At 38.2% G+C, this 122,468-nt stretch overlaps 10 protein-coding genes and 1 pseudogene across 14 annotated transcripts; 6 read left to right on the forward strand and 5 right to left on the reverse strand.

Moving 5' to 3' along the window:
- Positions 1-217: 217 nt before the first annotated feature.
- LOC136284457 (uncharacterized) lies at positions 218-2,972 on the forward strand. Its single transcript, XM_066174798.1, has one exon. It carries the CDS (start codon positions 226-228, stop codon positions 1,534-1,536), a length of 1,311 nt encoding a protein of 436 aa, XP_066030895.1. The 5' UTR covers positions 218-225; the 3' UTR covers positions 1,537-2,972.
- Positions 2,973-9,993: 7,021 nt separating this feature from the next.
- Positions 9,994-14,091, reverse strand: LOC131793284 (uncharacterized). The gene is made up of 4 exons (XM_066174232.1): positions 13,842-14,091; positions 13,606-13,698; positions 12,916-13,102; positions 9,994-12,597 (listed from the first exon to the last, which is right to left on the reverse strand). The coding sequence occupies exons 1-4, from the start codon at positions 14,089-14,091 to the stop codon at positions 12,570-12,572; spliced, it is 558 nt and encodes a 185-aa protein (XP_066030329.1). The 3' UTR covers positions 9,994-12,569.
- Positions 14,092-14,148: 57 nt separating this feature from the next.
- Positions 14,149-20,837, forward strand: LOC136284276 (uncharacterized). 2 transcript variants are annotated; one of them, XR_010719108.1, is made up of 4 exons: positions 14,205-14,364; positions 15,484-15,599; positions 17,154-17,317; positions 18,446-20,837. XR_010719108.1 is itself a non-coding variant. In XM_066174233.1 (3 exons), exons 1-3 carry the CDS (start codon positions 14,230-14,232, stop codon positions 18,570-18,572), a joined length of 378 nt encoding a protein of 125 aa, XP_066030330.1. In that variant the 5' UTR covers positions 14,149-14,229; the 3' UTR covers positions 18,573-20,837. The 2 variants fall into 2 exon arrangements, 1 of the variants encoding a protein (XP_066030330.1); XM_066174233.1 differs by lacking the exon at positions 17,154-17,317 and having other exon boundaries at positions 14,149-14,364.
- Positions 20,838-27,569: 6,732 nt separating this feature from the next.
- LOC131787299 (uncharacterized) lies at positions 27,570-31,572 on the forward strand. Its single transcript, XM_059104403.2, has 3 exons — positions 27,570-27,730; positions 28,837-28,952; positions 30,567-31,572. The coding sequence occupies exons 1-3, from the start codon at positions 27,596-27,598 to the stop codon at positions 30,712-30,714; spliced, it is 399 nt and encodes a 132-aa protein (XP_058960386.1). The 5' UTR covers positions 27,570-27,595; the 3' UTR covers positions 30,715-31,572.
- Positions 31,573-31,616: 44 nt separating this feature from the next.
- On the reverse strand, positions 31,617-38,454 carry LOC131787297 (collagen triple helix repeat-containing protein 1). The gene is made up of 4 exons (XM_066174234.1): positions 38,429-38,454; positions 37,647-37,913; positions 36,579-36,971; positions 31,617-33,247 (listed from the first exon to the last, which is right to left on the reverse strand). Exons 2-4 carry the CDS (start codon positions 37,743-37,745, stop codon positions 32,894-32,896), a joined length of 846 nt encoding a protein of 281 aa, XP_066030331.1. The 5' UTR covers positions 37,746-37,913; positions 38,429-38,454; the 3' UTR covers positions 31,617-32,893.
- Positions 38,455-39,881: 1,427 nt separating this feature from the next.
- LOC131787314 (N-alpha-acetyltransferase daf-31) lies at positions 39,882-44,365 on the reverse strand. 2 transcript variants are annotated; one of them, XM_059104420.2, is made up of 9 exons: positions 44,247-44,365; positions 44,006-44,104; positions 43,837-43,895; positions 43,288-43,333; positions 42,605-42,658; positions 42,429-42,490; positions 41,636-41,680; positions 40,991-41,075; positions 39,882-40,240 (listed from the first exon to the last, which is right to left on the reverse strand). In XM_059104420.2, the coding sequence occupies exons 1-9, from the start codon at positions 44,265-44,267 to the stop codon at positions 40,064-40,066; spliced, it is 648 nt and encodes a 215-aa protein (XP_058960403.1). In that variant the 5' UTR covers positions 44,268-44,365; the 3' UTR covers positions 39,882-40,063. The 2 variants fall into 2 exon arrangements, with proteins under 2 accessions (XP_058960403.1, XP_058960404.1); XM_059104421.2 differs by lacking the exon at positions 44,006-44,104 and having other exon boundaries at positions 44,247-44,347.
- A 62-nt stretch (positions 44,366-44,427) lies between these two features.
- On the forward strand, positions 44,428-52,615 carry LOC131787308 (histone-lysine N-methyltransferase SUV39H2). The gene is made up of 3 exons (XM_059104411.2): positions 44,428-45,483; positions 51,169-51,417; positions 52,154-52,615. The coding sequence occupies exons 1-3, from the start codon at positions 44,524-44,526 to the stop codon at positions 52,373-52,375; spliced, it is 1,431 nt and encodes a 476-aa protein (XP_058960394.1). The 5' UTR covers positions 44,428-44,523; the 3' UTR covers positions 52,376-52,615.
- Positions 52,616-55,290: 2,675 nt separating this feature from the next.
- On the reverse strand, positions 55,291-86,991 carry LOC131787309 (voltage-dependent L-type calcium channel subunit alpha-1D). 2 transcript variants are annotated; one of them, XM_066158732.1, is made up of 46 exons: positions 86,831-86,991; positions 86,438-86,666; positions 86,151-86,256; positions 82,531-82,670; positions 81,613-81,722; positions 80,474-80,626; positions 79,715-79,914; positions 78,970-79,073; positions 78,605-78,720; positions 78,058-78,120; positions 77,477-77,585; positions 77,062-77,222; positions 76,625-76,737; positions 75,828-75,940; positions 75,138-75,269; positions 74,768-74,843; positions 74,545-74,668; positions 73,394-73,604; positions 72,666-72,732; positions 71,867-71,942; positions 71,410-71,506; positions 70,422-70,551; positions 69,906-69,965; positions 69,584-69,690; positions 69,124-69,211; positions 68,711-68,818; positions 68,360-68,412; positions 67,951-67,996; positions 67,115-67,215; positions 66,184-66,385; positions 65,221-65,379; positions 64,710-64,820; positions 64,007-64,090; positions 63,123-63,203; positions 61,874-61,993; positions 61,676-61,741; positions 61,323-61,414; positions 61,060-61,222; positions 60,439-60,663; positions 60,188-60,293; positions 59,724-59,834; positions 59,057-59,187; positions 58,779-58,895; positions 58,626-58,681; positions 58,129-58,237; positions 55,291-57,559 (listed from the first exon to the last, which is right to left on the reverse strand). In XM_066158732.1, exons 1-46 carry the CDS (start codon positions 86,841-86,843, stop codon positions 56,942-56,944), a joined length of 5,757 nt encoding a protein of 1,918 aa, XP_066014829.1. In that variant the 5' UTR covers positions 86,844-86,991; the 3' UTR covers positions 55,291-56,941. The 2 variants fall into 2 exon arrangements, with proteins under 2 accessions (XP_066014829.1, XP_066014830.1); XM_066158733.1 differs by lacking the exon at positions 63,123-63,203.
- A 9,366-nt stretch (positions 86,992-96,357) lies between these two features.
- Positions 96,358-106,610, forward strand: LOC131787330 (mRNA-decapping enzyme 1B). 2 transcript variants are annotated; one of them, XM_066174531.1, is made up of 11 exons: positions 96,358-96,496; positions 97,534-97,574; positions 98,080-98,207; positions 98,461-98,527; positions 99,068-99,152; positions 99,864-99,944; positions 100,045-100,405; positions 100,884-100,951; positions 101,364-101,459; positions 101,634-101,828; positions 102,776-106,610. In XM_066174531.1, the coding sequence occupies exons 1-11, from the start codon at positions 96,365-96,367 to the stop codon at positions 102,845-102,847; spliced, it is 1,326 nt and encodes a 441-aa protein (XP_066030628.1). In that variant the 5' UTR covers positions 96,358-96,364; the 3' UTR covers positions 102,848-106,610. The 2 variants fall into 2 exon arrangements, with proteins under 2 accessions (XP_066030628.1, XP_066030629.1); XM_066174532.1 differs by having other exon boundaries at positions 99,068-99,146.
- Positions 106,611-107,747: 1,137 nt separating this feature from the next.
- On the reverse strand, positions 107,748-111,039 carry LOC131787317 (mesencephalic astrocyte-derived neurotrophic factor homolog). Its single transcript, XM_059104423.2, is given in 5 exon segments — positions 107,748-108,471; positions 108,778-108,909; positions 108,912-108,918; positions 109,700-109,824; positions 110,840-111,039. Coding segments are annotated over 5 exon segments (516 nt in total). The 5' UTR covers positions 110,931-111,039; the 3' UTR covers positions 107,748-108,310.
- Positions 111,040-111,238: 199 nt separating this feature from the next.
- Positions 111,239-119,933, forward strand: LOC136276970 (uncharacterized; annotated as a pseudogene).
- Positions 119,934-122,468: the final 2,535 nt, after the last annotated feature.

Genomic DNA, 122,468 nt, shown 5'->3' on the forward strand with positions numbered 1-122,468 from the left:
GCTTATTATTATATTACAAAAATTGGATCAATATCAGTATCTGGGCAATTGCCCACCTACCCCTCCCCTAACCCAACAACAATCTATTGATAACAATTTGGGGTAAATGTTGAGTTATGGGAGCGGTAGGTGGGCAGTTGACCAAATACTGACAGAACGTAATGTAATCCCTCTCTGCTCTAAGCTTCCTAAATCGAGCCTGAGTTTCGTGAAGAAAGGTTGACTATGTTTCAGGCGTTTGCTAAAAATTATGCGGAGTCAATAACCCTGGTCTATTATTGTTTTACTGGCCTTATTGCATTCGCAGCCTTTGCAATTGGAAACGTTTACTTGTGGAAAAGGGATCAAAAGAACCAGAAAGAGCGCAGTAAGGAGGAGAGGGAATACCAAGAGAGACGCCAAGAGTACGATCGGGAATGCCATGAGAGACGCAGAAAGGAGGATCGTGAACACCAAGACAGACGTTACCAAGAAGAATCAAGAGACCATCGGAGGCGGGAATGGCGCCAGTTCTCGGATCGAATCAACGCCGATTACAGCGAACTGAAAAGTAAAGACATCCCACGGAAAATTTCAAAGGTAAAGGACACTTTTGAACATATGCGAATCCACTCAACAGTAACTGGCCTTGATGTTTTACGATACATGCTCAACGATGATAACTACCGCAATTTAGTGAGCGAGTCACCTCACCTGCAGGCCCTTCGTGAAGACCTCCATATGATTTTCTTGCCGCTAAATGTCTGCTCTTCTTTGCTTCACTTGGGAGAAGTGCCACCATATATAAAGGAAGAATTAAGATTTGTGGTGGAAGAGTTGGGGAATTTAGCAAAGCCTTTCCTTACAGGTGAACAACAAAGGGTCGCTTTGAAATGTTTGGAACATTTTGGCAGTAACAGATCATCAAATGAACATGGTCAAAGAGGGGTGGAAGGGCTTGGTGTGCGAATTAAAGCCATTGTTCCGTACGTAAACAGCTTACAGTTTATATCCATGGAAGATTGCGATTATAGCAAGTGCAAAAAATTTTCGTTTAATTTGAAAGAATCGATTATGTTTAACAACCTCGGGAATCTCAAGTTTCTCAGAGAACTACTGGAGTATCTAAAAGGTGTGGCGCTCCTTGCCAGAATCTTCAGAGGACAACCAGCAGAACTGCCTGTTAAATCGATCGAACTGATCAACGACAGTGATAGCGATGAAGTGATTTTAATGAAAGTGCTCCATGAAGTGCGTCTATATATCCATCTTATTCTGAACGAAAACCTATCCAGGGAAGATAATGAACGAGTTGAGAGGAACATAGAGCGACTGCACCAGCTTTATGAGAAAGGAGGGAAGGAGATCAAGTTCGAAGATGAAAAGATTAAAGGCATTTGTCAGCGCTTCATATTGGACCTCCAGAGAATTAAGAATGAAATACCTTCACATCTAATTAAGCAGGGCTTTGGCACACAGTTAGAGGATTTATACCTAAAGCAGCTTAGTCAAATGATGCTTGTTAAGAACCCTGGTTCAGGGGGTTCAGTAGTATAGTTGGCTGTAGAAGACCACTTTGAAAAGAGATCTCATGCAAATGCCAACTCTCTTAACTACTTTCCATATGATGGAATTATTTAATGGAATTATGTAATGAACTTATTTGATGAAATCATTCATGAAATTATATGATTAGGCAGTTTTTTAAAACTATATATTTTTATATATTATCTATAGACTATACTATCACAGTGTTTTTTCATTGCATGACATTCTCAGAAAAAGAGGAAATCAATGATGTAATACAACAGAGACTTTCCCGAGGAAATGAGTCATAGCATTGCTGTTGTTTTGATGTCATATGATAGATTTTCAACCAGTCAAAGACTTCACAATTTCACTTCACAATCGTGAAATTTTTCAGTAGAGATGGAGATGCCTTCATCACTTAAACAACTGGATCAATGCTATAACAATGTCTGTGTTTACATTTGGATTTTGTGATGACCATAAGTGCGAGATGTTATACCATCTTATGAATGTATTGCTTACCATCAAAGTAGCTGAGTGATACTTTATTGAGTTCATAGCTACCAGGTTGATGATTGTAGCTTCTGGTGGTTTTCATTTTGTGATGTAATTGTTTGTTATTGAATAATATGTTTTATTAGCCTTAATGTTTGATGTTCTTTTTTGTAACATTTTTCTATATTCCTTTTGCTGTTCAGTCACTTTTTTCTTTGTCTTTTATGTAAGAGTACATTTTTGATCTTAAACTGACAAAGTCAATTATTGGTATACCAGAAGCCTCATCTTTGAATTTTTCAATTACTTTCTGTTTGTTATATTAAAATAAGGAGAATTTTCTAGATAATCACTATTGTCAAATTTGTCTTTATCATTCCAAAAATCTCTATACACATCTTCAGTTCCAATTTCATATGTTAGACTGTCTGTGTCTGTAAAAAGTAATCTTGCTTTGTTGTTATACTTATTTTTAATATAATTATCATGGAAATCATACATTAGTGTTTTACTAAGATTAAGAATACACATGCCTATATATGCCTGTATTTTCAGAGTGATTGTGATTGATTCTTTACTCTAATGAACAGCTATAAGATGCTCATTAAAAATTTATCATGATACATGAGTTGGTTTCAAGCCATATTTAATAATTTTTTTTCATCAGTTTAAAGTTTAATGGTAACTCTTTTGCAAATATTCTCCATAGTTTTTAGTTTTGAAGTCTTTTTCAAATAAATTTTCAGCATTAGTTCTCTTGTTTGTGTTAAAATTTATGTACTGTTTCAGCCACACTGGCTGATTGAATTGTAATACTCAATGAATCTTTTTTAATTTTATTCCCAAATCAAGATATAATTGTAGGTTTCTGTAATGGAGTACGCACTTTTCTTTGTCATTTAATGTTCATACCAGCTTTTTAACTTCACCTATTGTTATGTTGTATTTATGTCATTTCTTCACGTTAATTTAAAAGCACATCTTTTGTTACATTTATTTTCTCAGCACCAAGTGGGTAGTCATTATATACTGGTATTATGCAATTTCTGTGGGTACTTGAGATTGACATCTAATATTAAACCTTTTTTACTGTCTTATGTGTATTTGACTAAGTTTATCTTTTCAATTTCTTTTTCTATCATCCATTTAAAACCATCAGTTGGTAGATATTGGCTATATATGAAATACCACCTCTCATTCCTTTTTCAAGAAACTGAAACATATCTATGCCTGTCATCAATTCTAATTTTATCAGTCATTTTTAACATAGCATCCCAAGATAGCCCAGGACTCATAAAATAATGCATGGTTCAAGTTTACAGTATTTCAGACAAGTCTTTCTTAAATTTTCAAATACATCAGAAAGTAGAAGAATGTCTGACTTCAAATATAAATTATGATAATCTCCCATCAAACATTTATTGCATGTTTGTATTGGTTGTCATCATTTAGGATATGGTAAAATTGATCTTTTGTTGGTGATTGTTTATCATTGAATTTATCAAAAGTGTTCATATGGTCATAGGGATAAACTCCTTTTTTTTTCATGAGCTTGAATTGCTCATTTTGAAAGACTTGATGTATATCTGAATACTTTATCAGGGAGATCACTTGCTAGTTTATCAAGACTGGAGCTCATGAATTGAAAACTATCAAGGAACACAACATGCTTCCCTAACATGAAAACAATGTATTTTTCCATGTTGGTTGGTATTACATTTATGTCCATCTGTTTTTCTTCAACTTTTTGTTTTTGTAGGTTTGCTTTTTAGCTATTTTACCTATCTCTTGCATCATGAAGTGATTGTTATATCCTTGTAAATTATGGAAGATAATAAGTATCTTAATTTCTTCAGCCTTTAACCTGAAGTGGTTGATATTACAATCTTGATGAGCCAACCCTCTGTATTTTCCAGTTATGTGACAATGGTCTCTCACCCGAATATCTTAATCAACCTTACCAACCAAATCTTCAACAAGTAAGTGCACCACAAAAATAAGTTTGTAAAAAAAGTTTTTGGGTTTACATGATTCAGGCAGGTTTCAGCTGAATTTGAATGAAATTTGAAGAGGTTTAAAGAAGGGATAGAAGAAAGAAAATGAGTTGTGGAACACCAACAGACAGTTGATATCCATGCAACAGCAACCCAAGTTGCTGGTGGACTAACTTGGAGTACATCTATTAATTACTAACTACAAATTCTAATTTTTAAATTCACTAAATCTTCAAACTTTCTTATTTCCCTAAATTTTTCAATCTTTCAAGAGAAAATCTATTTCCTCCAAACAAACCCAAAAATTGACCAAAATTTACAAAACACTTGATAACTTACATTTATGTTTTGATGATAGGGTTTTTTATTACTTGAAACATGAATGAGATACTTCAATTAAACCCAAGTTAAGTGGCAAAAAATGGCATTCAGGTATAATGCCCCCTTAAGTATATTTAGCCAAGCTCCCTCATCTTGCATTTTATTCTTTCAGTTCAAGGATACATTCACCCGCTCAGCCCTGTAAAGACTGCCAGCAACACAACCACAAACTACTTTGATTGTCACATGCAAACAGATGAAAAATTGCATTGTTCACCTTTTGAGCTACAGTCCTCAAAAGAGAACTAAACTCCAACAAGTATATGAAAGGAAATCTTCTGTTAGAATAACCGATACAAAACCAATTGCCACCAAAAGATTTAGCACTGAAAGAGAGGGATATAGCATTCCAAAGATTGCAAAAATAACACCCACCACAGTAGATTTTCCTTTAATTGAAGCTTGTGACAACCATCTGCACACTGTAAAGGATGCTTAAAAAGCAAATGCGTACATAAGAATAGATTTGAATTACATTACATTACATTACATTACATTTAATTACATTACATTACATTACATTACATTACATTACATTACATTACATATAAAAGTAAAACTTTTGGGAAATGTATCCTCATTGTAAATTGACCAACAAAGGACTATTGCAATGCCCCTGTGAAGCTTAGAGTAAATGGAAACGCCCCAAGCATGTTCTTATTTTAAAATATTCATTTGCCTTTGGCCACTTACCGTTAAAGGACTACTCAAAAGATGCGTTTGTGCTAAATATTAGACCCTAGTTGCATGGATCAATTAAAGCCCATTTATCACCTTTCTGAGAAAAGTCTGTAGTTAGGGCCCCAAGCCGTAAAATGGTCGCACAAATCATCCTTTTTTTCGTATGTCTGTGGAAAGTACGTAGTTTGGGCAACTTGTTTTAAAATGATTGCTCAAAGGATGTGTTTCGACTGAATATTGGACCCCATTCACATAGATCGATGAAGTACGTTTTTCTGCCAAAAAGGCTGTATTTTGGGCCACATGCCGTAAAATGGTTGCGCAGAGTAAACCTTTTGGCTAAAGATTGGACTCATTCGCATGGATCAGTGGAATTCCATTTTCGCCTTTTTGCAAAAAGTCTTTAGTTTAAGCCAATGGTCGTAAAATGGTTGCACAAAGCACGGGGTTTGGCAAAATATAGGACTCGTTCACATAGAGCAATTGAAGTCCATTTTTCGCCTTTCTGCGAAAAAGTCTGTAGTTTTGGCCAATGGTCGTGAAATGGTTGCACAAAGCATTCGTTTTGGCTAAATATTGGACTCATTTGCATAGATCGATTTCAGTCTAGTTTTCGCCCCAAGTTCTGCGAAAAATTCTGAGGTTTGGGCCACATGCCGTAAAATGGTTGCACAAAGAATACGTTTTTGCTAAATATTGGACTCATTCCCATAGATCAATGAAAGTCCATATTTCGCCTTTCGCGCGAGAGAGTCTGTAGTTTGGGCCACATGCCGTAAAAAGGTTGCACAAAGCATGGGTTCTGGCAAAATATAGGACTCATTGGCATAGATCGATTTCAGTCCAGTTTTCGCCATTCTGCGAAAAAGTCTAAAGTTTGGGCTACATACCGTAAAATGGTTGTACAAGGTATACGTTTCTGCTAAATATTGGACTCCAATTGAATTCCATTTTTCGCCTCTCTGCGAAAGAGTCTTTAGTTTGGGCCACATGCCGTAAAATGGTTGCACAAAGCATGGGTTTTGGCAAAATATAGGACTCATTCGCATAGATCGATTTCAGTCCAGTTTTCTCCATTCTGTGAAAAAGTCTGAGGTTTGGGCCACATGCCGTAAAATGGTTGCACAAAGCATACGTTTTTGCAAAATATTGGTCTCATTCGCATTGATCGATTTCAGTCCATTTTTCGGCATTCTGCGAAAAAGTCTGTAGGTTGAGCCTCATGCCGTCAAATGGTTGGACAAAGCATCGGTTTTGGCAAAGTACAGGACTCATTCGGATAGATCAATTTCAGTCCATTTTTCGCCTTTCTGCGAAAAAGTCTGAGGTTTGGGCCACATGCCGTAAAATGGTTGCACAAAGCATACGTTTCTGCTAGATATTGGACTCGTTCGCATGATCGATCTCAGTCCATTTTTCGCCTTTCTGCGAAAAATGCCGTAAAATGGTTGCACAGGGCATACGTTTTCGCTAAATATTGGCCACATTCGCATTTATCGATTTCAGTACATTTTTGGCATTGTGCGAAAAAGTCGGAGGTTTGGGCCACATGCCGTCAAATGGCTGCACAAAGCATACGTTTTCGCTAAATATTGGAATCATTCGCATAGATCAATTGAAGTCCATTTTTCGCCTTTCTAAGAAAAAGTCTGCAGTTTGGGCCACATGCCGTAAAATGGCTGCACAAAGCATGGGTTTTGGCGAAATATTGGCCTCATTTGCATAGATCGATTTCAGTCCAGTTTTCGCCGACTTTGCCATTCTGCGAAAAAGTCTGAAGTTTGGGCTACATGCCGTAAAATGGTTGCACAAAGCATACGTTTTTGCTAAATATTGGACTCGTTCGCATGATCGATCTCAGTCCATTTTTAGCCTTTCTGCGAAAAATGCCGTAAAATGGTTGCACAGGGCATACGTTTTCGCTAAATATTGGCCACATTCGCATTTATCGATTTCAGTCCAGTTTTCGCCATTCTGCGGAAAAGTCTGAAGTTTGGGCTACATGCCGTAAAATGGTTACACAAGGCATACGTTTTTGGCAAATATTGGCCTCATTCGCATAGATCGATTTCAGTCCATTTTTCAGCATTGTGCGAAAAAGTCGGAGGTTTGGGCCACATGCTGTCAAATGGCTGCACAAAGCATACGTTTTCGCTAAATATTGGACTCATTCGCATAGATCAACTGAAGTCCATTGTTCGCCTTTCTGAGAGAAGGTCTGTAGTTTGGGCCAATGGTCGTAAAATGGTTGCACAAAGCATTCGTTTTGGCTAAATATTGGAGTCATTGGCATATATCGGTTAAAGTCCATTTTTCGCCTTTTTGCGAAAAAGTCTGTAGTTTAAGCCAATGGTCGTAAAATGGTTACACAAAGCATCGGTTTTGGCAAAAAATAGGACTCATTCGCATAGATCGATTTTAGTCCAGTTTTCGCCAAGTTCTGCGAAAAAGTCTGAGGTTTGGGCCACATGCCGTAAAATGGTTCCACAAAGTATACCTTTTTGCTAAATATTGGACTCGTTCGAATAGATCAATTGAAGTCCATTTTTCGCCTTTATGCGAAAGAGTCTGTAGTTTGGGCCATATGCCGTAAAATGGTTACACAAAGCATCGGTTTTGGCAAAAAATAGGACTCATTCGCATAGATCGATTTCAGTCCAGTTTTCTCCATTCTGCGAGAAAGTCTGAGGTTTGGTTCACATGCCGTAAAATGGTTGCACAAAGCATACGTTTTTGCTAAATATTGGACTCGTTTGCATGAACGATTTGGGTCCATTTTTCGCCTTTCTGCGAAAACGTCTGTAGTTTGGGCTACATGCCGTAAAATGGTTGCACAAAGCATACGTTTTTGCTAAATATTGGACTTGTTCGCATAGATCGATTTCAGTCCATTTTTTGCCTTTCTGCAAAAAAGTCTGAAGTTTGGGCTACATGCCGTAAAATGGTTGTGCAAAGCCTGCGTTTTGGCTATTTCTGTGAAAAAGTCCGCTTTTTGGGCCACATGCCACAAAATGAATGCAGAAATGATGCGTTTTGGCTTAAAATTGGACCCCGTTCGCATGCATTGATTAAAATGCATTTTTCACATTTGTCTGTGGAAAAATCCGTGGTTTGCGCCACTTGTTTTAGAATGATTGCACAAAGAATGTGTTTTGCCTAAACATCGATTGAAGTCAGAGATCGATTGAAGTCAGTTTCTATCATTTCAGCCAAAAAGTCTGTAGTTTGGGCCACACGCCGTAACAAGTGATAGCAAAAAAGAAGCGTTTTGGCAAAACATTGAACTCATTCTCATACATTGATTGAATTCAATTTTTCATATTTCTGCGAAAAAGCTCACAGATTAGCCCACCTACCGTAAAACGATTTCACAAGCATGCGTTTTGGCTTATTATTGTAAACATGGTATCCCAAAATGTCGTGAATCCAAAGCTGACGTATGCACAAATAGCAATCTTGGCGAATTCTTATTCTGATTATGTATCGTGATGACTCAATTTAGCGTCCTCCTTTCAACTTGCGCCCCTGTTCGAATGTGTTTTTGTTAATAAGCTCCCCTATTCCAATAAGCACTCCCTATTCTAGTAAGCGCCCACATCAAAACAAGCGCTGCTATTCTAATAAGTGTCATTCCTTTAAGGATCCTTATTCAGTTCACGCGACAAGGATCCTTTCCACGGGATCACAGAAGGGAAGCTGTCTACAGAACAGCACAACAAAGGCAAACCGGCGTCCTATAGTTGACTGGCCCCGGTACCACCTATGCAAACTTAGTTTGCATTGGTTATTATCATTATTAAATCCCTTGGGATTGTATGAATATCCTATATAATAGATTGCATTGTACCACACCCTGTCAATCCACTTGAGACCGCGACCTGAAGTCATGTTTAGCTTCCCACCCTCGAGTAAGTCGGGTTGAACCTGTTTTGACACCTTTCCTCGGTCTGGTCTTGGCGCGTCCCAGGCCAGAGGGATTCCCCATACCTTAACTACATTTCATGAAAAACAATACAAAGGGGGGAATATTACACTTTGTGCGGCCTTCGAACCAGCCGGAAGAGACATTTCAACATACCAGGTAAACAAAATGCGATTCCGAATTTATTTTGATATTTTCATCTGTTTCAAATATCAAAATTTCATCAGGCAAACAAAAAATATACATCCGCCATTACAAATGAGCAACACATTTTCTGTGCAATTAATTTGGGAGTCTCAGAGTGATATTTGCCGAGTCAAACTTGACACTAGGAAACTTTAAATAGACAGCGTAAAGCAAAACGTACTCCCGTACATACTATCTATGGGGTGTCAGTTGCTGTGAAGGGTGTGGCGCAGTGAATCAGTTTTTTGATCTGAATATGATTTCATTTACTTGGACACTGTCCAGTGGACTGATCAGTAGCCCTGCTGGAATTAATTAACCGAATGAAAAGAACGGTACAGAATAGAAACTTCAATTTAAATTGAATTTCATGTTACCGATGCACACGCACATAGATATGCACGTAATTGTAACAAAGATTTAGTGGACAAAAGCAAGTTTGGGGTAGCCGGTAGGAAAAGAACGGTTACAAAATTCATCGTATCTTGTTCTAAAACACAATAAAGGGTTTCAGATTCCTAGTAGTACACCCCCGCCCAAACAGTTCTTGAGTATTCCTTCCTACCAACTAAAAAATAAAACATTGTTTAAGCCTTCAGAATGAACATTCAAATTATTTCCTCAGGAATTACAGAAGATTTGAAAAAACGGGTATATTTCTGCTTCAAAAAATTATGGACTAAATAGCTGCAAACAATGTTAATTTGTGATTGCTTCCAACACTTCCAACTTCCCTTGGGTTGGATATTACGCGGTTCTTACTTAAACGAATTTAAAGATAAAGAATGCACACAACACTCCTCAGCTACCAACATAAACGTTTTAATATCGTTATTATTTCCTACTGGAATGCCTTTAGAACCTACAACACTTTCTAGAGTTTAGGTAAAGCGTTTGACATGTTCAGCTTCTAAACTGAAACGTTTCTTCGACTTTTCAATAGGAAGAACTGTTGCCATTCTTGCTTTAATACATGTGACTTTTGTTTTCTGAAGAATTTTACACTAACTTTAACTGAAACTGGTACAGTTAGCCTTATGTAATTACTGCACCTGATTATACAGTTTGCTCATAAACATTCGAATCACGTGAACTTTTACTTTGTTCGAGAGAGATTTCCCATTGGTAAAAAAAATAAATTGCATGTCTAGTTTTAACCGGTGCATCAGTTTTATTATCTCGGTGTTGGAGCTTTTTATCTCAAAATAAATGTTTGTAATGATTTGTTGTCGAAGCGATTTACGTTTTTTCCTGGCGCAACTGCACTCGTCATGAAGCCAAATTTGGGATTTTGTTCAGAGGTTTTGTGTTTTACAATTTACAACGATTGCTCTGCGTGCAGCAGTTTCTTATATGCATGTTCGCAAATTTCTCAACAATGACATTGACATGCTCGAAATAAAAAAATAAATTCATTTCAGTTGCTTTAAATTTAGTACAGACTGAAGTGAAAGAATCCTGAGTCTGAGGACCATGTAAACTGACTTGGAAGGCTGAGGAGTTGATCTTCAAAACCTTCCTCATCGCTAATTAATAATGACGAGTCAATACTTATTTATTTGATTAATTTGCAATGATCTGAAAATATTGAAGTTTAAAAAAGCAACAGAATTGATTTGATGACTGGCAATGATATAACCGACCCTACTAGAGCCTTGATTTCCATGGAAGGTAATTTTTCCAAGCTAGTCGCCTGGGTATCTTCCATTCAAGATTCGTAAATGTAGAGATTTACACATTGCAAGTAGCTGTTTTCCCAGTTATCATTAACGAGAATATCGAAACTTTTCCTGGGTGTTATTATTGTTGGTGCAGGGGAAATACCCCCTGGTGCAAGATCACAATTGTAGTAATTTATAATATCATGTTCTTTTTGTACACCCGTGGGTGCATTAAACACCATGCCAAAGCTAGTAAATAATCTCTCTTGTAAAGGCTACTATCATTTTTTTTAATTTTGAAGAGTGTTAGGTTTAAAACAAGAAAAACGACTAGGTGGAACGTACATGAAGAGAATAGAATCAGCGTACAAAGAAGTTCAGGTCCGATAGCCCCAGGCTAGAAGAATTTATCCTTATCTATCCTTTTCGGGGAGATTTTTCTTTGAAATCGATTAATAGGAGCACTGTAAAACCTTGAAAATTTTCCGGCTAGTAGAAGCGACCTCCGGTTTAGTACATCTTAGCTGCAGCTTACCTGAAGGGCAGGCTGGAAAATAAAACTTCTTTGTACCCTGAGAATGCAAATGTCTTTGGTTATAGAATTTTCAAAAACATTGACCATGCAGTACATATTGCATTGTTTAGAGGAAGGATTATTTGATCATATTGGCAATTTAAAGTGCCTATGAAATGAAAAATCAAGCTATTAAAAAATAACCTTATTTAAAAGGCCTTTCAAAGCAAAGTATCATGGTGCTTTTCTTTTTGTGATATCTTCTTTCTTCCCAGAGATATTCAGGTTGTTTCTAATATGCAAATTAGGTACTGATGACGTCACAAGGTGAGAAGGTTAAGGCTCAAAACACAAAATTAAGAATATCTCTGGTAATAATTGGACAAGGTACTTTAAACTTGCCAAGCTTGTTACACCCAAACAAATACACCAGACGGTGTATAATTTGATGTTGCTATGGCAACATACTCGGTTCCAGGACTCTGTCGTGCAGAAATGATAATTCCTGTATTTGATCTTCAAGAAAGGTTGTCTGCTTCCTTTAGTTTGGTTAGAAGACCTAGTGTAACGTAATCGTTGTATATTTTTCAAAAAGAGCCAAGTATTTTGCCCTGTAAGGTAAAAAAAAAGGCTAAATTTGAATTAAAGAGGAAAGGGACTGGAACTGAGACAATTGCTATGGCAACAGCAAAGTATGTACCATGTCATGTATTATGTGGGGTTTACTAACCATGCAAAGTTTCCATTGCATTGCTTCATTCTTTCCAGAGATAAGCTTGGTTTTGTGTTTTAACCCTCACAAACACATCTTGTGACGTCATCAGTACCTAATTTGCAAATTAGAAGAAACTTGAATAACTCTGGAAGTGAAAAAGATATCGCCAAAAGAAAAACGCCATCCTTCTTTGCTTTGAAAGGCCCCTTTAATAAGCTTATTTTTTAATAGCTTGATTTTTCATTTCATAGGCACTTTAAATATTCAGGAATTGTAAGGTCGAACACGAACTGAACCATCGGGATTCATTGTAACTAGAGACAGTGCCTCCACAGGAAAAGCAAAGAATCCTCCGTTGAAGAGCTTGCCATTCTCTGATGGGTCGCCAAGTATACAAGGTGGCACATGATCCCCTTGAACAGACGTAACCATCATACACACATGACCAGTTGGAATTGGACAACCATGTATCATGGACCGGCCTCTTTGTTCATATCCACCGGCAACAACTTTATTGTTTACTTTGTAAACCAGCATCTCTGTAGGTACATACAAATCAGGTAAGTGGCAATTTTTGCTGTTAAAGAATTCATAATTTTAGTATTCCCATTTATAACAATATTTTTCATAAAAACAAACTTCACTGACTGAAACTTCAAAGTTAAGGCAAAGAACATACTTACTAATTTTGTAGAGACAGCAGATAATTAAAAAACTAAACAAAATTGATTGTGACCTCATGGCTTAATAAAGACTACTAACATTATTGCATTAGAAAAAGTACATCTCAAAGTACTACTCATCCTAGACTAAGTATGTCATGAGACAAAGTAAACAGTGTTTATCTTGACTCACACCTGTTACATTTTTGGACTCTTGGTGCAGAGCACTTTAGCATTGATTCAAATAAATGGGTCCTCGAAGCTTGCCAATTTGCATTAACTGACTCCATTCTTTTTCCCCAATCATTCGATTGGGAGTCTCTAAGGTCTGTCCAACCATGAAGAAGGTCGTCTGCTTCATTTAGAAGAAATTCATAATTACCTAACAAGGAAAAGATAAAAATTAAAAATAAAATGATATGCAGCCAAAATTAGGTGGAATGTGTGATACAGCAGATTGGGTGAAATAATATAGGTGGCTGTGGTTGATGTTGTTGAATATATATGTTGTTGTGGCGATGTTGCTGTGGTTGAAATAAGGGTGATACATAGCACAATTACATTACTATATGTCAAAAGCCAGTGGGCAATAAAGTTAGTACATTATAAGGTAAAATATATAAACAATGAAGTGGCATTGATGGTGAAAAAAAGGTTATTCCAGTTTTTGCGTGTGATTTGTTGGGCAAAACTTCACAGAAATTCATTTCTTCAAATTAATAAACGACAACAACAATTGTTTTACATATACCCACGCGGCAATGTAATATCATCTATAAATATGCATAAACTGATTTGACCGGGTTCTGGCCGTTCAGTTGCAGCAAATGTCAAACTAAACTTATACCCAACTAACGATATAACTAACAATTTTTTGATTAATACCATCTGAATCCTGGTCTGTGCACTGTTCTATGAAAGGCTCACAAGAATCATGCATTTCTTCATCAAGGCCAGTGTCATTTGTACTCTTAGCTCCTAAAAATGCAGTAAAAAGAATTCAGGAAATGTAAAATATATGCGTAAAAAAAGCCCAAGTCACTAAACGCGAAAAGAAAGAGAACACTTTATGACTTTACACAAGGCTAAAACGTCTGGAAACAGTACCAGTACCTACGTACCCTGGCTTTTCCTATTTGGTCTGTATTTCGATTTATAAACTCGTCGGCCAGTTAGAGGATCTCGCCGAAGTTCCATGATTGTAGCCTTCTTTTTGGTTTCCTTAACGGCATTTTGATCCAAAAGTTTAGCAAGACCGGCAATAATATCCGCAGATGACTCTTTAATTCCCTTTTTCTTTGGCCTTTTCCTAGATCTGCTCTCATCTTGATCCGCCATTTTGATTCCTTGGGATCCACGCCTCCTTAGCATTGCCTCTTGTTTTACTGATTATTGGTAAAACAAGACTCTGAGCCAGTTACTGATATTGGTAATTCTAGAATGAGGACATGTTGGCTGGGAAGATCTTAGCCGGACTGTATCCTGGGAAGAGATCTAAGTGATTTCAAAATGGCGGCTCGAAATCTCCTTAGGGCTGCTGCTTCATGCAGACGAAATCTCGCTTTCAGTAAGACTTTTACTCGGAACCAAAGCATATTCACGAAGTACAGAGAACTGCCTAACAGTTTCCTATTCAACGAGAAGGTAAGTTATTGAATTTGCTGCCATCCAAGCACAATTCAATATTACTTCAATATGGCGTACCACCTAAAGGTTCTTGAAATAATACTATTTAGCTGACTTCGCTCTTAATAGTGATGTTTTCTTTTAAGTAAGAAAAGTATAACATCTTATTTCTAATTTTTTACTCTTTTTTGTGCTTTTTGCGGTAAAGTTCATCTGTAGATGCACTGGTCTAGATTTTTGAAGTTCAAATGAACGACGTTTATGTGCATGTGAATTCTCTTAGATATTACCCAGTTCATTATGCTTATGATGCATTCGGTACTGCTTTTGTATTTTGAATTTACGCTTACATTCTACGATGTGTATGCACTTTCAAGGCAAATGATCCTGTAGAGGATCATGTACATGTGCATGTACAGTTTTCAAAGTGCCTCTCATTTTGATTATGAAAAAAACTTAGCACTGACAGCTGCCATTCTCTGCAATCTATGCCACCACATGTTAAAGGAATCATCAACAAAGCAAAGATGTGATAGAAGCCACCTACTAAAAATACACAACAATCACTTGAAAAATAGTTTTTAAATAGGTTAAATTTTAAGTTTAAATAAGCAATATAACTCACCATATATTATTTTACCTTTTTGAATTGTTAGTGCTTGTTGGTATTTCAGTCACTTAATGTTCTCCATCATAACCTTTGATATGTATTTTATTAAATGAATAAATGAATCAAATGAATCAAATAAAATTTTCTATGATATTTCCCTTGAGCTAGGTTGAACTTGGAAATAGTTAAGGATAGGATTAGGAAGCAGCAGATTGTAGTCGATAGAATGTAATCATTAGAATAAAATAACTATGTGAAATGAGACCTATGACAGATTTTAATTTAATTAAGTTATACTATATTGTAGGGAAAGAATTTTAGTGAAATAAAGACATCATTATTATTATATTATTATAGCTTATGCAAATTATATTGCATAAGCAATTGAAAATAAATGTGTTTGTCCTTGTTTGTAACTTCATATTTGACTGCCGTTAAAACCAGGAGCTTCTGCCTATGAAAATTATGTTGTATAAACAACTGAAAATAAGTTTGAATGTCTTTGTTTCTAACTTCTTAACTGACAGCCCTTAAAACCAGGAGAGAGGCGAAAATGGGAAGACTGGGAAGAGCCTTGGTACAGATGGTGGGCTCTCATTCTAGTTTCAATTCCTGTTTTGTTCTACTACAAGCCTGAAACTAGGTAAGATCATGTCCAACTTTTGTCATTTTTAAGAATAGTCACTTCAGAACTTAACAAGTGCATTTCAGCACCAAACCTATGTATGTTCATTTCCTGACCTGTGTTGGCAATTTATGTCTTAGTTAAAGTGTGCATGGGAAGTACAAATAGTTGTTGCCCAGCTTTGTAGTTATTTTTATTTTCCGCTAGGTGAGATGTTGTCCAACTTTTGTAGGTTTTTAGAGTACTCACCTCAGAACTTAACAAGTGCATTTTAGAAACAAACCTAGGTGTGTTTATTTCCTGACTTGCGTTAGCAATTTTTTTCTATTAAGTCAAAGTGTTCGTGGTTTAACAAATTCTTGTTGTTTAGCTTTGTAGTTATTTTTATTCGCCATTTCTCCTAAAAGTTAGTATTTCTCACAAAAGTTAGTGGGCTGCACTACAGTCCACCTGAGTTTGACTATAGCCTTGGTCAAGGTACTTTTAGATCAAACAACCAAACCGTGCCTCACCATTTATTTGGAAACTGTTAGTGACACTTCTTAGAATGTTTCCTTCTTCCTTCTTAACCCTTTCACTCCCATGAGTAACCAAGACAGAATTTCTCCTTAAAATATCAATACAATATCAAGCAGACAAGTGATGAGAATAAAAAAAAATATCAGTTAGAGGACTATAAGATGATTTAATACCAAATTCTCCAAACTGACCTCACAAAAACTGTATAGGAGATAGTAAGGAGAATTACTAATGAGATCTTGAGAGTTAAAGGGTTAAAGGGATCAGATGTAAAATGAAGATCAATTTGAACCTGGTAGATGGAATACATGTATTTGCTTTGAATTGTTGATTGTTAAGAGTACTCTGGATTACATTCATTTTGTGTTTGGATTAAAAAACTGGCCACCATCTCGACAAATCTGATGCAAGACTTAAACTTATCCTAGCCAGATCATTTACAGTTTTCTTTTCCTGATAATGTCTATATGTTAATTATAACAGTGACTATTTCATCAAATGTGATTGGTGCATTAGCTGTTTTATTCTTCACTGATCATTCTGTACAGTTGTAATCGGATGGTGTAACTGGACAGGTGGCTGTAATCGGACACCTGTAATCAAACCAGCCAATCATACTTAGTCCAGTCAGCTAAATACACCTATCACAGTATTGATCACAATAACCACAGCAAATACTCTGACTTCTCTTTGGCTCTTTGTAATCATCTTTTATTTAATTGGATGTTACAATTAGTTCAGCCAAAAATTGTTATACTAGGATATTCTAATATTTAGGGGTGCCTTTTTTGTTTTTGTTTAGTTAATTCAATTGCTTTGTTTATTTAATTGATAAAACTTAATTTAAAAGTGTCTGAAGAGCTTATCTATATTTGTAAACTGTTTAACACCTGTTAGTGATGAACATGTAACTTCTCCCTATAATATCAATACATTATCTATGAAACAGGTAACGAGAATGTTCAAACTTATCAGGTAGAAGTTGTTGTCTTGATCTAATACCAAATTCTTGTAACTGATTTGCAAGGAAATGTGTTTCATTTCACATGGCAGAGGCATACTACTGAAGTAAACAAGACAAAATGAAGCCGACGCCACTGTTTCAAATAACACATGAAGATAAAGAAAATGGCACTAGTTTAAACTCATGAGACAAAGCCCATGCATTTTTTGTGGTAAATAGACTGGTGTTGAGGGATTTGGGGTCATGTGATAAAGTAAGTTCTATTGAGGTTTTTTCCTATCCTTAACACTTCAAGCCCAAAAGGCAATTAGGAAAATTCCCACCAAAACAGAGAAAAAAATAAGCTAAAACCATTAACTCATTAACCAAGCTCTACTGAAAGCTGGGCAAGTCAGCACCCACGTTATAAAAAGGACCAAACCCCCCCACTAAATAAGTACCCACCTACTAGGCCATAATGTCAAACAAGTACCCCTCTTGAATAGGCACCCCCCCTCCCCCACCCTCCTCCCTTACTTTCATGAATTGTAGGAACATAAGGAAAACCTGTTTTGCCACTTTATTTACAACTTTTTAAGTGTCAACTACAGAGGAATCAGTACAGGAGAATAGTATCTTCCCTGTTCCTGTGATTTCTATCTCCATGTGCTAACTAACAGAATGTCTTATGTGCATTATCTGTTCTTTAAATTTTTGTCCTGTTGCGATTAAGTGTCCAACTTCCAGTAAGCACTTCTCCTTCAGCTGAAATTTTGAATAAGCATCCAGGTACTAAAATTTCAAGGAAATACATTCACCTTTTCACTCATAAGAGTGACTAGCATCTAATTTCTACTTGCAATATCTTCCCTGAATCACACATAAAGGTCACAAGAATAAGGGAGATGATCACCAATGAAGGAGGCTCTAGATTGTTGAACAAATTCTCCTTGTCTGCACTTTAAGAAATGTACAATGAACAGTATGGAGTATATGCATACTGATATTAGGGTGTATAGGGTTAAGTCAAGAAAAATTAGAATTCATAGAGCTGATACTCTAGTTATGCCTAATGAGGAATGGGTAAATATAATACTGGCTGTGCCTAAAGTGAAAAAAATTATTACTAAAAGTAAACATAATGCAAACAATAGCAACAAAAAGACTACTTTCTAAAACTGCATGGTAACAATATGCCTACACTATATTTAACCAGTCTGAAAACTGCCAACATCTTTCATGCAATCCTCAATTAGTAGCCAAAAGCAGGAATCTTTTACATTTCACACTTTGGTTTCTTCAGGACGATCTAATGATTGGTCTTCATTGTTCTCCCCATTGATTTCCAAAGGCAAAGAATCAGGAAGTTCTAATGATTCAACTCTCTCATTCTCCCCATTAGATCCCAAAGGAAAATGAGGCTGGCGGTACTGCTCAGAAGGCCGGAGACTTTGCTCAGAATGCAGGGGACTTTGCTCAGAATGCAGTGGATCCTGCTCAGAAGGCTGGGGGGGCGGAGGTGTAGTTAGAAATTTTGTCATTACTTCTTCCGCCCAGAATTTCCCAAAATCGCGAAAAAGCTCACCATCGTCAAGAACATCTGGAGAATCATTGACACTTTTTTGAAGATTAAATATACAATTCTTCAAAAATTCTTTGAACGCATTTTCTATCAATGTTCCCATTATTTCCTTATGAACCTGACTTAGTCTATCCACATTAACTACTGTATTTGTTCCATCAATCTCCCATAGCTCTCTGTTGTTCTGAAGATGATGGATATAGTAACGTACCTCATGCAGCACCATTGCGAGAACTACCTCATCGCTATCCTCGTCACCGATAGGGTCGGTCAAGTTTAGAGGCAGCTCTGCTTGTCGATCTTTAAACATTCTGACCAAAAAGGTCTTACCTTCTCCCTTTTCTAGATTATCATGGAGCTTCTGGAGGAAATTATGTTCGTTGTTTGGCATGCTCACATTAAACAAAATTTGGACTGGCTATAATATACAGGAGGGGGTGGTGATGATGTTGAACTAGCCCTATGATCATTATCACCAAACTTTAGGCTATCTAAATACGGAATGTTTCCTTCAACCAACTCATGAAGCTTTTTTTCTTCTTCTTCTTCTCCTCCTCCTCCTCCTCCTCCTCGTTGTCGTCGTCGTCGTCGTCGTCGTCGTCGTCGTCGTCGTCGTCGTCGTCGTCCTCCTCCTCCTCCTCCTCCTCCTCCTCCTCCTCCTCCTCCTCCTCCTCCTCCTCCTCCTCCTCCTGATTCATGATTAACTTTTCTTCACGAAAATCAGGCTGGTTTAGAAGGGAACTTTATTGGCGCGTATTCTGTGAATCTTTGTTTCATGCGAGAAACCGCTGGTATGCGCCTGCGTCGGCTGATTAATCATTGTGGAGTGAAAATGCGTCGGAAAACAACAGTGGATCGAGTATTTGAGACAACCTTTCTTGTCATTTTTCCCTCTGTAACTTGGATAGAAGAGTCAAAGTCTTAAAATCGTTGTGTGGTATGTGGAAGGAAGTAATTTTCAAAAAGCAAAAGAGTTTACAAAGATGTTTTACCTTTGCTTTTGGAGAGGCATGAGTGCAAAGTGGGGTATTAACCGTCTCAAAACCCCGCAAAATCACTCGAGACAACACAGAAAAACGAAGTTTAGTGAACTTTATTTATCTGACTATCATTAAGCGGATTTAGGGGATAAAATGTTACGATGTACGGAATTTATGAAACATTTCTCGGGATCACTTGCGTCTTGCCGAGATCGACCGTTGCAAGTTACAAACAAAGTAAGAGTGCAACTAGCGTATCAAATAACTGACGTCACGCAGCCTTAAACCCACAGGGTCTTTGTGTTATGTTTGTCTGAGCGATCGATATAGATGTTATTTGAGAAAGATGGAAGAGGCCTGCCGAAGAGCACAGACGTATTGCACAGTATACTTCGATTGTTTCATTGTTTTCTCAAGCTATGGTTGATCATTTGAAGTACTCACTTTCCTGCGAGCGTTTTGTTAAGCTTCAACTGTACTGCTACTGCAATGTACTTGCAGTAAAGAAGTTTGTTTGTTTCAAAACTTTTTTTCGACATGAATCACAACCGGCGGGGCCGATTACCAAGACAAAAAACGTCAATGTCGAGTAAAGAAAACTTAGACAACGTTAGTACTAAACGGTAGTTTGATAACGGCGTAATATGTGACTGGCGTAAAATCTTACATATATACACTACCGACCGAAAGACGTTACGCCGCTAGTTAGTCGGTGATCTATATATGTTAAATTTTACGCCAGTAACTAACAGCGTAATATCTTTCAGTCAGTGATGTATATATGTAAGATATTACGCCAGTAACTAACGGCGTATTATCTTCCAGTCGGTGATATATATTATGTAAATTTTACGCCAGTAATACAGTTTAATTATATATTAATTTATTATAGTTAACCTACCGACTAACATAGTGGCGTAAAATCTTGGCTTGGCTGCGTATATGAGGAATTTTTTTAGTTTTTCAGCCAAGCCTTTGGCTGTGCCAATTTTATGGTAGACAAATCGTACATCAGTCACTTAAGAAATTTTACAGCTCCTATCCTGGAAACTCAGACACTCTTAAGGAACATGACAATATTTCACCTGATCACTCCTCATGTTCTTTCCCAATGAAATGTGGACAAAACTTTTAAAGAAAACCTTATTGTCTCACAATCGTCTCCACATTCAATTTCATGATTCATAGAAGTAAGATATTAACATCTTAATAAATAAATCAATAAATCAAATCTCAAACTTCAAGTTTTCGGCCTTTTTTAGCGTTTTCTTCTCACTTTCATCATCACAACATTCTCATCCGAAGAGCCAGCAAACCATTTGAGTATCCGCAGAGTTAGAAATGATGGTAAACTTAGAATCCTCTTTAATCCCTCTTCAAAAAGTATTACAAAAAGGCGGCGATCACCTATTTGAAATCCCAGGAAAGCGCGCTGAATAAACTTGAAGTAACAAAACATTGCGTTCTATCAGGATCAAAAGATAAAGACAGTTGATACTGAGAGAATTGATCATGATGAGAAGATAGTCTTCTGTTACTCCATGGGAACAAGTCAATTTAAAAAAAGACTGGTACCGAGACTAGAAATTGTGTGAAAGCTAAACTAAGCGTGAGACGAGTTTAATCTCCACAGCTAACTGACCCTTTATCAAATTTAAGAAGAGGCTGACTTATCAGCTAAATGGTGTTCTTCGGATGTGCACAGTCGAACGTCTCTCTTGTAAGCTTCCAGGGAAGATTTCCTTTTATTTGTTTTTGTTGGAGCTCGAACAGAAGTTAATTCACAGTGTCCCTCGGGAGTAAGCAACGCATCTGATGATTTGAAACCTGCAAACGTTCAATTTTTAATGGGCTCCTGGGCAAACTGATCTTCTTGAAGTCGTAAGTGGCTATTCCTGCACACTTACACTGATGGTAACTAATAAGCCGAGAAAATCTCGTTGTCAATTGATATGGCCCAAAGTCCGTATGCACGTTCATGACTGTGTCACACCTCGACTGTCAATATTTTATGCGTCGGTCAATTTGAAGATTCAACATCCCCCCGGGGCAACCCGTAGGCATTTGAACTTTTTAAGATTGGCTGTTTAAATCCCCCGGGGGGGGAGGGGTTCAAATTGTGCTCACATGCTCAACCTAAGTGCCGGATTCGGTTGTCAATTTTTCTTGAAAAAAACAAAGACTGTGAGTTAATACTCATTGACCAAGCTCTACTAAAAGCTTGGCAAATAAGCGCCCACGTTGTAAAAAGCACAACCCCCCAAATAAGTACCCACTTACTGGGTCATAATGTCAAACAAGCTCCCCTCTTAAATAAGCACCCTTCCCCCCCCCCCCACTCTCCTCCCTCACTTTTGCAAATAATAGGAACACAGGGAAAACCCTTTTCTACTACCACTTTATTTACAACTTTTCAAGTGTAAACTACAGAGGAATTAGTACAGGATAATAATTTCTTCCTCATTCCTGTGATTTCTATCTCCATGTGATAACAGAGTTCCTTCATGTGCGTTACCTGTTCTTTCAATTTTTTTTGCTGTGCTAACTTGAGAAGCGCCCCCCCTCAATCAAGTATCCTACTGCCAATAAGCACCCCTCCTCAAGCTGAAATTTCAAATAAGCGCCCTAGTACTAATATTTCGAGGGAATAAATTAACCCTTTCACTCCAGAGAATGACTAGCATCTAATTTCTCCTCGCAATGTCTTCTCTGAATCACACATTAAGGTCACAGGAATAAAGGAAATGATCACCAATGAAAGAAGCGCAAGATCATTAAACAAATTCTCCTTAAGCACCTTAAGAAATATCTGATGAACAGTATGGAGAATATGCATACTGATATTAGAGTGTAAAGAGTTAAGTCAAGGAAAATTAGAATTCAGGGGGCTGATACTCTAGTTATGCCTAATGAGGAATTGGTAGTGGTTCTTCCACTACATGTCTTTATTCTTTTTATTCTTTTATATTTTTCGGCACTTCTCCTAAATGGATCAATGAAGAGCAGAAATTTAGCTGAAAGGAGATCGTGAGGTGGTCCTCACGGAGGGCCCTCAGCTGGGGAGACTCACTCGACAAATTTCGGAGGGGATCATCGGCGAGCCATTATCTCAAAACATCAACGCCAGTTGGTTCTGAATGAATTGGAAATATTTCAAAAGTTTTCTTTACTTTTAACCTGTTCTCTAGGATCTGTTTACGTCTCAGACTGCTGTAATTTGTGTAAATTCTTTCCGCGAACTTGCACCATTCCCGCCTCTGTAGATCTCTTCGGTCTTCTTGGTCACATCTGCTTTGTTATTTACAGGTGTTTTTTTTTTCTTTTGGTTAGTTAGTTCAATTGCTTTGTTCTTTTTTTAATTTGTGGTGTTTGTTCCCATGGGAAAAATACCTTAACTGTGACATAATCTTTATTTTAATGGTTAGCACACCCTTGACCACAGTCATGTGATTGTGCTTATACATTATAGTGTATAATTAATTTCACTGTATTCTAATAAAGCAGTTGTGTAGAGCAATTGGTCTGTGCGTTACTCTATAGTAGTATATAACGAACCCTAATACACAGCAAATGGCAACGAGGATGAGACATTTCATTGAAAAGTGCTGGAGGAGTTTATCTTTATTCTCAACCTTTTAACTCCTAGAAGTGATCAACAAGTAACTTATCTCTATAACATCCACACAATATCCAGGAAACAAATAATGAGAATACTCAAACTTATCAGGTAGAAGTTGTTGTCTTGATCTATCACCGAATTCTCGTTACTTATTTGCAAGGAAATGTATAGCAGTTAGAAGGGAGGGTTAACAATCAGATCTTAGGAGTTAAAGGGTTAAATGGACCACCCCCTCCCCTCCCCTTCCTTTTAACCCATGCTCACCCCCGTGGGTCCTTCTCTCCCCAGCCATCCACTACTGTAAAGTTAACAGATGGCAGCTATGATTTTCACCAAGGAAGTACTGAGGGTCACTGAGCCCTCGTTTGCCAAACATTATGTCTGCCCTGCCAGCTAGGTTGAGTATTTTTCATTTCCTTGAAGTTTCTGTCTCTGTGGGGTTCTGAAACTTCTGATGACATTTGCTATACCATTTTCAAGGATACGGTAAACCTTTGAGAGTGTCCCACATGAAAAAATAGGTTAAGCGTTATTAATTGAAGCATAATCGCCATAAACAATATATAAGTGGAACACTATATTAATGGAAATACGCTCTCTAGCAAAAATTCATCCCTTTCAGCTTGTGTGACCTTGTGTTGTAGAATTAAGACAACATTCAATCACCTATTTTACTATAGGTTTGAGTATCCCAATCTCGTACTACGCATTATATATGCACAATAAATCTGGCAGTGAGTACATGTACACTGAGTCCAAAATAAGTCATGTATAAACACAAAAGGGGACCCTTCTAAGGCCAAGGAAACTGAGGTTTGCATTCACATCAAACAGGGTACTTGCTTGTAATCCTCTCTTCTAGGATGTACATGTAAGGTTAAAGTTCTTGGTCCACACAAAATGTTTACTCTGGTGATCAGATGGCACTCTGAGGGTACTAATAAAGCTCATAAAGTGAGTCATCAGTAGTAGTAGCGCACTTGGCTCTAGACAGGGCATCTGGTACAATGTTATTTCTTCGAAGGCGATAGATGATGTCAAAACTGCACTAAGAGAGTTCTGGTCTCCAACACAGGAATTTTTTGTCCTTTATTTTTCCTTTGTGACATTTTTCGCACATGTAGGATACAGATTTCTGATCAGATTTAAGGATGAAGTGTCCTCCAGGGAAGTGTCTCCAGTACTTTAGTGCGTCAATTATTGAGTGCACCTCTGTCCCTATGGACGCAGGGTTCGTGAGAAGAATTAAGCAACAGGTCTTCCATTCTGATTGCGTGTGGCTGCCAGTAGTACTTCAAATGCCTAATCAGCTGGCTGTGACAGAAGGAATGATTTACATCTGTCAGATCTGACAGCAGTGCAAAGTCAAGAATTGGTAAAATTCTCCCAAGGAGCAGGCTTGAGTGAGTTTAGTTATTTCTTTATCTCTATTATTAATAGGGGAGAGGAGGGCAGGATGGGAAGGGGGGAAAAAAATGACAAATACCTATATACCCTCTCAAGATTCCAGTGAAAACCATACCCTATTGAAGATGATATTGGTCAAAATTCATATCCGATTCCGAACAAAACTACTCAGAACCCAAACCGTTCGGGCGACCATATATTGATGAGTGCCTGTCTCCTCCCCTGGAAACAATTAACAAAAACATTTATTTACTGCTAATACAACCCTAATGGAAGCAATACATTGCAATTTAAATTAAGGAAGCAAAAGCAAAAGGGGTATTGGGAATTTTACAATCACCAAATTAAGAAAACACTGACTCTAAAAGTCAAGCTCTGTATTTTATCAAATCCTTGGCCAAAGGAGTGTCTCAAGTAATGTAGCAAGATTCATAATCAATATTTCAGTTGCAAATTACAATGATGCTGTAAGCTGCAATTAAACCTTTGCATACTTGCTGAAGTCTTTCTCATACATAATTACAGTAATTAAATGGAACTGATGCTAACTCAAACTCAGATATAGTCATAACTTAACTGCTTGGGCTTACTAATTAAGCAAGGCCTGAACTCATCTTGGTACTAAAATGTCACTATCATACAAAAACAACAAGGATAAAGCATGAACTTTATAAAGAGGTCTCAGTTGTGTTAGTGCTATACCTCCTCACCAGTGATTATTCTTAGAAAATTTTCTTCATATAAGTCACTAAGCTGTTTGAAAAACTTCTCGCCAGTTAGATGACGTGGTGGGTACCCCTCTATAGCCCTCTTAATGCGCACAAGATCGTCACTGAATCTCTGACATAACTCTTTAATTTGGACCTTTATCGGTTGCAATCTCTCACGAAGCTTACGCAGTCTATCCACGTTACTCTCAACTAGTATTTTAACCATCGTGAACTGGTTTTCGCTCAGAATAATATGGATATATAGACGCAATTCATGTAGAAATTTCATTAAAATCGCTTCATCGCTATCACTGTCGCTGATCTGCTCGAACGATTCAGCTGGCAGTTCTTCCAGTTCTTCTCTAAAGATTCTGGCACAGTGAGCCTCAAGTTCTTTACACTCTAGATCCTCGTGTAGTTGTATGAGAAACTTGAGATTCTCGTGCCTGTTTTGCATGATCATTGTTTTATTAAGCCAAAATTTTCTGCACTCGCTATAATCTTTCATGTCTGTGCCCATCTGTGGGAAATCGTTTCGGAACTCCTTACTATTGGGACCACCAAACTGTAAGCTGTTTACGTACGGAGCAATAGCTTTAATTCGCTCATCAAGCTCTTTCACGCTTCTTTGAGCATTTTCAGTCACTGTATTTGATGATCTGTTACTGCCAAAATGTTTCAGACATTTCAAAGCGACCCTTTGTTGTTCACCTGTAAGGAAAGGCTCTGCTAAATTCCCCAACTCTTCCACCACAAATCTTAATTCTTCCTTTATATTTATTGGCACTTCTCCCAAGAGAAACAACGAAGAGCAGATATTTAGCGGCAAGAAAATCATGTGGAGGTCTTCACGTAAGGCCTTCAACTGAGGTGATTCGCTCGCAAAATTGCGGTAGTTATCATCGGTGAGCATGTAACGCAAAACATCAAGGCCAGTTACTGTAGAGTGGATTAGTATACGTTCAAAAGTGTTCTTTACCTTTGAAATTTTCTGAGGGATGTCTTTACTTTTCAGTTTGCTGTAATCGGTGTAAATTCTTTCCGCGAATTGGCGCCATTCTCGCCTCCGATGGTCTCTTCGGTCTTCTTGGTCACGTCTGTTTTGGTATTCCCGACCCTCCTGTAAGCGCCTCTCCTGGTCCCTTCGGTCTTCTTGATCACGCCTGTTTTGATATTCCCGATCCTCCTGTAAGCGCCTCTCCTGGTCCCTTCGATCTCTGTGCCAGAAGTAAATGGTTCCAACTACAAAGACGACGATGGTAAGAAGAAGATTACCGCAAAAGTAGACCAGGGTTATTGACTCCTTGTACTCTTTAGCAAACCTCTGAATCATGGTCAAACTTTCTTCACAAAAATCAGGCTCGATTTTCGTATTTACTGAGGAAGCTTGACTATTTAATGTTTAGAGTGACGTCGAAAGAGTTTTGAGAGGCTCAATTTTTTGCCGCGACCTTTCCGTAAAATGGCTTCGACGTTGAGGATTATTTCAAACTGCTGACGATCTCTTCGCTTTCCGTGCCTCTCTTTATTTCCTTTTGCTAATTCGAAACTGATTGTCGGGTATTTTTCATTTTCTTGGAGTTTCTGTCTCATAGGCGTGTTTGTAACAGTATATCAGACTCTAAGTGATTGTTACCGGGATGCACAGATTACTTCTAGTATTACTAAGACTAGAATAAATCAATAAACTTCTGTGGTGCAATAGCTATTGTTTTAGTGAGGAATTGAGAGGAACAATTACCTCATAATTACATGGCTCAGATATTTTATTTTTTTATTCGCAGTTTTCGTAGAGTCAGAATAAAGAGAGATTGTCGAAACTGAAACATTGTTTGAAAATGCAGCACTATACGAACTATTTCAATTCCTCGAAGATCTACCGAGGGATTAGTAGCGAATAGTCTTCCATATCTTTAAGCTTCGTACACTTCTTTATGACGATTACAAAATACTTATTTATCGTCGGAATGTAATGGAAGAGGTATTTTGTGTAAATAACCTATTTCTCTGTTTCCGGATGTGGGTTTTTTGTTCCCGGAAAACGTTAAGCTTGAATAGTAGCAAATATGGAACCTTACAAGGCCAGCGTTAAATTTGATATTTCATATGAGCCGCCCCGACATTTTTTACGTCAGCGGGAGTCTCACATCCTCTCTGAACCTGTGTCAAATTTATTTTCCATCTATACACGCATGCGATGACGGGAAGATCTTAGCCGGACTGCATCTTGGGAAGAGATCTAGGTGATTTCAAAATGGCGGCTCGAAATCTTCTCAGGGCTGCTGCTTCATGCAGACGAAATCTCGCTTTCAGTACGACTTTTACTCGGAACCAAAGCATATTCACGAAGTACAGAGAACCGCCTAACGGTTTCCTATTCAACGAGAAGGTAAGTTATTGAATTTGCTGCCATCCAAGCACAATTCAATATTACTTCAATATGGCGTACCACCTAAAAGTTCTTGAAATAATACTATTTAGCTGACTTCGCTCTTAATAGTGATGTTTTCTTTTAAGTAAGAAAAGTTTAACAACTTATTTCTAATTTTTTACTCTTTTTTTGTGCTTTTTGCGGTAAAGTTCATCTGTAGATGCACTGGTCTAGATTTTTGAAGTTCAAATGAACAACGTTTATGTGCATTTGAATTCTCTTAGATATTACCCAGTTCATTATGCTTATGATGCATTCGGTACTGCTTTTGTATTTTGAATTTACGCTTACATTCTACGATATGTATGCACTTTCAAGGCAAATGATCCTGTAGAGGATCATGTACATGTGCATGTACAGTTTTCAAAGTGCCTTTCATTTTGATTATGAGAAAAACTTAGCACTGACAGCTGCCATTCTCTGCAATCTATGCCACCACATGTTAAAGGAATCATCAACAAAGCAAAGATGTGATAGAAGCCACCTACTAAAAATACACAACAATCACTTGAAAAATAGTTTTTAAATAGGTTAAATTTTAAGTTTAAATAAGCAATATAACTCACCATATATTATTTTACCTTTTGGAATTGTTAGTGCTTGTCACTATTTCAGTCACCTAATGTTCTCCATCATAACCTTTGATATGTATTTTATCAAATGAATAAAATGAATCAAATAAGATTTTCCAGGATATTTCCCTTGAGCTAGGTTGAACTTGGAAATAGTTAAGGATAGGATTAGGAAGCAACAGATTGTAGTCGATAGAATGTAATCATTAGAATGAAATAACTATGTGAAATGAGACCTATGACAGATTTTAATTTAATTAAGTTTATACTGTATTGTAGGGAAAGAATTTTAGTGAAATAAAGACATCATTATTATTATATTATTATAGCTTATGCAAATTATAAGCAATTGAAAATAAATGTGTATGTCCTTGTTTGTAACTTCATATTTGACTGCCGTTAAAACCAGGAGCTTCTGCTTATGAAAATTATGTTATATAAACAATTGAAAATAAGTTTGAATGTCTTTGTTTCTAACTTCTTAACTGACAGCCCTTAAAACCAGGAGAGAAGAGAAAATGGGAAGACTGGGAAGAGCCTTGGTACAGATGGTGGGCTCTCATTCTAGTTTCAATTCCTGTTTTGTTCTACTACAAGCCTGAAACTAGGTAAGATCATTTCCAACTTTTGTCATTTTTAAGAGTAGCCACTTCAGAACTTAACAAGTGCATTTCAGCACCAAACCTAGGTGTGTTCATTTCCTGACCTGTGTTAGCAATTTATGTCTTTTAGTGAAAGTGTGCATTGGAAGTACAAATAGTTGTTTCCCAGCTTTGTAGTTATTTTTTTTTTCCGCTAGGTGAGATGATGTCCAACTTTTGTAGTTTTTTTAGAGTACTTACCTCAGAACTTAACAAGTGCATTTCAGAAACAAACCTAGATGTGTTTATTTCCTGACTTGTGTTAGCAATTTTTGTCTATTAAGTCGAAGTGTTCATAGTTTAACAAATTCTTGTTCTTTTGTTTTATAGTTGTTTTTATTTGCCATTTCTCTTAAAAGTTAGTACTTCTCATAAAAGTTAGTGTGCTGCATTACAGTCCACTTGAGTTTGACTATAGCCCTGGTCAAGGTACTTTTAGATCAAACAGCTAAACAGTGCCTCTCACCATTTATTTGGAAACTGTTAGTGACACTTCTTAGAATGTTTCCTTCTTCCTTCTTAACCCTTTCACTCCCACGAGTAACCAAGACAGAATTTCTCCTTACAATATTGATACAATATCAAGCAGACAAGTGATGAGAATAAAGAAAAATATCAGTTAGAGGATTATAAGATGATTTAATACCAAATTCTCCAAACTGACATCACAAGAACTGTATGGGAGATAGTAAGGAGAATTACTAATGAGATCTTGAGAGTTAAAGGGTTATAGGGATCAGATGTAAATTGAAGATCAATTTGAACCTGGTTGATGGAATACATGTATTTGCTTTGAATTGTTGATTGTTAAAAGTACTCTGGATGACATTCATTTTGTGTTTGGATTAAAAAACTGGCCATCATCTTGACAAATCAGATGCAAGACTGAAACTTATCCTAGCCAGATCATTTACAGTTTTCTTGTCCTGATGCTTTCTATATGTTAATTATAACAGTGACTATTTCATCAAATGTGATTGGTGCATTAGCTGTTTTATTCTTCACTGATCATTCTGTACAGTTGTAATCGGATGGTGTAACTGGACAGGTGGCTGTAATCAGACGCCTGTAATCAAACCAGTCAATATAGTCCAGTCAGCTAAATACCCCTATCACAGTATTGATAACAATAACCATAGCAAATACTCAGACTTCTCTTTGGCTCTTTGTAATCATCTTTTATTTCATTGGATGTTACAATTAGTTCAGCCAAAAATTGTTATACTAGGATATTCTAATATTTAGGGGTGCCTTTTTTGTTTTTGTTTAGTTAATTCAATTGCTTTGTTTATTTAATTGATAAAACTTAATTGAAAAGTGTCTGAAAAGCTTATCTATATTTGTAAACTGTTTAACACCTGGTAGTGATGAACATGTAACTTCTCCCTATAATATCAATACATTATCTATGAAACAGGTAACGAGAATGTTCAAACTTATCAGGTAGAAGTTGTTGTCTTGATCTAACGCCAAATTCTTGTAACTGATTTGCAAGGAAATGTATAGCAGCCAGAGGGGAGAGTTAACAATCAGATCTTGGGAGCTAAAGGGTTAAATGGACTCTTATTTGAAATTTTGTAGACCTGAAGTATGGGCAAGGAAGAAGGCGCACGAGATAGTAGCTGCTCGTGACGCTGCTGATGCTGAGGCTGCTGCACGGGGTGAATCTGTGGATGAAGGAGAAGACATTGGAGATTTTAAACTGAGTGAACTTAGAAGACTTCCCTGAAACATGTTTATTTGTTGTAATTATATATATTTTTACCAGAAACATTTGAGACAATTAATACAGTGAATTTTGGCTAATTGTGGCAAAATGCAACTTCAGTTTGAGTATAGTAACCTTTCCTTGTAAGTGGCTGTAATCATCTTGTGACTGGTTTTTAAATCACAATGTTCTAGTGAGCTGTAATAGATATATCACCTGGTTTTTCAAATTAATTGATACTACACTTTTGTTGGATGAGATAATCACAGACTCATCATTTCCACTAGGACATCTATTAGGAAATTTCAGGAAAGAACAGCTAATTGTTGAACTTGGCTTTACAATCTTAAAAATGCAAAGCATTGGTCAACTTAGATGTATAATGGGGTGATGCAAAGCATTTGCCTTTGTATCTAAATTTTCCAGTTTGTTGTCATTGTTTATTTCTGTGTAAATACCACCCCAGGGGCCAGTTTCTAGAAGGTCCTGCTAACTTGGCAGGCCCATAAAGCTGTTCTGTTTTCATTCAAAATAAGGGTTTCAAAAATTTTGAGAATCATGCAATAAAATTAGCATCTTGAAAAACAAAATTGACCAGTTAGGGTGCCAGAACCTGCTTCTTTATTCTTGAACTTTTGATGTTTTAATATGTCTTTGGGCCCATTAAGTTGCTGGAACTTTCAAGAAATAGGCCCTTGCAGATAATCACAACTTGCCTCACAATGTTGTGTGACAATGACAAAACAGTGGTAAAAGTGAAGTCATATTGGCAAAGGATAATATTTTACATGTGATCTTTAATAATGGGTCTGTTATTTTGCTCAGGTTTGTTTTGATCTTCAGGTAATATTTGTAAATAAATGTGGTAAAAATAGAGGAGGTACAGTCAAACCTGTATTAAGCAGCACCATATTAACCCTCTCACCCCTAAGAGTGACCAGCATCTAATTTCTCTTCACAATATCACCTCCAAATCACACATTAAGGTCTTGAGAATAAAGGAAATGGTCACCAACTAGAGAAGCTTTGGATTATTGCGCACATTCTCCTTGTCAGCACCTGAGGAAATGTATTGGGAACAGTATGGAGAATATGCATACTGATATTAGGGTATAAACAGTTAAGCTGTCATCCTGTAGTTCCAAAATAATTTTCTCTAGACACTGTCAGATAGGTCGAAGGTTGGACTTCCATCTCTCAAGGCTTATTTCAAGGTATCATAGTAAAAATGTGTGATGTTCACGTGGTTTTATTTTACGCGAGATCTACTTTTTTATTAAAGGATACAATCAACTTTTCTTATTGAAACAATTCAATTAAAATACACAATTTTTAAAAGCGTTCATTTCCTAGTCGGAGGCGCCAAAAAAAATTTGTGTGTGATCGAATATAAATTTGATGTGCAAAGCGAAATTAATGGTTAATTTCTCACCTTTAATGAAATTTGTTTACTCAAGGTATTTCATGATCAATAATTATTTACATAAGCGGCCGCCGATGGTGTAACAGGCAGCTGAACCCGGGAAAGGGGGTCTGGGGGCAAGCTAAACAGACGACAATAGAGATCTTATAGGCGGCGGTATACCAACCGTAACCTGCTTTTATTGAAACCGCTGTACTCAGTTTTTTGAAAAAGTCCTCAGATAACGACTGATTTACTAGAGGACAGCGATTTATTTCGTCGAGCGAACCAGAAAACGAAATAATAATTTTCTACTCTTCTCTCGGCATATCTATTTCACTTAGTGGATTTTTTTTTTCTTAGCTCAAAGGACAAGTACTGATATACGCTTCTTAGAAAAAAAGTTTCGGCTGATAGCAGGAGTGATGATAGAACTACTGGAGGATTTGGATTGTGTCACGACATAGATAAAAATGACTAGTTCTGCAATATGTTCCTCTTTCATTGACAGTTAATTGGCAATCAATTTTTTAAAGTCCCCCTCTATACTCCATTAGCGACGACTTAGCCCCTCTTTTTCCCCTCTATGATATGTGATCCCATCACCATCCGCACCAGCAACTAAATTGAGATGCTTTCCGTATTTTATTGGGAAAAAAAAGGCAATCTCTGCCAGATTGCAATGTTGAATCTCTACACATATTTATCCGTCACTCTTTAATTTAATTTAACTTTACTTCTTAGTTGAATCATCTTTCCCTTAACACCGTTATCTATTCAGTTCAGATGATAACATGGTTACTGCGGTGGTGGTACCTCTTCAATCATAATCCGGGACACTGAATTCCATCCTGTGTAAGCTTCGCCCAGTGGAAACCTAGCGCACTTGCCTACCCAGAGTTCAACCCGAACCGTGCCTTGAGGAAGATTCTCACAGAAACCTTCGAAGAAGTGAGGATGGTGGATTCCAGACGGTGAACTACTACTCCAGAAGTTGTAAAGGACTGAGTCAATCGGCATGGGACCACTGCATTCGTTGCCGTTAAACTTAAAATACCATCTGTTGCATTTGGCATGAGAATATTCACGAATATTGCCTTGGTATGAGACTTTAAGAGTCGTATTGATGTACAACTTGTTGAAGGAGCATTCCTGGAAAAAATATATAAAAACAGAAAAATGAATTCTATTTAGAAAAATGAACACATGTCTTCGTTCGACACAAACTATTTTTCAGCACTGCAAATTTAAGAAATGTGGAAATGGAGTCTGTGAAATGGAGTCTGTTGCTGATGAGAACCGTCTTTATACATATAACTTTTAAAACATTGTATTTCCTAGGATCACCAGCACTTCAAATCCGTCGAAATCAGGCTCAAATTTTTTAACCAGGGCGGTGTTTGAAAAGAAGTCTGGGTAAATGTATATGATCATGATTAGGTGGGCAAAGGTATGAAAATACTGTAGCGAAGATAGGCTTCTAAATCGAGAAGTTAAAGATCTCTTTTAACTACGCCATCGTCCTTCCTTCTCGGTTAACCCTTTAAACCTCAACATCAGTATGCATATTCTCCATACTATTGTCTATACATTTCTTTATGTACTGGCAAGGAGAATTTGTTTATCAATCAAGAGGTTTTCAGTTGGTGATCATTTCCTTTATTCTCATAACCTTAATGTTTGATTCAGGGGTGATATTGAAAGGAGAAATTAGATGCCAGTCGCTCTCGGTGATTAAAGGGTTAAGCCGATTGGAACATTGACTAAAACGACGCGCATGCAAATAATCATCAAACTCAGAGCCGAGTGTTCTGATTAGTTTAATGAAGCAAAGTAGTCATCGGCCAATTTATCTGACAATTCGGCTTGGTCTTGTTAAATTTTTCGATGCGATTCAACTGAAGCTAGCAGAAGCTAATAACCAGGGGGGCTCACCTTTTCAAGTACATGACGGGAAACGTTTAGTATCGGAGCCAAAAAGCGTAGCAACAAAATTCAACAAGTTTTTTGCTGCCATTGGCAGCAAAGTTGCTGGTCGATTGCGCCCTGTGAGTAAGGACGCATGGAAGAAATATGAAACAGTGAAAGAAGCAAACAAGCAGAGTGATATCAAATCCACCTTGGACTTTCAACGGGTTGAACAGAACACTGTTCAAAGCATTTTGCATTCTTTGAAAGTTAATAAGGCAGCTGGACTTGACAGAATTCCAGCAAGGCTGCTAAAAGATGCTGAGGCGGAGCTTCTTCCGTCAATCACCTATCTTGTGAACAAATCAATTAGCGATGGTATTGTCCCTGATCTGTGGAAAGTTGCACGTGTTACTCCTTTATACAAATCTGATGATAAACTGCAAGTTGAGAACTATCGGCCTATCTCTGTGTTGCCAGTATTGAGTAAAGTCGTTGAATGCCCATCTACATCAGCTAGATTTTCTGTATCAACACCAGTATGGCTTTAGGCATGGGCATAGCACTGAACAAGCTATCACACAATTGAACAACTAGGTTCTTCAATCTATAGACAAAGGTAAAGTAACTGGTCTACTGTTTGTCGATATCTCCAAGGCGTTTGACTCCCTGAACCACAAAGTGCTACCACGCAAGCTCGAGCATTTAGGACTGTCTGAAAGATCTTTAAGATGGTTCAGATCATATCTTGCTCATAGACAGCAAAGTGTTTTGATAAACGGAGAATTATCAGAGCCACATACCATCACACTTGGCGTGCCATAAGGCAGCATTTTGGTTCCCTTGCTATTTAATGTGTACATTAATAGCCTGCCAAATGCTGTTAAAGAGACCCAGATGATTTTATATGCAGATGATGCTGTTTTCTTTTGCGACGCATCAACACGTCAAGAATTTCAAATTGCTCTGGAACGTGAATTTACTGAAATCAGTAACTGGTACACTGATAACAGGTTGACTATAAATGTCAAGAAGACCAAATTTATGCTGGCAGGCAGTAAAAGGATGCTATCCTTATTTGAAGACTTTGAGTTGGAACCAAATGGTACACAAATCGATCGCGTGCAGTCATTCAAATATCTGGGAGTAACAACGGATGCAAAATGGAGCTGGAAGCCACATATCAGCAATTTGCTAAAGAAACTAGGTCATCGTCTTTCTTTGTTTAATCGCATATTTCATATGTTAGACAATAGAACTAGCATAGCCTTCTACAATGGGCTAGTGCTGCCACACCTAGACTATGCCGACACGGTGTGAGGAGATCAACCCGGTCTAAAATCAGAAATGGAAAAATTGCAAAGTTTTCAGAACAAATTTGCGAAGAAAATTAAATTAGGCAAGATGTCTTCTTCAGAAGCTCTGAAGTGTCTGAATTGGCTCCCTCTGGCTGGAAGACGTCTATTTCATCGTTGTACCACCGTAGAAAATGCAATCAAAGGAGACATTCCGCAACAATTTGAAAGTTTTAAATCGACATTGAGAAGTTCGCATGGCTACAACACTAGAAATGGCTACTTACCTAGACTGCCTAAACCTAAAACGGAATTCGGAAAGAGGGTGTCCTACTTCCGTTTTACAAATGACTGGATGTCCCTCCCAGTATTTTTAAGAAAGCCAATGCCATGCACAATTTTTAAGGAAAACTTTACAAGATTCTTAATGGATAAATATTTTAAATGATGGATAAAAATTTTTAGATATACGCCGTATATTTTATATTTTAGATCTGTGACATTTGTATTTCCTATTTTAGCTTTTAATACTTTTTATTTTTTACGGAGGACCTCCCTGAAAACCATATATTTACGTGACGGGCGCTTCCTCCTTGAAGATTGTTTATTATTATTATTATTATCATTATTATTATTATTATTATTATTATTATTATTATATATATATAACATCCTATATGAAACTTCGAATAAAGCAGGTTTATTTTGGATGTGAGTTTGATAACGCATTTAGCTAAGAGAATATCAGCTGTTGACATCCTCTTGACATAGCACAATATTTTTTATCAGAGAAGGTTTCAGAAGTATCTCAACAATTTAAACCGTAAATGCACACAGCTATTGAGAAGTCATTCCAGTATCGAAAAGTTTTATTGGAACAAATAACCTACCCCTTAGGGCAACGAGAGGAACGGGAGGGGGGGGGGGAGGGAGGGGAGTGGGGGGGGGGAGGGAATGTGGGGGAATGGAAAGGGATGTTCGTAAAAATTATGAAATAAATGAATTATACAAGAGAAGGGGGTGGGGGTAGATAGAAAGGAGCTGGATGCCTTCCCACTAAGTTAAGTTATTCATTACTTCTTCTAAAAATTTGGTCGAAACTTTCTGAGAGGGGAAGTGACTCCAAGAGGGAACTTAAATGCAACTCAACGAGCTTGAAATAAATTTCAACGCTCGAATGTTTGATTATACTCGTTCAGTTCATCCTTCCAAATAGCTGCCTCGTTTCCTCCGGGTTCCAAAAATAATTATTGTTACGTATAAAGGTTAAGGTTACTTACCTTTATTTTCCCGCTGTCTGTATTCGATTCTGCCCTCCACACACACTGTTTCCAGTTGGCCAGTTGTCTTGAGTCAATGTTTGCTGCATCTCCTTTTTGTCCCTTTGTTCCACTGATCCCTCTTTCTCCTTTGAATCCTTTGGAGCCCCTAGGGCCAATGTTCCCTGGGATTCCCGTACCATTAACTCCTTTCTCTCCCATCTGCCCTTTGGGACCCTCAGGGCCTCTCGGACCAATTTTCCCAGGGATCCCTGCTACTCCTTGGGCACCCCGCTTTCCGGGGCTACCTCTCTCTCCTTTAGTGCCGTCCCTACCGGGAAAACCTGGGTTTCCCGGCATGCCTGGAACGCCGTTTGATCCAGGTATTCCAACCAATTGGCAAGACTGACATGTCTGTTGAGATAAAAATACGGTATAAAACTTTTTAGACCTTCCTTCCCGCACTTTCTCGCGAAGCTAGAAAAAGCTAAAGCTTGACGCTAACAGTAGACCTCGAGGGAAAAAAAAAGAGACACAGAGAGAGAGAGAGAATATGTTAACAGACTATATTCATGCTTTAGAATGCGTCTTCTTCAAATTATCTAGGAACGATACCGACTTTTCTGGACTTAAAATTATCCAATGTAATATTAACGGGGATTTCGTACCCTCGTGAATCGTTTCATGTGTTTGAGAAAGCATGTTTTTGCGCGAGGTTAAAATAAACAAACTTATCGACCGGAGCGTTGAGGGAAACCTAAATTTTCTTAGATGTTTTACGAGGAAATGCATTGCAGCTTGGGGAGAGTTACGGCTCAGATCTTGGAAATTCAAGGCTTAGTGGGTGTAAGAAGGACTGCAAGGCTTGGGTCTGAAATTTGTTCACTAGTATGTCACATTACTAATTCACAATTATCGTAACATACAACTTTTTATGAAAAACAAAATCATATTATCTGAGGATGCTTATGAATACCAATTAACAACTGACTGATACCGAACATTTCAATTAGATAGTGTAGAGTTAGATCCATAGAATACTTGTTTAAATAGTCTGAATGTTTTGCAGCTAACATTTTTTGGACTAACCTTGCAGCTTGATGCTGAAGCATTTCCTTGATCTCCGTTGGCGTGAGCTGCTGGGTACAGGGAAACGAAGATAATGAAGTGAGGCAAAACACCTTGCATGATCTTTTGAGTAGCGAGCCGCTAAAGCTTTGGGGATTCTCTCTCTTTCCAAGGTACTTCTGGTACGGTCCGATGATGCTCGACAAGGCGAGGTTCTCAACCCTTATTTGAGCATTCCCTCCAACTCGTCTGTGTATATATCAGGAACATCGTTCGGTTGGTGTGCACCTGGAATTGATTGACATTTCATCAGTGTCAGCGTTGTTTAAGAGATCAGCTGACGCGTGCGAAAATTTTAATCTTTCTGTATCGCCATATAAGGCTTTTTAAGTTCAAATCAGCGACAGCTGGAAGATACATGTAAACTTGCCTGTAGAGCACCAAACATCACCTGATGTTTCAAAAGGGCTAATATTCAAGCTCTCTTGAGGAGAAAAATGCCGTTGTCTCACTTCACTGATCCGGTTTTACTCGATAGTTTAAATCCAGTTTGAGAGAAAACAGTTGTTATTTGGAGTCAACTTGGACCAACTCGCTTTCGCGCATGCTTTAGTATCAGTAGAGATTCAGCGCGCTCTAGGTTCAACCACAAGTCATACATTTGAAGAAAGCAGCGAAACTAAAATGTGACTTAACAATAAAGCTAACGGATAATATTGCGTGCCAGGACCATGCAACTTTTAATCTACTGCTACTTCATTTACCATCTTCCTTGTTCTATGAACTCACAGGACGCTTTTTACCTAATGCAAATCCTAGCAGTATGAAGATTCTAGTCAGCTCTGTAGTAGAGCCTCGTGTCGCGGGAAGCGAAAGCCTGGATTCCGGTTCACGCTGGATTCGTTCGTTCTTTTAATTCATTACCAGGCCCTCTTTCTTATTCTAATCATTTCCTGTTTTTTTTAAGGTAACGTCGCGAGGTATGACGTCAGAACTTTTTGGCCGTGTTACGGCTATCGGTTAACCCCATTGATATCCTCTCTCGAGAGCTCATCCTATCTTTGAAGCTAACTCTTTGAAACTGGTTTCCAGTGATCTTGTCACAGTAACCTTGTCTTTCCCGGTGTTAATCTCGTCTTAAGTTTAAGTTGTCTTGCCTGGTGTTGAGTTTGAATCCGTGGGTTAGCCCTAATCCTGACATAATATTTTCTTTGTTTTAGCACCCTTAGGCCGGCTAACTACTTTTAGACTTGGAGAAGTTTAAAATCTCCTTCTCGTGCAACTGCTGCACGAGCGCTGTGACTTATTATGAGTAGTGGCTTTCATGGCCATGATTTCAGGCGTGCATAAGCCATGTTACAGATTATCACGCTACAGTATTTGGTAGGTCACGTAGGGTTTTTTCGATGAGAGAAAGAAAACAATATATTAAGTTCTTCAATCCTCGAACGGTTTTTATTAATATTAGGCAAATCCAAAAATGACCAGCGGGACGCGTACTTTTCCCTAACGGAGAGCGCCCAACACATGCAAAAGAATTATGAAGAGATGAGACGAAAGAATGGCTTCAGTCTGGTGCGTTGTATCGCTTAACCCTTAATGAGAAAATATAGTATTTTTGAGAACAAATAATAAGCAAAATAAAGAACGAGCAAAACAAAGAAAATATTATGTCAAAGTCTGTTCTCTGAAGGGTCTTCTTATTAATAACAATAATAATGATAATGATAAGAACAATATTAATAACAATAATAATAACAACAATAATAAAACCAATAAAGCCGATAACAGCAAGTCTATGATCCAGATATATCATGTCACTGATTATTAAAACTCTCAGTTTTCAGAACTATGCGCTCGGGAAACTGTGTTTTCAGATTTTGATAAGGTCCACAAGGCAAAAGATTCTGCAGACCCACTCCTCTTGTTTCATTTTCTTGCCAAATGCAGACTGTTTTTGATATGTCCTGTGGTCAATATGAAGTTATTGTTTGTGATAACCGAGGAAAGTCAAGGCTTCTTTCATGATCAGCTTCATTGTGAAGATCTGTCTCACATCTGAAGTGTGAGCTTTCTTCCTTTTGAAGAAAGATATTCCCAAAAATATGAACCTGCATAATCCAGTCAAAAGCAATTGCTCAGGCAAAAACCAGTGAATAGTGATTCAAGGCGTAACAACTTTAATTTTGCTGAACAAAAGCAAATGCACTCATTTATCTGCCAGAAAATCCCAGCATATGACCATTCAATGAGAGGTTTTTCAAGCTGTTAAATTTTTCTTTTATTATTTTGCATTTTTCTTATTGCTTAAACCATAGCATTTACAGGACACAAAATGATATTGTGTAAAGTGTCCGAAGAAAGAAAAAAAAGGGAAAAAAACTGTAGTTCTGTATCTCTTCCATTTGTCACTATTAAGATCCCTCCTTTGTGGCCTCCTACTTTTCTTCAAGAGTGGTTCTTGGACATCTACTGGGTGGCTCCTCCTTAGCATGTCTGGAGTAGGAACAACATTTGCGCTCACGGCAACTGTCCTCTGAAGCTTTTTCCTCTGTTTCTTTAGATTGATCCCCAAGATTTAATGCCTCAAGACCTTTAGCAACAGCAATATTTTCCTAAATATATTGGATAATCAAAGTTTTAATGACTATTGTACATCAGTAGGAAGAAGTCACTTTCATACAGAGCACTTACAAGACAAAAAGCATATCCCGTCACACCCCCCCCCATACCTTCCCCTACCCTGACAGTGGCAGAGCCAAGGGGGGGACACAGGGGGCCTGTGGGCCCCCCCCCCCCATTTTAGGTGGACCAAAAATTAATATCAGTGCTGAACTGATTTTTTTAAAATCAAAACTAACTCTCACTCTAAGAAAGGTTCTAAAAAATATCAGACAACTTTCAAGATGTAACTGGCATCAGTTGTAGCCCAAACCTTTGTTGTAAATGACAAATAGGCCATTGAGCTGTGGGTGCAGTGAATTGGAGGCTGCCAATTATGAACTATGCATTTTCATGCCTCCAGACCCCCCCCTAGAAAGCTCATGGTGCCCCCCCCCCTTTGATAATCTTAGATCCACCCCTGCCTAACAAACCCACACCCACATCTTATGGCTTCCCAACAGTCCTTTTGGAACCCATTAATGCCCTTAGGGGAGGGGGGAGGCATTGTGAGACTTAACTAAACCATACCAGGGATTTCATTTTCACGTGACACTGCAGAGTTCATTGTGAATATGGCATGTAAGAAATTAAAACCATAGCACTGGATGTTGTTGAGGATGGTGGTAGGGGTGGAAGAGGTCATGAGAGTGTTTTAAAATCAGTATCCAGCTACTTGTACAAACAGGTAACAGAACACAAACCTCCAGTCTCAGACCAGTCAGATCTCTCTTCATGGCATAAGCATCTTCACCATCAGCATAATATTTGGGTTCAATCTCAGAAATGCTGTTTATGAAAAAAAAAGGAATATTTCTATAACAGTCTCATGGTGGTATGTGTGATTCAAAGCAAGAAGAAGAAAACTTAGGAAATAACCAAACTGTCTTTCTCTACTAAATATCCAAACCCACTCTACTCTGGATCAAAGACAATTAACCCTTTAACTCCTAAGATCTCATTAGTAATTCTCCTCACTGTCTGCCATATAGTATTTGTGATGTTAGTTTGGAGAATTTGGGATTGGATCAACCTATAATCCCCATGATGATTGATGTTTTTCTTTATTCTCATCACTTATCTGGTTGATATTGTATTGATATCGTAAGGAGAAATTCTGTCTTGGTCACTCATGGGCATTAAAAGGCTTAGAAGCCAAAAATCCACCTCCAACACTCCACCCCTCCAAAACTGATCAGCTTACTGCTTTGCTTCTCCCACATAATCAAAAATATTTACTATTAGAACTTCCACCCCTGGCTGCCTTAGCTGATGTGGGTGTAGAAACATATGGAGCCACACAAAGTGCAAGTTTTTGTTCCAGGTGTTACTCTTTTTATGAAGCTAACCTGAATCCCAGAGTCTTGTTGTAAAGATGAAGAGCTGCCCTGTTACTGTTTGAAAAATAAATGCACAGTGTGTTACATCAGTGGAGTGTGACCCTGTATTTTAGAGGAGGGTGGAACTCTTAAGTTACTAGTCATTGCAGATATTTCACATCTGCATCACTTGAAGTGATGCCAATGGTTATGTGTAGTTTTGGGGTAAGTAGCATAGACTTTTTAATTTAGCAATGCCTCTATCCACCCAAGATTATCACTATTGTCAAAAAGTACCATCAATTTTTGAGAACAAATCATAAAATTCTCAGATGTTATCATGAAATAGAGTCTGGAAAGAGTAAAGCTTGTAATTTTCACACTTTTGCAAAGGATGTTGTGTGTAATAAAGGCTATAGTTTAACATGCTAATAGGGAAACAGAAACAGACCTATTCCCATTCCAAGAAAACAGTCTTCACCCTTTATACCCTAACATCAGTAAGCACATTCTCCACACTGTTTTCTGTACATTTTCTAAGGTGCTGACAAGGAGAATTTGTGCAACAATCAGGAGCTTCTTAGGTTAGTGATCATTTCCTTTATTCTCCTGGCTTTAACATTTGATTCAGGGGTGAAATTGTATGGAGAAATTAGATGCTGGTCACTCTTAATGGTCAAAGGGTTAAGCAAAAGCATCTGCCCACCTACCCCTCCCCTGACCCAATAACAGTCAATTGATAACAAGTTAGGGTTAATGTTGGGTCAGGGGAGGAGTAGGTGGGCAGTTGCCCAGATACTGATATTGATCTGATTTGTCTTACCTTTTTCTTACATGAAGTGAAACATACTGAGCATTAAAACATTCAACCATAGCACGGGATGCCTATATTCAGAACAGATTTTACATATTATTTAATATATAAATCAAAGTATTTTAGAAATCAATTCTTAGAAAATTCCATAATCACCATAATTGAATACAGAAAGTGTATCTTACCTGTTCCATGAGTTTTTGAGCCAAACCTAGTCTTCTGTGTGAACGTTTAACTGCCTGTAAAGTATAATATAATATTAGTCATTTACAAAATTGTACAAGCACTACCAAATTCTGTTTATGAGCTAGAGATCCTGTGAGGAGATTTTACTGGCCTTACACTAGGCTACCCAAATATATATTTTCAGTCCTTGATTTTATTTTCTTGCTCCTTAAATATTCTTTAACTCTTTAACTCCCAAGATCTGATTGTTAATTCTTCCCTCTAGCTGCTATACATGTCCTTGTAAATTAGTTATGAGAATTTGGTGCTCAATCAAGATGGCAGCTTTTACCTGATAATTTTGAATATTCTTATAACCTGTTTGCTGAATAATGAATGGATATTATTGGGAGAAGATTCATATTAATCACCACTGGGAGTTAAAGGGTTAAGTACTGTACCACTAGTATTTAAAGAAAAGAATGGGGATACCAGTATGTAATTTCAGGGGAGAGGGGTGGAGATACCATTGAAAGGGTTTCCAGGGGGGTGGACAAAATTAGGCAATGTAGTGGCAGAGGCTGGTGTGCAACAAAAAAATTTCAGACATCAAAGCTCAAGAACCAAGCATCTGGGGAGAAGTAATCCCATATCATAGCATCATTGTTGATTATTAACAATTCACAAATTACACAATTATTACCAAAGAAGTAATATGTCCATGAACAGCTTCATCAGGCTCTTCTTCCCTAAGAACAAAAATATCAAAAAAAAGAAAGAGATAATTATGGAAAAAGGACAACTTAAGCATTTAATTACAGATTTGAAGTATGTTTTATATCTGGGACATTGTTTGAAAACTATATTCCATGTTCTCTACTGTTCATTTGCAGATCTGCTGACAGATGACACAAAAATGAGTAACGAACAATGACATGTAATAAGAACTGCATGCAAGAGTATCTCTGATATTTTCACCACAAACAGAAATCAGCAACAAACGTTTTCATAGACTCTAACTGTTCTAGACACAACAGATAATAAATAAGCATATTTTATCGGACATTCAAGACAATTTAATCGTTATATATTTTTTATATATATATCTCCTATAATTCACCTCCGTGATAGTGGTGATAGGTTGGGTAATTTCAGAAGATAAGTGTTAAGTTTTGCACATCATTAATGCTATCTTTCAAACCATTATGTCTGATGTGTCTCAATCACTAGAAACATGTGAAGTTTTCCTTACATTTTTGCCAGTACATATCCCACAATCTTTCCTTTCTCATCCTCTGCAACATATGACAACTGAAACAGAAAATAAAATAAATATAAGACAAAAACCATGCACGTGAAAAACCACAGAAAACACAGATGATGATCGAGGTCAGCTGTTTGTAAATTATTTTTTCTCTCACCTGAGGCCAAGACAAACCATGGTAGAAATAATATTTCATTTGATAATTTTCAGGTAAGCACAGCAAGTTACAATGCTGCATGTTCATCAGATCTTCAGGCTGAAATGCAAAAGTAACGGAAAGTTGCAGAACCTGTGCAAATTGGCAACGCTTAGGATCGGCATATCTTTACTAAACCTTAACTGGACGAGATCAAACCATGAACACACGCAGATTTACAGAAGAAATAACTAAACCTTACCGTAGCACACCTGATGTTCATTTTATATGCGTCTGAAAAGAGTAAAGGAAACTTTTTCTGAAACTAACTTCCGACACAGACTCACGGTCCAACTCGAACTCTTATGCTACGAAAAAACTAAAATTATGGCCAGTGGTCTTACAACTTACCCATAATCCTTCTAGATCTCGTGGCGCGAACAGATCGCGATGGCGGACGATTGACTTTTCATAATTCCGGTATAAATTTGTGTTTTTGTTTCAACTGATCACGATTTTTCTCAACAGATTTCTCTTAAATGGATGAAAGCGTACTGACCTCTCTCCTCCTGTTAAACCCTTCGGGTACAAACACGGGATACTGTTCGGTTCAAGATAGTCTGGATGAAGTCGAGAGAAGGGACTCGCATCTTGACACAGATGTTATTTGCATTGAGGATTCCCCGATAAGTATCTCGAGCACTGTCAATGAGGAGATGTCAAATATAACTCCTTGTTCTTCTGTCCATGAAGAAGAAGATAATGCAAGCGTAGTGGAAATTTTTGTTTCCTCTAAGCCAGGAACCTCGCGGGAGTCGAAACCACCATTGTTCTTTCTTGAAGATCAAGATGACGGGGTTTCATCATCGTGTTCGATCTCAGTAAACATGGATGTTCAAGATTACTACGAGAGGATTACGAACAAAGAAGAACCTTCGACTTCTAGGAGAAAAGAAAATCGTTTAATCAAAAGAGAGCGAGATTTCACTGTCCCTTGTTTAGAGACAAGAACTTCACTTAAAGCTCGCTACGAATCTAAGTTTAAGCTGCACATGAGATTACGAAAGGCTGCTGGAATCTCTAATGCGCAGAATTTCCGGAGAAAGTTTTACAAATACAAGAAGCATTTACACAAGGAACTTGATGACTGGGAAAATTACTTAAATGAGCAGAGTGCACAGGAGGCTTACATCGCTGTTGAGAATGTAGTTGATAATGAAGGTCCACCGAAAGACTTCATATACGTGACTAATAATGTGATGCACCAAGATATGCCAAGTCATTTGTTTGACATTGATTATCTTGTTGGGTGCAGCTGTGAGCGGATATGCACAATGGAAACTTGTGACTGCCCACGAAACGGTGGAGGGGAGTTTGCTTATGACAGGAACGGAAGGGTGCGTGTGAAACCAGGCACACCTATATATGAGTGTAACCCGCGCTGTCCCTGTAGTCTGTCATGTAGAAATCGTGTGTTGCAGCGAGGCCGGACCGTTAAGGTGAGTACTTTTCAAATTTCTTTTATGTACATTTATAATGTTGGACATGTAACCCTAGCAGTGGTTTGTCTTTTTCTTTTTATGAGCCTGGCAACCAGACTTACAGCATTCACATTATTCAATGGAATAATTTTGTCACCTGTTGGCTTGTGAAGTTTGATCCTGGTTACCAAGCTTTTCTTGTCTGTTACTACCTATGTGAGAAATTTCAGCTTTGTTAGCAAATTTATTAAGGAACAAACTTTCAAAGTTTTTTCCTGTTCTCATTCTCGAGTGTTCATATGAGAGATATTTTTTGCCCAGTGATCCACATCTGAGAAGCCAAAACCAGATATGTACAACACGACCAGCTCACCTTCCTAAGAATACACTGATATTTGTCCAAGGTTAAAAATGTGGAGGTGAGATCTTATGCACTGGATCAGGGCTTGTATGAGGAGGCAAGGAATGATACTTAAGAAATATACAAACCTATTAGAACCTTTGTATCTTTGACCATTGTTCACACAACTTTGATGTAAGACCATCTATGAACAGACTTATGAGGCTGGCCAGTTCCCTTGAAGCTTAAATGCCTATTGAATGCTGAGAAGATACTTAATCATGGTAATAGGACAGATTGGAGTCCAATTCAGTCTGTAATCACTAGTATGATTCCAGACAGAATTAGACCACAAAAATTCCTGTTACCAATTAATCAAAACTATGAAAAAATATAAGATAGAAACTAGACATTGTTATACGTTTCCTTAAAAAAAAAAAAAAAAAAAAAAAAAAAAAAAAAAAAAACACTAGTTAACTCAGTAAAATGCGAGACAACTCTATTACACTGTCCAATTACAAGCATGACATGCACACTGTTCTATTAGTGCTCAAATCGGACTGGTGATAACCATTCATGTCCAAGAATTTTGTTTTAGTTTTGATTAAAGGGGATATCAGGGAGTTGTACAGCTTCATGGTAGTTTTCTGTACTCAGATATGACCCTTTGATGGGAACTTCTATTGGAGCATGAAGGCCCAACTTTCAACCTGAGACCTCCAACACTACTGTGGGTCACCTTCAAACCTTTACACCCTAACATCAGTATGCATATTCTCCATACTGTTCTTTATACATTTCCAAAGGTCCTGACAAAGAGAATTTGTGTAATAATCAACAGCTTTTTTTACTTGGTGATCATTTCCGTTATTCTCATGATATTAATATGTGATTCAGGGGTGATAATGTAAGGAGAAACTAGATGCTGGTCACACTTAGAGGTCAAAGGGTCAAAGAAATGAGAATTATGTCTTCCCTGGGTGCTCCAGCTTAACAGGAGTTCTGCGCTGATCACTACAATTCTGTTTAGCTGGCCTTTCAAAGTTGGACTTACTAACAGGCAGCTGGGTTGAAGATTTAGTAAAGCTACAATATAGATATTTTGTGTTGGGTTCACAAAATTACGGCATTGATTTCAAGATAGCTTTATTTGATTGTAATAACATTGCCTTCATTTTCCTCCACTAATTCCCATCCATGCTCCCTCAAGGAAGATTTTTTTTAGCAGCTGATCACTCTATATATTCAATAATATAATAAGCCACTCATGATGATTGAAGCACACTATTGTTTGTAAAATAAAACTTTCCCTCCATTGTTGTACACAGAGCAAAATGTCTCTGTTTCATAAAGTATTAATAAGGTATTAGAGAAATACCTTATAAAGAAAATGAAATAAAGAAATAAAAAAATCAAATACTTTAAGTCTCTTCTGAAGTTACTATTGTTAAGATGTAAGGTTATAGGATTTGTCTGAACATAATGTAAATCCTTTGAAGACAGCTTTTTCTTGGTTTCTTTGACCCATGTTAAGTTCAACATTATCAAATATGAAATAGAGGTAAGAGCCATCACAATATAAACTTAGGGCAGAAATTGTTTGCATAAGTTACGGGGGTTGAGTTGAGAACGTGTGATCTTTAGTTTTAGTTGACTTCAACTGCGTTGCCTTTGTGGTGTGGCATCCATTCAAGTCAGGTGTAGTTTCATACTGGTACAAACTATCAGGGTCTCTGCCCTCTCTGATCCTCACTTTTTTAAGGTCTGCAGCCTCTTCTTTTCCTCAGCACTGCCTGAAGACGTTGCCATGTCATCAGTGACTGTGGGGTCCAACTAACCCCATTCTGTTGAATATTGCCTGCCCACATTTTGTAGGGCTATCTCCATTGGAATTCTGCATATTTCCTCCATGTCCAGGAGAGCAGATGTGGTCTGGTTGAATGTGTGAAGTTTGGTCTTCAGTGAGATTTTGCACTGTGGCAGAAAAGCCATTGTTGCCTTGCTTAGCTTTGGTCATCTCATGCTTATCCTTTTTTTCCATCTTTGCCCCTAGACGTTGCTGACAGGTAAAGCTGTTATCCTCTCTAACAGTTTCCCCTTTCTCTTTCTTGTTGTTGGTCTTTGTCTTGGTCATGTTTTTGCTACTAGCTAGGCCAGTATTAAGATGTAATCTCAAACCATAATGAGAAAAAACTTCATTAGTGCAACATTTATCTAACCAAGCTATTAATTCTTTACACCCTAATGTCAGTATGGATATTCTCCATACTGTTCTTTGTGTATTTTGTATATCGCTGACAAGGAGAATTTGTTTATCAATCAAGAGCTTCTTTAGATGGCAATCATGTTCATTATTTTAGTGACCTCAATTTGAGATTCAGGGGTGATATCATTTGGAGAGATTAGATGTTAGTCACTTATAGGGGTCAAAGGTTTAAGGTCACTCCACCTTACCTCTCCACTCTAATTAATCTGGCCTTGCCAAAGTCAAGTCTCCCACAAGGATGCACACTTTGGATTTCAGTAGCTTTCAGCATGGTCCAGTTAACAACCATAAGAGCAAAGTGGTCTTTTTCTATCTGACTCATTGCCCAAGATCTTAAGTACACAGCTGTTTGTGATACATATAGTGTCACCTTGTTCCATCTCGGCAAGGAAGGTTACAGATGGAAGCAAGCATAACAATTGCATTATCCTTTCCACAGTGGTGAAGTCTGGATTTCAAGACCAAGTGACACCATTATGTTGTATCTTTTGGGGAAGACACTTTGCTCTCACCTTGCTTTTCCTACCCTGGAGTACAGATGAGCACTGGAAAATCATTGGGCAGACATGATAAAGTGTTGGGCTGTAAACTTTGATCTGTTGGCATCCCATCCAAGGGGAATAGCAATATTTTGAGAGGCCTCTTGCTATAGGGAACAGGATAAGCTCTGGCAGTATGGACAACTTGGCTTGGGTGCTGATTTTTTGTTTTACCTTCACCACTTTTAAAAGACATCATTAAATGCTGGATTACCAGATAACTTCTTACTTTGAAACTTAAAAGATTTAAGAATCACTTCAGGAAGCTTATCCTGCAAAGGCTAATGCAGCCAAACATTACAATTTTGAAGAGGGGGGTTTAAGGCCTCTTGCTAAATTTTAGCCAAGCAAAAATTTGGTCTTCTTTCCTTGGTGACCAAACTTTTGTAACTTGAAGTGCTGCTTATTCCCAAAGAATGATACCAAGTTGCAATACTGTCCTGCCCCTCCCCACCCCCTTGATCCACTTGCCTCATTGTGACCCTCAGCTACAATACTTCTAGGATTGCACAGAAGATGTGCTTTAGTCTGAAATTTTTAATCCTTCACAATCTGACCTTATGCAACTAGATGCATGCCCCCTCTTTTGGACCACTTCCATTCATGCTTGATATTTATGGTGTTTCCTTGTGAAAGCTTTGATTCTATATAAATGGTGGAAGGAGGGAACCAAGACTGACAAAATGTCTTGAAGAAGTTGTTTACTTTAACATAAGGAAGGAATTTGGAAAATGAAATATCATGTATGTTATGGTGCTGACTATGCTGCCAGTTAGGAACTGTAGTATTAAGAACTTACCTAAAATGCTTGTATATGCCTTCCTCTCTTACTATTGCCCAGTCTAGGGCTCCAAGCCTCTACTAAGCTTCCTCATACCAGCCCTTTTTTCTGTAATTCCCCTGTCTACAGCTTCAAGTCCCTTGTAAGAATTCCCTCTTTTAAGCCTCCATTTCTAACAGGTCCCTTCTGCATTATGCTTCAAGTTTCTAGTAAGGCCTCCCCACCCACCCACCCCCCCCCCTCCCCCTTCTCTTAAGCCCCCCTTCTGGATAGGGCCTCCCTTATTTTTCCCTCTAGAACTGCTCCAATTTTTTTAGTCAGCTCCACCTTTGTTAGGCCTCCCTCTTTACTAAGCCCATTCAGTTCTTAAATATAATTCTCCTCTAGATCTCCAAGTTTTGGTAAGCTCCCTCTTTGTCCAGGTTCCCTCTTCTTTAATTCCACCCCCTTCCCCTCCTCTATCTAGAGCTCCAAATATCTCATGATAATTCTCCAGTCTAAAGTAAGATTTCTCTCAATTAGCCCCCACCCCCTCTCTTTACTTAGGCCCCTAGAACTCTAGTACTCCTAGTGTTTGGAAATCTTGCTCTCCATTATGCCCCCTCAGTATTAAACTTCCCTGTCTAATAATTCCCCAGTCTAGGGCTCCAAGTTCCTAGTAAGCTTCTCCCTATGAAACTTTCTCACCTAATAAGCTCCCCTTCAAAGACTCCCCCCTATGAAACTTGCTCACCTAATAAGCTCTCCTTCAAAGACTCCCCCTGTTTAGAGCAATAAGTCCTTAAATAAGCTTTCTCTTTCAGAACTCACCCTCTCTTCTAAGCTCCCCTCTAAGAATTCTCCTGTCCAGAGCTCCCAGTACCCAGTAAACTTCCTCCCTTAAGGGCCTCCTTTTACATTACTTCTCACTTGAATAATTCCCCTTTCTAGAGCCCCATTATCCTAGCATCTCTATGTAAAACCTGTTGCTTTAGTAACATCCCCTCTCTAGTAATTTTCCTTTCTAGAGCTCTATTGTCCTTTCCATTCTATATAAAGCTGCTTGCTTTAATAAAATCCCCTCCAGTAATTCCCTTTCCTAGAACCCCATGTCCTGGCAAACTTTCAAGAGCTCCAAGTTCCTAATGTGGTTAGATGGAGCAATAGTGAGCTCTCCACTCAACCCATCAAAACTGCATAGCTGCTCTGCAAGCTGATCAGGTTGGCAATGCCCTCCACATATTCTCCTATTTTTTCCACCTCTACACCATCTACCATCTAAGGCAACAGAAAATGCAAAATAAATACACTATACAACAGGGCAAAGAGATAGACAGAAAGCAGAGCAACACAATGGCTATGCTTAACAATCCAAACATTGGTTTTTTTTGTGAAAGAGGCTCATCTTTTGTAGAAATGAACTTAAAGCACAATATTTTTTTGTTGGTTGAAACAAACACTTTAAATGGTTTTGTTTCTGGGTTTTTTTATGCTCAGGCAAGGCTGTAAGAAGTGCTTTGAAAACTGCATTGTAAAATACTATAAAATAAAATGATATTGGGATAATAAATCTCTTATTTGATAGTTCAAAATATAATAATAAAAGCAGACATTTTGCTGATTTCTCTGATTTATACTAAGTAGTGGGCAAATTATTCAGGCACCTGTGTAAGATGGTGGACCATCATATAAGGTGTGTATATTGTACTGGAAAATATGGAGAGAATTGTAAGATGTTCATCACTGCTGAAGTTTAAAAGGTTTTACTTATTTTATTTAAACTGTACATTGCAAACAGGTGGCAATATTCCGAACTCCAAATGACTGTGGGTGGGGTGTGAAGACCATGGAACACATTGAGAAGAACCAGATGGTAACTGAATATGTTGGTGAGGCCATAACACAAGAGGAAGCTGAAGAACGAGGAAAAGTTTATGATAGTCGTGGGCAGACATACTTGTTTGATCTTGATTTTAATGATGGAGAATGCCTTTACACTCTTGATGCCAAAAAATATGGCAACATATCGCACTTTATAAATCATTCGGTAAGTGGGAAATGTGCAGAGAGGTGCATAGGTTTACTGATCACATTTCAATTATACTATTAGTAATGTACATGAAAGAACTATGCGCTTCTGATTGGCTGAAAAGAAGTGGATACTCATTTGACACATGCAAAGTTGCAACATGAGTGCAAACAACAAATACCGTGCACATGCTTTCAAAATTTGGTCTGTCTTGACTGTGTGATGTTCTTTCATGTACATTATTAACAAGTAACCACATGATTTCTCTTGCAATTTGGTGCAACAAGCACTTGTAAATTACTACAAATTTCACTTGCCCTACAGGCTCATGCAATTTTGTTGTCTTTGAAAAATTTCCAAGTGCTCATTAACACCAAATTACACTTGAAATCATATTATTCCCTACACAAAAGAGAACTGCATCCTTGTGCAGGTGGCAATGTTATCCTTCAAAGCAATGACTACCAGCAACAGATCCATTCAGAAAGGCAGTTTATGCTAATCTAGGGTTTTAAAATGAAACCTTTTTACTGGAGTCTCATGGCTTAAAGTACATTTCAGCACAGTGTACCATGGGGTGTTATCTTAGGGTAAGGCAGAACTGATGAAAATAATATAAAAACATCATATATTGGTGTATGGTGAATTTGCTTCATTGCAATATCCCCTCCTACCACCTATGTGAGTGCACTTCCAAACTTCATTTTCCTCAGTAGCTCAAGCTAAAAGAATATTTTCATCTATTTGTCCTCAGTGTGATCCCAACCTTGATGTCTATGCTGTCTGGGTTGACACCCTCGACCCTAACTTTCCACGCATTGCACTGTTTGCAAACCGCAATATTGAAGTAGGAGAGGAGTTGACCTTTGACTACCAGATGTCATTGGATACAGGAAGCAGTTGTTCCTCACCAAGGAAAAAGGAACACTTAAAGTGCCGCTGTGGTGCAGAAAAATGTAGAACATTTTTATTTTAAAGAATTTTTCAAATTCACACACTCTTCTGTATATGCAGTTTTAAACCACCAAATAGAAAATATATGTAACTGTCGCAAAAGGTAACCAATTAGGAGAGCATGGAGACATCTTGAAACAGAATTTGCAAGGTTAGATATTTTAGCTTAAACCAGTGCACCGCCTCTCTGATGTCATAGTGTTTAACACTGTGATACTTGTTCAGATTCATGTACCAATGGCATGTACACTCTAAATAACCTTTGGTGCAATGTCAATAAATTACTTATTTATTGCAACTCTTTGGTTTTATGGAGTGACTTCTTTTTTTACACATTAATTTAGTGTCACTGCCAAGAAAGCAGTCGAATTGTACCCTCCCATATTGGTATATGATATAAAGTACCCCACGCAAATTATCCGATTCAAATTGATGTTAGAATTGTTACTAGTTTTGAAGGTGCTTTTGATGAGAATGTCTGGTGTTTAAAATATTTCATTAGCTTGCATATGCTGAATTACTTTTAATGGGGATAGCTTAAACACTGTGGCAGGGCTTGAGCCTGACTGCAAATCATGCAAGACGGAGGGCAATGCCTGACCTCCAGCAAAAAACCTAGTGGGCAAGTTTTTGCAAATCCTGAAAGAATCAGCTTCCTGGAGAGAAACTCTTACTTCCTGTAAGAGGTCTATGAACACTAGTGATATGATGAAGCCTCCAGCCTAAGCAGCTTACTGCACTTCACATTGATCTGGCAACGCCCTTGTTATTATAATCGGTAGATGTCTGTAACTAGTGAGGGTGAATTGATGGCCCTCTTGTCTAAGTGTCCTTTTCCATAGACCCCCTTGGGGTCTTAGATTGAAGTTGTTGATTCCTCGCGTTCTTCTTTCACAGTTGAACCCCGCTAACTTGAACTCAGTGAACTCCAACCCTTTCCTTGACCCCACTTTTTCTCGGTAACTCGAATAAGATCGGATCAGAAAAAGGTGTTTTCCGTCTAGTCACGGGAGTGGGACGGAAAAAAATTGAGTTCCCAAAAAACTGAGTTCCTTTGAGAAAACGAACCCCACGACCTTCGGATTCCGTGCTCCGATGCTCTACCACTGAGCCACAGGGAATTTACGGTGAACGAGGTCTATTACGAAGTTCATGTGACACGCGTCCTGCATACTGCCATGATCAGCAATGTCTTCTTTGAATATGAAAGCGACTTTCGCAGTAATGAACACTACTTGAGCAGTAGTGAAAATAAGGCCTGAAAAAAAAATTCAGGCCCGTGCGGGATTTGAACCCGTGACCTCTGCGATACCAGTATCGCAGAGGTCGTGGGTTCATAGGTTCAAATCCCGTATAGGCCTGAACTTTTTTCAGGCCTTATTTTCACTACTGCTCAAGTAGTGTTCATTACTACGAAGATGGCTTTCATATTTACGTCTTTATCCGTAGTTCAAATATATGACTTTCATATATTCACAGTCGTTTAATGTCCTCTGTATTCTACGCTCGTGACAAGAAGAAAAACATCTTTCTCTATTTCTTTACCTAACACAACAAGGAAAAGAAATGAAGGCAAATGGAAACGCATATGGGAATACAATAGAAACGCGAAGGACGCGCAGGAAGCGCAGACGACACGCCAAGGGGATGCACAAGGACACTTACGGTGGCGAAAAAACAAAGCAAAGGTAACACTACTATCCGATTTTAGAAACTTAGCCGATCATGGACGATAGTTTCCGATTTTGGACACTAGTGTCCATTAGAGATATTATTTTTTTACATTTTGGACCCTAGTTTACAATTGGTCACGTAAAACGCTAGTGTCCGGTTTTAATTGGACACGTGTCCAATTTCAGACACTAGTGTCCGATTTTGGACAATAATGTCCGTATTTAGATACTAGTGTCCGATTTTAGATACGAAGTGTCCGATTTTGGACACCAGTGTCCAATTTCAGTCACTCGTGCCCGGTTTTTGTCACAAGTGTCCGATTTCGGACAATAATGTCCGTATTTAGACACAATTTTTAGATACCAGTGTCCGATTTTGGACACTAGTGTCTAATTTGAGACAATAGTGTCCAATTTTAGACCAAGCGTGGAATGCCCGCTGAATTCAAGTTTTTTTTAGTTGAAATCTTCCCCCTTGTTTTAAATCCAGAAATATATAATACATCTATTACTAAACTCGTTTTCTCGGTCTGTGCTGTAAGTTACAGAACCTTGTTTTCTCTGCTCGTTCCATAACTTACAGTATGGATTTTTCACTCGGTTAGTATGAGGTATGTTTTTTTTCTTGAGATTATGATCTCGTGGTTTAACCTTGAAAAAAAAATTCCCTTTTTACAAATTTTTTAGACTTCCAACTAATTTCTCATACTTTTACAGGTTTGCAAATTGGGTGGCAGCTCCATCCTTTTCAAGAATTTTAAAATTATGGATGATTCCTGTCACTAATTAATAACTCTTCATCGAAGTGGTGGTGGTCATTGGTGGATGTTGATCCATCGACACTGAGGTAAATGGCTGTTTTAGTTAATACTAAAACAGTGAGATGATAAAGCTTTATAAGATGCTTTAATTCATTTATTCCTGCAGCGATTATTATTTTCGGGCGCAAATCCCGCGCGAGTTATTGGGAGGTCAGTAGCAAAGAACATCCAGAGTTAAGGCAGCCAATCAGAGCGCGCCTTTAATGCCATTCACTGTTTTGGTATATACTACATAGACCATTTCCGAACTACCTTTGGCCTCGTTTTCAAAGCGAGTCCTGATGCGCATCCTTTCATATGATTGTAAGTTTTCAATCATATGCAAATTAATTCATTTTCATACGGATGGCTGAGCACCAAGCCTCGTTTTGAAAAGGAGGCCAATTGGCCTATTACGATAGCGTACAGACCATTACAAAAAGGGATACAGCATTTGCGTACAAAATATTCTTTATTTGCAGATTACTTCTCATATTTTTTTCCGCCTTTTCATATATAGCCTTACAGGCGCGTGAACCTTTCTTTATAAAATTAAAATTTTATTTACAACCAAGTACAAATCTTTCTACAATACAGTACAATAATAAAAAAAAAATTAAGCTAACAACTATCCTATATTTTCCGTTGATTCGCCTTGGTTTTAAATACAGTGCTACAAAAATATCTTCCCACAAAGTGTTACACTTTTTATCAGAAATGTAAACATCGGGTTTTTAAAAGAAAAAGACTGGAAGACATAAGAGCTTTCCTCGTCTCGCTAGTTTCAAACTTTGCACAGCCTTGGGGTTACATAGCCAAACTTTCGGTTCTTTAGAAAATATTTCCCAGCATTCGTTTGGAAATTGATATTTTAGAAGAATCCGAAACAAACCACAAAAATGTATAATTTCAGTGCAAAATTGGAATTCTCCCCGGCAATGGACTTTCAATTAAGTCTTCAATATCAGTTAGGAGAATTTGGAAGCAAATTATGGAGGATACTGACAAAAAAAACTGTCAACCGAGCTTCAATTTTTGCATCCTATTATCTCTACGGGAAATCTTCTGTCGGGAAACACAAGATAGAACTTCAAACATAAGAGCTTAAAAATTCTATCACAAACAAACGAATAAATAAAAAAAAACAAAAAGAGCATTGAAAGACAACCAAGGTATGTGTTCTTCATGATGCAAACGTTTATAAAAAATAATTTGAAAGCTATTTCTTGTAAGTGGTGGTCTTGACTTCTACTAGTACAACTAATTTCAAAATTTGTATTCACTTCGAAATGTCTCTATTCCTCAAAAATCGTTTCAACTAAATTTCTTTGAATGATCAGAACTTAACAAAAGTGGACAAAAATGTTCAAGATAATTTAAAATGATACACAATTTTATGATAAAAAAAATCGAAGGATAACTATCGATGCATGGCGTATACATATAAACTTCTATAATCATATTTTGAAAATTGCCCCCTCGGGCGTAAAAGGAAAATTGAGCTCTACATCATTTTCAATCCTTGGCACATTTGCAGAAAGAAATTTCTCTATTCTACAAAGAAATTTTAAACATTCTTCAGCATTCGATTCCAAGTAGCGAGTTAAAAGCTGCGCACAAAAACAATTATCATATCCAATACAGCGAAATATTACAATAAATATATTCATATTAATTCTACAAGGATCCTGCCTCTTGCTTTCAAGTAACTAATTCTATTTTGTTTCTTCTTTCTAACACTGACTCGGCAATCTTTGTCCTTCCATTACCACAGATGAAAGGGACAGTAAAATTAAAAAAAGATAGCCAAGCGCTATTTTCAACATATCAAAAACAGAGCCATTACCTGTGTCAATTGTATCTAAGATTATTTTACACTTTGCTGATGTCGATCCTTTAAAATGTCATCGTAACCATACTTAGTCCAAATGGCGGACAATTCAGGAGGTGTTTCCAGATAAAATCTTTTGCCTAGAAGCCCTCTCGATAGTACTGGCATATTTGTAACATTTCCAGCCATTAGCACGACAGCAAAGAGAGCACGTGCTGTTGTAGCATCTCTTGGCAACGGATGAAATTTCACGTTTTTGAAAACTTGCCGGCTTCCGCGGCGCGTCAAAGATCGGTAATAATTATGGGAACGTCTGGCTCGCTCGACCAACGATGCGAGACGCGAGGAGATTTCCTAATAGTGTCCATAATTTTCTCCTCGCTAATTTCTTCATCTTCTGTATGGGACTCATGATCGCTACTCTGCGCAAGCATCCGCTCTGCGGCTTGGTTCAGGTCATCTTCGGACACGTCGAAAGCTTCAGCAATTTCCTGTTCGGCGACTCGAAGAAGTGGATCGTCCAGAGTAATAGAGACACCTTCGTCGACAAACGCACTCTCTAAAAGGTCTTTGATGCTTGCTGACCTGTTTCGCCGAAGGTCACTTCCCAGGTAGGCAACTTCTCCCGTAGCTAGCCACGGTGGTATGACCTCACTCTTACTCCGCTGTCTTACATAAGGAATTCGGTCACGTGACTCATCATCTACCGGACTTAACGGCAGGCTTAATGCTGCCTTCAAACCTGCGTGGCCTTTTATGGCAGTGAAAGAGCCCGTATCATCCGGGTCTCGTAAAGGAAGTTCAAAGCGAGGTTGGTCAGCCTCTTTTTCGTTTGCGTTATCATCCGCCGATGTGCCAGCAGTCGGCATAAGGTATTTTTGATCACTGAACATAGTCGTAGCCTATGACAAAATAATGAGACATCTAAGAAATAAGCTTTCCATCCGTGACTAAGTTCATCAGTCTGAAAGCTTTTAAGGGGCAGGTTTCTAAGGAAACTGTGTTGCTGCGTCGGTGGGGGTATTTCAAGATACTTAAGTTTTATCGTCTGAGTTGACGATGTAAATTGGCCATCGCAAAGTTTCTCTAAAACTGACGTTTCAAGCGTGAGCCCTTCATCAAAGAGATTAGGATTCTATTCAGTCGGTCCGTCCATACGTTCGTACAACATTTCCGCCAGTCAGTGAGCCGATGGGCTTGGTAACCAATCAATCACTCTATCGACCCATCAATCAATTAATTAATCAATCAATCAAACAAACTAATCAATAACTCAATATGAATCAATTGTTCAACTAATCGATCAGACAAACAAACACAAGCTAAAGCCAAATGAACAACAAAGGCAAAAAGAAATATTGAACGTCTTTTTGTGACTTGTTTTATACAAAATTATCGCTATTGAATACCACTTTTTAACGAATCGAACCGCACGTGGTACCACAATTATTTCTTAGATCACTTGACATACCATTTTTTCACTCAAGTTAGACATAGATGAACTCTTTTTCTTTGTCTCTAATCCACTTCCATTTTTGCCCAGAAAAGCTGACAAGCGAAAAGATGCGGGACGACGAAAACTGGAAGAAAAAATTCAAATTCAGAGGTAAAACACACTATTGCTGACACTGCAAAAGTGCTGTCTTTTTTGCGCTACGACATATTCGAATGATATTGCAGGTGCTTATACCATTGGTTAGAACTGTCTGTGTCCTGGTCATTTATAAAGGGATTAAATCTAAATAACGGTAGTTTATTATAGAAAATAGCCTTAGCTATATGAAGTGACAAAGAGATCTTCAGATGACAGAATTGCGCGATTGTCTAACAAATGGTTTTCAAAACGTAACGAGGACAAATTCTCCTACTTACGCTACATGAGAAGCGACAAGACTGCTACAGCTGTAAATCGTTACGCAATTTTATTGCGTGAGTTTTCATTTAATATAACTGGTATGTTTATGTTACCTGTGACGCGGCGATACTGAAACTGCATTTTTCAGACTCTCCCAGAACCCCTTATGCTAAAAAATCAATCAAAAGAAAGTGTCACTGACGGAAATAAGAATAACTGATTTCATTACAGTTGAAAAACGAAATTATTAATTGTCGTTTTATTACCTGCGCCTTTTGGGAATCGTCTTCCTTTAAGAACAACTCATCGTCGTCACTTCCAAGCGGACCGGAAATAGCTCGACGCAACTGTGGTCCGAGGCCGTGAAGCGTTCGTAGTCCCGCCTGGAAAGTGTAAGTCATAATGGAGTGGGTGGGTGAGTGAGTAAATTTTAGATCATTACCTAAACCTCATTGCAAGATTACGTCACACCATGAGGTAAAAAATGATACAAAGCACTTGGTTCGTCCCAGAACCACAAATAATCATAACAACAAATTCGTACCTGTAGAGCCATTGTACTATTTCCATGGGGTTCGTTGGCTTGATTCTGTGCCTTCTGCCTCGCTTTGAACCGACGGAAGTACTCTTGAATCAAGTATGTGGCATAAAATTTACCCACTGTGACGTCATCACCTGCAAACAACAGACAACCAGAGAAAAAAATTTGTAGTAAATGACTCTTCTCATTGGTTAAAGACTGAGCCTCTTATCTATGTGGGGGTAAAGATAACGTTAAGGATCATAATATGCGATTCGTGACAACGGAGTATAAAACTTTCCTTTACTTGAAAATAGCGTGCCACTGTAAACAAATTATGCAAGGATAAAAATGAGCCAGAAATGCGGAATGGAGGTGAAGGATGGAAAAGATTAATATATGTACGGATTGCAGATGACCGTAATTTTTCTTCAAAAATTAAACAAACCATCGTGTAGCTCTCTGAAGCATTCGAAATGTTTCTAGTAACTCAGCCTGCTTTAGAAGGCTTGCTTGTTCGGAGTACATTGCAGTTTAACGAAAACTTCTCACACCATCACATGCCACAGAAGATATTTCTAATTGGCTATTCATGCATTGAAAATGTTTATGCTGAAAAGATAAGCGACCACATCTTCGATCATCAGACTGTGAGCTAACAATTAAAGACGTAAACAAAGTTGCTACTTACGCACTCCGGGAGGCTGCACTACTTTATCTAAAAGTTCCATGGACGTTTTAGGCCAGATCCGAAGAATTATATTACGGACTTCTTCGTTGGCCTTGTCTATTGATCCTTTCCCTACAGAACATAAGCAAGAAAAATGGTTGAAGCGACAACACGCAGCCCCTCATGCGATACGACTACTTCTTGTTACATGCAATAGAAGGAAACTCATTTTCCAAAGTAATTAGCGAAAAACATAAATGTGGATCAAAGTCAGTAGCTAAGCAACTGCGCAACTACCCCACCCCCTCCCCTCCCCTAACCAACAGTAACCCCAACTTGTTGACAGTTGACTGCTGTTGGGTCAGGGGAGGGGTGGGTAACCTTAGTAAACGCGCTCCCTTTCCCTGTCCTTATTTGCGATTCTTCTTAACAAGAGCACCGACTGAGAAACGTGAAAAAATATATTGTACTGTTCGATGTCGTACCTTCAGGTCTTTTTATGTTTAAGGATGATCGGATAAGTCCAAACAGTGTCGCATTGAAGTCTACCATTCCGTCTTTGGTCAGCGGCATGTTCATAGTTACCAGGCGCTGTACAAAAAAAATGAACAAATGTTCTCATGACTTGATGTCAAAATGGTGTTTTAACTTTTAAACCACTGTGATTTACTTCGGGTTTTGGATTCACAACAATTAAAAGAAAAACGCTGGATTCACTATTTGGAGTAGTATCTACCTTGCAAGCTTCTCTGTGAGGACAAAACTTTCCAAATCCCAGAGGAGGGGCGATTCGCTTTAGAACAGTTACTATATCCACGTGCTTTACACAACCATGCGCATCCGGATCATACTCGGACCAGACCCTCACGTACTCGTCCAAATGGTGGGGACCAAGAATTGACCAATCGCGAGTTAAGTAGTCAAAGTTGTCCATGATGACGGCAACGAACAAGTTGATTATCTACAACGAAGTGAAATGGATGAAAATGTGGTGGGCTGCACACGAATAACTTTAAATAATCCCGATATCCATACAGGTGCTTTTTCGTAGAAATGAAAGGCCGGCTGAGAACAGTCCGCAAAGAAGCACATATCATGAATACGACCCTTCCATATTTTTACCTCATATGCTACAGACAGCTGACTAAAACGGAAAGTGTCGAGAGAAATGACTACTGGAAATGGCGGAAATTATACACGTCACGCTTCTCCCAATTTGAAGCAATCTTTGCTTTGTAAGTACAAAGGACCGGGAGAAAATAGGTCAGAACCCCTTTAATTGGATAGACCCACAGAAATCATTATTCACAAACCAGGCACTTTTTTCCATTTATCCCAAAATTTCAGCCATTCTTACCAAGAACGAACAGATGGAATAAAAAGAAACAAAGTAGAAATAGGCAAAGTCTGAGCCACATAATCCCGACGGGTCCTGCGGGTCGGCCTTCGCGTCACACTTAACGTCATCTCGATGCGTACACGCCAACATTATCTGTTGCCAATTTTCACCCGTTGCGGACCTACGGATAAAAGTGTAAAGTAGAGTGAGCACTGAAGCCTGTGATAGCTTTGTAGCGGTGCACAAATCACAAAAGAGAGACAGTGAGCGTTCCCCTTTACCTGAAGAGCACCATAAGAGACTGTGGGAATGTCTGGAAGTTGTTGTTTCTGTTGATCGCCGTGTCGGAGTTGATAGCAATACGACCAAACATCTGAAACAGCATAAAAGGATATAAAGCAGCTATCATCATTTTTTAAAAATTTACTTAATTGCACTTCGTGAAAAGAGGTTTGCTCTCCTTTGGAGGTACACTTGTTGCATTATTAGGTTAGACGGTCGTGGCTGCATTTTGGGCATTGTACGAGAGGGACAGGGAGAAAAATCTCGGCAATGGAGCAAAGAAAAGTTTAATGAAGCTTTAATATATCAACACTCAATCACAAGTCACTCTCTTTGAAAACTGCCATCATACCTGCATCCCAATCACAGCATAGATGAAGAACATCATGACAATGAGAAGAGCCACATAAGGAAGAGCCTAGAAAAAAAGAACAGAAAATAAGAATTAATTTATAGTGGGTAACTGTCAGGAATTAAGAAGGATACGGGAAGGGGGAGGGGGGATGCTGACAACGACTTCCACAGAAGGGACATTATCGGAAGAGCTCACCTGAAATGACTTGATAAAGGTCCAGAGGAGAGTCTTGATCCCAGATCCTTGGTTGAGCAGCTTGACGAGACGCAGGGCTCGAAACAAACGGAAGAAACCAAAAGCAAACATTTGCTCACTCTGAAGAGGAAGAAAATAATAATAATAATAATAATAATAATAATAATAATAATTATAAAAAATAGACGAGCCACATGCTTCATCAAAAAACAATTCTCCCAGGCGCGGATCATTTTACGAATATGTATTACGTTGATTTTTTGATGAGCACTTATCAATTTTAAGCTTGATCCTTCAAGTGAAAGTTTTTAATCCGTGAGTACACAATATTCATTGCTTGAAGTTTACTTAAAACAGGATGATAATGGAAGTAGTTTAACTGTGAAGCTTAGTCACAACCCTTTCACAGCTTCTGTTAAATGTTTTGCGCAAGCATTCAACGACTTAAAATCATCTGTAGATACAGGTTACGCGCTTTAACACGCTTCAGCCTTCTTATACGCAGAAATGGTTACCCATTAGAACGTCAGGGAAAAAAATTTAGAACACTTTGCGTGCGGTTAACCGCCCATTATGCATCCTTCAGTTTCTTTTAAATCCGTTTGACAGATACACATTAACGAATGTTTCTTCCTGTACGATTTTAAGCGCTCTACAATTTTACACTTTATTGACAAACCTGTTTCAGAATCTTAAGACTGTATTTCATTCTTCATTCTTTATATGGTACATAGGTTTATCATCAGCGCTTAAAAAATTATCAATATTCTATTTAAAGTAATGGTTAGCTTACTCGCAATCAGTTGCGGCCAGCGTTTTGGTCTTGAAACTGAGGCCCTATTTACATTGTCACGGGTATCCGAGAAACCTCTCCCTCCCTCGAGACAACTTTGCGAAGCGCTTTCATGGAGTTGTGAGTTGCAACAGCTTTCCCCTCGATCACCAGTCTCTCTCGTGACGGCAAGAAAGGCTACATGTTCGTAAAAATTTAAGCCGTTTCATTTCTGGCGGGTAAGCCGAAATGTTTTTATGAAAAAATAGGTGTCCCGCCTGATAGGGCAACCCTAACTGTGGAGGCGAGACAACTCCCCCCCTGAACAGTTCGCAATTTTCATGGTAACAGTTTGTTAAATTTTTCATAAAAGTTCAGTCACGGTAACTCTTAGAGATGGTTGTCTCGGGTACTTCAGACCATATAAATGGGCCCGACGAGTTTTAAATGTTAAGTTAGGTTTGTTTATCGTCTTACAATTCTCTGAATACGCCCGTCGGAGCCACTATCCATTGCTAACTCCAGCTCCGAAATACCTCGATGTCTTCTGAAAACATCCTAGAAGAAGTAAAGTGTCTTTATGCTTTTAAATGATTTAGTTGTTAGGATCCCTAGTGTGGGCATTTATCACGAGCTTAAGGAAAAAGTGAAAGTATAAACCGATTCACTTGCTAATAAAGTAAACCTTTTACGGATTTATGGAGAACTGTTAAAAATGTGTCGTATTATAGGCACTGGTTTGATCATGTTTTATTGAAGGGGAGGAGAACAAACCTCCAAGCAACGCTTCTTTTAAGTAACAACTAAAAATTAATGGTGAAACTATTGAACATGTATCATTAAACTACGGAATAGTCAGTATTTTTGCGCAGGTAATACGTAGGAACTCTTGTTTTGCATGAAGGGACTGTGCGAGAGGTAAAACGAATTGAGTGAGACTGGGGAGACTTGGTATTTTGCAATCTATAATTTACCGAATCGTCTTGGATGTAAAAACTAGTAGCAGCTTTAATATTAATTTGAATACTGATAGTGTCAGTCATGTTACCTCATATTTAGAGGGGTCGATCTAGAAAACCATCTAAATGCCTAACAAGCGGTTGCTAACTTGAAGTGCGAGTACCATGCGTGGGAGAGGGCAGAAACGCGCGCGTGAGAGGGCAGAAACGCGCGCGTGATAGGGCAGAAACGCGCGCGTGATAGGGCAGAAACGCGCGCGTGATAGGGCAGAAACGCGCGCGTGAAAGGTTCCCTCTTGCTGTCATGCGTGTGCCGATCTAGATCACTTAGCTCGTAGGCAAGTTACTTCATTTATTTAACTCATAAGACTAGCCATCGGATTTCTAGGTGAATGTACTTACCGAAACCTCATTCATTGTGATATCAATAATACTGCCAACCACAATGATAAAATCAAAAAGATTCCATCTGTCCATGAAATAATTCTGGATGAAAACAAGAGTCAGTGTAAAACATTTGGACTGAGGAATAAAAGTTCAGATTAAAACTTCTGCCTCGAGGGTTGAGACCTTTTCCTTCGTTTGATCAATGGAACTGAATCCTAGCCACGACTGATACTATTGATGCAATTTTCAACAGAGACTCACTATCCGTAACAACTGTTTGGCGGCAGAACAGATGGGGAGTTTTGCTGGGAGTCTGGCACTAACAGTGATTCATCAAATAATTTTTTAGTGCCAGACTCCTCGCACACCTCTCGTTTATTCTCGTGGTTCAAGGCCACATACTTTCCCGCGAGCGAAGAAACGTGCGTGCCAAAGCGGTAGTAATGAGAACCTGCCCTTATGTTAGAGACTGCAAAGTGTTACGACTTAGCAGAGGGGAAAACATTACGTGATGGGTTACTTAAAGCTCTCATGAAACGCTTCCCTACGCCACACAGAACGTTACGTAGCAATTGATTAGAACTATCAAAAAACAGCTTCTTCACATTGGGTACAACTCTTCGAGACGTATCAAACGAAACAATCTCGATCATTAATGCATGACGCTCGCAAGAGGGTTCTTATGAGGACTACAGACAACATAATATGTTTGTCTAACCTTTGGTTTAAACGCGATGAGCTTCAGTATACACTCCAAGAGAAAAACTGCTGTAAAACCAATGTTGAAACCGTCCAACACTCTTGTGTAAAGTTTAGGTTCTTGATAATACTAGTACAAGGAAACACAAAAGAAGTAACTTCTAGTAAGACATATGAATGTTCTTTGCAGTCCAAGGAGCGGGTAGGAATTTGGGTCAAAATCTGCAAACTTAGTACTCTGGACTATGAAAAAAAACATGCAAAAGCAAAAAACAACACAAGATGCAGAAAAATAACGAAAGCTTGTGATATTCTGAAAGAGGGACACAGTCAAAAGGATATTTTTGGTTGAAGCCCAAACTAATAATAACAGCGTATCACAGGCCAGGCGGAGATTTCTTACGAACCACAATCCCCTTATTACAAAATGCCCCTATTTTCAAAGTAGGATCTCTCTCTTCAGACAGCTTAGGCGATGATGTGCGAGACTTCTCAAAGGAGTAACGCAATTCTATGAAAGTTGGACATACCTGCATCATCAGAACAACTGTGTTGCACACAATGAACGCGAAGATGAGGTATTCAAAGGCTTGTGACGTAACCACGCGCCATATATGGAACTGAAGGCGATTCTCAGGAATGTAACGTTTCAGCGGTTTCGCTCTCAGTGCAAATTCTATACACTGACGCTGAGAAAAGAAAAAATAACAACATTGCTCGTTACATCGAAGGAATTAAGCCATAACGTAATATCTCGGTGATCAAAATAGCGTGGTTGGGTTTCGAAGCGGATTTCATCATTGATTTTTAGGGAAGAGGCTTTTGTTTTTCTTTTTCATGCAGCTCTTGGCGCAGGAAAACGCGTTCGATAAATTCGCATATGGTTTCAAACGTATTCCACTCGATTAGTCGAGATTACGGGCGTTAAATTTCTTTCAACTTACCAAAGACTGGCTAAAAACAACACACAGTCATTCGAGGAAACTTACGATCTGAGGGTCAATAACAGGGGAAAACGTCTGTGATGAAATTATTACTCGTAGAGCAATTTTCAACGCTGGTTTTGCTTTACTTTGCTCTGTGATTGGTCCAGAAAACTCGCACCACTCTCTCTGAGCCAATCAGATGTAAAACTGAAAACAATCGTGAATTGGTCAATCGAGTTTTCCCGCACTTCGAGCGTTTTGCTTGTTTTCAGTTTGGTTCTCATTGGCTGATGATAATGTAAACCTTTATTATGATTGGTGGCTGGGATAACTTAGGTTTGGGTTTTTCGACATTTAATTGAAAGCTGCTTTTCACGAATGATTTAAAGTCGCGTCATTACGACTCCCATACTGCTACCCTTAGTAAAACCACGACTCCGATGATTATTCGTAGCAATTTACGTAATTCAGCATTTCGCTACTAGTGGTTCGTTTTGGTGCGTAGTCGCCGTGACACCAAAATACATTGCAGGTTGAGGTCTTAGTCACGTATTATTTGCATCTCACCTGATTCTTGTCCAGTTCACAACCTTTAAACTCCTCTTCTCCTTCGCTCTGAAAAGTGACGATCACAAAACCAACGAAGATGTTGACCATAAAGAAGGCAATGATGATGATGTAGATAATGTAGTAGATGGCTACCCACGGCCGGTTGTTCTGGCTGGGACCCTTGTCGACTTCTGTGGAGTCGATGGAATTCTCCAAAATCCTATCGAGAAGAGAAAACAAAAAATTTAGGAAACTTTAGGCAAATTTGAGGCAGTAAATTGATTGCAGATTTTGAGTCCACTATATCCATGATTAATCTAAAGGCATAAATAGGCGGATTGAAGAACAGAAAAATGAAGTTTTGCGCCAGTAACCGCCCCCCGGGTATCTTAAAGGAGCTCTGCAGCTGTTAAGCCCAACTTTGAAAAGTTCTTTGTGAGCGATTCCTTGTTCACCTTTTCCACCTTTTTCTATCCTTGCTCCTTTTTGTTTCAATCTTATTTGTTAAACGCTTTTCTTTTCTAAGAAAACATCGATGTTCAATCAGGGTAATTTAGTATTATCAACGAGTTTCAAAGCTGACGTTTCGAGCGTTAGCCCTTCGTCAGAGCGAACGAAATGGAAAAACCGAACCGCTGTTCAATCGTCTTATATCGATGAAAAAAGTTCTCTTTACACCCTAACATCAATATGCATATTTCCCATACTGTTTTTCATGCAATTCCTATTGTACTAAAACCGAGAGTTTGTTGAAAAGTGTTCCACTCCACCCATTAGCGAAGGAGAGGAGGAATTTAAAGGTTGTGAACTGGACAAGAATCACGTGAGATGCAAATGATACGTGACTAAGACCTTAACCCGCATTAAACAATCGTCGTCCCATTTTCTCTTTAAATGTGTCAATTTGAATCATTCGCTACGATTTAACGCATTATGCATGCTCACTAACCCTGGCCATCCTTCGAAGGTCATCACAGTGAACAGTGTCAACATGGCTTCACCAACATTGTCAAAGTTAAAGTGGTGTTTCTTCCATTCTCTGTGTTTCATCTGTCGAGCAAGAGTTGATTAGTTGTTATTAAAAATTTACCCTAACTGTTAATCTAGCAATGTCGTTTCACATGAAACTGATAGTTTTAAAAGTGACGCCAGTGCTGTAATGCAAGTGGCCTCAGTATCGTAATATATATAGTGTTAGTGGTGTTTAAAAAAAGTATCAGTGCAAATAGTCTTGGTAATAATGATTTCGAGTGCAATTTGGTGTTAATTAGAACGTGTGAATTTTTCAAAGACATCAAAACTGCAGGAGCCCGTAGGGCCACAGAGAGCATCGGAGCGCGGAATCCGAGGGTCTGAGGTTCGATTCCTCATGAAGACTCAGAATTTGTCTTCGTCCCACGCTCGTGACAAGAGGAACAACATTTTCCTCTATATCTTTACCGAGCTTAAAACGTACCATTTTTTTATTCAAGTAGTAAACAAGTCAATAATTTTAAAAGGGTTAGTAACTCTCTGTGGCTAAACGTGAAAAAATTTTATATAAATTCCAGTATGAATTGTGCATTGGAGGACAACTGAAGAAAGGAAACTGAGGGAAAAAGGCTGGAAATGGGGGAAAGCTGGTCAAAAAAATGGTGTTCTCTGGTCGAGGCCCTGTGTGCAAAGACGCACGAAGAATACTAGCTAGGCATTGTGCAAATTTCGTATATAACGAGATTACCATTCGGGTCACGATTGGGTAATCATGGATCTTTTACAAAAATCTATCAACACATAGGAACTCACCTCTGGGTTTGACAATCCAGGTCCTTTAAAATCATTAAAGGTTCCCCTGAAAGAAATTAAATCACATTAGTTTGTATCGATCAACTAACCCTAACCCTCTGCAAAAATAATTTGATGAAATGCTTTCGAGAATTTCTCTAACGGAGATCGAAAAACGCAGATTTAAAATGCAAGCTGCTGACTACTCTTCATAAAATATCCTTAAACGCAGTCATCGTGTGAATCTAAATCATATCCTAGATCACTATAGTTATTCTTTAAGCTCCTCTATTAACTTAAAATCTTCCCGTAAAGAAATAAAAGCAAAGATAATTCCATCGATCGGCAAATGAAAAATCGTTCGCTCCCAAGAATGAGTCCCTCGTGCTCATCTCTAGAGAGAATAGAAAACTATTTTTAGAGGACTTACTGGCAATCTTCTGCAGTTAGCATCTTCTCATCAGTGCAATAAAAGAAAGTCCCCTTTCAAATGAATGGAAAAAAAAATTAATTATTAATAATCACAACTAACAGAATAAGTAGATACGTGATATTCCCATAACCCACCCCCCCCCCAACGTCGGATTAAACATTGCCCCCCCCCTCCCCTCACCCATGGAATTGAAATATGTAGAGGAGCACCCAGCCTGAAGTTGTTTTACATTTTATCACCAACCCCGACTAAAATTACTTACTGGCCCCCCCTCCCCCCCCCTCGCACCTTCCAGCTTCCTCTTCAAATATCGGTTTTGCAGAGTTTGGTAGTACCCTAAGATCTTACCTTAAATAGCTGAACACCGATGACAGCAAATAAAAACTGGAAAAGCATGGTAACAAGCATGATGTTTCCTATCGTTTTCACGGCTACAAAGACACACTGTACCACGTGCTGCAGGAAACAAAACACACAAAACACAAAACAATTTAACATTTTTCAACTTCTGAGGTCTGATTTTTAATTTTCCCGTCTCACTGCAATATATTTCTATATGAATTAGTTCAGATAACTAGCTCTTATGGAGTAATTTTCAAATGGGTGTCGTTAATAATTCTTGGCTGATTTAGTTTGCTTTACTACGCTAGACGATTGGTCCAGAAAACTCACACCATTTCCTCAACCAATCAGATTCAATCAGCAAGGTGACAGTCACGTACACAATCGTATTTGTTGAAGTCAGTCAACGGGAGGCGTACCTTGAGTCCTTTTGCTCTGTTAATCGCCCTCAAAGGTCTTAACACTCGGAGAACCCTGAGAATTCTGACAACAGAAAACTGGGAGTCCCTGAGGAAAATCATTGAACACAGAAGTGAGCATACCATCTTACTAACTGTATAGGTGTCTTGTTCGCGGGTTAACAATGAAAAATTTCCTTTGGTTCACCCAACCGCTCAATCAAACTCGTCGACGACTATTTCACAGATCATGACTGTCTATATCTCTAGAAAAACGCTGCTTAAAAAAGCAATCCCACGGAGTAAGAGTATTTAATACTTAATACTTAAGTACCTCATGGGTGATTTCTACCCTCGAAACCTATACTCCAAAGTCTACCTTTCAATTAATGATAATCAGCACTCAAGCGATGCCACTACATTATGATCTTAAGCTGATGACCGGGGCTTAATTCAAAATAAGATGTTTACCAACACTTACTTAAGGCTTATTGAGATTACAGAAACAGATACGACTAGTAAATCCAATAGATTGAACGCACTGCGGCAGAAAGATCCCTTGTGAAGGATAAGTCCATAGGACACAAACTGAAAGAAGGAAAAAATGAAACCCCACCTTTGGTTAAAAATTTTATTCTCGACACAAAAATGTCCTCCCGTTTGGTCCATTTTTAAGAAACTCTGATAATTTGGACTTACACACTATTTCAGGACAAACCGTGAAAAACTACGCGACTTTACATCGCGGAAATAATGTATCAAAATGACATTTGGCGATCTCAATGAAATTGTGTCACGATTACCTTGATAAGAATCTCCAAAGTGAACACGGATGTAAAGAAATAATCGAAATAGTTGAGAACCTGCAAGGAAAAGAAAAAAAAGGACATTTGAAAAGCGTCAATAGGAATGAAGCTGCATATAACTAGACGAGCTTTTATTGGTGATTTCAGTCAAATAAATATTAGATTAAAGAAAAATAATATTATAGCGGAAGCCCATCCTAAAGAAAAGAACCCTGAGTAACAAAAGCTTATCCACTTCCCCAAAGTTCACCTGAAAGGAGTCTTTAGAGACATTGTTCATCAAATATATGATTTTGGTTTCACAAGGAAATGTTTATAGAACATATACCAGTGAGGCTAAGCCAGGCAAATCATTAAAATGAAGCAAGAAATGGTTGAAAATCTCAGCTGGTAAGAGGCAAACCACTCGGCAATGAGGGAGTCCGATCTTAGACTCACACCAAGGATCTTGGGATTGCAAGTGCACCGCTCTATTCACATCCTCCTACGTCATCTGCTTTTCTGCCACCGTACCTGATTTCTCTTTGCGCTAGCGTTGAGTGGATCCTCAGCCGCCAGCAGAATACTGCTCACAATAATGAGGCATAAAATAAAATTAACAAAGTATGTGTTGGTGGCGATCTTGTAGCAAACGACGCGGAATCTGACAAGAAAAAGAAAGAACAATACTCGTGTTAGTTAGTGATGATCGTCACAATGAAAGTAGCCGGAGTCGAATGTTAATTCAAAAGTCGGGGTTAAAAGTCGAAAGTCAAGGTCCCAAGCCCAAAGTCAATGTCAAAGTTGAGAGTCAATAGTCAAGGTCAAAGGTCCAAAGTCGTAAGTCAAAGGTCAGAAGTGAAAAGTCAAAGGTGGATGGCCAAAAGTCGAAGTTGAAAGTATCATCGCGTTTTACTAGCAAATAGTTCAAAAGACTCGACTGACACAACTTCTTATTGGACTCTGATGACTTCCACACAGGAAATCGAAACGTCAGCCATTGCCACTGACAACAGTTCTTTGAAGGAAAGCTTTTGTCCGGACGATCAGAGATCACGATTGGCTATTGCTCCTGGGTTCAAACCATTTACGGTGTTAACGCTCGAACTGATATCCTTCAATCAAGTTGAAAACGCGTCGCACCATCACGCTCCGCATTTTGACTCAGCACCAAGGGAGCGTTTCAAGCCTACGTCCCTCCCTACAAGCATTTGGCTTTGCTTAGAGTCATGATGAGGTTCTTTGCGCCAGATAAAGGTATATTTACATTTCAAATAGGCACAATACTAACACTTTCCTTAATTTAACCCTTTACACCCTAAGTTAAGTATGAATATTCTCCATAATATTCTCTACACATTTCTTAAGGTGCTGACAGGGAGAATTTGTTTGACAATCAAGAGCCTTTTCAGTTGGTGATCATTTCCTTTATTCTCGTGACCTTAATGTTCGATTCAGGGGTGATATTGTAAGGAGAAATTAGATGCTGGTCATTCTTAGGAATCAAAGGGTTGATACTTACATGTTGGTTGGGGAGAAAACGAATAAAGATGACTCTGGGGGCATTGGTGCCCTGTCGATATCCTCACTTGAAGTAGCACTACTACTCCCGTTGTTGTCTGAACCAAAAAGAAAAAAAAAAAAGAGAAAATAATGACATTTAGAGCAATTTTCAAAGCAGAGTCCAAAGAAAATTGAGATTCCGTGGGTTTTGCTTTGATCCACTTTGTAATCGGTCGATTAAACTTACGCCTCTCTTTCAACCAATCAGATGCGACTTGCAACTTTGTCATCTGCGTTTTCCCGCGTTCAAGACAATTGACTTGTTTTAACTTTGAGTTCTTATTGGTTCCCTGCGTTATTTTAATTCGCTGTGATTGGCTCTTTCCTCTTACGACACTTGAACGAAATGCGCTCTAAAATAACAACTGACGCTCGAGAGAAACGAGAACAAAAACGATAAGAGAAGCAAGACTTACTATTGACGGCAGATTTTGATCCTCCAATCACGGAAATATCGGTAGATTGGGCTTCGACGTCGTCGTTTGATGCTGTCTGTGAGGAGAAGTTAAAAAGGGAGGTTCTCATGTGACTCCCTCAACTATAACTTTGGCCCAGTTAAAATACCTTAAGTCGCATTTAAACTCTTAGCAATGATGAAAGAAAACAATTAAATCTATGTCAGGTTTTGAACAAGTAGACTGGTCAAAGAAAAACAAAAGATGGACGAAAGAAACAAACGTGGTGTTCGTTAATATGACTGACCAAAAAAAAAGCCCGAACCCAGACTTTTTATCGTGGAACAATACTCTAATTTGGACTGTGACACTCAATGTGTTACCGTTATGATCAGACCTCTTCGTTAAAATTGTCCATACTAGAATTAAAACATTTTGAAAATGTTTTCTCTTTAGAGTAGTTGCAAAAGTTTTCATTTTCATTTTCAAATTTCCAGAGTTGAATTGATGGGCATAAATGCGACAAGTAGGCGCTATCTAACGAAGCCAATTTAATGCTAATGGTTCCTTTCTTTACAAACCATACGTGGAATGATCGAGTTTACTATCGTTAACCGACTAGTAGACCGATTCTATCGATCACTAAGGAGGAAAAGAGAAAATTCTGTCACACGCAAGATTACGTGACCATGACTAAGTAATACAGTTTACTCAAAGAGAAGGTCACGCAATATCACGTGAGTATAGTCACGCGATGCAATCTTAGGTCAAAGAAGTGAGCCACAATACCCATTAATTTTCCATCGAAAGTTAAACTTACTCTTGCAACACCATTTCCATTAAGAGTTCCCGTGGAATGAAGTTCTTGTGTTGACTTGTCAAGTGTTCTAGGAAAGAAGAAGAAAAGGATTTATTTCGATATGGTGAAACGTTGCACACTTCTCGTCTGCAGAAAATTATTTGGGTGTCAAACAGTTGTCACATGTTTATCAGGTCACAACACATGTTATGTCGCCTTGCAACACTTTCGACAGATACTGTGATAACGAATACATCGGACAGACCAAACGCCAGTTTGGTACACGGTTAAAAGAGCACCAAAAAGCGGTTTTTCTTTGCAAAAAGGAAAATTCAGCTTTATCGGAGCATACTTGCCTAACCAACCATACAATTGGGTGGGATAATTCTAAAATTATCACTACTAATCGGCGTTACCACCAGCGCCTTTGTTTGGAGGCTTGGCACATTAACTCCGCCCACGCTCCTTTAAATCGTGACGATGGCGGTCTGCTTCCTGACGCCTATTTACACCTCGTCAGAAAAAAGGCCGCTAATTAGTGATCATATAAAAGGACCTCTTGTTGCAGCGTTTAGATCACCCCTGATGAAGGCACTAGACAGGAGTGTCGAAACGTTGGGTCTATGAATTGTAACTTCTTCGGTTACATTCATTAAATCTGCAAACCAGTGTAGCTTCAAACTATGTCAGATACTGTGATCTCTGTTGATTCTCTACCCAGTCCCCGCATACAAGAAGTTGGCTCTTACACATTTGACCGTGACGCTGAACTGTGATTGGGTACGACAGCACCATCCGCGTCAAGCTTGCTTTGTGAATCCAAGGAACCCCTCATCTTTAAGGCTTCCTTTTCTCTCGCTTTCTCCTTCCTCTTTTTCTTCTCTTCTTCCATTTCTGTCAAGTTTTCAGCGTCGGCAAGATTGTCGACGGCAATGGCCAAGAAGACATTCAAAAGGATGTCTAATAAATGTCAAGGAATCTCGCAAGCCATAACAAAACAAAAACGATGTTTCCAATTTCAGCAAAGTAAAATTTATAGAAATATTCGCGCGAAACCGCTCATGAAGTTATTATTTTCTGGTGAGCGGAGGCGTTAGGTCTAAGAAATGGCCTCAACAGTATTGAAGAACAATTTTGAACCTTAACAGTCAAAGACTTCACACAAAAACATATCATGATAAAAAGGCTACTAAATATGCGCTTGACTAATGGTAAATCAAGGCAAATGGAAACGGACAAAAAGATCTTCCAAGAATGATGGAATGCTTGAGGGAATTCCACGAGTCATTTCACGTGTTAACTCATAAATTCCTTGAGCTACCTTAGAAGAAACTTTTAATCAAATGATACGTTGTAAATCATAAAAAGGGTAGCTTTGCCCTAAAAACAGATTTTCAACCAGCAACAACAACAACTTTGCTTCACCTCAGAGTAAGAATAGAAAATAGTGCAAAACTACTCAACCAGGAAAAAGAAAAATTGATAGGAGTGCTGTCTACAAGAAATAACTTGACCTCCTGAGCGAGTGACCTGAGAGCGGACCCTCAATATAAGGGCCTAGGAGCGGGTCCTTATTGTAAGGGCCTGGGAGTATGTCATTGTTTTTCCGATTCCAGGGTCTTAGTGGTCGTCAATATTTTGTCAACTTGATAGTTACTAGTACCAAATCCCTTGCAGATCTTTCACTGACTCGCTTTACTCAAGGCGTTTCCAAAACTTCCTCGCGGGCGAGGAAACGCTCGAGCCGGAGCGCTAATAATTAGAGCCTGGTGATAAGTTATTGCACGAGACGGCGAGCAACGCACTCCTTTGTGCGAAGAAGTATCTCTCTCCTGACCTTCCCACTTACTACAAAAAAATAATTAAAGAGAACAAAGAACATAGAGATTTAGAAGGATACAGTTGCCAACGACAACGAGGAATATGAAGTACAAGATGGCAATCGCTGAACCTCCTTCACCAATACCACCCCACGCACGGATGCCGTCATACATTACAGCGTTCCAGTCCTCGCCTGTGAGAATCTGTTTACATAATATTCAAAAACAAATAATAAAAGATTATATTTTACTTATTCTAACGTGTTGAGCTGCAGAAAAATAGCAACAATTCACCAATCTTACCTGGAAAACTGTTATAAGAGCTCTCCAAAAGGAATCGAAGTTACTGCGAGGAATTTCGTCATCGCCTAAATTGAATCTTCACAGGGAAAAAGAGAGAGAGAAAAAAAAATGTAGAAAAAGGCACAATTTTAAACCGAAGCGTTTACACTAAATATTCTGCAGCGGTTGGTAATAGCTCAAATGCGTTAGTACGAACGGATGGACAGACAGACAGAATGTACGAACAGAGAAATAAACAGAGAGAAGGTCAGATAAACTTAGAGGTGAGTACAACCGCACTCTGGAAGTACCGAAAAGAAACGAGAGAAACTAGAGTTGGAAACGTAATCATTTGAGCGAGAATCTGCTCATAAAAAAAATCTTTACTTACTTTCCACCAAAGATCTGCATCCCAAGCAGTGAGCAAATGAGCATAAATAGTGAAAGCAGCAACAGAAGACCAGCTATAGACCTCATACTATTCAACAGTGACGCCACTAAGTTGCTAAGTGAGCTCCAGTATCTGAATCAGAAGGAAAAACAACGAGTCACGCACGTCATGCCTTACAATACAAGATGACTCGGCCAAGTCTCGAAGCCAGTCCTCTCGACCTGGAGTCAGCGCGCTAATCGTTAAGCCACCGCGTCTCCAACGATAGTCCATAATAACCACGTCTGACCGACAAGCTGATTTCCGGGACTACCCCCTTAACCTTTACACCCTAACATCAGTACACAGATTCTCCATTCTCTTTTCTTCATATTTCTTTGGATACAGACAAGAAGAGTCGGTTTAACAATCTAAGTTTCATAGGTTGGCGATCATTTCCTTAATTCTCGTGATCTTAATAAATGATTCAGCAGTAAACCGTGTTTACATACGCTCATGTAATGAGCGAATCAAAGCGCGTGTACTATTTGAATTATTTTATAATTAACAACGTTTGCTACCATACAAAGATTCTACCCTCCATTTCATATGTGAACCTATTCTCCTCACTTATTTGCTGGAAAATGTATCGACATTGTGAGGAGAACTGCATGTTCATCACTCTTGTGTGTGGAGTGTTGGGTTCCTTACCTGGTTACTTTGAAAATCCTAAGTAAACGAATACATCGAAGTACACTGATTCCAATAGGGGGCTGCTTCAACGCTTCTGTGATTGCCAACTCTAACAAACTACTAATTACAACCTTGGGGGAAAAAAAAGTTTGAACACACCTAAAATCGATATACAAACTAAATTAATTAAAGAAATAGTTCCTACGTTTGTGTGCCTCTATTCAATAATAGATCACAGACGACGCAACAGACGACGTTTAGTAAAGAAACAAAAAACGCGCCGAGTACATTGTTGAGTTCTATAAGCACGCGGGAATTTTAAAGAACAAGAGAGAAGAGCGGAGAGCACGAGCCGAAGGCGAGTGCTTCTTGCACTTCTCGAGTGTTCTTAAAAATTCCCGCGTGCTTATAGAACTCAGCAATGCTCGAGGAACAAGTTTTTTTAATTTCTTTTATAAAATGTATCGTGAATTGCGCGCGCTCGTACCGATGACGTAGGCTGCGTGCATTATATCTCAACAGTGCACTCGTGTGACGTAAGGCGCGTGCTTTATGGAAACATAATGAACTCGTTCTGACCAATCACGGCGCGCGCATTTCCCTGAACATTTTATAAATGGCTTATAAACATTTATAAATTGTAATTCGATTTAAATTGATAACGTCTTTGCATGAAACGCGTAAAAAAACAGTCAGTGGTACAACACATTAAACTGATAATGGCATGAGTCATGCCGAAACATTTCCGTCTTTTATAAGTTTTTTTTACGAAAATTTGAAATTTATTTTAATTATCTGTTATTCCTAAAACTTACCAGGCAATCGAATCTGTTAAAAAGCGATGCGAAGTAGCCGTGAAATCCTAAACAGTACATCTTGACTATCATTTCAATGGTAAATATTCCTAAAAATAATTTATTTGCTATATCTGAAAGAAAGGAAAACAGATGGAAGTCAGTTTTTTATCTCGCCTCACGCGTTGTCTCGACCTCTTTCCCTTGATAACAACATTAAATGAAAGCTATCTGCGCATTGGCGGTATGTCACCTCAGGGGAGGGGTTGGTGGCGCTCAAAGTACATTGTTTCGAGCCACATAGCACAGTAAGGTAAGAAGCGAGGTCTGCTCTACTACCTTCAAGTGATTCTTTCTTCATAATCAAACTTATCAAGAGAATAGTCTCTTCATAAAAAAGCGAAAAACACAAATAACTCAAATATAAAAAACAAACAAACACAAATAAAAAAGCTTACCTAAAAATTGGGTTAAAAAGTCAGGTTGATCATAATGTTCCAATGCTAGCGTCAATGAATTTAAAAATACAACAACTATGACGATCCAGTAGAAAGCTTGTGTTTTTACTGCTTTACGCAGCTCCCGTCTAGCGCGGTGATGCCATTTTTTTAAAACTTTCCTGTCAAAACGAAACAACGCAGAAGAAGTTGATGACAAAGGAAAATGAAGACGATGGGAGATAAGAGAGGAGAGGTTGCAAAGTAAGACGGGAAAGAAAGGACACATTACTCAATCGAAAGGCACTCCAATAGCCTGCCTTGGATAAGTTTGAACACAGGCCGGGGGAACTGGGTCTGGTGCATCCAGTCGAGGCTAAACGCTTAGTAAGGGCGAAGGGGAGGTGAAGGTTTATTATTGATACAGTCTCCTTACTTCTCGTTGTGACACCAACCATGGTGGTGCGCATCATGTTGGGAAATACTGTCTTGTCTCTCATTTCTATCGATCATTTCGATGTCTTCAGTTCTGGATTGTCTTGATGCTTTGGAAAAAAAAATTTACTTAAACCGTACTGAATACTTACAACCATACACACTTCTTTAACTCACTCTTTCTGGCCGAAATTTTCTTTGCCAATTCTGACCTTCAAATTTTGCTACGGTAATAAAGCTTCAAATCACAAGCGTCCAATTGCACCATTAAGTCTAAATTCATGAACCTTAAACAAGTAGTCGTACTTTACAGTCCTTTCACAATACGAAGTTTTCGTATCGCGTTCGCTTTCGCATCACGCATTACAGCACGCATAACAGCACGCAAGGCACCGCCACACACTTTCTCAGATTCACTACCTCACGTCGCATTCCATACTGTAAGAGACCGATGAACGACACGTCCTATCAAAAGATAATCTTAAGGTATTTATTATCACCGATTCACTCTACATTTTTCTGAAAGAAATGTGATACCGCGACCTAGATGTTGACGACTCTCACTTTCATTGCAATACTTACAGGTCTTCTTGGAAGCTTTTGACTCATCACCACTTTCACTTTCACTGTCGCCTTCAATGTCCTCTGTTTAAAGAAACAATATAGAAATTCAATGGATTCGAGGCGTGTAGATGTGTTTGCTGACTACAGTGTACTTCAGTCATCTTACCAAGTGACTTGCAGTCCAAAATCCGTATCGATTCCAATTTGTCTAAGGTTACATAACAGACAGCAAGAAAAAATTTTTCTTAAATAAACGTCATCAGACAAAAAAAGCTATTTGTTTTTGCCGCCAAAACTACACGCACTAATTCCCTTAGCGATTAAGGTGAATTATAATGCGATGGTCCTTAGAAAATCTTGCTTATAGTGGTTTGTTGATAACCGAGAAAGTGATAAAATCCTCTTTAGAGAGACGCAATGAAGTAAATTTCAAAATCTGTATCAGCTGACTTTCACATCCGTCCAAATTTCGTTTATTGAAAAATCTACTTTGATTTGCAACTGTCAGTCCTTTTCCCAAAGATTAAAAAGACCAGTGAAGCTTTTTTTTCAATGTGTCACGTACCAGCCTGAGTAATCCAGTCGAGGTAGCCATTGTAAGCATCTTCAACTTGTTGCTTTTCTCTAAACTTTTGGAATTCACCACTCTTCTGAGCTCTCGCCTTTTCCTTGGCAAATTCTCTGTATTCAGAAAACATTCAACGTCAAGCTACACATCCACTACAGAAGACATTTCTCATTATCCCTCTGTCCTGCTCTCGTCTCAACATGAAAAACATCTTTATTCAAAGACGAGCATAAATTCGATACCAATCCTACACTACATACTAATTTTGTCACAAGCACATTAAAAGAGAAAGTACGTTTGATTATGCCTACCACCCATTTGAAAGAACAAACAAGCAAACAGAAAAAAACAATGTTACTTACCCACTAAGTACACCAAGAACTAAGTTGAGAACGAAGAAAGATCCCCAAATGATCAGAGTAACAAAGTATACCCACGGCCAAGAGTTCCCTACTGCATCATTTATCTGCAAAACACACAATCATAATTATCAGGATCCGAAATAAACTTTTGAATTTTTGCTCTAACACCCAGTGGCGATTAATCAATTTTGCTCAATTCGCCATATGGAAGAAGTTGGTCGTCGCCGAGAAATTCAATACGTATAAATTTTCGCCAATCAACCAAATACGATGGCTTAAATTCTTACGACGTTCTTTTGCTTAAAATACACTCCTACTGGCAAACGGTCACCATTGAGTGTATAACAGCGCAGCGAAATAAAATGACGAAAGTTGCGTTCCCTGAACGCTGGCTCGCATGAACATCACTGTCAAGACTGTAAGTCAGTCGCGTGCTGTCGATTAGCATCAAAATGCTGATCTCCAACAGCCATTATTCAATCGCATGATCGACCAGCTGTTCGCAATTTCAGACCCTGATTCATTAATCGTATACATTCTCAATCACCTGAATTTGCCTGTGTTGTAGTTGATAATGATTCAAGGCTGAAGTGAATTCTACCAGGTTAGAATCAAGCTTTCCTCTGAGCCCACTACATAATTTTTTTTATCTGAAAGTCATTTTAAACTACAACGTATTCCAAATAAAGAGGGGTTCAATTCTGTTCGGACACTGGTATGATACATGAACAAACCAATAACTCACCCAGTATAATACATCAGTCCAACCCTCAAGCGTAATACACTGGAACACAGTCATACAGGCCAAGCCAATATTATCAAAATTTGTAATTCCATGATTGGGTCCTTTCCAGCCTGCCTCACACACCTGACCTGCATCCTTATCGCACTGAAATCCTGAACTTCCAGAACTACAGGGGTGAGGTTCTTCAAATGATTCTTCACCTGGTGTCAGAAATGGAAAAGCAGATGATTCTAGGATTTACTTGCCTCTCGATTACTATCATGCATTTTTCATAAGCATGTGGTCTTCCATTTTGAAGGGGCCTGATGCTTAGAGTGTCAAACGCTGGACATAGAGATCTGGGTTAACTCCCTAAACAGGCCACTGTCTAGTGTTCTTTGGCAAAAAAAAATTATGCTAACATTCCCAGGAGTGTACAATATAGATGGTAACAGTGAAATCAATTGAAAACTTATTAAAATGTGGGAATAATTTGCATTAGAGCATTACATCCTCCCTACTGAAACCAAATATGCTTCACTGTATTGCATTCTGGGTTACTATAACCAATAAAAATTTGAAAAAAAGCACAGCAAAATGTGCATGACCAAGTCGTGATTAACATAAGGTTTGCATCTGATTGGTTGAGAGAGTCAATGGCACAACTTTTCTAGACCAATCACATAGCAAAGTAAAGCAAAACCAAAGCAATCCTGGGTTATTTTTGTCACACTCCACTGAAACCTGCTTTAAAATAAATGTATTTTAGAGAACAATTACCTGTCACATTATTATAGCATGTCTTGTGAAGCCGACCCATAAACAATTCCACACCAATAATTGCATAAATTATCACAACAAAAACAACCAGCAAGGCAATGTGGAAGAGTGGTATCAGTGCCTTGATAATAGAATTTAATACAACTTGTAAGCCTGCAACAAAAAAATATCAAAATAAACACTTATTAAAAAATTATATCTATTATTTTTAAATCTATTAAATGCTATAAAAATTCTTACACAAGAATTACTTAACCTTTTAACCCCCCTGAGTGACCAAAACAGAATTTCTCCTTACTTTATCTATACAATATCATGCAGACAAGTGATGAGAAAAAAGAAAAATATCAATTATGAGATTACTAATTGATGTGATACCAAATTCTCCAAACTAACATAATGAGAATTGTTTGGCAGATAGTAAGGAGAATTACTAATAAGATCTTGAGACTTAAAGGGTTAAGTAAAGCCTGAAAAAATCCAGCCTTCAAAAAGATTCAATCCAAAATCAGTATGAATATTCTCCATACAGCTCTTCATATATTTCCTAAAGGGCTGGAAAGGAGAATTTATTTACCAATCAAAAGCTTCTCTCATTGGTGATCATTTCCTTAATTCTCATGACCTTAGTGTGTGATTCAGGGGTGATGTTGTAAGGAGAATATAGATGCTAATCACTCTTAGGGTTTAAAGGGTTAATCTAAGAAGCTACACATTGGGAGAAAGCCAAATTATTTAGAGGGTTCATCTTTCTGGTAGAGGAATCTTAACCTGAATTTGATCAGCATCTGTTTGTTTTACAAGCTTAAAAAATACAATTTTGTTTTTTGGTCACTTCAGCTATGCACCTGTCCTCCAATAGATCATAGGCAAGAGCCAATTAAATGCACATTACATAATTTAGCTTATCATATTATTGTAATGAAGCATACTTAACTCTTTCACTCAGAAGATCTCATAAGTAATTCTCCTTACAGTTCTTGTAATGTAAGTTTGGAGAATTTGATATTGGATTAACTTATAATCCACTAACTGATATTTTTCTTTTTTCTTGTCACTTGTCCGCTTGATATTGTTTTGATATTGTAAGGAGAAATTTTGTCTTGGTCACTCATGGGAATTAAACGGTTAATACTTACTTGGAACACCAGACACAAGTCGTAGAGGTCGCAGGACTCTGAAGGCCCTCAAAGCTTTCACATCAAAACTTCCTGAACTCAGAAATGCTTTTACTAAAATAGTTGCTATTCTGAGGAGAGAAATTTCCAAAAAAATGTACTGTTAAGGTAAAAGTGAAACCTTCTTTAAACAACATGGATTTGTGTGCGTGAAGATGTGAATCTGACAAATCTGTATGGCAAAAAAAAACTTTCTTCAATGCTAAATACTCCATTTTCTATACCTTAGCATCATGCAAAAACAACCCTGTTAATACTAAAGGAATATCAGTGGTAAAAACTACTTTATGTAACTAATGCCCCATTCACACCAAAGCTTAAACATGTTTAAAAGTTGTTTTGTTAAACACAGTTTAATTTTTTTTTTCTTCATAGAAACTATTTAACCGAATATTTTTGACTTGAATGCAGCACATTGGAAATACAAGTTAGCTAGTACTTGAATCCAATGGAAAATCAAGTTTTTCAGTTCTCTGTTTATAATTTTCATTCAATGAAAACCAGTTTAACAAAACATGTTTTGCTGGTGTGAATGGGGTATAAGGTGTTCAGAAATCAATAACCAACCCCCCCCCCCCAAAAAAAAAATCCTAGCTATGCCTCTTTCTTTTTATGCCACTTTCAAAATGTAAAAAATGTTATTATCAATTCGTGTCACTCGTCACTCTCTAGTAAGAAAGCATACACTCACAAAACAAAACCCTTTACACCAAATCATCAGTTTGAAAATTCTCCATATCATTCTGTATACATTTCCTATAGTACTTGCGGAGTGAATTTGACCTCACAACCATTTCCATAATTCTTGTGACCTTCATGTTGTGAGAAATTACATGCTTATCACTTTTAAGGGGATAAAAATAATTGCATCATACTTACCCTACTACAACAATTACAAAATCTAAAATATTCCATCCATTACGAAGATATGCTCCAGGGTGGAAAAGAAATCCATAAGCTATTATCTTTAGCACAGCTTCCATTGTGAAAACTGCCAAAAACACATACTCTGCAACTTCCTGTAAACAAGTATTAGACATCTGGTTAGTCAAGCTTCCTTAACCTTTTAACTCCCATGAGTGACCAAGACAGAATTTCTCCTTACAACATCAATACAATATCAAGCAAATAAGTGATGAGAATAAAGAAAAATATTGATTAGGGGGCTATTAGTTGATCCAATACCAAATTCTCCAAACAAACATCACAAGAACTATATAGCAGCCTGTAAGGAGAATTACTAATGAGATCTTGGGAGTTAAAGGGTTAACCTTTATACTCTGACCTTTGGCATGTTCAGTTTTATCTTATTAAGATCAGTTTATTGAATATTTCTGCCTAAAACCTTCTGTTTTTTGGTTTTGGTGTTTATTTTGGTCTGCAGATTTTCCATTTTTTGGAATTAGGTTTACAGTTTTCATTGACAATACTAATAGCTTTTTGGATTTGGTATCTGATGTGATTTTCATTTTTTTTCCTATTTGGGATCCTGTTCCTCTTCAATCTGAGCGGCAATTATGCACTTCCACTGATCTCAGTATAATCCACCACTGAATTGGATCAATTACAGTTTTGATAACTAGGATGAGGAAATTTATTGGTTTTGACAGTTTTGCATGCAGTCTTCAATTTCGATTGAATTCTTTTGCAGTTTTAAGGTTTTGGATGATTTTTTCCACAGTTTTACCGTTTTTAATAGACCCCAATGCCCCCCTCCCAATATAGACCCCAATCCCCCCTCCAAATATAGACCCCAATGCCCCCCTCCTTATATAAGCCTGCAAGTTCTCTATACTGTTTTCTATATGTTGCCCATGGTACTTACAGGGAGAATTTGCTTAATAATCAAGAGATTCTTGACCTTGCGATTATTTCCTTTATTTTCATGACCGTAACGTTTGATTTAAGGGGTGATACTGTTGGGACCTGGGTTGATGTGAGAAGAACATTTTAAAAATTCTTTGCAAATTTTGAACTGCGTTAATTTAAAAACAAATCAAGGTTCTTCCTCTTCTGACATAAATAGTCAAGTTTACACATAGTGAGTCCCAATCATTTTAGATTATATACCATTCTGTTCAAATTGAATGAATTTCACCACATTTAATTGGGCTCACAAAACAGAAATACATATCAAGAAAAAAGAAGCCCAAAATTCCATATTAGCCAGCACATGTCAAGAATATTCTCAAGTTAGAACAAAAGGCTACATAATTATTCTGAAATATTTTTTAACTAATTGGAGTGACAGTCTTGTGAAAATTATGTAGACAACTTCTCAACCAATCAAACTACTGGTATCAAACAAGAGACAGTCACCTCGACTAGGGGAGTATTTTTAAGCTCCTCACCAAAGTCATAGGAACATACACAACATGTAATTTATTTGTAAAAAAACTTAGTATAGAATTGATTCAAAATTAAAGCAAAGCTGTGGAAAAAAAAATTTTTATTTTGCAGCAGCCATCACATTGAAGCTTGGTAACACAATTAGCCTTTCAAGGAGACTGAAGAAGCTCTCTGGCAGAAAAATAAACTTTATCTAAAGCACGCTACACGCTTCTGCTTTGAAGAGCTATATTTAGAGCTAATTACATATGCAGAGAGATACAAAAGATCTTAACTGGGTAGACCGCATAATCATCAGGACAACTTATATGGCAAAAGTAAGATCTGAAACAGTTTTCATTCACTGAAGAGAATCAATTTCCAACAGACTGCTTGCTGCAACATGGATTAAAATTGTAAAATATGAAATCTCTGTGCATAAAAGATCAAAATACATCTCAATTCTATATAAATCTAAGCCAGCTATTTTATTTTTAATTACTTTGAAACATACAATGTATATCTTCGCTGAGGTTTTTATTTTTAATTTGATTTTGACTGTGTCACCTGTAAATCTCAGTTCTGGATTTTCAATATTTCCTTGAAAAAATGTTTTTTGCCAATTACCATTTTGGAGAAGGAAACCAAGATCAAAAAGTTATGAAAAAGCATTTTATTTTTTGTGCTAAATCCGACATTTCATTATTTTCACCTCTTTTCTGGATTTATTTAAACCTGAGTGTTTACCTTTGGACAAAAGAACCGGAATATATCGGCGTCAAAATGCACAAACTACACATATGTAAAACTCTGAGAACATGAATAAATCTGACGGCTAACTGGCAAGAATCAACAACGATATTCACCATTCAACCATTAAATAACTCAGGGTTCTAAAAATGTCAACTGCCTCATTAAAAAGTTTTCACGTTGAGCAATCAGAACTTTTCCTTCGCTAATTCAATATATATACCGAGATAAATGGCGATTATATAACAGACGTTTGATATTTTGTGCATGTCACAAGCAATAAGAATGTACTCTGAAATTAAACTCACTCAAATTCACTGATTTGTATCTTTTCATCGGTGCAATCAACCAGTTTTTGAAATAACAAATAAAAAGTTATTTTCGAAAGAAGTCGATTTTTAAGAACTAAAATTCTTCCGATCCGATCAAACGCTATAAAGAGATGCAAATAGAACAGACGCAAACCCGAAGCGATTTGATTTTCAATGAATAAACAAGTACTTATTCGCAAAGGTCAAGTCGATGTAACTGAAAGCTGGAAAACTGAAGCCTACTGGAGCATGGTGGGTTCTGTTTACATTTGAGTCATCCATTTTTCGCAATTTTACGACTGTGAAATTGACAACGGCGATTTCGGCGGATTACACGAACGAATTGCTTTGACTAGCATTAAACTTTAATTGGCGAGAAACACGATCAACTTCTACCTTTGTATCGAATGAATTAACCTTCATAAAAATTATAAAACCGCGATTCTATTTTTCAGGTTAGCTTACATACTGTACGTTCGTGATAGCAGAATCGCATCTGACAACGCGAGTTGTCTGGGTTTTTTTTCTTCCAAAACAGTAAATATTCACCTTAGCAAAAATGCACACACTATTTACGCTCGACGCCTGCAGTTGTATCTAATTTCTCTGTACCTAAACAAAGGTATCTGGTGCTCGAAATACAAACTTTACTAAAGACAATTACTGACACCTCGATCACCGATCATCTGTTCTAGAATGTTATCGCTGACCGAAGCCCATACATGTAAATACTGTCAATGGTATAAACACAAAATTCGGACCGCGTAAAGTCTCGTTTTGCCAAAGATTTAGGCTTTTAGCAGGTTGTTGAGCCAATAACAAATTCATTTGAAACTAAAACAAGGTAAAGCGTATACAGAGCAATAAATCGCATGAATATTTTTATTTTTCGCGTGGCACTTCGCTCGTTTACATTTGTGCAAAAATTATAATTTTTTTAACTGGTGCTTTGATCTCTAAGATCGCATGCTCTAAGCTCTTCCAAAAACAGATGATATTTTCAACGATGTATAAAAGCCGCAACCACATTTCACAGCATGAATATTCATCCATGTCAGAAAATTATAGAAAACCCGCACACCGCGTTTACAAGTAATCAAAAAGACTTACCAGGTTGTCGTTTATTTCACTGCTATCTTTCTCTGGAAGAGGCTCATACGCGGCGAGAGCGGCACAATTTGCGAAAATTGTGATCAGAATCATTACATCGAAAGGCTTAAGTCAAGAGTCAAGGAATACGTTTGAAGTTCGTTCCAATAACACCTTAAACTAGGCAACAGAAAATCTACAGGATAATAACTGCACGACCACGAGAAGCCAAACACCCCTACCGCAAAACCCAAATTCGCGCGAGAAATATTCTCTAAAAGGTTAACCACTGCTATTTAAAAGGATATTTCCATTCCACGAGATTTATGGCAGCACTTCGAATTGGATTGCCGAGAGAGAGACACAGAAGTGCTCTCTTCGGCCGAACAGCGTTTCCAGATTTTTTCTGTCGTTTGGCAGCTACAGATTTCGCATATTTCCCTCCGTGGCCGTTCAGCCGTGCTCTCGTCTGCATAAGGTCTGTCCCGTTCGGCCAGAATATCTTTGAACCTTGGGTAAAATTGGTTCTTGGATAGCCTGGAACAGTTCAATAAAAACACTCAGTTAGGAGTTAGTATGTTCCATATGCACCGCCGGTATAGTAAACTCGGAAAAAGCATCAAGTGCCGAACTCATATCGTGCTGCTGTTGGCTGTTTTCACTGCCCGGCCGACTCAAAACAACTCGCTAGAAATACTCACCGTTTTGTTCCATTATGGTTGCTTAAATTAGCCTGCTTCTTAAACATTTAGCTTGGACAAAGTAGTTTCACAATCATGTCAACAATTTCCAATACACATCATTAATTCCGTATTTATGTCCTACGAGTACACTTTATCCGCGTGAAACGCCAGAGTGAAGTGCATACGGGCACTTCATTACCAGAAAGTACAACTTTGCGTGACGCTGTCACGCTACGATTAACCCGAACAACAGTTTCCGTGACAACATATACAACCCTCTGTTACCTCTAGCCGTGCCCCTCGAGGGCTTCATCGAAAACTGCATCGTGAAAAAATGATTAGTTAAACATAATAGAATACGTTTTCCGACCTTTCTTTCGCCAAAATTTAACACATAGGACCGTTGGAGACCATGCCTCTTCACCAAAGTCGCATTAATACGATAATTTGATGACCACAAACCGATGTCACTGGGATAAAAAAAATTAATTCACTGGCAAATAAGTTATTACATCACCGTATCATATGACTTAAGCGTGGGTTGTCTGAGAACGCAATAAAAGAAGTAGACGAAATTAAAATATCTTAGCGGCTAACTTTTATTCCTCATTTCAAGAGCATTTATAGATTGTCCGCTAGAATTTTTCTATGAAATTCTAGGAGGTAAAAAAAGCGTTTACCGCTGTGGCGTTCAATATTCTTTTGAATCGTTATTTCAATCGTGAATGATAAAAATTCTAAAGGTTTCCAAGCAGCTGCAAATTAATTGTGGGAACGCATGCGCATAAGATTGAACCACCCACATGTAAAAAAAAAACCTACACGGAAGTAACAAGGGACCGGAAGGCTTTTTCATATTCAGGCCTTGAAAATCTCGAAACGATAGGAGGAAGATAAGAATTATATATCTTTTAAAAACATCTCAAGATCCAGGGTGAATCAAATGGCACGTGCTGTACCTACACTGCAGTTCAGGTTAATTCCTGAATAAATTATGGCATGAAGTCTAAACAGACACGGTTTTTTTTTTATTATTTCTCATGCTTAGAGACAAAACGCGCCGCTGTTTTGAGTTCTGTCATATGCATACAGACTTACGCATGCAATACGCGTTTGCACCACTACATGCCACCAATCGTTTCAATTTTAATAATTTTTTTCCTCTCCTTGTGGGCGCACACAGGAGCATTTGTTGAAACGCTTTACTTTGGCAGACCCTAACGCCAACACTCGATAAAAGATTATATCTCACATTGAAACGATCGCCTTCCTGTAATTAGGGTAATTTCACCTCCTTGGGAAAAATACCTCCTACTCCTTTCCCGTCGAAACTTGCAATAAGATCTCCATTTATTAAAAGCCTGCACTCACTAGCATTGGCGTCAATCATCAGCTTAACGGCCATTACAAATAACCAAAGAAATAATGAATCAAATTCCCAATTAGCTAATCGGCTGAGATTCAGACCACTCGGAAGAAGGTGGGCCTAAGGGGCAGGCGAGAGCTCAACAGCTCTCCAAAACGACAAAAGTCACGAACATTCTCATCAGGGGGAATTCACAATACCTTTAAGAAATAATTTGTAGAAAAATTAATTTAAAGAGGCGGCAGAACTTCTCGGATCTCCCGCCAAGTTCATTCGCCGGGAATTTCGCAGATCACTCATGCAGTCCAGTGGATGTGAATAGTTTGCAGGTGCCGTCTACAATAAAGGAACAAAATGAGGGATGCCCAAGAATTTAAGAGGAAAAAGTGTCATTGCCAGTAAGAGAAAGGCGTGCAAAACTCGTGCCTGTAATTATGTGAACAACTGATTTACCCTTTTCTTAGATTACCCTTTTCATACTGAAACCATTACATGTTTGATTTCCTTATTATTATGCTTTCGAGTGGATTAGCTTACAACGCTAGGGAGACTTGGGTTGACGCTCTCTACTGCGGCCAGTTTACATTATCAACTCAGTGGATAAAACCAAATACATTTAATAATTGCCTACATCAGTGCCATGCCGTTCACAGAGCATTCTATAGAAGTGGTCAGCTTTCTGTTCGCGTTTGGAATTTCCACATTTCTAATTGGACAGAGAGAAAAGCGGATGGAGAGAAACACTTAAATTCTGTGCGATAACCTTTATTGAGCTGTCATGAATTCCAGGAAAAATAGAAGTGGAGAAATATATCGTCGCTTCTAATTAATAATGGAAATCAAGTAACCGCATAACTGAAACCACTAACTAGTCGCTGCACACTCATTAAATTTTTCATTTTTATCTTAACATGAAACCACTAACTAGTGCCGGCACTTCTTCGATGGGGTTATGGTAGGAACTCACCTGTAAAGCATCAATTTCCTGAGGAACTTGAAATGGGAAAGCTAAAGCGGTTGAAACCAACGTACTTTATACAAAATAAAGGTTATGCGAGAATTAATAACCCAAACTAGCCAGTTCTGCCCGTTCTATTGCTCCCTCTCTGACGATCACGGCTGGCTAACGTCGTCTTTTAAGTTATTTTCGTATATACCGAAATCAAGATTGCGTGGAGTATGCAAGAGGAACAGAGGCTTCTATCGCAGTGCACTTGTCTACGAGGGGGTTCATATTGTATACCACCTTGACCTAGCTATTCTAAACAGCCATTGTTTCCAACAAAGGTGCAAAACGTTTTCCAAGCGCGTGGGACAAAGATGCGATTTCGCAGTCAGATCCTACACCGACAGAGAAACAAACACCTTGATTGGCGTCATTGTTTTGTATTGTAGTTTAGGACATTGTATCGATCATTTTTTGTGTCGTCTCCAGTGTAATAGTAAATGAAGACATAAATAACAATAGCAAAAAGTTTGGGATGAATTGGATCAGAAAAGCCGGGCGTGGTCGTGGGAAGGGGTTCCGGTGCCCTGGGGAGAGGCAACATGAGGAGCATGCGGTGCGAAGTGTGTATTAAATTATTTTAAAACCCTATGACTAAAAGGGAACCTTTCAATCCCTACTCTGTATGACAATTTTTTCTGTGGTTTTCTCTTTGTCTCTCCTTTCACCTGCTGTTATTGCCTTAACAATCACTTTTCCTTTCCTTTCGGTTCTTTTAAAGTCAAGAATAATAGACATTGCTGAGGCATTTTAGTGTTGGATTTTTGTGACAAATATTTACAATTTTTTCTGCAATTGTACCGAGAGCCTATCAAAGATCGATTTTCGAATTTCACCGGGATGTACGTGTAAAGAAGTTATTTTGGTGGGTCACAATCAAATCAGAACATTATTTGACATAACTTTAGTAAACATAAACTCTCTTTTAACTTAGAATATCTTTCTTTATGCGATAGCTGAGCTCAAAATTTATCATATCTTCTGTTGCATCTCCAAACGTTATTCATAATTCTATTATTAAGCTGGAAGGCTGTCAGATTTGAATTGAACCATGTAGATAGACTTTCTTCGAAACTTATTTGGTTTAGCAGACGATTTTAAAGTCAAACTTACTTGGGGTTCGAGTATTCACGCGGAACTTAATTGTTCTACACTTGAGACAAAATTTCAAAATCTTTGTTTCAAAAGCTTGGTTTTAAGAATGCCACGGGCGAATAAATTTTGGTTGTTATTAGAATGAAGAGATTTACTCCAACTATACACGTCGTCTAACTCTAAACCCTAAGTGGCTCATCAAATTTGTTGGAATCATCGGCGAAATTTAGACCAGCATTTGCTTTCTTCAATAAATTGTTTTGAAAGTATCCCGCTGTGCAAAGGCCCTATCAATTATATTGATACTGAACGTTAAACCATTTAAAACAGTAATTTGGTCAAATGATGCTTGTTACCCGCGAATAGAGAATACGACGCATCTTGTGAGAGTGCTCTGCCGTCAACGGCTTGGCATGGGTTCTAATCTTAGGCTCGATTATATGAGAACCTGTAAGGGAAATGAGCCAACGCTTCCCCTGAACAGAAGGAGCGAAGACTGGACTTGAGGAAAAAACGGAAATTAAGTCTAGTTTTTTTTCCGGATGCAGTGTCAACTCAAGACCAATCACAGAGCGAAAAAAAGCAAAGCGTAAGCAATTCTGAATCAAATTCGCCAATTACTTGAAAATATCCGTATTACGTGTGTGTATGTAAAATTATCATTATTATTATTATTACTATCATTATTATTATTATTATTATTATTCTAGCTATTATTATTATTATGATCATGTTATTCGAGGAGGCTGTAGCTTCTTAACGGCTAGGCTTCGTACACTCGCTAAGATAATCGTTGACGTATTTTTTTCAGCGATAACCTTGTTAATTTAATAAAAGCATGCTTCATTTTTCGGTGGTAGACCGTTTCGATTACTTTCAATTCACAAAATATTTGATATGTCTAATGGGGTTAAGACTCAAGCGTTTTGCAATAAGATAAAAAAGAGAAGATATGCGATGGTTGAATTCATTGAGAGCTGCCACCATAAATATTGAAAGAGCTCGCTTAATTGGTATCTTTCCTGGCAGGTGTTGGGTCTAATTACTAATTAATGAATGTGTCTTTCCATAATTTTTATCTTCAAGACGAAGGAAAAATTTTTAAAGGGTCAAATCTTTTCCGATGGCAAACAACTGACTCAGAACATGCCTTCAAAATGAACTTCAAGGTCAGATTGTATAACAAATAAACAAGAATAACGATATGCAAAAAGAAAACAGAGCCTGTACGTCTCTAAGATGCTTGCCATTGAAGGAGATTTTAATTGCTTTATGGCTGTACGCGTGTGCGTTTAGAGTCATCAACTCAGGCTGTGCACTTTTATCGTCTTTCTAGATAACAGCGTTTACTTTGCAATTAGTTCCGTCGTGCGACTTATTTTGTTTTTGTCGTTGTTTTTTCCCTACAAAACTCCCGGACTTTGATTTACTTCGCTTTTTCGAAAGCTTGGAAAACTATCTGTGACGAAGAACAATAGAAGCTTATAGTCGCTTAATTTCAACTCTTCTTTTCTTTCTAACTTCTCTCTTTTTATCTGTCATGAAACGGGCTTATCAGACATGTAGAAGCCATAATTTTAGGATGGTCCCAACAAGTGATACTTTTACGCCTAACGGTTAAAATTTTGGAAATTTTACTGCTACGGTCAACCCAGAATAACAAATTGTAGAGAGGAAAAATTTCGCACGGTTGACCTTTTTAGGACTACATTTTTGGGCCGTTTTACGCTTAACTGTTAATCCTTTTGAGACTCGCATTTAAAACCCAGTTACGTCTTACCTGCCCGTCGTACCACCTCCATTTTTATCAGCTAAAGTCATTGGTTCAGTTCTTCGTCAATCTGCTATTAACATAACCGCAGTGGAGCTATTTTTTTTTTTACATAAGTTTGAGTTCTCCCTTTGAATTTTTATGACTTTTTGATGGCATTAGGAATGACAGCTTTTATTTTTTATTTTTTACCCGAGCGTGACTGAAATTTTAAGCAGGTATCATCAAAGCATCGAACAAGGAGTTTGTCAAAATCGATCCAGGACTCAAAAAAAGGCTCAACCCCGACGAATAGGACATTTTTCTGGAGAAATCAAGGTCGCGCTGCACATTGTAAACGTCTCGATTGAGTTTGAGCTAAGGCCTGTTGACAGGCTGTATGCAAACTTTTGAAATTTCGTTAGCGGAAAATAAGACAAATAAATGCTGGTATATAGTATACTTTGTATTCATCTTTCACAAACCCCGTTGAAAAACAGCCAAAAATCAATTGTATGTACAAAATCCGCTTTTAAATAGGTGGTGTAATTAATTTTCCACTTTTCCTACCATTATGCTATAGAGCAACCCTTTCTTAAAGCATTTTACGTGCATAAGACAATCATAAATTATTTTTATACACGAGTTTTGAAAGGTCGTCTTGGTCTCTGGAAATTAATTGACAGAATCGCACATGATAGATGATCAATTTGGTTGTCATAGTGATAATGTTGAAGCCATTTTCTTGCAAGCTCTTGCGAGCATGATCCATGGGAACATGGGCCTCGGGCGATACGAGCATGCGAGAAGTCTGTGAGGGGTCCACGAGAGGGTTCTGGGGAGGCCACACAGACCTCTGACGGCTCCAATCTGACCAAATAGTGACGTTTGAACCGAAACGCGGTTCACTTTGAAATGTGCTTATCAAAGCGTTTGTGGTTTAAATGGCTGTTCAAGTATTCAAAGCGATATTTGTTAAACAGGAAGAGGAGTGCCAAGAACTGACTGGAACATCACAGTATTGAATACTTTGGATTAATGAGTTCCTTGATGCGATATTGAATGTGGTTCAGTTGTTTTAGTCACTGCTAATAAGAAATTACCAACGCACTTACATTTTTATTTAAGCAAATAATGTTTTTTTTTTTTGTTAGCTACAGCTGGTTTTAGTTGAATCTAATTATGACCCCGGACAGATCAGAAGGAATGCAGGAATGTTTTTAGCCTGCGAGCGGACCCTTGTGATTGGCGCTCACGTGCGAGAATGTTTCTAGGGTCGTGTGGTTTTAGACCGCGACTGGTGCCAGCACAGCTTTCAAACCCCCTCGGCGACGTAATGTTTTTCTTCACCCAGTATTGAGGATTAGCGTTAATCTCGGGCTTACGCTACTTTTCCAGCTGGTGTTTGTGTGCAGGCGATGAACTGTGGGTGGCGAATGACTCTTTGATGAATCCTGGGTCTAATAGTCCAGAATAATTTATTTTTCTTTCAGATTAGAGATTTCGATCAAAGAGGGAGCCAAAGTATATCAGAGTTATCGTTGTCATTTATCAACGTAGTATGTGTATGATCGCTATCGTTTGAAAATATTGCGATGTAGACATTGATGAATCGCATAAACGTACAAGCAGAACGTAGAAGATAGAATAGTAACCCTAATTAACATTGCGCGTCATCAAAATTAAAGCACCTTGAAGTTTCATCCGAGTAAAACGCAAGCAATTAGAACGAATTGCTTGGCCAAATTTAACCAGCCTGAGTGTCGAATTCTGAAAAAAATGTTCCAGCAAGTGTCGCATTTTACCATTCGTTCCCTCTGAAACTCAACTCAAAGATCCTTTCATGAGAGTTTGACATTTATCGATCGCATATTCATAACTGATAAAGCGCACACCTTTCCGGCATACGATCTTGTTTCAGCTCCGTTATTCCTGATAGCAACTTCAGTCTATGAACAAAATTGCTCGAACAAAGTTGCTTGAATCAAATAAATCCTTAGCCAAACATTGTCACAAGCATTACGGTAATTAAGAAAACCAGACGTTTGCGTTATTAAGTGTACCGCATAAATCAGATGCAATAGAGCTCTTCAGCACGTAAACGCACCGAGTTGTTTTGTGCTTTATCATCTTCATAAAAACCATGGTCGGTTTATTTGCTTATTAAAGTTGAATAACATATAGTTGCAGGATATGTGTTACAGATATTTTTTCCAATACATTTGAGCTACAACGAGTAAACTGATGACATATTTGAATTTACCGACACAATGAATCATGACAAAAAATTCTGGAACACACCTGACCAGGCAGCCGAAAAAGCTAAGCAAATCCTAAATAACATATTTTCAAGAAGATGTGCTCTGCTAATAAATTTCGCTCTCGTCTTTATTTCTGTTTATCGTTGGTACGCTAAAAAATACCAGTGTCTGCCAATTACAACTGCAGTAATTTAATGTTATTTTGTGTCCAGTACCGGTTATTTTACAACTGTAAGTCAGTGTTATTATGTATGATTATTTGGATAAGAATATAGTTTTTAAGCTTATGAAAATTAGTACTTATAGTCGTGCTAAATGAACTTGGTCGTCATAGTTACCTTTTTTCTGAAGCTCAAAATGCGTGCGTTGTCTGACTGCGTCAAAGTAAATCTCGGTTGGGATGTCAAGCGATTCCACTGAAGCTCTCCCTGAGGCCGGCCGCATTCGTCAAAATAAAATCAGAAATAGAGTGGGTCAGACAACGAAATGTTTTCACCAAACATCAACGACAACGGTACAAGCTAGTCAAAACATCGTTAGTGGAAACATTTTTTTGTTTATGCTGTCTGTGAGTTCTATCGTCGAGGCATCAACGAATCCCTTTCTTTTGATACATGAAAAATACAGGTTTGATTGAAACGCTGATCTCTCTCTATAGATCTATCAGTGAAAGAGGACGGGATGTCTGAGATCAGATACCAGATGACCTTGGAACACTCGGTACTCCCTGTTTCATTTTAAAAATGCTTAGTTGGTCACGGAATATCATTTACCGCTGGCGATAAAAACACATCGATCAAAATTTGGTTACTTTTAAAGAATAAAAAATTATTATAGAGGTCTTTAATTTTTCAAATCATCATAAGTTCACACAATTTTATTGCCCCAAATTTCAAACACGAAAAAGAAACAAATTTTCCGATATCATTCATTTGTGAAGAAGAAAGTGGTTTTGTGGGGTATTAGAGATTATATCACACATAAAATAATTCCCACGCATATGCAGAGGGTGTTTAATTTGGAAAGAGTAACCTTTATACACTTAAGACCCTCAGATTGTTTTTATTTAAGATGTGCCACCCGCTCTCAGCTTCCTTTTTTTATTTTTCATTCTTCCTTTTATCCATTTCGTTCGTAATTGTGTATTTAAGTTTCAGTAGTTTTCACCAATGTTGTTAACAACTGTTTTCTTGATGAGTTAAAGTGAAAAAAGTGTCTCGAACTTCGACAAATACATAATTCCCACTCTACCTACAGTTTTTCCTTCCCACTCCGCCCACAGTTTATTTCGCCACAGTAGGTAGGATTAGGAAACACAAAAAGCCGGTTATTTGAACGAAATTTAGCCGTCTTTAATTAATTTGGCCGTTGTTCAACAAAACCATGGTCTTATTTAACTGAGTCTTTTATTTAAACATTTATGTTTGTGAACAGTGTCGAGTGGGCCGGAAGCCAGCAGTGAAAGGATACTTAATTAAAAATAAAATGTGTAAGCCAACTGCTAGCGTAAAAACCGCAGTTTGAGTTAGACCTCGTGTGGATAACCAGCTCAAAGTGGCACGAAATTAAAAACTACGAGGACGCCTTGGCACTAGCTCATTTCCATTTACAGTTTGCGAGCTTGGGAAAGTTTCCAAATTTTTGTATGAATTCCTTAAACCCGCCGCGGTCTTCTTAGTTTTGACTGTTTAGAGAAGAGTTTGGGATTTTGTTGTTTTTAATAGAAAAAACTGATGGAAAATTGTATTTTATTAAAAAATAATGTCAAAGGTTTGCCAAAATTAGTTCGTCCTTAGTACGACTCATCCCGGACTCTTCCAACCATACTATAGCATATTGCCAAAGTAAAATAGACAATTTTTTGTTGAAAACGTAAATTGGCCACCGTAAAGAGTTTAAAGGCTGACGTTTCGATCGTTAGCCTCGTCAGAGCGAATGGAAATAGTCTTCAAATAGAGAAACGGAGATAAATAAACCATAAGTCACAAGTACTAAACAATGACCTGTTGCGCACTGACGCGAATCATGTTCACTTGGTGACATTCTACACAACGTTTCACCCAGAAACTTCAAAATGGCGGCGGAGAGAGTAGCGAATTCGTTAAACCTTACAGCGATAAAGAAAAGCGATCAGTGGGCCATGAATATCTTGGATAATGCATCACAAGTGGCACTTTACAAGTTTAACGGTGATACACAAGCCTGGGTAAGGTAGAATTCATTATAACTTCCCTCTATGCGGTAGTGCATTCAAATGTCGATATCCTCTTTCACTTTTGACGTCGTTTCCTCCTCAGTGGTTCTTCGTTTTGTAAATATTTATGGTAGTGAATCTTTGATGAAATGTTTAGTTTGAAATGTTGATTTATTTTCACGTAGTAAATGGACTTTGTTTTAGATGACAAGAGTAATCCCGCAAATTATCGCCAACTGTCTAAATCTGCGTACGTTGATTTCAATGCATCGGCACAAGACGAGATTTACATGTTATATCGTGTGATAAATGCTTGATAATTAATTGATTGTGGAAAATGTCATGAAGCATTCATTGTAGAAGAATTTTTTTTATATATGCATGTAGCTAACTGCTTTTATTAGCGGCTGGTGTTATCTAATATCGACACAACATACATTAAGATGTTATTTAACTCCAAAATTTAACTATTTCCTTCATCCCTTCTCGTGCACGAGCTTCATAATAGTTATTGATATGTAGTGGTATGTGCTGTGGTCCGATTTTATCCTTGATTGAATTTATTCTCCTGTGTTCCAGAATCATTTTTGTACAATAACAAAGCCGAAATAAAAAAAAAAAGGGAACTGGAAATTAAACTGAGGATGAATTTGACCCAAATTTTGGAATGTTATCAGTTAATGCTTAAACTTTAAATTTCCTAAATAGGGAAGGTTACAATTAAGCAGTATTGCAGTTGTAGAGAATATATCCCTCAATATACGGATAGCCTTAATCTTCAAGTTTAGTTTGCATCATTGTCCAAACCTGTATTCTTCAGTTTCACTACTTTTTTGAAGTGGTGAAAAAATATTTCTCTAAATCTTTCTAAAAATTCAAATCCATCTTGCAATATTTATTTGGTATCTGTCATGTTATTTTCCCAAACCTTGGTGATCAAGTGAAGTTATTTTTGTTGGTAAGACAAGGAGTTTCAACATGGGGTTTGACAAGGTATTTTTTATCTTGTTGTGATGTTCAGAATTCAATCATGGTTTTCTTTATTTTAGGAGAAAACGGAAGTGGAAGGAGCCTTATTTGTGTATAATAGGTGAGCAAAATTGGTTTACATGAGTCAGCCATACTAAACCCTTTACACCCTAACATCAGTATGCATATTCTCCATACTGTTCTGTATACATTTCCTAAGGTGCTGACAAGGAGAATTTGTTTACTGATCAAAGGTTTCTTTTGTTGATGATCATTTCCTTTATTCTCATTACGTTAATGTGGGATTCAGGTGTGATATTCTAGGGAGAAATTAGATGCCAGTCACTTTTTGGGTTTAAAGGGTTAAACTCCCATGAGTGAGTGACCAACACAGAATTTCTCCTTACAATTTCAATACAGTATCAAGCAGACAAGTGAGGAGAATGAAGAGAATTAACAATGAGGAGATAATCAGTTAATCCAACACCAATTTCTCCAAACTTATGTCATAAGAATTTAGGGCAGATAGTAAGGAGAATTAATAAAAAATCAGATCTTACAACTGAAGGAGTTACAAGGTTAAACGCTTTTCAGGTACTGACCTTATTTTTATTTAATTCCTGCAGGTCTGCTACACCAACAAGTGCCTTTTTTATTATGAATAGATTGAGTATGAAAAATATGATGGAGCCAATAACAAACACAATGGAGTTTAAACTTCAAGATCCATTCCTCCTGTACAGGAATAGTGCAAGTGAGTATGCTATGTGCACTGTGACATTCTGAAAAAAGGAGAGGTGAAGTATGCTCCAGAAATCTTTTAATAAAACAGATGAGTTTATTTCTGCAGGAGTAAATATGTTTTGGGCCTGACTCAGAGTCATCATAGTCCTGAAGCCATTTGGCAAGAATTAAAATGAGGTCTGGGTGTGGCTTAAAACATGTTTAGTACATTTTAGCTGGCAAAATTAATACTAATTTTAGTAATAATTGTCTTTATCTTTTAGAAGAGATATTTGGTATTTGGTTCTATGATGTTGAGGAATGCAAAAGACTGGCCAGCCTATTGACTATGTGAGTTGCATGTTACTTTAACCCTTTACCTTCTAACATCAGTATGCGTATTCTCCATACTGTTCTTTATACATTTCCTAAGGGTCTGAAAAGGAGAATTTGTTTAACAATCAAGAGTTCTTTAGTTGTTGATCATTTCCCTTATTCTCATGACCTTAATGTTTGATTTAGGGCTGATATTGTAAGGAGATATTAGATTACAGTCACTCTAAGGGTTTAAGGGCTAAAAGAAATGTATATTTTATACTTCTTAGCACTAATACTTCCTCTTCACCAACTTACAATTTTTTGTGTGCTGAGTCTCACATGTGGGACTCAGAATTTTTCTTGTTCCCATGCTTGTGATAAAACAAAGAAACATCTTTTGTCAAAATTACAGCTGTAGGTGAATGCCATGTATTAAACAATAAATTTTCTACCATGAATCAGATAGGGTGCCAGAATATTTGTACTGTAGCTAAGCAGGACTGTAGCTATACAGAAAAAAACTGAGCATGTATTTGCAAGCTAAGATTTAATTATATTTTTTTGTTATTCTAGGATCAGTTCCCAGAAAAATGCATTAGGAAGTGCCACAGTCACCTCACCCAAACCATCATATGCTCAAGAGAAGCCAAAGGTACAGGTACGTTGTTAACTTAAAAACTCCCATATTTCACATCATTTGTATCTAAAGGGCTGTCACTAAGTTTTGAAGCAGCTGTTACATTGTAGATATCAGCTGTAGCAGTGAAATATTTTCCTAAGGGAAAATTATGTGATAGCAACTGTGGTTTCAATAACATTTTCCACAAGTGGCTGCTGCTGGTGTAATTGGTAGGTGTGCCTGGAAAGGGACCATAAGGCAAAACCTAAATATCAGAACCAGGTACTTGTAGGCTAAACAGCAGTAAGAGGTCTTAGAGGCCGCAGTATGCTGCTAGTAACAGGCTTTTTCTGATACCCCTGTAGTTATCAAAATTTTCACCTATTACGTAAAGTGAGCTCAGCCATAACATGTGTAATTGGTTACAGTCCTAAATTGATGGCCTATGTTTTATATTCTTTATTACATATACAGTACAGGGGTGAAGCTAGGATTTTTCAAAGGGGGGGGGAGGGGGTCACACTGTGTTAAACAGAAGGTACTCACTAGATTGTCATGTCAACATCCATGGCATGTTTTACTTAAAAGAAGGCTTACAAAGGGGGTCATGGGCATATAGGACCCCCCTTTCCCCCCCAGCTATGGCCTTTTAGTAAAGGTCTCCCTAGACTGTCCTTACTAGTAGTTCCCCTCTTCCAATTACAGACCCATTGCTGAGAATTAAATCCTTCTTTTTTTTTTTTTTTTAAGGAAAGTCCAAGCAATACCACAGAGGAAAAAGTTGATATCATGCAGTTATTTGCCAAGGCCCAGGAGAAATACAATAATCAGGTATATTTAACAGCTATGCTTCAAATGGTCATATTTAACCCCTCAACTCCCAGAAGTGATTACCATGTAACGTCTCCCAAAAATATCCATTACATTTTAGTCCAAGGCAAGCGGTGCAAGTGCAGCAGCTACTCAGGTAGTAAACGCAGCCCCAAGACCACAGATACCTTCTGAGCAAAGAGAACATCAACAGCGATTCCTCCAACAAAACCAACAACCACTGGAACAGTTTCAAAAAATATTGCAAACTCAGGACACACAGCCAAAGAAGCAAAGAGCACACTCTACCCCTGTCCCCTACCTGTTAGGAAATTTGACACTGTCCCCTGTGGGGAAAGGACCATCCAAAGGGGAGGGGCAACAGAATGGTGTATCACCAGCAAGGGAGGGACAGACAAGTAAGAAGAAACTGAAAGTGAAGAGTATCCCTCTGTCAGATGTGAAGGCTCCAGTAATTTCAGGTGAGGTGCAAGGTGCCATAGCATGATGCAGAATTACATATTTTCACCGATTTTCACATCGTTTTTAAGGAATTTACCGTGTGCAAAACCAATTCAGTAGGCCCAGTAATGTCTTTGAGGGATCTTTTGAGTTGACTATCAGGGAAGTACCTGTAAACAGTGGAAAATTGTATTCAAGAAACTGCTAGATTAAGTGAGCTTTTATTGTAAATTATTTCCATAAAAGTAAACTAAAATCAGCAGATTAATTAATATATCTTGTGGGAAATGTTAAAGTACATTTAATTGCAAATTATCACAAGGTTCCATCAAACTTCGAAAGGGGGTAATCAAAGGTTGAGGAGAGCGTTTTTACCGATATGATTTCCCGCAATAAAAAAAAAGGAATTTTTCGCTAGTATTCCTAACGGCAATGTTTTAATTCCAAAAGAAGAGAAGCTAGAGTTGGCACAAGTGTTTTTTTTTTTAATTGTATCAGGATCCATGAATAGAAGTCAGGATGACTCTGCAGTTACTGAACAAGGAAAAGCAGGTGCACAAAGAAAGGTACAACAAGTTTTGTCAGTTTACAAAATAAGGATTTTTTCACAAGATTTGATCTTAAGGTTTAAAATTAGGAAATGCGAATTAAAGTGTAAAATATACGGAACATATTCAATGCATCTGAATTACTTAGCTCCAGCCATTGAAATTTTGAGGGAGAATTCTGCAAGGTAGCCAGAGATTCGCCCATTTACAAAAAGTTCTCACAGTTCAGAGATCTGGTGACGAAATTTAGGCACGAGAACGAGGCTAAGTACGAAGTCGCTCTCGTCGGTACCAGATATCTGAACTTTGAATACTTGGAAATGTGCTGTTCTTCGATCCCTGATGCTTGATGCACACTCTACAGTCGTAAATGAATGAATTATCAAAATGCTGAGGAAATTAATGTTTTGTGTTTTCTGTTTCACGGTAGTTATTTCAGAATGAGAAGGTGGAAACAAAAAGCCTGGCCATGGCATCTGCAACACCCACAGTTCCTCCACAGACAATAATGGCGTCTCAAGCAAAGGTGTGCCAGTAATCCTCTGTTTGTTTGTTCGGTTTTTTCCTTTAATCTTATCCAGGCACGCTTGACCCATCTTGCTCACTCGTGTAGCCTATCGATTTAGAGGATTTGCTGCATCTTACCCACTGTCAGAGCAAGTTATAGTATAAACAGTATACTCTTTCTTGTCTGTGCTAGGACTCTCCTCAGAAGCCACAGCTGGACCAAGGGGGTGCCACAGCAGCATCACTTATGTCTCCATTAGCGTTCAAAACCTCAGGGAAAGTGACTGTTCAAACACCAACACCACCTCAGCCCAAACAGCCTCCAAAAATGGACATCGCTCCTCTAACACAAGAACAGCTAGTTCAAGCGCTGACATATTTATTAAAGGTATGTTTCATCATTTTTCTAACACTTTTTACACGCACAACGCTCTCGATATTGCTAATCCCAGCAGTATGCAGGATATAACCAACGCAACAGCAGGAATTTTAGGACGTAAAGGAGTTCAATTCTGGACGACTCGAACTCTTAACTATACATGTCATTGCCAGTGATTTCTATTACAACATTTGAAATAACATAGGAATAGCACAGGAAATAAGAGACAAACGATGAAAGTGGACAATTTCCTGACGATCTGAGAATACGGCGAAACAGTATTAAGAACGTAACGTTACTTATGATCACTTTTGAACTTGAGCGAACACCTGTTCATAACCCGCGTGAAGGTCAAACTATTTGAGGAAAGCCGCGTGGACTGGAACTAGGCGGGAGATTGGTTTCCATACAGGATGCGTGTCACATTTGAAACCTTCTAATAGCCTAGCTCACCTAAGAATTCCCTTTGGATTAGAGTGTCGGAGCGCGGAATCCAAAGGTCTGGAGCTCCATTTCAAATGGTGGACTCAAAGCTCTGCTCTTTCCCTTGTTCGCGACAAGAGCGCCTTTCGATTGAGCGTCGTAAAACAAAAACCAAAGTAATCACAACGGCCGATCAGAGGAGAGGAAGGTACTATTTAGAGCCAATAAGAATTTTAAATAAAACCAACCAAACTACCTAAAGCGCGGGAAAAGGCAAGCGACCGATTCATGATTGGTTTTAGTTTAGCATCTGATTGGTTGAGAGAGTGGTGCGAGTTTTCTGGACCAATCACAGAGCGAAGTAAAGCAAAACAAAGAAATCCCGGATTACTTTTGACGCTCAGTTGGAAATTGCTTCAATATCGTTCATCACTATGATGAAAAGCCCAAAACCTTTATTTGCGGCAGTTACACTTATGGCACAACCACTTGGATGGCTCATTAATTTCTTTTGCGACTGTTTTATTTCTTAGAATGACTCGCAGTTCGTAGCCAAAATACACGAGGCATACTTCAAAAGTCTTCAGGAGAAATTACCAACGTAGCCATAACTGTCTCCACGATTGGTATTCCTTTGTCAATCAGCAGGCAAAAACCTGGATTCCTTTTTGCAGTGGGACACCAAAGGTAGAAGATATCGACCTGAAGGGTTATGTGAAGAAGGATATATGATGGCAAGGTTTAACACGTTTTAAATCCAATTGAAAATAATTCAATAGTAAAAAATTGTGAGGATGATTGGGAAGCTATGAGTATCTCGTGATATCCAAAAGTAAGTTTTTCTAGCATGTACAAATTTTTCCTTTAATTTTAGCTAATGTTTGTTGTACTTTTATGTGATAGAGAAATAATTATTGACCATGAAACTCAAGCAAAAAGGAATAATTATGGAGACGAATGAAGGGACTAAAGATGACAAACTTGGAATAAATGTTTAACCCTTTTCGTACTAACATCAGTATGCATATTCTCCGTACTGTTTTTGATACATTTTAAAAGTTTCTGTCCGGGAGAATTTGTTTTAACAATCAAGAGCTTCTTTAGTCAGTGATCATTTACTTTATTCTTGTGACATTAATGTGTGATTCAGGGCTGATGTTGTAAGGAGAAACTAGATGCCAGTCACTCTTAAGTGTCAAAGGGTGAAATATGCAGTACACAGAAAGACGCATAGCCCCCATTTAACAAATTGCTTCGTAGTTTTACTGTTAGATTGTTTTTGTTTTATGCCTGTTTTTGGGGAGCTCCAAGTCTATTTACTAGATATGTTTTTGTCGAGTGTTGGGTATTATTGTATTTATTGTAACGCTAATATGTCTCAGAGCGCATTTCGATTGAGTGTCGAAAAACAGAACCAAAGTAATCACCTCGGCCAATCACAGTTAAGTGAGGTATCACAATAAGTCAATGGGGACTCGAGGGAAAAACAAGCCTACCGCTTGAAGCGCGGGAAAACGCGTTAACCAAGACACAAGTGGGTTTAGTTTTGAATCTGATTGGTTGATGAAGTGGTGCGTTTTTTGTGGACAAATCATAGAGCAAGAAAAGCAAAACCAAAGCAACCCAGAATTACTTTCGACACTCAATTTTTTGCGTACTTGGTTGCCAAGCCTTTTTAACATTAGGCTAAGGGTGACCTTGTTCTGACGCAAACCTTGCTGCTTTTCAAATGCAAATTACTTTATTATCATGCTAACTAGATACTGGTCTCTATCACAACATGGTCAACTTCAGCCTCACTCCAAATCAAAGGCTTGGCAACTAAGTACACAACTGTAAAATAGCCTATTAGCTTTATTGCTTTTGTTGAGTATGTTATGCCGTAGCAGGAATTGCCCATTGCTGTGGTTGTTTCAAAGAATAGTGAAGCTGAATTTATTTTAGGAACGTAGTTGCGGAATTTCTCGCGCGACATTGCTACATTTAAAGTCGAAGAGCATTTGCCAATGCGTGTTCGACTGGTTGAGCGAAATTGATCATTTCTTCAGGTTTAACAGATTTGTTGCAAAAGTTGCGCTTGGATCTACATCATGCAAAAAAACTGCTGAAATAGCGACTCTGACAGCTTTTGCGTAACAAGTTAAATGCGCTCCTGGCAATGCAGCTAACGACTTGCGGTGTCACATGTTGCGTGACAATTTGAACGAGTCAGTGTTTCCCTAGTGTTTCTAGGCTTTAACAGTGTCAGGAGTCGATGAAGGTAGAGACTGGATCCTGCATACGAGAGTCATTCTAACGGTAATCCTTGTAAAGTTATTTCTAGATTCAAGGTATCTTCTATCCCGAATGCAGTGTGACATGCGGCTTGTGATGAATATTTTGGTGAAAAGCGATTAGGGATGGATTTCCCACGTGAGCATAATTGATATTGGATAATTTTCTATTTTTTAATTTCTGGGATCTTAGAGAACACAGCGTGCTAAATAAAAGGCCACTTCGAAAAGTACTATCGTACTTCACGCGCACGCGCAGCGCAATCCTGTAAGTCTCCGTCTGTCACTGTGGCACAATAGTTGTTACACAAACAGTGTATGTTAGCATTCCCTTTTAACAAAGAGTATGATAGCATTTTTCAAAATGGTGCTTAACTTGATTACGTTTGAATAAGAAATCAGCCTGTGTGGAGGACTCAGTCAGCTTGATATTCTTTTTAGTAGATATCCAAGGTACGTTTAGAATTTACACATAGTTGAATTAGACACATGGTTAGATTGAATCCGAATTTATACATCTTGTTAATTTTTAAAAGTTGCTCTCGAGTTTTCATAGAGATATCTTTTTTTTTTATGAAAACTGGACTGAACTTTGTATCGAGAAGCTACTTAGGATATATTTTTTGGTTTACGCGAACTTTTAACAACAATATCTAATTTGTGTGTTTTTGTTTTCAGTTCACAATAAGTTTCAATGTATGTTAAACGTTTGCGTAAGTCTCAAGAGTGAAAACGTTTCTATCCTGCGGTTCTTAGCCAATTTAAGGCTAGTTTTAACAAAAATGGTTAATCTAACATCGAAAACATTTCAATTTAATCTTTTGTACTCAGACGAGTGTATAGAATACATTGGTATTCTTTTTTTAAAGACGCAAGCAACTTTTAGAGCGTTTGTATCTTATTCCTTCGGCCTTGTATGATTTGAAGAGGAACCTATTTTGTTTTGATTTGTTTTTTCTTTCAAAGGCTAAGAAATTTGTTTTTTGAGACAATCGGTTACTTTACTCTTTTGAAAGTGTTATTTACCACCAAAAATAACCAAAACCTATTTTACGATATAGAGATAGAGTAGAGAAAGATGCTTTGTCGCCTTGTCACGAGCGTCGGACAAAGAAAAAATTCTATGTCCCCATAAGGAATCGAACCTCAAACCTTCGGATTCCGCGCTCCGAACAATCAACTTCGTAATTGGCCTCTCTCACCATAGAGTCTCTGTGGCTCAGTGGTAGAGCATCGGAGCGCGGAATCCGAAGGTCTGAGATTCAGTTCCTTATGGGGAGTTAGAATTTTTTCTTTGTCCAACACTCGTGACTAGACGAAAAAACATTTCTCCACTTCGTTATCCAGCTCAAAACTTACTATCTCTCTTACTTTATTTACAAAGATAGAGAAGTTTTGAATGAAGAGTTGTGTTGTAACGAGTGGCTAAAACTTCAAATCGAGAGCGATTGAGGCTCAAGAATATGAAGAAAAAAAAAATGAAGAAAAGAAAAATAATTGACAAGCGCTGGAAAACGGTAGCCACAGTCTGACAGTCTAGCGCGGGAAATGTGGACGGATTCCACGTGCTTTAAGCGTGATTTTCTGGATGCAGTAAATAGTTTGATCCAATTGGTTACGTCAGAGTATCACGCCGCACCCGGATGTGGCGCAAACCATTCATTGAACACTGCTCTTTTCACCGTGATTGAACGAAAACGATTGTGTGACATTGTTTCGACTTAGCTCTCGGCGAAAGAGTGTCACGCATATTGTTTAAAGAAGTTTGACTTTAGTTTTATAGGCAAAAATAAACTATAGTGACAAGCTATCGAACGGGAGTTCGTCGGAATCCGACGATTATCTGAAAAGGTTTATCTTGGGGTCATGATGTTTCCTGGTTGAAGAGGAAAAAAATTGTTTTGTAGAGGAAACAAGTTGGAAACTGTATGGGAATTGTAGCAGCTGTTTCTGTCCCGTGAATACGCTGTAATTTAAGATGTCAACTTAAATTTGAACTTGGATGAGTCATGATTTATTAACTTGGACGTGTCTTAATCTTTAAGCTATGCTCGGATGTGTCCTAACTATCAAAAATAAAAGAAGTGACATGAACATGAAAGTGGCGTCAAACTTTTAATCGTTGTGTTTCCCTTGATTGCATAGCCACAAACTCTTTAACAGTAATACTTTCTTCTTTCTCTGCCCCTCTTGTACTTGGCAATCTCGGTGATGAGGGTTTAAGACTGCATTGGGAGGGGAACGAATGTTTCTATCAAACCTTGACAAGGTCTGAGTGTTCGTTTTCCTTTACGACGAGAGAATCTCCCTTGAAACTCTCCAAATCGTTCTGCAAATCTCTCAAGCAAACGTTAAAATCACTTTGCAATCTCTTTGGAGGCTCTTCAAACCCTTTGCAAATCCTTTACATTTTCGGACAATTCCTTAGGAACTCTTTGGGAACTCTTACAGACCCTAAATCAACCGGATAAAAGGAGTAAGTTTCTCAAGAAATTGGTGCTGCTTCAGTGGGAGAGTATAACAGTGTAATTTAGTACCATCAACTGAATTGATAACTTAAATTGGCCACCGTGAAGAGTTTAAAAGCTGATGTTTCGAACGTTAGTAGCGAAGGGCTCTGACGAAGGGCTAACGCTCGAAACGTCAGCTTTGAAACTCTTTACGGTGGCCGATTAACGTTATCAACTTAGTTGGTAATACTAAATTACCCCATAAAAATCCCCTTGATATCTCTCTGGAGACACTGAAAACCCTAGGGGAATTTTATACCTGATTTCCTAGAAGTGAGATTCCTCTGAACAGTGCCGGAGAATGGTAATTATAAATGACGTCTTCTGTATCATGGTCATGGATGAAGTATGTGTCAGGATTACTGGGACAAAGCTTATTCCTACCTGGAAGGGCCCTTATCCCCTAACCAAACTCGAACAGAGTTGGCCATCAATATGATCTTCTTGTGAACTCTCTCCCTTTGGGATTCCACCATTAGCCCTTTAATTCACACTAGTGACCAAGACAGAATTTCTCCTTACAACATCAATAAAATATCAAGCAGACAAGTTATGAGAATAAAGAAAGAGTCCAATGAAGGGATTATAGCTTGATATGATACCAAATTCTCCACACTGGCATAATAGGAACTGTATAAAAAACTGTGAGGAGAATTACTAATAAGAAATTAGGAGCAAAAGGGTTTATTAACTGAGGTGCATCCCTTTTCCATGTGACATGGATTAGATGTATATTTTGACATCAATAACTGTTCAGAAAACACTTCAAATTTTACTAAGTCAATATATCAAACTTTAATTGGATTCTTGGAAACTTTCAACCATTGAAGGTAAATGTACATTAAATGTGAATTTGTTTTGCGCTCTCAGGGTTGATAAAAGTTGAAATACCTTTTCCTTTTGAAGTGTGTTTCACAACCAAATATTGTATTATGGTGAATTTTACTCAAGAAAAAGCAGTATAAGAGACAATTCATTTTAAACCAAAAGTGCCTTTGTAACAACCAGCTGACTAAGAGATGTGTACATAGATTTGACCTTAGAATATGAAGCGTACCATTTTATATGCAGAGTAGGGGAGTAAGGAGAGAATAAAATATTGTTTCCACAATACTTTGTTGGGTAGCAACCCCCACCCTACTTCAGTGCAATGCAAATCACAGACAGAATTGATGTCTGCACAGTCACAAAACTGAACTTCCTGCTCATATTGTAAGAACATAGGAGAGTACAGTGTAATTCACTTTCCAAGCTAAATTGAATAACTTTCTACTCGCTAAGGTCATCAGAGTTCCGTGTGTTCACTTTTGAGTTGTTCAATCCTCTTGATAAAGTCTGATTTCTCTAAACATCCCACACATTCTTCATCCCAGTCACTGAGAATCTTCTTGAGCTGCTTCACTCGGAGCTTCTTCAGGTCAACATTGTTAAGGTCAATCTGCTTGTCTGCAATAGGGATCAGGTCAAAATTTATATCAGCATGTGAACAATTTCACTGTAATAATATCCCTATTAAGTTGAGAAAAAGAAGCCACTGACATGTGCAAAACCTCAACTAATATTATAGAAGCAAATACTTCACTTCCTTAGAGTAAATTTATCATTTCTCTCCCAAATAAAACCTTTTTCACACTGGTCATTGTCAAACAATGCTCTTTACATTTTCCCAAGGGTAGTATCTCAATGAGATTATAAGTACATAAATTGAAAGAAAATGAAAAAATAAATGAACTTCTTCACACTTAAACTTACCATACTGCAAAGCACAAATTTGGCTGTCCTGTTTTTTAAGGTCCTCACAGATCTTCTCTGCAGGTTTGTGGTAGCTCAGAGGCTTGAGGACTGCATTAAGAATACTGGTAGCAGCATCTTCAGTGCCTCCATGTAGTAACACTGGGTGATCAAAACAAAAGCGTTGTGATTAACTACAGTTGAGCTTCATCTGCTTATTTTTGAGGCATAAAGCTGTGTTTTCCTTTTCAGGCTGTAACTGGTAAAATTTATTGCCTGTAATACCTCTTATTATTGCCTAAAATAGCTTCGAATTCTTGAAAACTCAAGGCATAAGAGGATTTCTTTACCAGTTTAAAAAATTTATTTGCCTGTTTTGCTTAAATTGAGGGAGAACACTGATGAAGGGATTGGGAGTATTCCTCCTCAATCTCTCCCTGAGTGGAACAAAAGTGCAATGCAACTCTCTTTCTCCCAGTAATTTTTCAAGTTTTCCAGACATTTGTTGAAAGCCGTTAAACACTGACCCTGGTAGACCAAAAAGCTGACCATTGCGTATGTCAGAATTAAGGGGATAAGTGTCAAAAGACTTATGAACCCTATCACCAGATACTGATACATCCTATGAATAGCTTTGTCCTCCCTCTGCAATATTCAAGGTTTCCATCAGATTGAAGAAAGGCCCATGCCCACTGAAAGTTAGCCAGATAACTTTGCATAGTAGCTAAGAAGTTCTAACATCTTGTATGCCTTATGAATCCACAGACTATTAGGGCCCATTGAAGAGAGGAAGTGAGCGAACTGAGTGAGGTGTCATGTGCAAGAGTAAAGCACAGAGACCCAGCCAAATTTTGAATCCAAAGCTTAAACCAGACTTCTCGCATGCAAATGTATTGGTTTCGTACATCTTTTTAAACATGATCATATTATAAAATGCACTTACAAATCTGTTTTCTTTGTTCTTTGCCTTTTTGCAAGCAGCTTTGAACTTTTCTTCAATTGCTTTCATGTCAGACATTTCATCACTTGACAGTTTACTTGCAAAATTTGTCAGAAACTTTATACAAACTATCCATTAAAAGGAAAAAATATGTCCAATGTTAATGAAATAATGATGTTCTATAAAGCATGACAATACCACAAAATTGAAATAAATATTAAGAAAAAAAGGCATTTAGCCATGCAACATATACAAATACATTCAAAGCTTGAAGTTTTTTTTCCCAATATATCTGTTTTCACAGCTGTTTCAAGCCATCCAATTTTTTTCTGGGACATGTCCAGTATGAGGACTGAATCAAAGTAAAAAAGGTAGTTTACTTTTCCCTAAGGTTTTTCTTCCCAAGAGATAAGTTTTGATCTAAAAATTTGAGTAGCAGTAAATGATTTTTACAAATTTTCTTGGAGTGAAAGTGTTACTACACACAGGCTTTGGTGTCTGTTTGAAATTCTCAACAACTGTGAAACACAGTCCAGAGGAAATATGACACACAGTTGAGACAACAGATGCTAAATAAGTGTAAACTATCGCTCCATTATTTCTTATTCCTGGATCAGTCCAAGAATGAGCTTGAGTTAGTAAAACATCAAGACTCCAAGATAAAGATCAACACCGGCTCAGTAAGTATTACATCATATGAGTTGAAAGTTTTAAAAGGAACTGTTACATTATACTTAAGATCGTGCATTTGTACCACTCCACAAGATTGTTGCATGTAAAGGCCGAAAGCTTAAGTTTTTCATAAATTACTAAAATCTAAAAAACTTAATCAAACTTAAACTTTCGCTGAATTATCTTTTTTATAAAACAAAAAAAGTACATTAAGTTTAGTATCTAGGTTGCAAGTCTTAATAAATTATGTCGTGTCAAAAAAAAAGTGCCTTTGCAATTCTATGGCCTAGAAAGTTCTCATAATTTCCCTGAACCCTTGGCGGGTCTGTTGAGTGAGATACAAGAACTCTTCATTATCTCTACATGTTTAAGTCTAAGTGAAGGCCTAACAACCGTACAGCCATACGTGTCATGTTGTAAGTTTAGCTGAGTTTCAGTTCCTGCCGCTTAAAGGTTGTATGTAAGACTTACCTTCACACTCTCCTTCTTTTAACTTCGCCTCTGTCAGTAAAACTTGACAGCCGAGTAAGGCGTTTAGTGTGAGAACAATAAATAACCACATCCTCAAGAAATTAGCTCGATCACACAAGTAAAACCATAAAATCACCGAAGCCTAATTCGTGTACACTCTTTGGCGTTAGCCGGTTGATTACGCAAATGCCAGTGCTATCGGTCTAGTTGGCGATCTCTGATTGGCTTAGATATCTCATCGGCCGACAGTTTTCATAGCCAGCGGTTTAAAAGGAAGAAAAAAGCCCGCATATTTATGACCAGCGTTTCAATTTTTAAAAAACTCAGTCACCAGGCCTCGACTGCGGACAAGACGCTCATACATATCGCTATGGAAATAAAACTACGCAAATGGAAGGAAATGTTTCTCTAATCTGTTTTTAAAATCGAATGACGATCGTAATGGTGGATCTAAGAAGGAGACAAGCTGGTAGTTGAGATGTCTTTGTCGTCAGTTTTTCCTGCTTACCGGGTGTTTACACCCAAAAGCACAAGCAAAAGTTAGTTGACTTACATGTGTTAATGTTGTTGCTCACCAATATTTGTGGCTAATTAGCGCGATTCGAACCACTCGATAATTCTTGATGTTGACAACAGTACACAGAAAACTGTCAGCTTTTACGATGGGTCGTACCTTTCTTCTCAAAATAATGATGTTAATAATAGTTTGGTAAAAACTTTCCAAAGAAATCAATTGATCATTGAACATTTGGCAAGGATATTTCTAAACTTGTTTGTATTAACAACAAATCGGAAAATCTCTGATTCCGAGTTACATCATACTGGATGTCACAGATGATTTCTATCACAAGATCCATCTCGTTGTTAGCTTTATGTTTTCCGCCCAGTAGACATGAGTAGAGTATATCGTTTAAGAAAGATCGCTGACTTTTTTAAGATTATGGTTCTTTAATAACACTGGATAGGATAAAATAACAGGCTATATATGTGTATTTTATTAATAGAAAAATGTTCTTTATGATGTGGAAGCAGGTGGAAAAATAGAAGTAAAACAATAATTCAAATGGTACATTACCAAGCACTCTAAATAATAAGGTTACAATCCTAACTGGTGGAAAGCAAACAAATCTTATATCCACAAGCATGGTTTCAGACAAGAAACCTGGACCTTTGCCTTGTGAATTTACCCTATATTCCTTAGCAGTGACTAGGATCCAATGTTTTCTCGTAGTATCATTCCTGAATCACACATTAAGGTCGCAAGAATAAGAAAGTGATCACCAACTTAAGAAGCTCTTGATTGTTAAACAAATTCTCATTGTCAGCACCATAAAATGTATAGGAAACAGTATGGAGAATTGCATACTGATATTAAGGTGTGAAGGATTAATGAACTTAACAAATTCGTCAAATAAAAAATCATGAAAGGCTCTTTGCTGCCAAGTTTCCACCAAATTTCAATATTGCTGGACCAGGTCTCCCATCTTAACTTTGATATTTTAATAGTTAATAGCTCTCTTCAAGACACCATGGTCACAGTACACAAAAAATATGAAAAGCTGCTTCTATTGTTAAGCAATTATTGGATGAGGGTGAGCATGATATCATGAATATCAAAACCAATGTCTGAAGTTTGATAATCATGATATCATGGGACAACCAAATTCAATAATTGTTTTATTATACATTTTTCAAACTGCAACGGAAGACACTTCTCTGAGTTTGCTTAAGTATGAGAACACTACACAGATGAGGGGAGTGGAAACTAGGCAGACTTTGAAGTCAACATGATGAATGCAATATCCACCTAAGGTATTGCATTTGTAGTGGCAACTTCACACACTATTATACATTGATGAATGCTCTAATGCCTGATCAGATTTTTCATGATAAGTATAACCATACTACACAATGAGCTAGCAATATTGTGCAATTTGAGTCATTCTAGAGAAGACTTCTTTCACATTTAAAGAAGATGAAATTGTCACACAAGAATGAAGCAGTTTAGTGGACTTGAAAAGGTTTTGTGTGTAAATGTTCCATTGACAGTTCCTCTTTAAAATTGTATGGCATCTGAATGAAGAGCAATGCAAAAAGTCTGATTTCTAATGACAAAACTGTATTATTACATTTATCCACCATGTGTAGGGTTCTGGAAACAACTAGCAATGCTGCAAGCTCAGTTCATTCTAAAAAGAGCAAAAATAAGCACCTGGCCGAGGCTGAGAAACAGAAGGCTGAAGCTGAAGTGAAGGCTGCAAAAGAGAGGGAACAGGTACCTCAGTAGTTTGTTGTGTTTACCTCCTATAGATGACCAGGACAGAATTTCTCCTTACATTATCAATAGAATACCAAGTAAACAAGTAATGAGAATAAGGAAAATATCAATTAGGGATTATTGGTTGATCCAACACCAAATTCTTCAAACTCACGTCATAAAAATTGTATGGCTGACAGTAAGGAGAATTACTAATGAGATCTATGAGTGAAAGGCTAACAAGCTAATCATTCAGAGAGAGGTAATCTGTGTGAAGATGTTTGTGTGACTATTTTGCGTGATAAGTGTTGTGGTACGCAGATGCTTTGGCTTGCATTGTGTGACAAGCACTGACAAGCATTTGCTCTGACGAAGGATTAACGCTCGAATTAAGGGGGTGAGTTCTAAAGTAATTGTGGTGCTTACGTCGGTGGGAGAGTATAACAGGGTAATTTACTATTATAAACTGAGCTGATAACGTAATTGGCCACAGTAAGAGTTTGCAAACCGGCTGACGTTTCGAGCGTTAGCCCTTCGTCATAGCGAAAGTCAGGAGGGCTAACGCTCGAAACGTCATCCGGTTTGCAAACTCTTTACGTTGGCCAATTTACGTTATCAGCTTGGTTGATATTTCTAAATTACCCTGTAACGCTCGAATTGTCAGCTTTAGAACTCTTTACGGTAGCCAATCAACATTTTCAACTCAGTTGACAAAACCAATTACTATTGTAGACAGCCAGTGTGTTATGAAATAACTGTGTTGTAACAGTATGACATTCAACATACGCTAGATGTTTCAATAACAGAAATAACCGGGCATGGTCGTCTGGAACTCGAAGTTTCTGATAATCCCCTCCCCATCCATAAGGCCTGCATCTGGAAGCCCGGGGGGTGGGGGGGAAACGGGGCTTGCGAGAGCGTTTATGGTGTTACCCGTGAGTAGTTTGTGACGTTTCCTTATTTTTGCAGCAATCTGTCCGCTTATATGAAGTGTGGTCAAAGATCAAACAAGAGGAGAACGATGAACATTACCAATACCTGAAGGAAAGAGTCGCCATACAACATGAACTCATCAAAAGACAAGACTCGCTCTTTAAGAAGCGTCAAGCTCACCTGGAACAGAAACGGTGGCAGGTGAGATTTTACAGCTTAAATTTTACAGAAGAGTTAACTGAAGAGTTACTGCCGAAAGGTAACTTGAACGGCCGGCGAGTAGGACCTTACCCAGTAAGCGCTTCGGCACGACCGCCACGGTTTCAGCGCCTTCAGGAAAGTATGAGGCCTCTGAGCAACGCCAGTCGGTGAGAGGTCTGCAAGGGTCTGGCACTAATAATTATTTTTGCATGAGCCCCGGCAAAGCTCTCTCCGACTCGCCTGTGAGGGTCCAAACTACACCTGAACCAGCAAATTCTGAATCGGAATGTTTTAGTACATAGCTACAAGTACGGAGTGCATTACTTCTTTTAAGCCATTTTTTTGATGGAGGAACATGACTTCCATTAACGTTAATTCTTGAAATGAATCGTAGTTTGAAAGGACACACAGACAGTTAGAGGCAAGAATGACGTGGAATGGGTCGAGATCAATTAAGGATGGGAAAGATTAACGGTGGACTTAACGCGGATTGCGAATAATACGCTTAAAACAAAAGTCTAAATGTTTCTAGATGCGAAACGATGGCATTGTTGTTCCGTGCTGCATTTCAAGCGTTACTCTTGTTCCCAGGGTCTCTCTCTTTCTGACCAGAAACTGCGAATAAATTTGTCTAAACGTTAATAGTAAATTTCGATTTGACGGTTTCCTCGAGACGTAAGCTTGGGACTTTAAGCCGACGTTTTTTGACCATATTTCGATAGACTGTTAATGAAAGTGGTAAGTAATAAGTATAATAGTGTTTCAAACATTAGTGAAATGCGTGAGGGGAAGTTGCTGGATTCTTTATCGTAAAAGAAGGAAGCTTCGATTGTGCTCTCTTTTGTTAATAGAACCCTCTAGAAGCAGTAGAGATCTCGAGAAAAACCACTGACTTGAACCTCACCCGGGCGATCAATCACTTGTCTAGGTTTAGTGTCTCCCCCAACAGTTCTTCCATGTAGTAGAACAGAGCACAGTCGTAGAACAGTCGAATTAAGCTTCCTTTTCGAAATAAAATTTTGAAAACATGTCGCTATTGTCATGGGCACTGAAGGAGATGATCGTGTTAATGTGAGAATTGCATTGTGAATTTCATGGTATGATGTCTCAATTGTATCATGAATAATTTACCTATCAATCTAATATTTGCATTTTAACTTTTGGATACGAAATTGCCCCACGAGATGGTATGCACAAAAAATATAATTATCATACGAATTTACGCTGTTTTGACTGAGAAAGTTTTTGTTCTTTATGTCTTCTCTTTTTATAATGCGTAACACCGTTCTGTTAGCTCACTCTGCGCCTTAATGAGATGCAAGTTTCATGGTAACACTTTGTTGTTTAAAGTGTTGGTTCTCAGTCATGAATATATAACCATATTTTGTTCAATGTACAAGTCGTAATGCCTTGAAACTCTGTACTTTTTAGCTGAAAGAAGCAAAACGCTTGTCAAAGATGGCCAAGTCGAAAGAATACACCGATTTCGTTCGAAATGTTTTAGGTAAGTGAGAAATTTTTTGAAATTTGTTTTTCGTTTTTTGGGTTAAAATACTTTTCACATTTTCGACAGCGTTTAGTGGATTTAAACTTGCATTTTCTTCAAAAATGAACGACTAACGTTTCTTTATTTTCGCTTAATTTTCCTTCCAATCCGTTAAAAGATTTTGTAGAAAACTGCCTTATTGCATAAGCAGTTGAGAGGCAAATAGGAAAAGTTCTTATCCTGCCGTGTGCCGTACGTGTAAACATTGTTCTTAAATCTCTGTTCCCTGTTCATCATTTTACGTGGAAGTACAAAGCTATGTACATATGTTAGCCATGAATGTTAGATTCCGGAAGACTAAGAGTAGTAGATGGTTTCATCGTAATAATTGAGCGCAAATCAGCAGAAATCATCCTCCCCCCTTCACAAATAAAATACTTTATCTCTGCACCTTGTTTACTTTAGAACGTTTGATACGCTCAGCGGATGCTTCTTGGAGACAGTTTTGTGATTTTCGCGTAGGTTTTTCTTGCATCTATTGTAAAAGAGAACTTGAAGTGAAATAATGGGCCTCTCGAAATCAGGTGCAAGGCCAGTTTCCTGTGAATCATTTAAATCCGTTCACTCCTACCATCAATGGAGTGGTAGTCTCTCAATACGATTTCAATACATTATTTGGAGTCGGATGTGGTTGCATTCTTCTTCCGCTCGCCGTTTGCTTATGAAAAACCGTTTCCGAGTACGTTCCTTGCCTCAGCTTTCTTCACTGCCATGGTAAACTTGTGCAGTTTTTCATCCACTCTGGCAACCACGAACAACTTTTCCTCAGGAGATATTGCAAAGGAAGTAATTAGTCTGCGAGCAGGGCATTATTGTTAGCTGCCTTCGGCACGAGTGTTTCTCTACCTGCGAGAAACTGAGATACTTTGAGAAACATAAGTCAGCGAAAGGTCTGTCAGAGGTCTAGCGCTATTGACTAGTCTAAAATCCTTCCGCGGGCAGAGAAACGCGCGTCTTGCAGTGGAAATGACCTGACCTGCACAGTTGCGCAGGCTAGGAAAAAATTCGCTGGTATGTTCATCCACTGCGGCTAAATTACTTGAAGAAACATTTGCTTTCACAGCTCAAGACAAGAAGAAAGCTCTCCGTTTAAAATCACACGTGCGTGTCATTAGCAGCCACGAACCAGTCCGTGCGCCACAGTCTGCGCGAGATACCAAAAGTAGCTACGAAAGTGCAAAAACTCAATCACCTGGTCAATCTAGTCTGGACAGTCACGGAACGGCAGTGGTAGAAAGTTCGCTTCTCACGGATAATTTCAAGGAACTGCTCCATGATCCTGTTGAGGTTCAGTTGCAGAAGTTGTTGGGTGCGGGTGCCGAAGATTTTCTTCATCCGACTTTCCGCGAAGGAGCTAAGAAAACTCTTAATCCGATGGCGACGCAGAGAAAACGTACGTATTTTAAGAACCTTTTTTCGCGTAAGAACGCGCGCGCGCGCGCGGGTCCATACGTGCGGAGTTCATGCGCAGAAAAAGGAACACGTGGTTCTCACGTTGTTGTTGTTTGAACTAACTAAGATCTTCTAAATTTCGCCTTTGAATTTTTATTGAAACTGTAATGACGCACTTAGTATCAGGCTTTTGGTTAGTACAGACCAGTAAAAAGCGGGCGCGCAAAAAAATTTCAAGTAAGTGAGCGCGCAGCGGGAAACGACTACGTAACGTTTCTCATTTTCCTTTTTTCCTCGCGTGCCTTCCTTTTTAACAGCCTCCACTGACTGAGATCTTGAACAGGTCAGCGGTGACTTATTGTGTGACCTGTATGACTTGAAATAACAAAATTTATTCTTTATTGCAATTTTGTTCAGTGAGTGGCATTGGAGCGCGTGAGGCTGTGGGGGATACTGAGGAGCAATTCGCAATCTAAACTAGAAACACAAGATGACATGATACCAGTGATGTAAAGGTAATTCAATTTTTTGCACAATCTGTAACTAAATTCACTCTTCGACGTCTTTTGTCATCCCTGTGTCTTTCAGTTTCAATTTATTCTGACGTCTGTAGCGTGGTTTAGCGTTTCTAACTATTATTTTAAGATTTCTAACTGTTTTAAAATTATATTCTTGCGCCCCGAAAACTACTCAGAATTTCGTCACGTCACTAATTGGACCTTGGCAAGAGACTCAGTCACAAACTGATCTTAACTTGAGCAATTTTTGAAGTTCGCCACCTCTCTAAGCTGTGGTTAAGTTTTGGGCTTAGCATTGCAAAAGATCGTGATTGTATTTCGTCCCTGCATATAAATGTTCTGATGTTGTTTCTCTACTGGGCTGAAGTGTAATCAGTAGGAAACACCATTTTTTTTTAAACATATGTTTTTTTTTCATGTCGTAGAATGCCTACAGGGCTTTCCTAAGGGAGTGTCTCCACAACAACGTACCTACAGTGCGAAGGAGTTTCTGCAAGGGCGAAGAAAAACGTGAGTAGAACACACCGTCATGAATTATAAAATGATTGTACTGGTCAATGATTCTGTCATTTTGACCTTTTTGTGAAGTTAATTATTTCCTAATTTATAAATTAATTTTTATCACTGTATTTTGGACTTCGATTAGACGACGCTCTTTGCTAAACAATCTTGTTTTACCAGTCATCGACTCGTTACTTTGTGTGGATTTCACTTGTTCCGTGTGTTATTTGGATTTTCTTTAAATTAACTCTGTGGTTGTACGATTGGACTCCATAGGACTTCACAAAATCATTTATCAGAAAATACGACTTTAGCTTGTCGTATCATATTTTTAAAGGAGGTTTACTAGAGAGCCTCGATTTTGTGCACTAGACCCATTTTTCCCGGCTCGTATCCAAACGTATTGATCGCGTAGTAATAATGTTACTGAAGCTAAATCAGTCGACACTCGAAGAATACTTTTGTGATTTCATAATTTTCCGCCTGTAGGTCTTTGAAGAGGATCGTGTAAGTGAGAGCCAGTTGATACAGGACATTAATTCACACGGCATCGTTTAGAGCTTATGTTCAGAGTAGCTCATATGAACCGTGATAAAACCAAACTACTGGTGAAAACTATGGACCCCGAGGGACCCTCTGAGGGGACAGTGAGTCGTCCACCAAGATACGATCCGCAGCAGATACTTGACATGCCCATGGTTAAGAGACGTGAATGGAATGGTTCAATCTTGGATAAAGTAATTTTGAATTTAGTGTCCAAATGATCCGGGATTGAATTAGATAATAGGTTTTTCTCAACTGTTGTAATACCTCCTATCCCCATCCCCTCTCCCCCCTCCCCTCTCCCCCCTCCCTTCCCCCACGACGCAGCACCGCAGTCATTAAGAAACGTACCCCCTTGGGATGAATTAGCTTAATTTGCCTGGACTATGCTTCGCTCGTGATTGATCTAAAAACTAAGAATTCGCCCTGGTCCCTAGATCAATCGTCTCTAACTATAACTAATCATGACTTGGTCAAACGCGTGTTCCCACGCTTTTGACACTCATCTTGAGATTTACTTTATGGCGGACCCATTATGTCAAATACCACATGACGATCAGCAAAAGGACCCTTAAACCCTTACAGGGCAGACCACTCTCTAGGAGGTAGAAAAAGAAATGGATTAAACTCGTTAGTGTTAGAAAGCACTGAGATTTAATCGCATATCATTAAGGGGAAGCATCAAAATTCCCAGTCGCTTTAGACTTAAAAAACCAGGCCTTAGCCTAAAAGTTACAGCTGTTTTTTAACCATTTTCATCCCTAGGAAACGCGTCTTGCACGATTACCAACGCTCGCATTAACAGACGCTGATGGAGAACGCCATTCGATACAAGAACCACCCTCCCCTAGAGCAAAAGCACACATGAACCGGAGAAAAAAGACGTGATTGTCGGAGGAGAAAAGATTGTATTCCTCACTGAAGAAATGGCGACCTGTGAGGAGAATTCGCCAAACGACACAAGGCTCTTGGATGTTCTAAAGAACTGGCTCCACTCTCTAAAGGGCCACATAGAGGGATCAATATAAGAGAAACTCCTCTCAGCCCCTCCAAGTAGCATGGGCTCAAGGGAAGCGAAGAAGAGCCAGGGTAGATTGTGGGAACCGCTTAGTTTAAGTGCCCTTTGGAGTACAATGCACCATTCCCGCTCCGGGTAGTGGCGAATTCTTGTTAGGTCAAACAAAAAGGTGGAAAATACAATGATAACATTTTCCTTCAGTAATTCATTCGAGCAAACTGTTTGCAAGTGAAGTCATTCTTCGTGTGATATTATGGAAGTGTCACATGTACAAGGGCGAGGGTCGTCATGTTTTGTTTGGGAGGCGAACTTGGTCGAGCGAACACCTTAAGGTAGTCGTGGGCAGAGTGGGATTTCTTCTTCAGTCGTGTATCTGGTTGTTGCCCGATGATCTTCTTGGGAGTAAGATAGCTACAGACAAGTTTTCTTGAGGTGATTTTAATCAATCATCGAAAATGATAAAAGAGAGAGGAAAGCTCGTAATCCAGCCTTTAAAATAGTAATTTCATCATAGTTATTTATAGCAAGTGACTCGAACGGGTCTGTTTTCGGACACCTCCGTTCTAAGTGAATGTATCATAATTACGAGCGGTGAGATACGTTTTTAATGATCAAATCGACTTTTAAAAGAAGGGAAAGGTTTTTTTTCAGCACGAATTCGGAATGTAGGAAAGCTTACGTCTGTTTCCGTCTGAACTAAAGTTAACTCTAGTAGACATGTCTTAGATGGAGAGATCTCTGAACGTCCTTCCTTGACCTTCATTTCTCTGGGTTCACAGTGCTTCTCGTGAAACTTTAAAACGTTACCCACATGTGCCCCTATACAAACGCTGAAAAACTCAAAAGGTTAATATATTCTTTTAATTAACAAAAAGAGCATGAATTTTTGTAACTGTAAATCAATTTTCTTGTGAGAAGTTTTGTTTTTCAGGGCTTTTACTCTTAAGTTGAAAAACGCTGTGATTCCACTGCCAGAATGCTCGTTACTCATAAAAAACAGTTTAAAGATATTATTTTTTTGTAAATAGATGTTTGTTCCACGAACTGTTTTGTTAATGAGAGACGGAATCTCTTTAAATGAAATGTTATCTTAACTAATAAAGTTTGATTTTTTAATTCATTGTTACTGTGAACCTGTACCTGGTAAATTTTCCCTAGAGGGTTTTGTTTTTTTTCGGTTTTGTTTTTGTAATCTTCAACTTTAATACCATATTTCAGTAGAATGGTTCATGAACGCTCTTTGGGAAATAACTCGCTTTTTTTCAGTATTTATTACCGTTTTATTTTAATTTCATTTACTTTTTTAAGCAATTGTTAGTGCACTGACTACATCTTTGGAAGTCTGCCATAGAATTCCGTAAGCCGCTTTTTTACTCCTTCACACCCCCCTGCCCTCCCCCCTGCTGTTCACGTTTTGTCGCTATCAGCGTAAATCCCTGGTTACGAAGGTTTTCTAGGAGAGCGGACGGCGTGAGGAGACCTAAGTTTCCAAAATGGGCCCGCAAATCTGAGCAACTGATGTTCCGTCCATGAGACAGGTAGTCCGTTCATTTTTTCCGGACATAAATTGGTTTGATCTCGTCAACTAGAGTAAGAGCAGGCGGTTAACACAGATCCAGTTTAAAATGGGAGTAACTTGTTGAGTTTATGGGAAATCAGGGAGAACATTAAATTGAGGCGATCTTTGCTCGAAACAGCGTAGTACTTTGTCAAAGAGCGTGTTTTCTTTTTGGGAAGAAACGGCCTGAAAGAAAATTTATAAAGCGCGGCTTTGCTTGGGAATGTCCAATACAGCTTTGCTCTCCAGTAAGATACTTTGTGTCACCATCTGATCGCTAAATGCTATAGATGTGTGCGCTCGAAACCAAGTACTGTAAGTCCATAATCACGAAGAAAAAAGTAATGTTCTTATTATTAACTCTTCCCATATTAAAAGGTGCCAAAGCCTATCGTTGTTGCGCCACAAAAATTACTCATAATTCCACCACGTCAATACTTTAACTTGGCAAGAGACTTGAGTCCCAAACTGATCGTAAATTTGAGCAATTTTTGAATGTTTTTGCCACCTCTGTAAAGCCTGTGGTTAAGGGTTTTTAGGGCTAGCATTGCAAAGATCTGTGATTGTATTTCGCCCTGCCACATAAAATGCTATAGATATGTGCACTCGAATCAAGTACTGTAGTCCCATAATCACGAAGAAAAAAGTAATGTTCTCATTATTAATTCTTCCCATATTAAAAGGCACCAACGCCTATCATTGTCTCCTGAACATGTTCTTAACAACTCATTAGTATAATTTAATTTTAAGCTTGATTCCAGTGGAACTTTTTTTTTTCCAGAAGGCAAAAGTGGCCAACAGGCTCTTGCAGGTTTAGAAGCTTCAAAAACGTGCCGATTTAATGGGTGCTCAGAAAGACTGGTAACTGGTGTGTCAACTGTGGAAGACTTACCAGCAGTAACGACATTCAGTAAGTATGGAGAGCACTTGAAATGTCCTATGAGCTTGTCCCAATCTCTGAACTCACTGCTATAATTCCTCTGTAACACACACATTTTCTCAAATCCTGTTGAGGTCTGCATGTAAGTTGAGTGTCATGTGTGCTGATTCAAAGTACAAGGGGTTGTCCACCTTGAAGAGATGGCCTTGACATACATATCCTAAAACAATACTTTGTAGGCAATTTGGGAAACCTGGAGAAAAATCTTCAGACTGCAGACCA

This window comes from Pocillopora verrucosa, chromosome 11 (genome assembly GCF_036669915.1).
Source record: "Pocillopora verrucosa isolate sample1 chromosome 11, ASM3666991v2, whole genome shotgun sequence".
NCBI lineage: Eukaryota > Metazoa > Cnidaria > Anthozoa > Scleractinia > Pocilloporidae > Pocillopora > Pocillopora verrucosa.

Excerpts from the sequence above, each read along its gene's own strand:
- LOC136284276 (XM_066174233.1), top strand. The coding sequence starts at position 14,230 with ATGGCGGCTCGAAATCTCCTTAGGGCTGCTGCTTCATGCAGACGAAAT. Across the intron at positions 14,365-15,483 it reads GTTTCCTATTCAACGAGAAG|CCCTTAAAACCAGGAGAGAG; the intron begins GTAAGTTATTGA and ends CTTAACTGACAG. Across the intron at positions 15,600-18,445 it reads TACTACAAGCCTGAAACTAG|ATCCCAAAGGAAAATGAGGC; the intron begins GTAAGATCATGT and ends TCTCCCCATTAG.
- LOC131787314 (XM_059104420.2), bottom strand. The coding sequence starts at position 44,267 with ATGAACATCAGGTGTGCTACG. Across the intron at positions 42,659-43,287 it reads ATGGACATATTACTTCTTTG|GCAGTTAAACGTTCACACAG; the intron begins GTAATAATTGTG and ends TATACTTTACAG. Across the intron at positions 42,491-42,604 it reads CTCAAAAACTCATGGAACAG|GCATCCCGTGCTATGGTTGA; the intron begins GTAAGATACACT and ends TTCTGAATATAG.
- LOC131787309 (XM_066158732.1), bottom strand. Across the intron at positions 74,669-74,767 it reads CTCTTATAACAGTTTTCCAG|ATTCTCACAGGCGAGGACTG; the intron begins GTAAGATTGGTG and ends TTATGTAAACAG. Across the intron at positions 58,896-59,056 it reads ATAGTACAATGGCTCTACAG|GCGGGACTACGAACGCTTCA; the intron begins GTACGAATTTGT and ends TACACTTTCCAG.
- LOC131787330 (XM_066174531.1), top strand. The coding sequence starts at position 96,365 with ATGGCGGCGGAGAGAGTAGCGAATTCGTTAAACCTTACAGCGATAAAG. Across the intron at positions 96,497-97,533 it reads ACGGTGATACACAAGCCTGG|GAGAAAACGGAAGTGGAAGG; the intron begins GTAAGGTAGAAT and ends TCTTTATTTTAG. Across the intron at positions 99,153-99,863 it reads AAGAGAAGCCAAAGGTACAG|GAAAGTCCAAGCAATACCAC; the intron begins GTACGTTGTTAA and ends TTTTTTTTTAAG.
- LOC131793284 (XM_066174232.1), bottom strand. The coding sequence starts at position 14,091 with ATGCTAAGGAGGCGTGGATCCCAAGGAATCAAAATGGCGGATCAAGAT. Across the intron at positions 13,699-13,841 it reads ACCAAATAGGAAAAGCCAGG|GAGCTAAGAGTACAAATGAC; the intron begins GTACGTAGGTAC and ends CTGCATTTTTAG. Across the intron at positions 12,598-12,915 it reads AGAGTCCAAAAATGTAACAG|AGATGCTGGTTTACAAAGTA; the intron begins GTGTGAGTCAAG and ends ATGTACCTACAG.
- LOC131787299 (XM_059104403.2), top strand. The coding sequence starts at position 27,596 with ATGGCGGCTCGAAATCTTCTCAGGGCTGCTGCTTCATGCAGACGAAAT. Across the intron at positions 27,731-28,836 it reads GTTTCCTATTCAACGAGAAG|CCCTTAAAACCAGGAGAGAA; the intron begins GTAAGTTATTGA and ends CTTAACTGACAG. Across the intron at positions 28,953-30,566 it reads TACTACAAGCCTGAAACTAG|ACCTGAAGTATGGGCAAGGA; the intron begins GTAAGATCATTT and ends GAAATTTTGTAG.
- LOC131787308 (XM_059104411.2), top strand. The coding sequence starts at position 44,524 with ATGGATGAAAGCGTACTGACCTCTCTCCTCCTGTTAAACCCTTCGGGT. Across the intron at positions 45,484-51,168 it reads AGCGAGGCCGGACCGTTAAG|GTGGCAATATTCCGAACTCC; the intron begins GTGAGTACTTTT and ends CATTGCAAACAG. Across the intron at positions 51,418-52,153 it reads CGCACTTTATAAATCATTCG|TGTGATCCCAACCTTGATGT; the intron begins GTAAGTGGGAAA and ends ATTTGTCCTCAG.
- LOC136284457 (XM_066174798.1), top strand. The coding sequence starts at position 226 with ATGTTTCAGGCGTTTGCTAAAAATTATGCGGAGTCAATAACCCTGGTC.
- LOC131787297 (XM_066174234.1), bottom strand. The coding sequence starts at position 37,745 with ATGCAAGGTGTTTTGCCTCACTTCATTATCTTCGTTTCCCTGTACCCA. Across the intron at positions 36,972-37,646 it reads CTTCAGCATCAAGCTGCAAG|ACATGTCAGTCTTGCCAATT; the intron begins GTTAGTCCAAAA and ends TTATCTCAACAG. Across the intron at positions 33,248-36,578 it reads CAGACAGCGGGAAAATAAAG|GAATGCTCCTTCAACAAGTT; the intron begins GTAAGTAACCTT and ends TATTTTTTCCAG.